Genomic DNA, 137,485 nt, shown 5'->3' on the forward strand with positions numbered 1-137,485 from the left:
AGTGAAACTTTTAGTATAAAAACAAAACATACTAGTTAGATAGATTAGATTTAAAGATTTCTTAGTACAAATAGTTGCGTACTTATATTAAATAAATAAAGGTTTTTGAAATTATTGATCATGTCTTTGTCAAATTTTGTTTATTTAAAAAATCTAGTTTTGGATTATAAGGTTTTACTCCTGCTTACTTCTTATTTAAAAAATATTATATTTTCACAAACTTTTTATACTTGTAAGGGGAATCTAAATGTCAAAATTTAGTGCTGAAGTTTTAATCTTGTGAGTGTTTGCCAAATGATGTGTCACCAAGAAACTTTTTTCAGTTAAATAGATTTTTTTCTAACTAGTTTAATGTTTATTTTAAAGGGGCAAGTTGTGATGGCAAATTGGTGTTTAAATTCCAAAAATATATTATTTTGTAGAGGAGAAGTAAGAATAATTTTGATAACTTACAAAAATCTACTTAGCATCAAAGAAAAAATCGGCGAACTTCTTCAGAGCTTAAGTCTGGACTTTCCTATGCTCAGGTTAAAAAAGGATTGATCATACCGCTACGATCATCAGACCAAAAGCTTCCAGACTGAGACCATTGTTACGTTCTTATTGAAACACGTCAGCCAGTCGTAACCGAAAAAACAATTTTTCTACGACAAAGTTGCAAATTTTGGTGATCAAACCTTTGTTAAGTATAAGTAGGTTATAAGTATCTTTTTAATTGTATTGAAAGTGTTATTACAGCTTAGTGTTTTATAAAATACATTACATTTTTTCACGAACGCCAAGTTTAATGTTATTTTAAGTTAATTGAATATTTCTTTTTATAGATTAAAAAAAAATATCTAAAACACATACTAACAACAATTTAGACTGAAGATTGCAAAATGAGCGCTCAAGTAATTTAATAGTTTTAAAGTTTATTAAACGACAACAAAAAAGCTTAAAGTACTTGATTCTAGGACCTGTTGCACAAAATAAGCGTATTTGTTTGTTAAATTAAGTATATAGTAAAAAGTTTTACTTTATTTTCCGCTTTTTTAGAATGTCTAATTTACTAAAATTTTATTTCTTTTAGCCAATAGTATATCTTATAAAATATTTGGAAAAAATTGTTAGATCGACAAAAAACTTTTAAGTTGTCTGGTAAAACTTGAATTTTGCTGCTTGGATCAACTTCTAAAATTATATCTTATAAATATATTATTAGCAAGAGTAATTTATTCTTGAGATACTCCACTAAAAATAGGTAAAAATGCTAAAACACTTATATGTCTGAAATTAGAAGATAAAAACTAAAACAATAAAGAACGTTATATGAAAATTTTGTAAATGATTGACAGAAAATTCTTTTAACCTAGTTCAGCGATCAGCCATTTTTTGGGGGCAAAATTTCCTAATATTAATTTTTATTGTTCTAAATACAAGTTACTGCAGTTATAAAAATACGTAGTAATCAAAAAAAGAATACTGTATTAAACCAAAAATGTAATAAACTTTAATAATCAGCCATTAGGTACTTATTTAAGATATTCAGAAAGGTTTACCAAATTTTGAAAATAATTTAAGTATGTTTTTAGCTTTTAAGTACACTGCGGGTCGCTTATTTATTTTAAGGGCTGCGTTTAGCCTGTGAGCCGAAGTTTTCCAATCCGTAGTCTAGACGATAAATATTCTTTTTATTAAACTTTCTTTATATCCGAACTGTTTTAGTTCATAAACTAATGTTTGCTTTTAGTAAAAAGAGCTCATTAATGTAAAATATTTAAAATCATTTTATCAAAAACAGTACTGAAGGAAGATACAGCTAAGTTTTCTTCATATAAATTAATGCTGAATTTTTACTCAAAAGTATATACTAACAGGGTTCTAGTTTAAATAATAACACGACTTATCTATAACCCACTACTTAGAAACAAAAAAACTTATAAACATAAAAATACAACATAAACTAACAATGGCACTGTTAATAAATATAAACATTTACAAGACATGTCTGTTCAACAAAACCAAAGTTATTCTTTACTGAGGGGTACTAGTTCCATTTGAAACATGACTTTTGATGAGATTCAAATTTTTAGCCAACGGACATCTATGTTTTGAGACAATCGAAAACTATTTGTTGGTCGCCCTGATACGACAAAAAATCGATGCCTTTTGTTGGCAATTGACGCCAATTTTTGAGAATTTAACTTTACAATAGTTGTTCTACCGTCAGTAGATGTAAAAATATCGACATAAAAATATGCCGGAGGGGAACGCTTTCCACCTAGTGTCAGAACAAAACTAATTTGTTGGTTTCGCATACCCGTACCAAATACGACATTATCTGCAAACAAACGTGTTAGAACTTGTTGGTTTTGCGGGTCCGCAGGAAAATGTTATCATCTGCAAACACAAAACAGGTATTGGACCTGCTTCATCAGGACAGGCTCAGGTCTCCGACGGTTAAATTACACACCTGAAGAACGGTGGCTGGTAGCCTGAAATTCGAGACGATCACCTTCAAAATCTGTGAACACTTGCATCATCTAATCTAAATAAACCCTAAAAAGCTGCAAACTGTTTATTTGTACTTATGAAAAACAACAAAAGTAGTTTGATTTATATTTTAATTTGAATAATTACTTTATTCAAGTGAAACTTGAGTGTAGCAAATAATAATTTATATACTTTGTAAAATACGTCAATACTTTAATTTATGTACATAATTGTTACCTTACTGGCGATTTTGTGAATGCTATTTCTTAGATTTAAGATGAAAAAAACTTTGCTTAATAAATAAGTAATTTATCTGCTTAAGTTTTTATCTAAGTCTGGTTTAAAGTAAACAATCGCTAAAATTAACTAAAAATGATTTTTATATCTGAATTAATCAAAAAACTGGTAAGTTTAATTTAAGAACTTTGACCAAATTCCAGTTTTAAAACTTCCAGTTATAAAATTTCCAAAAGTTAGTAAGGTTTTTTGATAAAGTAATTTCCTGGTTATAAGTCTAGTCTTAAATATAGTTTTTGGATATATTAAAAAATTATAAAATTTTTGAATAAAATTTAAATTCACTGTAAATTTAACCGTGTAATAATTTTATTGCACTGTTGATTCTTAATACAAAAAGTGTATTATGAAAATCTTTTATATTACTTCATTACAAATAGCACTTATTAAATGTTTAGATAATGAAGAAAACTCTTAAAATTTGAAAAACAAAATATTAAATTTAAAATTTAAAAGCAAACTAATTTAAAATTTTGAAGTTTACGATGTAAAAACTATTTTAAAAATCTTTGACTTAAACAAGATATTTATCTAGTTAAACAGAACAGAAAAATATATACAATAACAGATTGATATCCTACAAAACAGTTTTATAAATTATTTTGCTTTTGTTTAAAATTAGAAAATATTTTAAATTTTTATTTTTATTCTTGATTTTATATAATTTTTATCACGTTTTGTAACTTTTATTGAGTTTCCGTAATTTTTTTCTAAAAACAAGAAATTCCTTCATAAAACTTTCTTTAAATCGTTTTTAACTGTTCACTGTGTGTTTGTGTAACAATTAACAACAGGTAAAAAATGAGCCTAAAACTCCAAAGTTGCAATTTTCGGATCCCAAACATTTTGCAGTTGTTTTTAGAAAATCAGTTGGCGCAAAGGTGAAAGTTTCTTCAAAACATCTAAAATTTTGTACTGAGTGTATTTTTGATATTTCCGGAACATAAAACTTTTTCTAGCTGGAAAATCAAAGGTAGCTGTAAAAATAAGCACCCTAATGTATATACTTACTTTAGCTTCTATTCTTTCCTTACAAAAATTATTTTTTACAGAGCTCCGTTGAAGTGTTAATTCATGTGTTAACCCGTTAGCACGCAGAAACATGTGTTAGTGTAAAAAAAAAAAAAGAATACTGTATAGTTTGACAAAGTAGTATAGTGTTAAGTTTAAACAATTATTAATTACTTTTTGATGATTTATTAGAACTAGTAAAACCAAAGTGTCATCTATTAAAATGTAATTTTAAAGTCGTCATAAATGCATTACCTGGTTATACAAAAACTACTAGGCATAAGTTTCAAACAAAATTAAACAACCAAAGGTATATCTTAGTTAGACTGCTGTGTATACTTTACGAGGAAACGTAGAAAAATTAATAATATAAATTATAAAATTTATTATAAATTAAATAAAAAATAACCCGTAACTAAATTCATCTCTATAATTTATTTTTAAACATTTACGTGCTCAAAAGCTAAAAGTTTTTATTAGCCTGTAGTTTTAATTAAGTTTTATTACTTATGCTAATTCCAAAAAACTAGTAGTTATTTTACCGAACTTGCTTTTTTTTAAATTGGTTTAAGATATGTAAAAAAGATGAAGAACTAAAATTTTATAAGTGTTTAAACTTAAACTATAGTTTTTTTATGTGGTATATAGTGGTTTGAATATATAAACATGTGAAATAGTATTTAATTACAACTATTAAACTTTACTTTGTAACAATTTATTGAGTTTTTAAGTGAAGTGTTCATACTTAAGAGTCATGTTTTATCACCTTAAGCTAAACTTTTAGTTGGTTGTTTCTGAAGTTTTTTGCTTTGTAAAACGTTGTGTTAATTTATACTAATTGTTTAATTAAAACTCCGAATTAAGCTTAAAGTTTTGTAGAGTTCCATGTGCGATGTTTGACTAATTAGTTTCATTTTTAACATAATAATATCGAAATTTTTATTATGTTGTGTGAAAAATGTTATTAACTTATTTATTTGTTTCAATTGAATTTTTATTGAAATTTGAGAAGTAGAATATTTTATAGAAGTTTCATTTTGTTAAAAAAATTTTCAATATCAAATATAATTAAACAAAAAAATGTTATTAATACCCCTTTTGTTAGATTTTTATATGTTTTACACTTCAGCAAGGTTCGACAAACTGCCGCCCACGGGCCAAACTTGGACCACCAGTAAAATTATCTAGCTTGCGACGTACTTTTTAGCTGTAAAACAAGACGAGTTTTATTCATAAAATTTATTTCCGTTACCGGTCCAAGACACGAACAATTTTTTTTATGATTAAAAAAATTTCATATAAACTTTAAATCAAAACTGTGGCCTGTTCTTTATAAAAGCCTGCTTACCTCTGCAATTTAGATACAGAGTAGTGTTAAAAAGTAATTCATTTAAAAATAGAACTGTTTGAGTAACAACTAAAAATTTTATCTGTTTTTATCAACATTATATAAACAAACTAAACAAAATCTATGTAAATTGATGGATTGTTCAGTTTAAGAATTCTTTGAAAAAAAAAGTTCAATGACTAGTTGTCAAATATATAGATTGCTCTATTTTTAGAACGATGTTATAAAATTGTTGAAAAAATCTCATACCTAGACGCCTACAATTTTTAACATAGCGTTCTAACTTTAAAATAATTTAAGATTGGTGAATGTTTAAAAAACATTCTGATCGTGCTAAATTAAGCGTTTAATTTGTCTGTAATTATTGAGAAAACTTTAGTTTTGTTTGCTTATTTAAAAAATTATTTCTAAATGTCAAAGCAGTTGTCATTTAAATAGCATTTAAAACATTAAAATATGTCTGTAAGTTTGTCTTATATACTTAATAAATTGTCCATTAAACATTCCTAAATTTTCCACACATTACGTTTTTATCACGCTTTTAAAGTTGAAATTAACTTATAGATTACTCAAATAAGAAATTTATAACTTCCAAAGTTTTATGATATTAATTTAAAAACAATGATTTACTTTAAAAATGTCATTAGTTAATATTATAGTATTTTTTAAACATTGAAAACTATATTATTCTCCTTATCATTAAGTTGAGACCTTCAATTGTTATCTTCAATAAAAAAGTTGATTTAAAAAATGTTTAGTTTTAATCGTTCGAGCTCATTAAAGTTTTTGTTTATATAACACATTTTCAATTTATAAAAAACATAAAAAACTGTTCAGAATGTACGTTTATATTTAATTCATTACACAATTCACACATTTCATACACTTTAACATATTTCCGAATATAAGAAGTTAAAAGTTTTTTAGTATTAATTTTTAATAGTCTTTAAATCTTTGTCGGTAAAAAAAAAAAGGTTTTACTACCCAAATACTTATTAGCTTAATTTTTTAAACAAGAATAAAAACACTAAATATAAAAAGTATAAAGTAGAATATAAATTAATAATAGTTTTTAGTCTTGTTAAACCAAACAAAAAAATAAAAACAATAAAAAAAACTTCAAATACTTCTGCTACAATTTCTAAAAATTGTTATAAACAGCTTAGAACCGTTTTAAAACTATTATAAATTTGAATAATACTTCTTTGAACAAAGTAAAGTCCCAAGTGTTATTAAAATGTTAATTAAACATAACCACTCCGATCTAACGGTAAATAAAAGGGGTAAAAATGAAAAAGTATAAGCTCTGATGAACTGAAATGTTAAGCAAGCTTAATTATAAATGACATTGTATATTTTATAACTTTATTGCTTCCCGTTTCGAAATTGCTGCAGTACTTAAGTCTTAATCCACCTGAAAGGCTCTTTCGTACACCAAGTCCTTAGACCAAAGTTTTTGTGCGCATTTTTTTTATTGTTCAATAAACAATAACAATATTAGTAATGAGATGTATTATTTTTATTTCACAACTCCATAAGTTTTGATATAACTCTTACAAACTAAATTAGAAAAAAATAATAAATACAAAGCTTTTCTTTAGTGAAAAAGAATATACGAAAAGTTTAAAAAAGCTGCCTTATATGAACCAGAAAAATATTAGTAAAATTTTTAAGTTTTTTTTTTAAGCTCGACATCTAATTATTTTTATAAGATTTTGTAACATTAACAAAAAAAAAATTATCGCTTTTGATTGTAAACTTAAATGACTGATGTTTAATTTTTATACTTTTAAATATTAATTGTGTTCATAGACTAAAACAAAATGTTTGCTTTAGTAAGAAATTTTTTGGTCAAATGGGTTCAAGACAAAATTTCAAAATAAAGTATCTAATTATGCTTAACAAGTAATTAGTTATATCTTTGTATAAAAAAAAATCAGACTTGTTGTTTTTAGTAGTTTAAGTATTCAGTTAGTAAAAATAAATAAATTTGAAAAACCATAAGCTATTAACTTATTAAGATAACCCAATAAGACTGTTGACACATTTTTATGCAAAGGTGTTTTTAAAAAGCAACTACCGCTGTAATTATACTAGTAGTACAAAGTTGTTTAGTTTTTCATTTTAGACCAGTACCAAAATTATAAAAGTGGTTGTCGATATAGTGTGAAAATACACCTTTCTACTTAATTTTTGAAAACTTATAAATGAAAAAAGGGACATTTTATCAAACATGGAATAAAAAGAAATCTTTTTTTTTGTATATTACATGTGATTAAGAGTCTTTATTTCTGTAATTTGGCTTTTCATTTGTTTTCATTTTAAACCGTTTAAAAACAATTTAACACTTTAAACACTTTTTATGAAACTATCCTATGGATAAAGTATTAATAGTTTATACTTATGCTCTTAGTAAAACTAAGTAATAAATGTAACTATGCTTAAAATATATTTGGCTTTTTGTAACAATTAAGAATTTCTTAAGAAAGTATAAACAATTAAAATAAAAAACTTAGTTAAGATTTCTTGGTTGCAAAAAATTGAAAAAAGAAATTTATTTAAAACTAAATTTGAGTTGTTTTAAGTTGTTTAAAAGAATCTGTATACAAAATTAATTATATTTAATAACGTTTTAACTCTTAAAAAAATATTTACTAATTGTATAAGTAACTTTAAAACGAAAAGTATAAATACTTAAAAGTGAGTAAATAAATTATTTATTGCTATAAAAATACGAAGAATTACTATATATGAATACATTTCTTTCCTGTTTGTTCTTATAAAAACTAAACTAGTTTTTATACCGTATGATGCTAAAAGCTATTTTAGGCTGCCTGTATTTATATTTAGAAAGTGACCAAATATTGCTTTAGCTTGTAAAAACTGATAAAACATAATCCTTAACAGCTCTAACAAAGATTCGTCTGTTCAGGGAGCAATACTTCAAAAGGGAACAGCTTTCAAACATAATTAAAGTGCTTCTTCCGATTCAAGAAAGCGAAAAGATCAAAGATGAACGTTTCATCTACCCGCTTCGTGATTTTTACATCTTGGAAGCAATTATACTTTGGTTTAACATTTGCAAAAACTTGTTATAAGAAAGCCCATAAAAACTTGTTGGTTATTTCTTTAATATTTACAATAAATATTTTTTATGTAAAATACAAAACAAATCCTTAAAACTTGTTTGAACAAACTGTGCATTTGCATACACTTTTGCTACTTTGAAACTTTCTTAAACTTGTTTTTTTCACGAAAATTAAGGTAGTAACTTAATACGTTGCGCAACGTACTAATTGCTGCTTTTGTAATAATTGCCCTCATCACATCAAGTTATTTTCGAGCGCCGAGCTCCCCGTGTGTGATGTCATTGTCCAAAAACGTACGCGATATATTTTCTGCTACAAATTAGGGCTAATCCCCTATCAGCGACCGCAAGTTTGTAAAGATCACAATGATGTTTGAAATAAGTACACTTGAGTGCACACCACAATTCAAGGTGATATCATTGTTTTTTTACTGCTGCTGTTCGGCAAAACTGCTACTGTTTCGGCAACAATAAGTCGTAAGAAAAAATCGTTCAAGATTAATACGGCTTTAAGTGACAAAATGCTTGCACGTTTCAAATTTTAGTTGACAGATTAGTAAAGTTTTAGACGGTGCTGATTTAAAAGATATAGTTAATATTTAAAAATGATTTACCTAAAGATTTACGTACAAAACTTAGTTAAATTAAATGAAACTTAATGAAGAAAAATAAAGTTTTGATTAAAATAAAAATTCGGCAGTAAAAACATTTAAGTGATAGTTTATAACACTTATTGATTGAACTTGAGTATTTATTGTATTAATAAAAAATCGATAGTTAATGTAGGAACTTTTGTTTTTACTGTTATATAACAACTAAAAAAAAAGTCAATTTAAATTAGCAATACTTATAAACTTAAGTTTTATCAGTAATATTAAACAATTTTTTTTTAAACTTTTATGCTAATTAATAAACAAATTATAAAGTTTATGTTTAAAAAAAAGGTAAACTGCTTTTTATAACAAACTCTATCTTAATAAGTTTTTAATATATACTATTTGATAGCATGAACTTTATAAATTTTATAGTTAAAAAAAACTAATTTCTTTTACATTTATTAATAGTAAATGCTAGTTTAATGTATTATTTATAAGTAGTTAATTAAGTTTTTAAAGCTACTACAACGTTGTAATCTTTAAAATGTTATCGTTTAGTATTGACTTTATAAACAAATTTTTTTTAAGCTAGGTTAGATACAATTTTTTAAGTTAGACGTAGTTGAAGTAAAGTCGTACATTAGAACAAATTAAAAAGCTATGCTTAAATAAATAAATTAGAATTTTTTTTATTGGTAAATGGTATGTTACTAAATCAAAAACAAACGAGTGATAAAAAAGAGGAAAAAAGGAAAAGGTGGAAAGAATTTTACATATATAAGCAACTATCGAGTAGAAAAAGTTTAATAACATATGATTTTGTTATAGCATTAAAAACACTTTTAATCGAATGAATACTTCTTTTTAGATGAAACCTTAAAAAACATAATGTTTGCAAAAGTCAGTCACGAATTGATATACATTTTGTTGGTAATACATGCAATGTTCACATCTACACCTTCGTAAAGCAATCATTGTCAGCTTAGGCTCAAAACTACAATGCATTAAAATAGAAAACAAAGTAAAGAGGTCATCAAGTTGATCAAGTGTGTTCACGAGCACTCACAATACTATAAGTGCGCGCCCTGTACCACCAATGCATCAGTGGCAGGCGATTGCATGCAAGCTGCTAATTTCAAAACCGAATACGTGATGTATGACTTTGCTAACTTTATAATTTTTTTATGTAAAAATCATAACTCAGCTGAAGACCTGTCTTATAGTGCTTTTTTTTTTAATTGAAAAATGTTTTAGATAAATGCTTAAGATTACAAGGAGCACAGTATTCAAAGTTTTGAATTAAGTACACCAAAAGCTAGAAAACTTTTTTTTCCAGAAGTTATAGCATATTTTAAACAAAGTAAAAAGTCAACCATGTACATTATGCGCGAGATGAGAAGAAGCAAGTCCCCGTCCCAATCGGTCCTCGCCGCCTTCCTGGTCGCAACGCTCTGCTGCCTCCAGGTGCTGGGCGCCAGGGAAGAACCCGCCCAGTTCACCCCCACCGACTCGGACTACCACCTGATGGCGCACGAGTGCAAGCGGAGGCTGGTGGACACCAAGAACGGGTACACCATCGTGTTCAAACAGGACGAGGTGTTCGGGCAGAGGAACTCCGAGCATGAGCACAGTCGGTTTCGGTTTCGGTGCTTTTTATTTTTTAAAAAGTTTTGATTTTGTTCTTTTTTAGGAAAAAAATGTTAAGTTCGCGACTTACTGTTCAATAAAACTGTTTAATATAAGCTTTTTAGTACTAGTTTGAACACTTTACTTCACTCAGTTATTAAACTTGTTAAAATTTGATAATGAAATTGCAGTGTATTAGATATTCACATGGACTTTTGTTTAAAATAAATAATTTTTTATAGGTAGCAAGAATTTATTATATATAAATAAGTAGTTAAGTGCTCACAGGTAAATTAAAAATAACAAAAAAACAATCTAAAAGTTTTTTCTTTATTAAGTTTTTATTTATTTATTCAACAACTTTAAAGGTGTCATCGAGCTAACCGCAGTTGGGCCGAACAAAGTGATTATGAAGGGCTCAAAGTCAAAACGGTACCTGTGCTTGGACAGAAAAAATAACTGGATAACACAAGTAATTTTTCATTTAATTAAAATTGTCTATTGACTGCAGAATAACAAGTTAGTTCTGAAGAGAAAAAGTAATTAAAAAGTGTACCGACGCTCTGCTATTTGTTACAATGGTGTATATATTAAAACAGTTAAACTTGGACTTGTCGAGGTGCACGCTCAATGAGGAAACCGGCAACCGAGGCTACAACTTCTACTACCGGTACAAGTCGAAGCGCGCCAGCAGCAGGAGATCGAGGAAGCTGAAGAAGCGTCTGTACTTGGCGCTAAACAACCGGGGCCAGCTTTCGAAAAAAGCCAGAAAAGACGACAGTTGCGCGATGATGCTGAGGATAGTCAACGACCCGGACACTCCCTGCACAGAGGAAAGGTTGAACCGCGCCAAGTCTTTTTCTTCGGAAATACTGAAGAAAATTCAGCGCCTTCGCAACAAGAACTGAAGCGTTTTGAAGCATTTTGCTGGTTATATCTGAAGCACTGTAATGGTAGTATTAAATTTAAAGTTGCTTTTAGAACGTGTGGCTTGGAGAACATTAAGAGAACTATTATTAGAGTTTAGTGACATAAAAACCTCACTGCATATTGTTAATTAACTTAATATAAAAAGCTTTTATACATTTACCAAGCTAGTTAGTAAAAGAAAGTCGATAATGCAAGATGTCTTTTTTTCTATTATTTTATTCTTCAAAATAAAAGTATCAAAATAAAAAACGCTTTTTAAAATATACTTTTACCTATAAAAATTTTTTTTACTCATGATTTTAAATTATTTAAACAAAGAAATATTAAATACAAAACTACTATAAAAATCATATTAAAGTTATTTGTTTTTACAGTAGTATTTATACCGTAGATTTTATTTAAGTTATTTATTTTAGTTTTTTTTATTGCATTCACATAAATTTTGAAAGTGTATATAACAAGTTTACTTTAAAATTTTGAGTAGTGTTGTATTGTCGATCTTTAATTTAGTTCGAAAGTGTGTATGCGTATTGTTTTGTCTTTCATCGTTAATAATAAAACAGTTTGATTAATTGTTTTTTTTTTGTATAAAAACTAATTTTTCTAATATAAAAAAAGTAAATGAGTCAATTGTTTCTATTGATTTTGAAAAAAAAAAAAAAAAACTGTATTCTTAAGTGTTATAACTTGTTGTAACTTATTAAGTATACTCTAAAATCTAACTATTTGTTATTTTCGGTTGGTTTTTTATTAAAAATAATAAAAAGATTTTAAATAATTACTTGGTAGTATAATTCAAACTTATATAAAACCATTTAGAAGATAAAAACTGCTAAACAGCTTTTGATACACTTAAATTAAAAAAAACAATTAAGGTACGTTTAAGTGGTCCATTAAACTATGTTGGACTTGATTAGTTGTTTTACAAATATCTTAAAAACTTTCACATAGTTGGAATTAGTTAGTTTTTACCAACATATTTACCAACATTGTGTTTGGAACCTTAATCTTATATTTCAAATTAAATTTAACTTTATGAAGCGAATATGATTGGCCCTTCAATTGTTTAAGGTTTGTTTTTTACTAACATTTGTTTAAGTTTTATAATAAAAAAGTTAATAACTTTAAAGAAATTTTAAAAATCTTCATTTTGTAAAACATTATGGTATAAAAAACAAGATAACTAACTAACAAAAAAAGATGTCGTTTGAATTTTTAAACAGTAAACAACATTTATTATAACGTAATTTTGTAAGTTAAGATAAAAAAAGCATTCTAAGTTTTAATATTATTCCAATAAACTTATATATTTCGAAACAGTAAAACTTTGTTAAAAAGCAATGTAAATAATTTAATATATTGACATCTTATCTAAAAAGAGTTTTTTTCCATGACGCTTCTTGGAAGCATGGTTGGCGTTATGGCGATGAACAAATCGCCTATAACTACTTGAGCCTAATGATGCAAATTTTAAGAGATTTTTATTAAATATGCAGTACTCAGAGTTCTTTATTTCCTGCAATCCTTCTAGGAGCTCATAGTAACACTGTAGCTTTATGTCAACCAAGCTTTATCAAAATTTAACATCTAAATTATTGAATTATAGTTTTAATGAGGTCTGAAGAACTAGAGTTCTTATTTTATTTAAATTTTCATTTTGGAGTATTTCTAAATGCTTTGCGCCTCAAAGTTTAATGTTAAAATTGCAAGTTAACAATAGGTTTAATTTTCTGAACTTTTTATCAGTTCCTAGGTCTTACATAACACAAATTATCCTATATGTTTAAATTATATTGTTAAAAATTATTGTTAAAAACGGATAAAGTTTAAATTCTTTTTGATAATTGTTTTAGTAAAATTCTTAGTTTTGTGTATGCACTATTTTTTAAAATATTTTATAAATTTAGAAACATTTGAGAGAAACATACTATATTATTTATATAAAACCTAAATACAATTTAACCTTGTCCTTGACAAGACATTGAAAGGCATCCGTGGTTTATCTCGATAACCGAAAGGTTATTTGTACACCAGGTCCTAAGATCACATTTTTAGGTGCTTTTTTTCGTTCAATAAACAATACAATATTTTTATTTTATCCTACTACATAAATAAAAATCAAGTATATACATTCTTTCCGTTTCGATTGTGTTGAATGAATAATTGAATTTTTTTTTTTTGCTTTTTTAAATATTTTGTGTAGCTCAAGTTTTGTTTAGTTTATAATTAAATAAATAAAAGTAATAAACAGTTTTTATTAAATATTCAAGAGTACATAGTTGTAATAAGATATTAATTGTAATCTATACTATTTCGTTTAAACTATTTTTTTATGTCTTTTATATGTTCATGTTTTAGTCATGAAGTACGTGGATTTAGATTGCACTGTTTTTGTTTGATTATTTGCTTAATAAATTAGCTGTTTCTTATTAGTATTACTGGACGTGTGGCTTGATTTTGTATGCTCTTCTTAGTTAGGAAAATAATAAAAAACTACTTTTATATTTACCTAACATACGGATAGAAATCAGTATTTACTGTTTAAAAAAAATGCATTTTGAATACAAAGTTTTTTTTATCAAAAATTGGAAATGCGTTTTAAGCTGGAACATTACGGCAGTGTTACTCAGTCAATGATTTATTTTTCTAAGCTTAGTGTTCATATTTTTATTACAACTATTAACTTTATATATCTTATTATTTTTACTTTGACAATTATAAAGTTATAAAGATATAAGATAAACAATTACTTTTAGTAATTTTATATTTCATCCACTAGAAGTCAAACCATTACACTTAAACTCACATTTATTTCTTGTTAATGCATACTTTTTCTACTTAGTGTAAACTGTTGTCCTTAGTTTGATTTTAAGACTTAATGTTGTTAGTTGCAATTGTTTGATTTTTGTTTTTTTTATTGTAAAAATTAGCTAATACTGTTTTTCAAGTTTAACAATAACTGTTGTATTTTATAGTTTTAGGTAGTTTATTTTAATACCTTTAACTAACATTTTATCAAACTTGTTTACAAATTTTATTCTCACAGTTTTAGCTGTGTCCTAAACACCAAACAAACTGTTTTTTTTTGAATTATCATCTTAAAACAGCATTCTGTCACAAAAATAATTTGTGTTCATCGGCAGTGAGGAAAGTCGAAATGGTCCCGGAATGCGGCTGTGCAGAGGGTGGCAAATTTCGTTGATTGCCACCTACGCTACAAGTTTCCGCCTTATTTACCAATTTGCTTTCTTTTGCAGAGCAAATCGACCTTTGATCGCAAGTCATGTCACGCACCGCTATTTTTAGACGAGCCGAGTTATTTTAGTAACCCGCCCGCGTGTGTGTGTTTTGCTAAAAGTATGCGGTGCTTCACGCAGATTACATCATCGTTTGAAATTTCGATGACAAAACTTTTTTCTTTGCTGAAAAACTGCTGAGTCTTGTAAAAAATAAATTTACAAAACCAACTCTGCCACGAGGCGTGATTACGATGACTATTTTGACAAAAACACAATTCTAATCAAAACGCAATATGTAACTAGTGGTGTTAATGATTTGATACAATTTTAAAAGCAAAACAACTGAAAAATTCGGTATCAGAACTTCAAAAATGAACCTTTTTATTTTTTGTTATAGCATGTTGCAGCAGTTTATTTGTCAAAACAGTTGCAGACAGTTATATAACCTTATAAAAAATAATTACGTTAGTATAATACAAAACTGATGTAGTAATACCCTCTTTATCTATAATAATTTTTTGTATACAAAAACAGATATTATCAATAGAAAGTTTTTTTTTTGTTAATGTTTATTAGTACCTAAACCTTATAAATTTTTTAAACAAACATAAAATCAAGTAATATCATAATTAGTAAATTTTTCAAATAAATATGTCAAATTTGTATTATTTAACTAAATAACAATACTAGCATTCTCATTGTTTAATTTTGCATTTAAGTTATTACTTTCAATCAGGATATAACTCAAAAATTAATACTTCAATATATGATATAATTTATTTATTCTCTGTATTTTAATTAGGTTAAAAATATTAAATGTTTTTACTCAAAGTGCTTGCTAAACTTTCTTAGGATGACTTTTTTTTTTCAATTTTAAATAGAAAGTTTAATTTTTTAATTTAGATTAAAACTTGAAGTTAAACTTTTTTAAGTGTTTCTTTAAACTACATAAAAAATAAGGTAATTATAAAAACTTATGTAAACTGCAATAAGAAATTTTAAAACTTTTAGTATTTTGCATAAAAAGGAGGTGTCTTTGACCGTAGAAAATGTATTTTTCTAATTGTGAAATCGTGAAAACTTTGTTAAAAGATAATAGTTGAAGCTTGTAAAAATAGTTTGCAATAGGTAATAAAAAATTTAGTAAAACAAAATCCTCCAATGTTTTTAATTTTGTTAGGCAAAAATCATTAAAACTTTTTTATATGCTTCTATGATAGTTTTTGCATTGTTATTAAAATATTTGTACAGAGCTCTTAGGCTGATTAGATGTTAAATAAACTATTAAACATGGATTATCTATACAGCTATATAAAAATAATAATTAAAAAGAAAATTACTAAACTCAAATATCGAGATTAAGCTTACGTCTTTAGAAAGTTAAAAACTTTTGTTTACTTAAAAATTAGTTGCTTTTTTTTTTAATGTTTTAAATTTATTTATAAGTAGTTGACATAGCTTTTTTAGGTAATTGTGTTTTAGTAAAACTAGAACTTATGTAAAAAAAACTAACATTTTAATTCGCACAAATACAAAGTGGCAGTAGCACTTGACTATCATTCTTGGAGTTGCTGGTGAAGCTTTTGCCAGCTCTTCCTCAGTTTGTCTTAAGAGTATATCCCAAGTCGCATTGTGGATTTAGGCCTAAACGTTCTACAATTGATAAGGTTTTCTTCGATCTTAACAAACTTTCTACTAAGTAAGTGAAGAAATTGGATGTTTTCCAAGCATCTTAAAAATCGTAAAGTCTTTTTCTCACAAACACAAGGGCAACCATTCCATTCAATATGAAAGTAGTCTTTCTGGTTTGTTTAAAATCAAAAGTGTTACAAATAAAAGTTCTTGCTCCAATTATTTATTTTTTTGAAGTTTCTTACCAATATTGTTAAAGCGCGCTTTTGGATCGTTAAAAGTTAATTTCAACACAAGAATTTATACTTGACTTTTTAACTTTGTACGTCTGAGAGCAAAGCGAAAAGTGGATAAATTCACAAAATATGATTTCGTTTGGTTATCGAGTCGTTAACCACTTGGATACAGTTTAATCTCAAAATCCAGGACTGGTAATGGACCTATTAGTTTAATTATAAAGTTTTACATAAATAAGTAACTTTGGTATTTTGTAAAAAATAATTAAGTTTAGCCTGTTACGCATATATAAATATTGTTTATTGAACGACAAAAAAATACGCTCAAAATGTTTGCTCCTAGGACCTGGTGTATAAAAAACCTTTCGCTTATCGAGTCATATACCAGAACACTTTAACTTCATGCCCAGGATAAATTAAAATACACTTCAAAGTTTCAAAAGTAAGAACTGATTATAATTTTTTCAATCTTAAACCAAACTTTTTTATCAGTAAAAGCTCGGATCAAACTAATGTAAAATAAATCATGCGAAAATTAGCAAAAATTATTCTTTTGCGGAGCGCGTAATTTTGGAAAGCTATAGTTTAAAAATAAGTTTTTTACTAATAGCAAAAAACAAAGCCTAAAAAAGTGCACTTTACTTATTTATTCCAAGCTAAAAAATATATCTTGCTTTGATATTTTTGCTTAATTTGCTGAGATATTAACTCTATTTTAGCTCCGAAAACTGAAATGACAAAGGTTAATTTTTTCCATTATTCGTATTTGAGTATGTATGTCATAATAGGTAAGTATTTATATATAGTATTAGTACTAAAAAAACAATTAACAAAACACATTTACTGTATTTTAACAAATTGTGTGTTGCTATGTTTTCAAGTTACCTATCAGTTTAGTATATTAAAATCAGTTTGTAATAACCTGTACATTAAAGTGTACAATGTACATTGTATATTACTTCACATTATAAAAAACCTTATACATTATAAGGTCATTGTCTAGTTAAGGGGTGAGTGTTTTACTAAATAAATTTATTATTTTAAGAAGTACTTTTTGACATTATATTTAATTATTTATATTAGGAGGGCTACGCCCTGCTAATATTTACAATTAAAACCAAAGTTAGTTTTTATATTTTATTTTGTTGTCTTATTTACTTAACTTTTTTATTAGTTTTTTATTGTAACTGTTACCTCAACCCTTACCCTCGGTCGGTAATCTATTATTATTTTAGTTAATTTTTGTTTCTTAGTTGTTAATTGTATTTTATTTTTTTATTTTTACTACCACTGTTACCCCTAACCCTTACCTTTGGTTGGTAGATATTTTTTCTTTTTTGTTAGTCATTAATTTTTATTTATTAACTTTTCTTGTTTTTTATATCAAACATTTTTATTAGTTATTTTTTTATTAATTAGTAATCTGCTTACATAAAAAATTCAATATTATGTCGAAAAGTACCTCTGAAAATAATAAGTTTAATAAGTATAATCCGCGCCTCTAATCTAGACGATAACCAATTATTATTTCTTATTTATAATGATGTGCTTTGTAGTTGTGCAGCAACTCTTGTTAAACATTTTTTTGAGGTTTAACATTAGAATTTTTGTTTGCTTCTAAAACAAAGTATCGAACTTGTATAGTAGACCAGCTTTGTTTGTAACAATTTTATTTTTGAATAACAAACGTCAAAATGAAATGTTTTCTTACTCTTAAACTAACTAATCAGTAACTTAGTAGCTAAAACAGCATGGAAGTTTCAAATTATATACGACAATATACATCGGTAGTTCTAAGCTCAGTGGCGACGCGTTGTATTTTTATCAGGGATGATAAAAATTTACAAGTATTAAAAAACCCTTAATTCAATGCCTTTTAAGACTAATATAAAAAGATAAAAATACCAAACTTACAACAAATCGTTTGTAAACAAAAGATTACTTTAAATAAAATGCTGTTTGCAGTTTTATAATACATTTTTTTTTTGTTGGAGCATCTGCTCCAGTGCTCCGCCACACGCTACGCTCCTACTGTACTGTGTACATTAATGAACAGTGCATAGAAGATACATGACTGTGCAAAGAAAATATTGTAAGGTTAAAAAATGTTTCATAAATAGCGTTTACTTCGTATTTATCTTTTAAAAAAAGAGTTCTATATTGTATAATTTTATTTATCAAATATTGTGTAACTTATTTAACTATATTTTTCCATTTTTATATTGGAAACACTCTGTTGTTGGGCAAGCTATAAACAACAACAAATGAGATGTTGACAAGTTAAGGAGCTAAACTTAATTTGCTAAGTTTTTCTGTTGCAGTTGATCATTGTTATAACTTTTATCTAAATAACACAAAGAATATATGTTTTCGAGAGTTTATTTATAAATTTCCGATAAAGTATGTTTTCAAGTTAACTTAACTAAATTAAAGGATTAATTTAAACTTTAAAGAATAAATTAGATGCTCTAGTGCTAAAATCATTAATGACAAAGGTTTTTAACCAAACTTTTGAATATGTTAAAATAGTTTACTTCAGTTTGAGCTAGAAAACTTAACAGTATGTACTTTTTTTAATTTTTTAAAAAGAAATAAAATTTTATTAGAAAAAATTTACAAATTAGTTTATACTAAGTAAATTAGTTAGTCAACATCGAAATGATTAAATTAGTTTGTTGTTTTATTTTAAAAAAACTAAAAACAAGTTTACAACAGGAACAGACAAATATTCTTTAATTAATTATGAATCTTAAATTAAGTTTATTAATAAGCTACACAACTGCAATTAATTCAAAGTTTAAATGTTGTCATATATAAAATACTCTAGGTAAGTTTAAAAAGTAAAAATTAACGAACAAAAGTTCTAACAAACGTACGTAGAACAAACTGTTTAAATTACATTAAGTTATAAGTAGTTATTAAAAGTTAACTCCAAAAATTAGTTTTCACAATATTTTTAATAAAAAATTTCTTTTCAACTTATGACAACAAAAAATGAAATGTTTTTTCTTTATGATAAAATGTTTACAAACAAACCGAACAAGTTGTATTAAAAGTAGTGTTTTCGTTTTCTAGGTTATAAACTTTTACAGCAATTATTACCTTTTTAAATGTATTTTTAGCTTTCAAACACTAATTTAAAATTTATGGTAGATTTAAATACATAACTGTGTTTTTGAAACACTAAAATCATAGATAATTTTTAACTTAGTTTCCCTTTATAGAGTAGTTATATGTCCAAATCAAAGAAATGAAAATGTGTTATTGTTGTTAATTATTATCATTTATTTCTACCTCAAAACTAGGTCTTTATACATTGTAAACATTTTTGTTACTCAAAACTTTCTTTCCAGACTTTGTGCTTTACCACATGCAGATACTTAAAAAATGAAGAGGTTTGAAAAATAACTAAAAAATGCAACAAATTTTTTTTTAGCACTTTGAGATGTTTTATTAGAGAACAAATTTAGTGTAATTGATTCAACAAGTTCACAGTATCGAATGTAAGAGTATCTTTTGTTATTGAAAATAATCAAACAAGACACACATGATGACCTAGTTTACAAGCAAGCTCAAGTTAGTTGTTATTTTATCATAAATTTCTGCAGCAACAGCTATTTCCTGTTTAGAACTTTTTATTTTATGCTAATTTTCACTGAACCGTTTGCTATTTTGAAAAACTGAAATATGAAAGCTCATTTATGAATAAAAAAGCAGTTATGGAGTAAATAAAGTTTTCGTTTTGTTTAGTTAAAAAGCTTTGGTCTAGCTTGACAGTGATTTAAGTTTTCAAAGTCCCTCCTTTATACAATTAAATTAACTTCAAAATTAGTGTTACTAAAACTTACTTGGGTTTTCATAACTTTTTATTTTTTATTGTTTACTTTCTTTTATGTAATATTCTATTAATTCTTTTAAAATTGAGATTTTATTACAAGTTTTAAAAAAGTTGTTCAAAATACTACGTTTGTCTTTGTTAATTTTCTAATAAAAAAACACTGTTTGTTATCAGATTAATTTTTAATTTGCTCCTTTTTACACAAAGCTTATTATCAATTGTAATGGTAAATAATAGTTTTTTAATGGGTTTATTAAAAAATAGAAAAACTAAGTCCTAGATTGCATTGAATTTGAATCAGCAAATAAGTATAAGATAATATTTTAAAAGTTCTTTTATATAAAGACTTATAAATCATTAAACTCTAAAAGAGTCTTAATGCCAGGAAAAATGAAATATCCTTAAAGCATTAAATAAAGCTATTTATGTATATATGTATATGTATATAAGTATAATATGATAAAATATTTAATAAATATTACAAACGAAATTTATTTCAAATAAGTAAATGATGTTCACGTTCAAGTCATTCATTATACTAGGGTTGTCATTTGATAAACTCATGTTTTTTGGGGCCGTTTTAGCAAGTTAGGGGGCCATAAGCTGCGAAGGGGAGGGATTTGAATAGTAAAGGGGCCATATGGGGAGTTACTTTTTGGCAGTCACTATATATTACATACGTTTTTTGCAACACCAAGTTTATTATTTGATTTTAGGCCCTGGGTCAAGATTTAAATTGACATTAGTGAATCAAGAAAAATTTTTAAACTGTTAAAAATTTCAGCTTTATACAACGATAGGTTAGTGTCGTAAAAATGATACAAGCCTTAATACTTAGTAAATACTGTTACAAAAAATAAATAAACGATGGTTTAAAAATCTACCAGTTTATTGCAACATTTTGTTCAAATTAATTTCGGACAATAGTCCTTCATCAGTGAACTTTAAAACTAGTAGAACTAAACACATTCATGCAACAAAGTAAAATAAAATATTAAATACTGGTGAGCTTCGGAAGCTGGTGAATTAAAAAAAGTTTAAACAAATTTTTTACAAAAAATAATGGTTTATTGCAGTTTTATTACAATAATTAGTTTTTCGAACGCATGCTACAGAAACTTTTTAGAGTTAGTATAAAGTTTAGAAAAAACAGCAATACACTAGTAAAATTGTTTTAAAATATGGATCAACGTGGTAAAAAAAAAGTTAATAGAACAACAAAAATAAATATTGACAGCTTTAATAAAAATCAGCTCAAATGTCTCAGCCAACAAGCTAACATTATCTTCTGCAGGGTATCTCAGGTACAATTTTTTTAACTAACTAGTAGGGAATTTGACGGAACAACGCCGTCTCGTTGTGTTGCATTTTGTGACCCAATTTTGGGCCCGACCACAAGAACACCTCGTTGTAGATTTCAGGAACCTTCAACATTTTTCTCAGAAACTGCGTATCCTCTTCTATCGACTCCATCTTGACTATAACGTCATAGTTATGCAAGCACGGCTGGCAATACGAGTCGAAGCTTTGCCAGTGCCCGTCGTTGTAACCGTCGAAGTGCGGGTCTCCCACCAAGAAGTTGACGAAAGCTTCGAAGTTGGCTGCGCCCGTCAACGGCAGCTTTCGATGGACTGGGTCGCTTCTCATCGGGCAGTAGGTGGCCTCGATTTTTCGGAAAAGCGGTCGAAAGTAATAGCTCTTCTGTTTCGGAGACATTTAGGAAAAGCTAGATGATCTCCGGCAAAATCTTCTTATCAACAACGTCGACGGGGCGTACAATTCGATTTGAGTTGTTAACGTGCCATACTCATAAGCCTACGTATACTGTAGCAGCAACGCTGTCCTCCAGCAATTACTCCCAGTTTGGGTCATTGAACATTGAACTCCACGCATAAGCCCACGCATTCGGCAGCATAAATTTATTTCTTTTATCTTTCATTTGTATATTTCAACATTGAAACTTCATCTCGCCGAGCTCTACAGCCTGTGTCAACGAGGAAGCATAAGTGCCACCGTCCTGAACCAGTATATTGTACGAGCAACCATCTCTTACAGCACAACTAGAAGCCGTGAACTACAAGAAGCATTCTACATTTTATTGTGTGTGTAAATTTATTGTTAAATAAAGTATATAGATTCTTGTTAGGCTATATTTCATTTATATCAAATTTATATAGTTGTTAATAAAATGTCTTTAAAAGGAAGATTGAAAAGATTATTGAATCTTAAACTGTAAATAACTATGAAAAGGTTTTTTAACTCGGTCGCAGACCGACTGTTCAACCAAAATTCTAGAATGCCCCGAAACAATTGCGAATTTGAATTCTGTCGAGACTGCCGAACCTGCTACAGTAGTTTCACATAAAATTAGAGACACAAGTAGCCCGGAAAGCATCAGTCTTAAAAACATTTTAAAAGTAAAAATGTGTTAGAAAAAGCTTTTTACTTTTCTTTAAATTATCAATGCTTTAACAGTTTAATTGATTCACATCAAAATTAGTACTTTTGTAAAATTAGTAATACGTTTCTAATGTAAGCAATTAAAAATGTTTGAACGAGTGATACTTTATTGTAATAGCTGAATTCTAAATGTTTTATACCGAAACAATTCGAATAAAAGTATTGTTTTGGTGCTACTTATATGTCCAAGCTTTTTTATTTTAATAATAAATAAAATAATATTTATGACATCAAAGTAAAGTTTATTTCCTACATCTGAGCAATATTTCACTACCTCCACCTTTAGAAGATGAAAAAGAGTTTAAACTTTACTGTTAAATAGATTTGTTAAAACTCACCGTTATATAGTTTTAGAGTTTTATACTTATCTGTTCTTCTTTTATTAAACTATTATTATTTTTATATTTTCTAGTTTTATTATTGGCAGTGCATGATATATTAAACCATATTAAGAAGAGTTTTAACTGCATGCTTAAAAAGTTTAAATGTTTGCCCGTCATGAATAGTTATTCTAAATTATGTAATTACATCTAAATCTTATGCAGTTAACTTTTTATCATTTTGAGTTGTAGTGATGTACTCCGGGCTACTGGGGTCTCTAGTTTCATGGGATACCACCTCGGCAGTTCCGACAGGAGCCAGATTAGCAGTAGCTTCGGGGCCATCTTTATCTTTAGTTGCTACCTCGATCTGCGACCGAGTGCAAGAGTGTGTAAGAGCTAATACCCTACTCATTTTACTTATAGTTTAAGTTTAAATATAGACTAACAAGTATATTTATGCTTTATTATACAATACAATCAAAGAACGAATATAAAAGATATTATATGAGAAGGCTTCTTGCATTTCACAATTCTAGTTGAGCTGTAACAAATGGTTGCTCGTACAGTTTACTGGTTCAGAAAGTAGGGACTTACACTTCCTCATTGACACTGGATGTAGAGCGCGCGAGATAAAAAGATACAATATTTAAATAAAGAAAACGAAAGATAAGAGTAATAAGTTTATGCCACCGAATGCGTGGGCTTATGGGTCGAGTTCAATGTTCAAAATGATCCAAACTGGAATTTGTTGCTGCTTGTCTGCTGCAGTATGCGTAGGCTTATGAGTATGGCACGTTAATAACTTAAATCAAGTTGTACGCCCCGTCGACGTTGCTAAAGTAGGTAAACAAAATGTATATAGAACAAGATAAAAAAACTACGAAGTTATGAAGTTAAGTACAAAGTAAGTGTTTCAGACAAACAAACAAATACTTGAATAAGAATGTTTCACCGGAGTTCATCTAGTTTTTCCAAGATGGCGACTTACACTCAAAGCGCCAAGAGAAGATTTTCCGAGAGTTCAGCTAGCTTTCCCAAGATGGCGGCTTACGCTTCGGACTGGAAACTGGCGTAGTGATGCTTCTTGTTAACGTCGAAATCAAAATGATATGTGTGATGATCTGTTGGATGATGTACATGGTTGCATGATGTAACATGCTGATTAAAGCATGAAACCCGGCGTGATCGGTAGTTAATTCTACATTGCAAAAATGCGTCAACTAGCGGTTGTTATTATTTTTCAAAACAATGTTTTTAAAAACCAAAGTGTTTTTATCATTTAAAGAATAATTAGTAAAAGAAAAGGATTTAAATATGAAATTACTTATAAACTCGACTTTTGGACTATCGAAACGAAAATAATAAAACTTCCACGTCGATGTTCAACAGTAGTATAAAATAAAACGACTTAAGTAAAATTCAGGGCTAATAGAAAAAAGGCAAATACCTATAACATGTATTAAATTACATGCTTTCAATTACTTGCTTGAGTGATATCAGTCTTGAAAAATCAATGAAGAACATTTGAAGCCCAAAACCAAACAGTGTAAGTGTTAGACATAGATGTATGTAATAAATTTCAACAAAATAGAAATTTGCATTTAAAAAACGCAGTAAAACGTGATTCTTAGTTAGAAGACAAAAATACCTAACAGAACAAAATAAAGCGTTATTACTTCTTAACTATGGTTTAAAAAAAAAGAAACAGAGCTTTTAAATATTTTGTGATGTTTTCAACATTGAATTCTATCATAACTACTTGTATTGATTGCATTTTACGCATGGTACTTATAGAACGTCAGTGAATAGCTTTATGTGGTAAATGTACTTTTTATCATTTTGCTTTTTTGAACTATGAAAAAACAAAATCACTTAATTTGACTAAATAGTATAACAAACTAAAACTTAAACTATTAGTTTAAACTTTAATAAGGATTGTTTTAACCTTTTGAAAATAGTTTGTTCAGTTATAGTACAGTGTTTACTTACTTATCCGGACAGTTTCGTTCAAAATAAAATTCAAAAAAATTTGAATATAAAACACTAACATTTTTGTATGATACAAATATTAAAACTTTTATGCTGTAAGAAAATTTCAAGTGATTTTATAAACTTCGTAAGTTTTCTGCTGAAAAACGTGAACAAACTATTAAACATACGTCTACTGTTTCTTATTTTAGCAAAACTTACAATAAAAACTAGTTTGTTAGAATTTATATGTTTCAATTAAATTGACTTTAAACATAGTCAAACTTTTTCGTTTTTCTTTATGCTTGTTTATTTTTCTTTGTTTAAAAAGTTTTTTTTCACTTAGAGAGATAGCTTTACATTACTTCTACTCTTAAAGATAGATTAAATTTTTATTTAAACAAAAATTAATATTTTTTTTTTAAATTAATAGTAAGTGCAGGTGGAATTACAAATGAGGAATTTTACTTGCTTGACCCTCAAAAAAAGTATATCGTTGCAGAGGGTTAGTAAGTCTGATGTTTTTCTACCTTAGAAAAAATAAATTAATTAACCTAAAATTTAACTTTAATTATTTATCATTTTTTTGTATATTACTCACGAATACTATGCATTTGCTTTTACCACAACACTTTTATTATGCATTGCATTATATGCAGCAGTTATATTATTATATGAAAAAATAGATTTTTTGTGCTTATCTGGAAATTTGGTTATCCGGACCGGACATGTTTACAGAAAAATCTTTCCCAACGTGTCCGGGTAAGTGAATAAGTACTGTATATCAATTTATATTTTAATTTTTAAAACTTTTATATATTTTAAGCACTGTCGAGCTCTTTGAACAAAATTTAGTTTGCAAAATAAACTTTTGAAAAAATAATAAGTATATTATATTTCGTGAGTTAGTTTATGTATTCATAAGTTCAACATATATTGCATACGTTTTCAAAGTTCTATAATCTTAATTTTTATAGTCAATTAAAACTTATATAAAACAACTAAGTTTCGTAAAAAGCAAGAACTATGATAAATGTTTTTATAAGAAATAGTATGGAATAAATAAGAACAAAGTTAGTTAAACTTTTAAGTCAAAACTTTTTTTTAAATGTTTTTATTGTATTTACACCAAAAATGTCATATTTAAAAAATAAGACCAATCGTTTAAAATGGTTTACGTCTAAATTTAGTAAGAATTGTAAGCTGCATTAATTTTTTACGAAACGTGTTTATAGCGAATAAAAGTTCAAAAATGCGAATATCTGATTTTAAATATTTGTAAAACTTCAGCTTCCCTTTGTATAATGATTTTTAGTTTTATTTTGTTTTTCAATTTACCTTTAGACTTAATACTTACAAATTTTATATAGTTTAATAACAGTCAGGTTTAAAATTGTATATAATATATATTATTAACTATTGGGTTTAAAACAACTAAAACACAATAATCGATCTACAGGGGAAGTTGTAAATTAATAATTTAATAATTTACAGAAAAACATTGTATACATTATAACCCAATACAATAATCTATTGTTTTCATTCTCACTTTTAATAAATACAAATATATATATACCTACTTTAGCTTCTATTCTTTCGTTATAATATTTATTTTTTTCACTTAACTCACAGAAACATGTACTAGTGTAATAAAGAAATACTACTGTTTAAATTTGGTATTATAATAATTTATATAAAAACTGAAAGGTTTTTTCGTGCACAAGGTCCTAGGACCAAATATTTTGGTCGCTTTTTTGTCATTCAATTAACAATAATAGTAATAATGTATCTTACTTCATTTTTATATAGCTAATAAGTTGATGAAGATTTATCTCTTTTGAAGCATATATTAAGTCATATCATGTCTAATTTTGAATACCTATAGTCCTGACTCCTGAAGGTGTAAAATTAATAAAAAGCTGCTAATAAAAAAAAAAATCTTTTCTTCGAACAGAACTAACACCATTACAAGTCCAAAGTCAAAATATAATTATATTCATATTTAACTATAGTTATTAGTTATAGATAATATTTATATATTGGTCTGAAAGTTTTTAAGCTTTAATTTTTACTTTCATACTTTTCTTTTAGAGTTTAGGTTTTTTCTGCTAATTTTCGTATTGACTAATACTTTGAATAAAAAACTTTAACATCTGAAGTCATGTTATGAAGTCTTATGTTTACTACAAACCATCATGCATATCAAAACAATAGAAATAAGATATGTTTTAACATATTTATGAGTTATGCATTAAAAAACTAAGGAAATAAACAAAATATATACAAAAGTATTTATAAATAGAGATGATATGATTTAATATATACTTCAAAACAGATGAATTTTCATCAACATACTAGTCAATTCACAAATTTGGAAATAGTTATTAAAGTTATATTATTATAGTTATTATAGTTTATTGAACAAAGACAAAAAAAAAATTGCTCAAAAAATTTTTTGTTCAATGACCTGAATATGCAAAAAGACCACTCAGTCATCAAGTTGCATACCCAACTTAGTCAAAATTATAATGAGCTAAAAATTAAAAAGAGAAAAATTTAAACTCTAAAACAAAAAACTCTATGAAAAATGAGACTATTAAACTTTACAACAATAAATAGTTTTATAAAAAAAAAATATCCAAAAAAACTTGAGAATTTTTATACACACATATATCTAACATTATATACACATGAAATATATATCTAACTCTACGCAAAGAGGTAAAGTTTCTATCTGAAATGTTTTTAATTTTTAGATTTATCATCATTTTAGAAAATAATTTAACCTTTTATATGATTTAAAAAAGAAAAAAAAAACTATTTGAATTCTATTTGAAGAAGACTCTACTACCAACTTATTTTTACTTATTATAAAATAAAAGTAACAGTAAATTAAAGCTATAACATTAAAAAAAAAATGAAGCTGCAATATTCAAAAATGATAAAAAGTAAAATAAAGCAGATCCATAAAAAAAAGTTCTTAAACTAAAAAAAGGTATAAAATAAATATACTCTTTTAATTAAAACTATCATTTTTTACAAACTTGAATAAATGTCTAAATAAAGGAGTTGAACTATACCAAAATATTAATGTTAACAACCACAAAAAACAATGAAAATAGTAAATATGTTTTTTCTTTGAAAAAAAAGTAATAAATAAGATAAAAAACACTAATAATCATAAAATAAGTCAACCCATTACTAGTTTTAAATTTTATTAGTGATTTCAGCTCATATTTAAGTTTTAAACTTTCTTTGTTTTCTGGAAAAAATATATTTAGAGACTAATAACTTTATTTACACATATAGTATGTAGACTATGAAATGTAATTGCTTACTAATACACTAACAAACTACAAACAGAAAAAAAATATTACAACTTTCTACAAACTAGACCAATGCTATTGAAACCCAGTTAATACACTCAAAAAAACAAACCTACTCAGATGAAAAATGGATACTAATCTACTGTTTATAAAAAAAAAGGTTCCTGTTCATCTTATGTAAACTCTATTGAATTAGTTGATCATTTAATAAGTTATCCTTAAGTTCAACCTGGAACCTTTCAAAATGGCTTTGGTCTTTTAACTTAATAGGTAGGTCTGTCCAAAGTTTACTACCTTGATAAGCTAGTAATTCATGACCACTACTGCTTTTAAATCTTGGTAAGAAAAAATGGTTTATAAACATTGTTTTTGTCAAATACTTTTCTATCTGGAAAGGTATGTAAAAGTTTTGGAATTGTTTTAAATTTGTTGAGAGAATTGCTTAAAATTTAAACTAAAGACTGTCTAAAGTGCGATGTTATAGAACTGGTGAACACTTGCTTGGGGATATGAGCTTCATGATGCTTCATAAATGTTTATCTTATTTAATCTCTATTGTTTCAGTTCCATGTATCGATGAAGCTTACTTAAATTTTGTCCTGGGCAAGACGTTAAAAGGTATGCAAGTGGTGTGTGACTCAATAACGGAAAGGTTTTTTTGTGTACCATCCTAGGACCAAACATTTTGAGCAATTTTTTTATTGAATAAACAATAAATAAAATAAATTTAAAGGATAACCTGAAAAATATAATATTTAGTTGTTTTTAAGTATACCTCATATACTTTTGAATTTGAAATACACTAATTCAAGGGTTTTCTAGGAGCTTAATTTTTCATTTAAACAAACTGAAAGCTTGGAATAAAAAATAAGTTTACAAGTATATTATAAGTTGAAATAAGTTTATTTGTTTTCAAAAATTGTTTTATGATATATAATTGTAATTACAACATATACATAAAAACACTTTTGGTTATAAATTTAGATTCAAACAATTTTTTTTAATTATGCAAGAACATTTGTTATAGCTAAGGTCCTAGCTTAGTCTTAGGAATGAATGGTGTATTTGTTAAATTTTTGCTAAAATTAACCATAAAAATACCCAAAACAAGTCACTTTTACACTGAGGGTCAATTTTGCACAAGAGTAAAAAAAAATTAACTAATGGTAAGGGTTAGAGCTAACAATGAAAGTAAAATACAAATAAATAAATATTTAAGAAATAACAAAAAGAAAAAATAAATATAGGTAAAAAAATACTAACCAAAGGTGAGGGTTAGGCGTAACATTAACAGTAAAAAAAATATATAAGTTTCAACATTTGCTAAAATGATGCACTGTAAAAGTGACAGAGTGCAAAAGTGTCTTTATTTAATTCTGACACCTACCCTAAAGTACCTGTCATTGTTTATTACAAACAGTTATGGTTTGCTTTACAAGTTTTTTTTAATAAATGATTTTTTAAGGTTTTTTATTGAATTATTAAAACTAAGAGGAAAAAACTAGATTTCTTAATTTTGCATAGTATTGGACTACTACTTAATTATTTATGGTGTTTAGGATGTTTTTTATTGAATAGTATAGTACCCTAACATGACATTAGGATTTTCACTTGTTGAAAATTACTTATTCAAAAGTTAGTCTTATTTTTTACTAAAAATCCAAGATACTATTCGTTTTTTAACATTGTTAAAAGTTCTAAGTAACTTTTGAGATGTAAATGATCAAGTTGAGAGTTCAATAGGTTCTTTATGGGAGGTGCAAACTAAAAAGGTGAAGTTAGACTATTCCATTAAAAACCTATCTCCTCCTTTAGTTTTTGAGAATTTTTTTTAAACAATCTTAAAGTAGTGTTTAATAAGTTATGAACAACTTATAGAAAAATTTTTTTTAAATTTTTTTCAAAAAAAACTTTTGTTAAAAGTAAACAAACAAATTTATTTGTTTTAGATTTTGTACACAATAAAAACTTTTTATTTAAAATCCGCGTTCTACAAGTTGTTTATTTCCTTAAAATTTAAAGTAAATTGCATTAAAAATGAAACAGAAGGTATATTTTTAGTCAATGTTTCCAAATTCCCAGAATGACAGTCTTAAATTTTTTGATTACATTTGGTTGTATTGGATTATTTGTACAAAACTGGTTATATCTAAAAATTTAATTGATTATATTTGTTCTATAAAATTATCTTACAGTTATCTTATACCAGAGTTTTCCAAACTTTTTTTCATAAGGCCCACTTTGTAAAAATTATAAAATCAATGGCCTCTTCCAATAAAATTTATCAAAAATCTACCTTTAAATACACCTAAGACATTTTTTTGCCTTTCATCATAAAGTCCAAAATATATACTGTAAGTTTCAAATTGCATAATTAAAAAGTTATGCCCCCTCCCCCTTTGCAGCTTACGTCCCACTAACTTTCTTTAATGGCCCACTTTGGAAGCCCTGGTATATAGTATAAGATTTCTAAAAAGAGCCAGTATTAATTTAAAAAATGTTGGACCCCCCTAAGCCTTATGCTTATAAGTTTAAATTAAAACATTTCTAGTTTTCTAAAAGTTGTAAACAGCTGTTTTATATTCATATTTGGTTTCCTACAATAGTAGAACTAGAAAATTCAAAGTTTAGTTTTCTACTGTTAAAAAATTAATAAAAAAAAGTTAATTTAGTAGCATATGTAACTATATATATGTAACTGCTTAAATGTTTTTTTAGCAATACTAAATAAAACAAAACTGCTGAGTTAGTTTACCTAAACTTTTTTTTTTAAATAAGTTTGTTTCAATTATAAACAGATTTATTTTAAATAATATAATGTCAAGAAGTGAAAACGATTCTGTTGATGTTATTGATGGCAGCTGCCCAATGTGTTCAAAGAGTCGACTCTTATTTGTTTGCCGATCTTGCCTGTTGGAGGGTGGAATTATATGTACTTTGTTGGTACCTGAGAACAAAAAGTTGTGCAAAAAAGAGTTTAATGATTTGTTAACTATTAACTTGTGAGTTTTGCTGTACTTAAGTTAATAAAATGTTCCTAATATAGTTTTTAAAGAAGCTACTACTCTTTAAAAAAAATTCTTATAATTAAAGTTGATGTACTAAATACAGTAATGTTTTCTGTTTTTTGCATGTTTCTAAATTAGCTTTAGATTTATATCTATAAAACTTTGAAATGATTTTTAAATAAAATAACTTTTGTTGTAATAATTGTTTTTTCAGGAGAATAGGACCACAGCTTAAAGCATTAGATAAGGAGAAAGAGAACTTAAAAAGATTGTAAGTTTTTGCTTAATAACAATCATTATTCTAACTTAATTTAGTACTTATACACTTATTTTTAAAAACTTAAGAATTTGTTTTAAACTACGTACAAAATTTTGTAAATTTTACTTTATTTTTTAAAATTATTTTTCCACTACCACAAACAACTTAAAAATTCCAGAAAAAACTTTTCTTTTTGCTGACTATGAATACATCTTTTTCTTGATTTTAAAATAAATTAGAACAAACTATGAATTTTAAATAGAAAACAAGATCTATATTTTGCTAACAATTTAAATTTTTTTATGAAGTTGTGCTTTAAAAGTTTTACTATGTGAGATAAATACAATAAGAGCATAGGGGGTAGTAAGGTAATTTTTTTTAAATTTGATCTTTAATAAAAGCCAGAATAAAACTAATAAGTTAGTTTTTATGGACATGGAGATTTTAGTTGTTTTTTGAGATATTGTCATTCTTGTAAAAGGTTTTAAATTTAAAAGTATAGACTGTGATTTGTTTGAAATTCAATTTATCATAGTTCTGAAAATGACTAAAAATCTATCTACTTAAAACAATTTTTTTTTGAACTATAAATCTTAAATTTTCATAAAGAGTTCCTCAAACAAATATAAGAAATTACTTGTTGAAGTTATTTATGGATTACAATAAAAAAATTTTGATTAAGAAGTTAAAAAATGGTGGTTTTTTAATAAGAAATAAGTTTTTATCAAAATGAGAAAAATATTTATGGGTAAAAAGTTTAAGTATTACTAATGGATTAACTGAAGAAATTTGAAGTTGGTTAAAAATTGAAGAAAAAGCTAGGTTTTTAGTGTAATATTTTTACCCCTTTGATTTGTGCCTTCCATAGGAACCTAGGATTTTATCTTAAAATTCGTCAAATTGGTGGTATAGCTACGGGGTCCCATTAAGGACCTACTCTGGCTAGTATCTTTTTGGAATGAAGAATATTACCTGAATTTAATTTAAGGTCCCAGTATTTAATATACGTAGACGATTGTTTTTAATTAGTGACAGTGAAAAAGTGAGTTTTATATTATTCTAGAAATTAAATTCCCTACTTAGTGCTATCATGTTCACCAAAGAAACTAAAGAATCAAATATCATTCTTGGATGTTTCGATCAAAATAAAAAATGATAAATTTATCACATTGGTGTTCAGAAAACCTTTGTTCACAAGTCAATATCTAAATTTCCAGTTATATTGTAGCAAGAAAAGAAAATTTGGTTTAATTAAAACCTAATTCACAGAGCTAATAAAATATGTTCTCTAGAAGTTTTTTCAGATTGAACCTAATGTTATAAAACAAATGCTATTAAAGAACTGATATCCTAATCCTTTGATTGATAAGGTTTTTAAAATTGAAATTAATGGTTAAATTACATAAAACGTTATGGTTATGAGAAAAGTCCAGTACTTTTGATTTTGCCTTATGCAGGTGAAAAATTGTCTCGAATTGAAAGAAACATAAAGAAGTTAATGGAAAAAAAAATCATAACCTAGAGTTATTTTTACATCACGTCCTGTTTTGAGTCCTAAAAGTAAAGATCTCATATCTGACAAACATAAAAAATGCATGATTTTGTTGAAATATATTTGTGTTGAATAAAATACCTTGTTTGTTTTTAATCAAGTACAATAGCAGACTAATTTAAAAAATATATCTTGAAAGTTATTTTTACTTTATGGGGTAGGTTAAAAGTATCTGATATCTTATTTAAAACTCTAAAAATTAAGTTCTACTTATAAATAACAAGGTACTCTTCATAAACCCTCAACAAAGTTTTAATATTTAGTGACAATTATTTAGAACTAGATTTTCTTTTTTGTAACCTCTTACTTGATCTTAAATAAATGTTGAGTAACGATTAATTAAAACTTGAGTGTTTTTTCTATAAATTATTTAAAATATTCTTATTGTTACTTAAAGCAAGTACTTTTATAGACAACTCACTTATTAATTTTACTTTACATTACATGATGTGTAATCAGATAATAATTATGTTCTGTGATTATTTACTTAAAACTATTTAACTACCATACACAAAATATTCATTTGCTTCATATCCTGAGTGTTTTGTAACAACATATGGCACCAAAATGTGTAGTTTAAACACATTTGTTCACATATTTGTTTGTTTGAGGTGTGTTTTTTGAAGTTTTATAAAAACTATTGTGCTTAATTTTTCTAGTTTTACTCATTCATACTCATTACAAGTTAAATTTACTTGAATAAGCATAATTAATAATGTTTATAAAAAAAAGAAACAAAAAGATCAACTACCTATAATTAAACCAGTTTAAAATAGTTTTAATCATTCATAACGCTATTCATATAGTAATCAATATTTTTCTGCTTTCTTAAAAAGTATGTCTTGGTAAACAGATATGTTTTTACAGATAGTATCTAACAGGGACATAAAACATAAACAATTTTTAAACAAAGTAGATAAAACAAAAGCTTATTTTAATCATAGTTTTTATGATCATCTCAGAATTAAAAAAAAACTAATTAGAATCGTATTTGTGTGTTAATCACTCAGATTATTTAAATTTATATTTGCATACTTTAAACTGATACTTTTAAAAATATTAGCATTTAAAAAATATTTTATTTTTTTTAGACACAGCAAAGAAAGCAGGATAAGGCGACTCAATGTCTTGAACTTGGTAAGGAAAATTAGTTTTTTATGATTTATTTTTTATTGAGCTGTAAAACAACCTTTTAGATTTTGATCTTTGATTTAAAAAAAGTTATGTAGTTGTTGATTTTAAACACAAAAAGGAGTTGATAATAAATATTTTATATGAATAGTCACAAAAAAAATATATCAAATAGTTTAATTTAATTTTAAGTTTAGTTTAGACAATATTAAATACTTCAATGTGTAAATTTTAACAGAAAATAATAATTTTATTTACACTTACTTTTTGCAAAGAAGAAAATGTTAAAGAGTCACTCTTTGTTAAAGTGACACCGTGCTAAAGTGTCACTCCATGCTAAAATGTCACTCTGTGCTAAACTGACGCCGTACTTTTTTGACCCGTTCCCAAAATACATGGTTATAATAACGTGCCCTAGTATAAAAATAAAGAGATATACCATATATTGAAGTTTGTTTTTGATGCAAGATCCATTTGAAAAGAGTTTTAGAGGTCTAACTTAGTTCCAACCCGCGATAAATTCCCACCCGCGCACAATTCCCACCCAATCGAATCCGAGAACCGCTTACTGACCAAGGGTAAGAGTTAAGGGTAACAGTGATAGTAAAAAAAAAAATAAATAAAAAAACAAAGACAAAAGGTAAAAATAGATAAATAAGTAAAAAAATGAGTAGGAATTGTGCGCGGATGGGAATTGTAAGTATACTGGTTTTAGATATTAAAAACGGTGTTGTATTTTCTATAAAAATATATGTTTTGATCCTGTAGACTTTTCTTTTTTCATATATTAAAGACAAACATAGATGTTTAAATTTATATATTACTATTTTGTTTTTTATATTTTTAGTTTACTTTAAAGACATTTGGTTTATATATTTCATCCTATTTTTAGACTTATATTTTAAAACTTCACTAAGTTTTAATTTTTTAGAATAATTAGTTAGATTTTTGCTAAAGTTGTAATCTTATTCAAAAAGTTTTCAAGATTATAAAATTATTTAAAAACTTCAAAGTTGAAAAAACTTTGTTGAAGTCAATAATTTTATTGTTTATAATGAAAAAGTAACTTAATTTTTTTTAATCAGTTAAAATATTTAGGTAATTATGAGGTAAAAATAAAGTTTATAGTATATGTGAATAAGTTTTAATGTTTATGTTTTTGCACTGCTGTCGGTATTACTGGGTTAAGAGTAATGGTTTTTGTTTAAATGCTAAATTAAATAGCAGGAATTTTGTCTAAAAAAGATATACAGTTATCTAGCTTTCATTTGTGTAGAAAAGAACTGTACACTTCATGTTTTTTTAAATAATGAAATTAGTTGCAGTCGTTTTGATATGATATTTAATATTAGTTTTATTCTTTGGAGTTTATTAAAGTTTACAGTGATATTTTTAGTTTAAAAAAATATTATAGTTATTAATAACTTTTTATCGTAATATTTGCTTGTTGAATTACTGCTTCAGCCGCGTTTATCACGTCACGATCGTAAACAAGCCGGTTTATAAATGCAACAAATCAATTTAGAACGTGAGCCCCGTTGGCGCAGTAGGCAGCGCGTCAGTCTCATAATCTGAAGATCGTGAGTTCGATCCTCACACGGGGCATTTTTAATCTTTGGACATAAATTACTTAATACGAATAGTCAATAAACTTTTCTGTTAAAGCTGAGTACTGTATGTGTGTTTTGGTTTTTTTAAAATTTAATTACTAAGTAAATCAGTAATAATATTTAAAATTTATTTAAACAAGCAAGTCTGATTAAAACAATATTTAGAAATAATATTGGTAAAGTTTTTAAGTGTCACCTTTAATTAATAATAAAAAAGAAGTCTAACGTTAATTAAAAAAGAAAAAACTCTTAAAACTTAAACTTACAAAACAAAAAGATAACACAAGTAAAACTTTGTAAGTTGCTTAGACCTCTATAACCGTTTTATATAAAAAAACAACCTGGATGGTAACTTAAAATTTAGTTTGAAATTCAATGCTTTACTTATTGGTTTAGCAAGGCTCATATATGCTTTAACTTGGTTTATATTTCGGCCTTGACACCACTTGAGTTTCATTATGACGTAAGAATAAAAATATGATTGACATATCTGGTTACCTAGTGTTTTAAGTACATTTATTAGAAAATGAGTTTGTAGTTATTTTCAAATATATTTTATAACATAACAGATTTAACTCTGATTTTTAAAAGTAAACTCTAACTGTATTCATATTTTTATTCTTAGCAATAATGTATGCGCTAGATCAACGCTTTAAGATGAACACTGTAGAAGTATTTACCTAGTTTTAGTTATGTTTTGTGTTACAGACTTTATCATTCTTGTTATTAGTTTGTGAATAAACTCAACCAAGAAAGATATATTTATTTATGATAAAGTCAAGCTGAATTGAATCAACAATGCCTGTGATTAAATGCCCTCTTGAGAGTTGCACATATGAAACACCAGACGTCGATGCTTCTGTAGTTGCCTCTTTGCTTATCATTCACAACAATGTACACATTAATGCAAATTCTTCAAAACCAAAGATTCCAAAGATGGACCGTCCTCGAATAGGGACAGACTGCAGTGAAGAGGGTTGGAACATATTTGTACAAAAGTGGACTATTTTTAAAGATAGCATGGAGATGACAGATGTAGAAAAACGCCGTCAACTGTACCAGTGCTGTGAGGAAGATTTAGGCAATGCTATTCTGAAGGGACATAAAGATGTAGTAAATTTAAGTGAGCAAGAGCTTTTAAGGATGATCAAGCAGCTTGCAGTTATTCCTGTTTCAGTTGTTGTACGACGATCAGACTTTCTTAGTGCAAGACAGGATTTGACTGAAAACACTAGATCATTTGCTGCCCGTTTAAAGGGAAAAGCCAGTACATGCTCGTACACATGTAAATGCCCAAAGGATGGCTGTAATCAAATAATAGATTTTACAGACATAATCCTAAAAGATGTCATGGTAACAGGTTTAGCCGATAAGGATATCCGTAAAGAGGTGCTAGGATGGGAAAATCTAGATGAGAAAAATGTCAATGAGACAATCAGTTTTATTGAAGGAAAAGAGATGGCACGTGATGCAATGTCAAAACCCGCTGTTACAGCATCAGTTTTCTCATACAAATCCTCAAAGAAAACCACACAAAATCAAGTGGTAAAATAACTTGTGACACATGTAATAAATTAACTGATAAATTTGTTTGGAGAAATAAAAATATGAGGTATATTGAGTCTTCTGCCAGTAAAAAATGCTGGTTAAAGTCCTGTAAAAAAATTTATCAAAGTCACCAAAGCTATGCTGATGAGTCAAATGCACTTCTAGTTGGTGGATTGTACACACCAAATATATGCAAATCCTTAAAGAAAACCACACAAAAACCAAGTGGTAAAACAACTTGTAGCATATGTAATAAATCAACTGATAAATTTGTTTGGAGCAGTAAAAATATGAGGTACATTGAGTGTTTTGCCTGTAAAAAATGCTGAATAAAGTCCCGTAAAAAAGTTAATCAAAGTCATCAAAATTATGCTGATGAGTCAAATGCACTTCTAGTTGGTGGATTGTATACACAAAACTTTGATGGCCTTTGCAGCCGAGGTCGTAGAAAAAATATGTTCAAACAGAAAAACGCGAAGAAGAAAAAGGAGGTACAGAGACAGAAAAACGTACTTTTACACACTGGATCGCGACGAAATTTAAAGAAGTCATTACCTTACGTCAGAAAAAGTGTTATGACCTACAATAACCCGCAGATCTCAAAGATGTGGCGTGACGTTTGGAATAAAAAGGAAGAATCTCTCAGTATTTGTTTTGTAAAGTCTCTGGAAAATATAACTGAGAACAAAAAATCGTTGCCACCACTGAATTGTGGTGATCATGTCGTGATACTAAATCGAACAGGTAACTTTCTTAGCAAGTGGGGGAGTAGTGGAGTGGTGGTGAAAATGAAGGACTGCTATCAATGTGTTGTCAAATTTGATGGATCAGGTCGCTTAACTGCTCAAAATCGTAAGTTTCTGAGAAGATTTACCCCTCCTGTTTGCAAATCTCTAAGTAGTATCCCTTGTCTGAGAAGGGCAAACATACAACTGTAAAAGTTTGTCTTTTCTGTAAGGTTGAGAAAAAGATGTCAAGAAAAGTTTTAATGTTTTATGTTTTTATAGAAGGAAGATTCTTTTTGTGAAGCATTGTGTAATTTCCTTCTGTACTAATGGTTTTCTTCGAAATTGGTGTTGAACTGGAATGGCTTGGATTTGCTTTGATCTATATTTTCTTGACTTATATTTTATACAGAAAAGCAAACAGACAGCCAAAGTTTACTGCGAACAACAATGTGTCCGGGATGAGTGTGTGAAATTATCGGATTATTTGCAGCGTTTCCATGTAAGACTTTACGATGCTTTTCAAAAGCTTCGTGCCACCGATGTTGCTGATATTCATTTATTGTCAAGTTGGAATGTTCACTGTAAATTAATGTTTTATGGTCTAATGAATGAGTTTCAGACCAATGGTGACGTCCTAAAGTTTGTAGTTAACTTTGCAGCAGACTAGTCTAACAGCCATCTGTTTAAAGTGATCTTGGATGAGGACGCAGAGATTGAATTTCAAATTCGAACTGCTGGTTGGTATCGAGTATTTGGAAAATAAGTGTAGCAGTATTTCGTCAGTGTTCAATGCTATCAGTAATGCACCTTCTACTTTGTTTAAAGTCGAAAGTATGATAAAGATGTTTATCAGCAAATGAAGTGAAGTTTCAAGATGGTTAGATGAATGACATGTGGTTTCGTTCTTCAAAGCTGAAAAGTTCGAATCGGTGAAGCAATTAAGTTTTTAAATGCTTGTATTCAGCAACTGAGTGAAGAAAAGTAAAGATTAAGTCTCAATTTTTTTTCTTACAGTTTGTTTAAGTTGTAGTTTGTTTTAACAAATCATTTATTAGTGAACTAAGTTAATCGTAATTTTTTAAATGTTTTTGTCTTTTTAAATTTAATTTCGTTAAATTTTAGACCTGAAAAATGCGTTTAAGTTGTAACAAATTGTTAAAAAAAAAATTTGTTTCGCTAGGTAAATTTGCCGTTTCATCTCCTTAGTAGATAAAATCTGGGGGGAGATGTAGAAGTATTTACCTAGTTTTAGTTATGTTTTGTGTTACAGACTTTATCATTCTTGTTATTAGTTTGTGAATAAACTCAACCAAGAAAGATATATTTATTTAAACACGTATTAGATTTGTTATGTTTGAGGTCGCTAGAATGAGTTTAAGGGTTGTCACAAAAGTTATGTGCTTTTCTGTTTTTCAAAGTTCCGAAAATTTGTTAATATTAAATAATAAACCAACATGTTTTTATAAGCACTGTATCTTTTTCAATTTTATGTTTTAAGAGTTAAAACTTAATCTACGCTAGTTCGACGTTTTAAGAAAACCATTTAACACAGGGTGGCCACTTAACCTGGAGTCCTGCAAAAACCTGGAATATGACAATCTAGGCTAAAAAAATTCTTTAACTTGATAAATTTTGAAAACTACCCGGAAATTTGAATAAAAATAACTTAAAAACCTGAAATTTTAAACAATTTTTAAATGTCAAGAAGTAAAATTTTGATTTGACATGAAAATCTATCATAAAGATAAAAACATTTTGTCATCATCAAAGTTTTTTTATCAAAAAAACACATATTAAGTAGCTTTACAGTATCTTTTCAATGTTGTTATACAACTTGACTCAGTTATTTATCTTAAACTTAACTTGAAACTAAAAACAGACCTAAAAACGTTTACTTGAAACAAACTGGAAAAAATTTCTAAAAAACCAGTGGCCAGCCTGGTAATAGCTTTTTTATTTTTAAGGTTGATTGAGCGAGGTCAAGTTAGTCAAATTTTTTGGTTTTTTAAAACTACGAAAATTTGTTCTATTTGAGTAAGGATTCAATGTGATTACTGATGAGCTCATTGAAATAAACTTTGTTTACTTAATAAAATTTGAAATAATAAATTGTATTGACTGTCCTTTTGAAGAAGAGATCTCTGTTTAAAGTTTTTAAATCTTTATAACATATAACACTTGAATTATTATAAATTATGTAAATTAATTAGTTATATAGGTTTTAAGTCATTGTTTTACTACTTCAGTACTCTTTTATCCTGTAAGTTTAGTTTCAAAAAGGCAGTAAAAATGTTCTGCTATTTTTATGATTAAATTTTTATTTACTAATTATTCAATACTAATTTGTAATAATTATAGTAAGAAGATTGATTTAAATTGCTTGTATTTTCGAAGTCAGAAAATTTCTTAATTTTTTTTATCTCATCAGAAACTTCAAAAGGAAGATTTAGCTTTCAAGTTGAAAAATTTTCAAAAACTCTATGAGAAAAGGAAACAAGGTTTGAGAGAGGAGAAGCGCAACTTTCAAGACCAAAAGTACATGGTTGACCTGCTCAAAAAAAGCACATTAGTTTCTAAAATGGACAAAATAAGAAAAAAGCTGTCTGATTTGCAGGTGAGCTCAACCGTATTATAACTACCATTGAGTGTTATTTAAAAAACAAATAAATCTTTGCTATATATTTATAGCAGGGCTTCCCAAACTGTTTTTCATAAGGCCGCTTTGAATAAAAAAAAAAGCTATGGCCCCTCCGACAAGATTTCTCAAAAAACTACCCTTAAATACACCTATGCCTTTTTTTTGCTCTTCACCACCAACTCCAGAATACCTAGTGTATCTAGTGTTTTATATTATGACCTCATGGCTCCCATGTGTCCCCTTAGCTGCTTATGGTCCCTAAATTTCTGTAATAGTTCCCAAAAGAATCATATGGCTCACTTTGGAAACCCTGATCTAAAGTTTAATTTTAAATAGTTATTAAAATTATAAACTCTCTAGTTTTTATTTGAAAGTTTGACAAACATTTTTTTGTTCAACTGAAATAACTGAAAATATGTTTTAAACTATGCGAATGTTTAGATAATTCTTACAAAATTAAAAGTTAGTTTTATATCTTTATAAGTTTTTAACGCTATTGAGGCTTTTTTCTGGAAGTAGAAAATTTAATATAATTTTAAATACTTGAAACAGTTCAATAACGCACATTTTATATTTTTTGTCCATTTTATTGAAAAAAGTTACCTTAAGCTTGTAAACGATCGTCATAACATTCATGTATGAAATAGTTGTTTCTAAGAGTTTAATTTTTATTTCAAAAATGTATATCGTTTGTTTTTTTTTTGTTACAGTTCAAATTTTACTTTTAGACTAAATAAATTGTTAAACTTAAAATGCTTATAACTTAAAATCGTTAAAAATAAATTGTTTTGTTAAAAATAAATTGTTTTGTTAAATAAAGTGTTAATTTCATGGTTGCAATCCCTGAGAAATAAGAATGAAAATGTATTTTTTAACTAAACACTGTTATTGACATATATACATTTGACCATTTTACATTTACGGTAAGTAATTAAATAATCTACGATTTGTCACAAATGATTCTTATAATTAAAAATCAAAGTTGTCAGCTTTCTAAAGTTAGCAAAATTATGTATTATATAATTTGATAATTATGTTGTATAAAACTTTGTTGAACTCATTTTTTTAATTTTAACCTTTGCTTTTTTTTAACCTATTGAGATTGTAAAAGACATTTTGTTGCTTTTTAACACACAATTTATTAGCTTAATTCGAAACATATATTATTATCTATTGAGCATAGTTTTTCTTTTTTGATAAGTACACTTTTAATTTAGATTTTTATACTTTAGTTTTTTAAACATTTAAAGCCGTGATCTTTTTTTTCAAAGGTAAAGCTGCAACAAAAAAAACGTAAAGTCTTTGAGCGAAATCAATACATCAAAAAGTTACAGTCATATCACATGAAAAACTTATCTAAGTATATATTGCCGATAGGACCTATTAATGATTTGATGGGCAATAAAGACGACTTGTCTAGTTTCGACAATACTGAAAGGTTTGGTTTATTTTTACAGAAATTGAGATAAATAATTAAGATAGTTCTATTTTATTCAATAAAAAGTAAGTCATGGCAAAAGTAACTCTTTATTATACTAATTTTACAGAAAATAAACTTTTTTTTTTTGCAAGAACTCTATACGGTTTATTATGGTCATTTATATTAAACTAACCTTTAGTTTAGATTTTAAGGACTCTTGTATGATCTGAAAGTATGTTTACAATACCAAACATTTATTTAAAAAAAAATTTAAAATTTTTCAGTTGGTATAGACAGAGTCTAAAAATGCTCTAACTCTTGATGATGGAAAAATATTTTCAACTGTTATATATGATAAATTGATACTAGATTAATTATTCAAGATTTTTATATGCAAAACTAAGTTTTACCCTTTGAGGGATCTTCAGTTACAATATAAATTTGAAAAATAAAAGTAAAACAATACATGGAAGATACTATGAAGCAAAACAAAACAAATAAACTAGAAATTGTAAATTATGTTAGTTAGAAAACTAATCAAGAATTTGAATAGAATACTAAATAAACACTATGGGTTTAGTCTGTTAAAAAACTGAATGTGAAACTGCTATATTAAAAAAAAATTAGTGGCTCAAAAGTTAAGGAATAAAGCAAAATGTTTTAATCACAGCACAGACGGTAACACTTCTGCTTTGAGGTTGGAATTGTTGGAAGCTAAAAATTTTGTTTACGACGAGGGCCGATGGCTAATGGCTGATGTTAGTTTCAAACATTTAAATAAAATATTTAGAAAACAGTACTTTTTTTAAAAACAGTAAAATTGTGTTTATATGGTGAAATTTGTGTTTTTATATTGTCGGATGCCTTGATTTCAGTTTCTAATTTATTACATCTTGTAATAAAAAACTTCCAATAGATTTTTAATCAAATCTATTTAAGCTAATAACATGGTTATAAAGCTTGTTGTTTCTTTTTTTTTTTAAATTCAAAGATTGCATAATAACAAATCTGTAAAAGGAAGTCAGTTTCAAGTGTTCTACTTTTTGTTACAGGACAGCCGAATGTACATTTGCAATGAGGAGATCGTTGTGAAAACCGACGACTTCACGTTTTCGCACGTCAGCATGCTGTACGAGAACACTTACAAAATTAAAAACAGAAGCAGAACCGTATCGGGTGTGTTTTCAACTGTTACTTTTGACAACTTTAGCTTGTACATTTTGAACGTGAGTGTTTTTGTCAAGCGTGAGGTGTGTTTTATTGCTGGTCGTTGTAAAGTAAAAAAGATTACAAAAGTTATTTTGGGTAGTTTAACATAATTGAAACAATGCTTTACAGGCTAGAACCTAATATATGTATATTTTAAATAATTTTGTTAATCAAAGTGTATAACAATTATACAATATAAAAGTTTAGCTTATGTTTGTGTAAAAAAAGTAAAATCAGTTTTATCTGTAGATAACTAGTTTAGTTTTGCTATATTCTTTTAAAGTTGATACTGTATTCAACAATATGTTTGTAAGTTAAAATAATTTCTACAAGTTTCTCTAAAAACTTAAAAAAATATAAAACGAATACAAAACTATACATTATTTATGAAATTAAGGCTGTATGGGGTCCAACATTATTTTTTACAAAAACTAACATTAGACCTTACGTGAAAGCTAAAGATACTTTTTACAGAACAAAAGAATACTAATTAACCTTAGATATATCGTCAGTTGTGTAAAAAGTTTCCAATTCAAATGTATGGAGGAAAAAAATAATACTGCCGATGTTCTAGGAGTTTTAAAAAATCTACTAAATTTTATCATATCCTCATTTTTTAGTCGATAAGCTTAAAATATTCTGGAAATGTTCCTTACATTAAAACAAAAAACTCTGTTTATAACAATTAAAAAAAGAGTTAAAATTTAAGAATTTTACGACTTAATTTTTTTTTTTCGATAAAAAAATGTTTTTAGTCAAAATGAAATCTTTTACTAGAAACATGTATCATTAGTTAAGATTAAACTAAGCAAATTACAGGACCATTTCTTGAAAACTGTAGGAGCAGATATATTTTTTATGATATAGTCTTTTTTTTGTCTTTTTACTTTGGTCCTTACATAAAGAACCTACCGAGCTTTCCGACTTTGTACTCTTTTATCTCATAAACAAATTTGAATTTTACAAAACGGTAAAAAACAACTGCTAGCTAAGTTGAAGATCTTTAAAATAATATTAAATATTTAAAAAGTGCCTTACCCTTTGTTTAAAAGCTCGCTAACTTCACTAATAAATTGAACGCTGGTTGTTTTATAAAGCTCTGAAACATTTTAATAAAACTTAATTTCACATACAAATGATTGTTTGTTGATTACAGGAAGTTCCGACACGCACGGGGACGGCATACAAGTTGAAGTGGGGGAAAAATGCGAGAAGCACATTTACAAGGACGTTTTCTTCATATCGCTTTCGTACTGCGCCCACATGATGAACGTCATGCAGTCGATAATGAGCCCCATACAGCTGCCCCATAAGCTGCATCTCAAGTGAGTGTTTTGCATTTTCTCATGTTTTTAAAAAATTAATAGAGTTTAGTTTAAAAAGTGAGTATCTGAAGTTTATTTTATTATTAAAATGATTTACTTTCAGTTTGCCTTACATGATGAACCCCGTACAACTGCCTAATAAGCTCAGTATTGCCACAAGGTCAGGAAAAGTCAGGAAACAATGGGGATTTTGAAAAAAAGTCAGGAAAAGTCAGGAAATTTGACAATATAAAAAAATCTGATTTTTCAGTTTAAATTTACAAAATTCTTTATTTTCCAAAGCCTCTAAATAAATGGTAAAAAATTAATTAAAAATTCATTAAAGTCAGACTAAATTGCAAAATTTTCCTAAAAATTTACAAAATTATTTAGTTTCCAATGCGTTCATCTGGTATAAATTAATAAAATATTATTTATAAAACTGCAAAATTTATCTGTTAACATATTGAACAACTTACCCTACTTGAACAAGCAGTTTTTGTAAGCTTTTTAGTATTGATGATCTGTAGCAAGGACACTTCCATAGTAAAACTGTGATATATACTCAAAAGTTTATCTAGCATAATTTTAGAAATCAAAGTGTTTTTTGTTTAAGTAAATAATTGAGGCAACAAAATTGGAGGTAAAAATAAATGAGTGCAAATATCCTGGTAAATAACTTTCAACACCACCTAAATTCTAAAGGTAAGTAAGTATACCTACTAAGTTTAATTTTACACAATTTTTTTTAATTAGATAAAACAACCAGCTGTGCTTTTTAATTTTTCAAAAAACACCATTTTACAGACAAGATTTGCATATTTTTTGTGATTATGACTTCATAGTACATCAAAAGCAGTTGAATTGTCTTTAAGTGTATGTCCTTAAGTATAAGCTTTCATTTAAGGTATAAATTTATAAGTCTATGACATGTATAAGTGACTTAATTACTATTTATGTCAAAAAAACTAAAATATGTAATTTTTGGGTTCAAATCAGTTTTTTCGGGTGCAAGATTGTTTTTTTTTTGCAATACATATTTATTGTTATCAAATTCTTCTTAATGGAGCTAAATCACATTCGAATCATATGTTTAAATGTAAATTTTACAATATGACCAAAAATTTGCTGTACTTCCTACCCCTAGTACTATTTTCAATATTTCCATTTGCACATCTAGCAATTTTAACTATGAAACAGTTTGCTTGTTAACTTATAATGATTATTAGAGTATCCATCGTTTATTCATGGTTAAAAAATACTTTAGTTCAAATCCTTTTTGCTAATTTATAGATTTTCAAAATTTTTGGATTTAAGATAGTCAATCTTCAAGAGTTTAATTATAACTTTTGTATACAAACCAAAAAAAATAATTCATCAATTTATTATAGCTGTAAAATTGTTTAATCTGCATAAATATATGATAAAATAATATAATTATAAAATATTTTCTTAAGTTTAGATAAAAACACTATAAATTGTATTTTTAAACGTAAGAGTAATTTTTTGTACAAATATATCACTATCAAAACTGTTTTATATTTAATTTTTTTTTGTAGTAAATAATTTAAACACTATTTGATTTATGAAATACAAAACTAGGTTTTTGTAGGTTTATCGTCAACTTTTAATGGTTGTGCTATTTAAAACAAACCAGTGTAACTGTCTAAACCAGGGGTCGGCAAACTGCGGCCCGCGGGCCACTTTAAAACTTTTATTCAACTAGTTTAATATACTAATATTTTCGAAAACACAAAAATAAAATTTTAGTGTTATATTTAAAGGATATTCTATCGCCTAAATTTTTTTGTTCAAAAAAAATGTCTTTAAATATTTTATTTAAAGCACATAAAAAAACGGTCCTTTTTGACCTGCCGACCCCTCTAAACCTCTTTTTTTGAAACTGAATAGTCAGCATCTAATAGGTTTTCGAGATTAAAAACAAGTTAAGCTATTTGACACTACTAATACCATGGTTTCTCAAACTAATTTTTATATTTCCCCACTTAGCAGAAGTTTAACAAATAATTACCCCTTTACTGGTGATTTGCCAATTTACTTTTATACCCCCTTACTCGAGATTGCCTCCCGAAAGTCGAGCATCGCCTACTTTGGGGAAGCCTGGTTAATATCAAAGCAACCTTTAACAACATTTGTCACTTGGCGTATCCAACATTCTATTTATTTTCACAGGACTCTACTTATTTTTATAGGACATGCTACTTATTTTAATAGAACATTCTACTTTTTTTCACAGAATATTCTACTCTTTTTCACAGGACGTTCTACTTATTTTCACTGGATATTCTACTTATTTTAACAGGACATTCTACTTATTTTAACAATTTACGAGGACATTCTACTTATTTTCAAAGGGTAACCTACTTATTTTCACAGGAAATTCTACTTATTTTAACAGGACATTCTACTTATTTTCACAGGGTATTTTATTTATTTTCACAGGACATTCTATTTATTTTCACAGGACATTCTATTTATTTTCACAGGACATTCTACTTATTTTCAAAGGACATTCTACTTATTTTCACAGGACATTCTACTTATTTTCACAGGACATTCTACTTATTTTCACAGGACATTCTACTTATTTTCACAGGACATTCTACTTATTTTCACAGAACATTCTACTTATTTTCACAGGACATTCTACTTATTTTAACAGGACATTCTACTTAGTTTAACAGGACATTCTACTTATTTTAACAGGACATTCTACTTATTTTAACAGGACATTCTACTTATTTTAACAGGACATTCTACTTATTTTAACAATTTACGAGGACATTCTACTTATTTTCAAAGGGTAACCTACTTATTTTCACAGGAAATTCTACTTATTTTAACAGGACATTCTACTTATTTTCACAGGGTATTCTATTTATTTTCACAGGACATTCTACTTATTTTCACAGGACATTCTACTTATTTTCACAGGACATTCTACTTATTTTAACAGGACATTCTACTTATTTTAACAGGACATTCTACTTATTTTCAAAGGACATTCTACTTATTTTAACAGGACATTCTACTTATTTTCACAGGAAATTCTACTTATTTTCACAGGACATTCAACTTATTTTAACAGGACATTCTACTTATTTTCACAGGACATTCTACTTATTTTCAAAGGACATTCTACTTATTTTAACAGGACATTCTACTTATTTTCACAGGACATTCTACTTATTTTCACAGGACATTCTACTTATTTTAACAGGACATTCTACTTATTTTAACAGGACATTCTACTTATTTTAACAGGACATTCTACTTATTTTCACAGGACATTCTACTTATTTTCACAGGACATTCTACTTATTTTCACAGGACATTCTACTTATTTTCAAAGGACATTCTACTTATTTTAACAGGACATTCTACTTATTTTCACAGGACATTCTACTTATTTTAACAGGACATTCTACTTATTTTAACAGGACATTCTACTTAGTTTAACAGGACATTCTACTTATTTTAACAGGACATTCTACTTATTTTAACAGGACATTCTACTTATTTTAACAGGACATTCTACTTATTTTCACAGGACATTCTACTTATTTTAACAGGACATTCTACTTAGTTTAACAGGACATTCTACTTATTTTAACAGGACATTCTACTTATTTTAACAGGACATTCTACTTATTTTAACAGGACATTCTACTTATTTTCACAGGATATTCTACGAGCACGGCATGTCGGAGAGCGCGTTCACCGCCTACTACAAGCTGCTGATCGGCAACATCTGCGCGCTGTGCATGCAGCAGAAGGTCAACGTGACCTCGCCCCACAGGTTCCTCACCAACATGCGTATGCTGGTGGACAAGATATGCGAGGAGGGATGCTCGTTAGTTATTTCACTCATCAAAGTATTTTAACATAATACGGATGCTCGTTAGTTATTTCAATCATCAAAGTATTTTAACATAATACGGATGCTCGTTAGTTATTTCACTCATCAAAGTATTTTAACATAATACGGATGCTCGTTAGTTATTTCACTCATCAAAGTATTTTAACATAATACGGATGCTCGTTAGTTATTTGTTTTCACTCATTAAAGTATTTTAACATAATACGGATGCTCGTTAGTTATTTGTTTTCACTCATCAAAGTATTTTAACATAATACGGATGCTCGTTAGTACGATCATTTGTTTTCACTTGTGGCTACTAGTTTCTGCATTAAAACTTACTGGTATGATTTTTGTACGTATCTGATCTTTTGATGTTTAAAGAGTAAACTACTTAAAAGTTTCTTTACCGTACTTTAAATGGTTTAAATCAAAGTTACGTGTAGCTTGCAAAATATTTATAAATTTGTACTTGTAATACCCTCTCTAGCAACTTTACATTTGTGTATGTTTAAACTGTAGAACAGAGTTTCTGTTATCTTTTTACTGTAAAATTTATTAGTGTTTATAAACAGGGTTAAACTCAATTTTTTTTTTATATGAAGTTAAATTTATGTTAATTTTTCAGTCATGTAATTTATTTAAATTTTTTTAGATCAGGTCCGCACAAATACCCGCAAGAGAAGATCGATCAGTGGGAATCGGATTTGAAGTTTCACGAAATAAATGCGGATGACTTGATTTACAACTTCGAAGAAGACGATGACGAATCCAGTGGCATTTCGCTCAGAGGGTGGGCGGTCTTCGAATCAGACAAAGACTTCAGACTGTTAGTTCGAACGTTTTTAGTAGATAAAACTTATTTGGAGTAATAATTTAGAATGCTTTGTTTTTTCATATAATTCCTGCTGCTATCTTATTTTTTTATACTAAAGTTTTATACTTATAAACTGCAATCATTGATAACGCATCTTCTAGTTTTCAAAATATCCCAACACAAAGTATCAATTGAACTGTTTTGTAAAACGTTTTATTAATAAATTAGAACATAATTTGTTTATTGCTTCAAAAGTTAAATAACTATTGATGAGTTGCTTAATCTCACTAAAAAAGTACTTTTTGCAGTTTACTTTTGCAAGATTTACAATTTAAATCAATTTGATTTTTTACCCTTTTTAACATCTCAATAATAATAAGAACTTTGAGAGTTAAACTTGTCTTGAGGTTAAGTATGCAGTGCTACTTTTACTAATGTGTTTTTTTTATAAGTAAAGTATTATAAAGTTTAATTAACTAAATACATATTTTCAACAAAAATGAAAACTTAAACTATAGTCCAATTAAGTTTGAAATTATAAGCTTGGTTGAAATTTGAGTGATGAAAAAACTTATGACTAAGTTAAAAGGTATCCAGTTAAAATTAAGAAAGTTACAAGTTAGTGGGTTAAAATTTTAATTACGTTTGATTAAGACTAAACTAAATGTTTGAAACTGTTTTTTATTTGTATACATATATTTCATATTTGATATTATTAGGGGTTAGACCAATAGCTTTAGAAGTAAATTTATTGTGAATAGAAAGTACATAAAATCAAAAAAGTTGAAATTTTAAGCAATTTTTAGAGCTTAATAATATTTTTATTAAAGGCGCAAACAAAAAACCCAAAAAATTGTACTTGTGTAAAATGTTTTTTGCTGTTCCAAATTGATTTTTATTTAGAATTTAATTTCAACTATGTATTATTGTTTAGTTTAGTTTTTTTTGAATAGGTTTTTAAAATTGATTCGCATAAATTATTTTTTTTTTGTTCAAAAAATATTTAATACAGTTTGCCATCTCTCAGAACTCAATGTATTAAACTAACTTAAAACTTGGTAAATTCGCCCTTTTACGGCAAAATACATTTATTATAAAACTTCACTTTTAATATTTTTAATATTAATCGTACAATGGAGCAGTAGCCTTCACGATGTACTCCTGTGTACAGTAGTGTGTATAGAAATTAGTTTACTGTGCATAAAACAAAATCAATGTGAAGTAATGTTTTTTACTGGCTATTGTTTTGTCTTTTTCTAATTAAACAAGATAATTTTAAAATAAGTGATGAGTACTTAAAGAAGTATTAAGGTGAAAAAGTTCGTTCCTTATACTTTTTGTAGCCTTGTGTTCACAACTTCTGAAAATGACCACTACACATAAATAATAGAATTTATGCGTTCAACTTCCGTTTAACTGAATATTATTCAGATTGAGTCCACCAACGTCGCTATACAGCAGAAACATGGATCAATCGACCAGCATCGTGTCTTCAGCTCTTTCTACATTGTCCTACCTCGGCAAGATGATGATGTTTTCCAACAATAACGAGCAATAACTAATGAATAGTTTTCAAACTTTAGTAACTTAAAAATATCAGTTTAAACTGTGCTCTTTGTTCAGGCGCTTTAAAGTCCTAGTTATGGTGTAAGCCAATTCAAAAACCAATAATCAATAATATTCACTTAAAAAAGTTTATAGTTTTATTAAGTATAATTAAAAACTTCAAACTCTGCTTGATTCTAAAGACTGTTTCATATTTGAATTGTAGTTTATTTTTTAGCAAGTGTTAAATCACAACATAAAAGCCTTTTATTTTTCAATATACTTCTTCCAATAATTAAGGGGTGAGAAAATAATTTTGTTAAGGAAGAATATAGATTTATACCACTATCAAATAAAGGTACAGTTTTTTAGATCAGCTATTTACTAACCTTTTTTATTTATTAAACCAATTTTATTGCAGTTAAAAACTAATAACAGCTTACCGACAAAAATATATCATTTATTCTTTAGAAGTAAACAAATTTTTCTACATTAAAAAAAATTTTTTTTCTATTACTTTTATAAGGAGTATAAAGTTAAATCAATAGTTCAAAACTAAAAAAGTTTTTTACTGCCTTAGCCAAATAAGAATTTACTTTTTCTTTATCTTTAAAATGATCATATTTATAACAAATAACTTTTTACTTATTTTTAATTTAAGGGCTTTATTATTTTTCACTTTTTAATATTTTGCACTTAAACCAAGATTTTTTGTATAAATTTGGGCTGCATCTTTCAAATCAAAATTATGTTTTAACTAAGTTAAAATTTATATAACAAAAGTAAGCTTTAATTAAATTAATTTTTTTCTCAAAAAATTTTTAGCATGTTTTTTTGTTAGCTGTCTTCTTTTTTCTTTGTACATTTTAACTTCAGGTACTTTTTTTGTCCATATTTTACTATGGACCATCATTTATATAATTTTGTCCTTTATATAAAATGCAATAAAATATAGTTCTTATAATATCTTATTAAGAACAACAGTTTTTGTAACAACAGTTTTGAATAAAATGAAGCATTTCATTTTTTCTAAAAACTCACTACATTTACTCTCACAAAAAATAACTTTTAAGATATTTATGTTTTTCTAGTTTTTTCTATTCATATTCGTAAATGTACTTACTTAAATTTCAACATTAAATTATTATCTTATCAAAAATTTAAGCTTTTTGAACATATCCAAGCACCATGTTTTAATCAGAGTACAAGTGAAGCTTATAGAACTAACTAGTTGGTAAACAGATTTGACAAACTGTTTTCACCTAAAATGCATCGCCTACATGTCATGTGGCAATCAATTTTAAAAGGAATTTATCAATCTAAAATAGTTACTTTATTCTTAATTCCAACTTACTAAGTTAGATCACGGTCAATATATTTTTTTGTGTTTTTTCTTCTTATAGAAGTAAAAATACTAAAATCACTAATTGTAGTTTACAATGACTATATAATTGCATTTAATCTTTTAAAACGTTATATTGTTTTTTTTCAAACAAAAGTATTTAAAAAGTTCTGTTTAAACAAGGGTTTCCTAAATTCATTTACTAAATCGCCCCCTATTCATAAATAAAAAAAAAAAATTCCCCCCTCCCCTCCCATGATATTATACAGTAATTTTTCTCTTGAGTACGCACTTTTGAGTTTTAAAAATTGTGTTTGAAATATAATTTAGACTGGTACTTTTTAGGAATGCACTTTTTGGCTGTGTTCAAAGTAATTTAAAGGGTTTGAGAAAATAATTTGCAGTTATTTTATTGTAAGCTTGGTAAAGTGTTTTAAAATACTTAATTATTAAAAAGCCTTTTGTATTCTGTAATAAATTCTGTTTAAATATGAATTGTTTTGAAACTAATGAACCGTTTAGGTTAGTGGTGGACAGATTTTTTAGTAGTAGGTCAGATTTACTAAAAAATTATTTATCGTGTCGACTTGTTAAAAAAATGTACTGGGGTGCTGCTTAATTTAAAATCTAACATATAGTAAATTTTAAAAACTCGAGCAAAATTGTAATAAAATTATTAGTATTAGTGTAATAAAGTGCTATTGGGAACTGAAAACCAAATTGAAAGCGCATTTCAAAATATCAAGTATCAAAAAAACTAAATTTTATTTGTTTTGCACAAGTAGTTTTCAAGTTACTTAGTCGGCCGAAATTTGACTGGACCGTACGTTACCCATCTGAAATCTTAACTGAAACCTGACATTATAATAATCTCTGATGTAACGAGCTTCGCACATTTAGTAGTTAATGCTAAGTAACTAGTGGCTCAATATACTTTAATTATTGTGATTATCAAATACTTATAATAGCAACTAATTTGCATATACACTACCTAGAAATGGATCAAAATTGCACGAGGTTATTAAACTGCACAAGGTTATTAAATTGCGCGAGGTTATTAAATTGCGCGAGGAGACTAAATTGCACGAGAACAAAATTGCACGAGGATAAATTTGCACGAGGGTACAAAACTGCACGAGGGAACAAAATTGCATGAAGACAATTTTGCACCATGGGTCAGTTTTGCACGAGTTACATTTTTGCAGTAGAGTAAAAAAAAAACAGAAAAACAAAAATAAAAAAAAGGTACCGACCGAGGGTTTGGGGTAACAGTGATAAAAAAAATAATGATTAAAAAAAAAAGTTACCGACTGAGGGTTAAGAGTAGAAGTGATAGCAGAAAAAAAAACTAAAAAAAAAGATATAAACAAATAAAAATTTAATTTATGCAAAAAAGTCTCCGTGCAAAAGTGTCTTCATGCAATTTTGTGCACTCGTGCAATTTTGTACGTTCGTGAAAATTGGACAGCTACCCACACTACCTATACTTAAAATATTTAACTACCATGTGAGTACGTGATAATTAAAATACACTTTTTTTAATTTTGTAGTGCAAACTCAAAAACAAAATATTGATTTTAAAAAATAACTTACAAAATATAACTTAATTAATAACAATTACTTTTTTATTCTATAGAAAAATTTACTTAAATATGTTTTTTCTTTTAGTCTAACTAAGTGACTTTTCAAAAAACAATTGGAAATATCAAGAGGTGATAGTTTAAAATAGATAACATAGATTTTTTTAAACAATTTATGATCCCAAATAGCATATATGCCAGGTTATGAAATGGTGAGAGGGGTTCTATTCATCTATGACTTATGTAGTTGTTAAATGAAAAAAAGATAGGAATAAAAATATACATTTTATTTGAAAATAGTAGTCCTAAGCACTAAATTTTTTTCTGTATTTTACGTAAACAAAATGGACTTTTTTTTAAAGTTCTTATTTCCTTAGGGTCAAATATTCAATAACAAGCTACAATTAGTTTAAAAATTACCTACAATTTAGAAAGTAAAAATTTTATAACTGCCTAAAATTTTGAAATCGCCCCCCACCCCTTTACTAGTTATTGCCCTCGACTTACTAAAATTGCCCCCAGGGGGACGGTACCGCCCACTTTGGGAAATCCTTGTTTAAACCATTATAACTGTGAAACAATTAGAAAAACAAAACGTCTTTGATATTTCAAACTGAAATTAAAGATATAAAAAGAAAGAACTACGAAGAAAATTAAACTATCAATTTAAACGGGTGGGTGTCAGAATGGCACAGCGATACTTTAGCACGGTGGGTAACGTTTACACGGCGTCATTTTAGTACGGTGCGTCACTTTTACACGGCGTCATTTTAGCACGGTGCGTCACTTTAGCACAGTGGGTCACTTTTTCACGGTGTATTACTTTAGCACAGTGTCACTTTGTCACGGTGGGTCAATTTTGAACGGAGCGTTATTTTTGCATGAAATAAAGCTTTTCAATAGGAGGTTCTATGAAACTTTTTATTCAACTGCTAAAAACTATATGTTAAATATCTAAAATTGTAGGAATTTTAATCTTGAAGTAAGATTTTTTTAATTTGTCCATTAGTTTTTTAAGAAAAACTTAACTTTATACTTTTTAGTAGTAATAGTTTTAACTTTTTAACACTATTTAGTATCAAACTAAAAATATTAAAGTGTGTTGCTTAGTAGTTATATACATTCTAAATAAGTAATAGGATAGAACAAATAATATAACAACTAATAAATACGATAATATTTTTGTTTTAATTAAATGAAAGCTAAGATAGTTCAAAACTTTGTAAAGAAAACTCAGAAATCAAAGTAGTAAAACTGTTTAAAAACAAATCAAAATATGTTTTTAAAAACTGTTTTAGTGTATTCTTATTTACTGATTTTGTAATTAATGTTTAATATTTTTTAATTATTTATATCATATGGTAATATAATACTTTAAAAATTCTAAAATGTTAATTTATTTAGGCTAGAAAGTTTAGTAAAACTAAGAAAAGCTTTTAAGTATTAACCCTATTTAATTTTATTGATCCCTATAATTTAATTAAGTTGACCAAAAAACTTGAAAACTTTATACTGTATTTTTTGAAACAACTTTATTTTTTCAAGTATTGAGTTTAATTTCATACAACATAAATTTGTTTTAGATTAGATGTAGTCTGTGTTTTTCAACGTGACAATAAATTTTTAAACTTTTATTTTTAAGTAAGTTCTTAAAAAAACGTGTTGATTTATAGAAATTTTGCACTATAATTGTTCTTACTTTTTATTAATAAAAAAACCGTTAAAAAAAAAAAAGTTATAAAATATGTAATTTAGAATGTTTTCTAACACAGCATTTGTATTTTTTAAGACGTTTCAATTCTAAAAACTCTGTAATTGTTGATAACAATTCTTGCAGCAAGTAATTAATTATTTAACGTTTATTTTTCATTGCATATTCTTAAATGACATCTATGATTTTAGTTTTACTATTTATGCAAAATTTTCGTTATAAGCCTTTTATCCAATATATAAACATGAAAAGCGGTGAAACGTAAAAAATAAGGAGTTTTAGAATTCTTTATGTGTGTATAAATGTTATCTATGAACTTGAATTTTAAAGTTTTTAAAACTAATGTGTTAAGCAACTGTAATTTTAAAACATAAAAATAAGTTTTTTGTTTTAATATTTAACATCAAAACGCAAAACAAAACAATTAAAGATTTGATTTCAGAAGTAAATTTAACTTTCTTTTTATGTTTGTAATATTTTTACTTTATGAAATTGAACTTGAGTTACTCATAAATTGTTTTAATACCTATGCCAGTATAACTCACTACATGTTTATAAAAATATTTTTAAATATGTAGTGTTAGCTTAATATTTATAATTATATTTGTTTTTTTAAATTTAGCTATATATACTTTTAGAAAGTTGTCAAAAAAATACATAGTATTACATCGAAATTAAAAAAAAAATTCCAAAATAAAGTTATAAATAAAATTTAAGTGTTTTACGATTCTAATGCCATTCATTACTTTTAATTTTAAATTTAGTTTTTAAAAACGTGTTTTACATACTACAGAGGTCTTAATAATTATAGTATAAAATGTATTATCGAAAAATTTTCAAATGGAGGTTTAAAAAGATTTAGCTTGTGCAAAACAACGCTCATTCCGAAAAAAAAAAGATAAAAAAGACTCTTCAAACAAAAACAAAGTAGAAAAAACTGCAAAAATGACGCTCGGTAAAAAACTGACGCCCCATGTAAAAGTGACCCGTAGTGCTAATGTGACGAACCGTGCTAGAATGACGCCCGGCTAAAGTGATGTCGTACAAAAGTGACGCACCGTGCAAAAGTGACTCACCATGCCAAAGTGACGCCATGCTATTCTGACCCGCTCCCATTTTAATAGGGTCAGCCTATTTTAAGTCGATGATTAGTTTTCTTAAAAAAGCTCGTGTTCTCGCAAGCCGCAGTTTATAGATAAAAGTCTTCCATGGGCCGCAGTTCTTAAAGCAATTTTAATAGCCAATATGAAAAACTTTAATGTATCAAAGTATGATAAAATAAGTAACAATAGAGCACTAGTAACAATTAACTAACAAGTTCAGAGCAAAATTGTAGATTTTTTACTACAACCAAAAAAGATTATATTTAATAAGTATGACTTTTGTTATAATACCTGGCTTGCCGCAATTTCCTAACTTTTAGTTAGGGAGTATCCAGCAGAATAACAAATAAATTGGCTATGAAAAGTGTTTGATCTTCAAGTACAATAGTATTTTTTTTTGACGAAAAGATAAAACCAGCTGATTCCAAATGTGATATTTAAATAAACGACTCTTAAAAACTTATATTATTCTGAAAAATGTTTTTCAGGGCCCAGATCCGGGCTAGTCATTTTCACTTCAAGGATCTTTCTCGCAGGTCGTATGTAGCCCATACCAAGTTTATTTCCTCGTCTTTTGTTTCATAGTAAAATATAAATTGTAGAACTTTTTATAGTTTAAAAAACATTGTAAGTAAAATAGCCAAGTTTTAGCCATTGGAACAGTGTTTCTTTTCTGGAACATTTTAATTATTTATGTTTTGCTGATTCTAAAATCTTGAAAACTATCTAAATCTAGCTTTGTACTAGTTTAGTTTATAAAATGTTTAGATGTTCAAATATATTTAAGCTTAATGTATTTCCTTTTTTTAATTTTCAAAATAAGCTTTTTTTTTGTGAAATTTATTAATTTTTGTACACTATTTAAATTGTTGCATTACTTAAACCTTTCTATTTGATCTACTAGCTACCTTAGTTAATTTATTTTTTTTATAATAAAATTTTAATACTTGATATAATGAAATGATATTAAACAAATACTTTAAGTTTAGAACATGAAAGAATTGAAAATGCAAAATTTTATATATCTCTATTAAAAGTTGTTATAGAAGTTGAACCAATCTTATAGTAATCTAACATAAGGATACCTCAGTACAAAAGCCTGCCCTTGTCTAATATTATTAAAGAAGAAACTGATAGTATTCCAGTATACATATAAATAATCTAACATATATATGTACAATTATTATAGCAAGATAAATCGCCTAAAGTTTAACACTTTTATAAATTTATAAAGTTTATAGTGTAACATATTAATAAACTACTAAAAAGTAAACAAGTAGCTAATTTATTTTATATATATATATATTAATATGAATTTAAACTACTCTAGAGTTTGCGTACAACAGTTAATTGGCATGGCACTCTAAAAAATAGAAATAAAAGACTTCTGTTGTTACTAAGTACTTAAAAGTAGACATTAAAACCATCAAAAAATACACAAATTAAGTCTGTTTATTTTAAGTAAACATACCTCCGTCTTTTGAGGCAAACTTATTTGTTTCTACAAACCTGAAAATATTTTATCTAAAAGAATAACGTTTCTGATAAAAAACTTTGAGTTTTATTACAAAACTTTAAATGTCAGTAAAGTAAATAATTTAAATTATATTTTTATTTCAAATTATTGGCTTCGACTGCGTAAGTTGTCAGGCTTTTTTTTTTGTATTTTATTAAATTTATTTTAGATTCATTATGTTCTAGAGTAAATAAGTATTTTGACAACAATCAAACCTTTATTCATAGAATATTTTTTTCGATAAAAAAACTAATTCTTTTTGCTTTATTATTTACCGCCATAATAACTTGATTAATAAAAACCTAGTAAAAACGTTATCAGTTTAGTACATGTTTTAAATAAGAAAACTTTTTAAAATTTATTTGTTAGAAAATTAACTAGCTACAATACTACAATTTACATGAGTTTATTTAATTCTGAAACTATACACTTATCAACCCAAAATACTAGAAAGTACCTTAAAAAGATAATCAATCTCCTATGTTTATAAAAAAACATTTTAAAGCATATTACAAAAAAAAACAAGAGTTAGAGCATCAATTAGCATAGCTTCAAAAGTACTGATGACTAAAACGTTTTATCTAGTTTTTGGGAGTATAGTTGTCGGCACATGAGAATCGTTTGCAGCTAAAAAACTTTTCTATGGTCGCTTCATCTACGTTCTCTCTATTCTTTTGATGATTTGCTACAAATGCTTGAAGTACTTCAATCAGACGTTTCTTGAGTTCTCCCGATAAAAGTTCTCCTTTAGCATATGCCTAAAATTAATATGAAGATAGATTTATAAATTTTATAAAAAAAAATTAACTAATGACATTACTTTGAAATTATCTACCATGTTTAAAAGTATACATCGTTACTAACAGCTTTAATTTTTTCATATTCTTCATCATCGTCTAAGAAGAAATTAAGATATTTAATGCACACATCAACTTCAATATTTCCTCCAAGTTTTCGGTGCAATTCAACTGTATCTTGGCCTCCACTGAATGCGTACTTATTAATCTGTATAAAATTTTTTAAAATCATGTAAATCACTTATATATCAAAGTAAATAACTAAGAATACTTTTAAATAAGATCCAGTTAGAATATTACGTTAAACTAAAATAAAATGAAAAATAATTTTTTTGAAGTAATACCTTGGTTTTTATTTGTTGGGGAGTATCAGTGAGAAATATTCCGCTGTTTTCATCTGAAGCACTCATTTTAGAGACGGCTCCTTGCAATGCCGGAAAAAATACGGAGTGAATCAACGCAGGCTTTTTGAATCCTAACGTTGGTGCATAATGCCTTGTCAAGCGGAAGTATGGATCCTAAAATAATTGAAAATAACTAATTAAGTAAAGTTTAGTTTAGAAACTTTGATGTTATGTTAGTTTGTTCTTCGATGATAGTGCTATAGATAAGCTACTATCATATGCATACACATATACTTTGCTAGATGCATTGAGCTTTTAAGTAAAATGATTTAATGAAACTAATAAAATTAATAAGTTCTAATTTTTAAAAGGTCTTAATTATAAATAATATTACATTTTTGCCCTTTTTAAAATAGTTGATAAGACCTAGATAAGTATTTGTAGAAGCAATAACAAATAAAAATTATTTTTGATACTAAATATGTAAAATTAAAATAGACTCAGTTTTCATTAAGTAAAATTTTTTTAATTAATAGTTTTATAGCGTTAAACTTGTGTAAACATATTTTAAAACTCATCATAAACCGACTGTTTGAGCAATTGAATATAATTAAAAACTATCAGTTTTTAATATTACCAAATTAAACTTATATAAATAACAAAATGTTTGGACATTACCTGATCAATAGCGCATGGAATGAGGCATTCCACGTCTCTACATCCGTTAAAAATGTGTGGAAAACTGGAAGAAAATGAAGGGCAAGCTTGCACTGGTGGAAAACTTACTTGTCCTAGAATAAAATTTATTTATTTTTAATTAGTGATAAGTATTTTCAAAAATAAAAAAAATAAATATATGTAAAACTATACTTTTATATGTATTGTTCTATAATAAGAGTTTAAACTTTTTAATTCAACTACTTAAAAATACGTTGTTTATCTGTTTTAGATTGAATTAAAACTTTTAACTAACCAATATTATTATCTCCCTCGAAGCCGAAGCAGCCTTTTACTTGATTTAATGTGACAGCCTTTTTAAACTTGATAATATTCTTAAAGAATTCTTTTCTGTAAGCATGAATTATTTTTATTTAAACTTAAATGTTTATGCTTACTATTAATTTTTATTTTAATTTAAAATTGTTTTTATAAGCGTTTCAAACATGTTTTAATAAATAGATTTCACTATTTATAAACATTTCCTTTTCAAATGCAAAAATTAAATAGTTACTTACCCATGTCCCTCAGTTATATATTCAACATCAGTAAAAATAAAAGTTTTGTCCGGGTCAAATCCGCACGCGATAATATCTTTGGCGTTTGCGTAAGCTAAATCGGTGTAATCATCAAGGTTCTTGCCGTCTTTGAAGAAAAACTTTTTATCATCAGTCATCTGGATGACTAAAGGCACATCAAACACTTTCTGAAGCCATCTGGTATAAAGATAACTAGTAAAAACTTGTTCCGAAACTTGCAGTTTTAGTGTGTTAAGTGTAAAGTTTAGTAGTAACATAAAAGGCTGAGTATAATTAAAAGAAAACAACTTAATAAAAAGCTTAAACTATAAAAAGTACGTTTTGAAAATATTATTTCTAAACATTAAAAAACACATTTAATAATTGTGTATTAATTAGTGTGCAACTAACTGAGTGAACATGAAATGAACCATATGACCAAGATGCATGGCAGTAGATGAAGGTCCACGTCCAGTGTACAAATAAAAAGGCTTCCCAGCTATGTAGTTCGTTAACACTTGATCCAGTTCTCTTAATGAAAAATTATGATAAATCAATAAGCTTTTTAAAAAATGTTAAAACTTGCAAACAGAGACACTTATTAGATATTTGTTTTAGTAATATTAGCAATGCAACACAAATTTTCCGTAGATAACTCAATACTTTTATGGTAAGTTATGATCAACTACAATTACAGAAAATAGATACATTATTTTTAGAATAATAAAAAAAATATGTTTTTAAAATTTCTATCCTATAATTTTTATACTGATGTTTTTAAATTATTTTATGTTTGTTAACTAATAATAAAAACTTATGAGAAAAAAATATTTTTCTTCTAAGAAAGGTATGCATTTTCATAATCTTTTTGTCAAGAACTTCTTGAAATTTTTGTAACACATCTTCACTAATTCTTTCTGATCCAAACTTAACTGAAAATTATACTTTTTATTTTTATTCATGCTTATAACTATTAAGGTTTATTAAAAGTTAAGTCCGGTAGATCATTTTTCTAAAGTTTTTAACTTAAGACGTTCCTCTAATATAAGACCTAATTAATGATGATAAAACAGCAAAATATCTGGTTAACGAGTAGTAGTTAGACAAAAAGTTTAATGATATCTAGTAAAGTGATTAAATTGTTTTAACTGTTTAGTTTAAAAAGATTTTTCATTAAAAATAACTTTATGAAGACTACCAAAATTCTTAAAAAAAAAATTAAAAGAAAAATCAAGATCAAACTTATATAAATGGTTCAGCTTACCAATGAGTTTTTCATAATCAATTCCTTTATTGCTTGATGCCTTTACAGACCACGGATCTACAACATCTTCAGTTTCTGAGTTATTCATTGAAGTGTTTTCCATTTTACGATTAATTTCTTCTGCCATTTTAGCTTTTATGTAATAATTTTCTGAAAATTTTTAGTGAATAGGATTTAGTATAGAACAAATTTAAATTGTAACTAAGTTTTTAAGATCCATTCTTTAAAATACCTAATTTATTTTTTTCTGTAAAATTTTTTAACATGAAAAATAATATTAATAATTTCTTTTTAATTTAAATTATAATTGACGTAATTGACAAGCAAAAAATATGTATGTACCCTAAAAGTTAAAGAAATATTAAAATTTTAAAATAGTTTTAAATATAAGATGTTGCAAAAGTCTTTTTTAAAGAGGTTTGAAAATATTAAATTTTTAACTTAACATATTATAGACTTATAAAAATGATACTTAAATTTCTCATAACCACTTGTTTAGAACCTAAACTGTACTTAAAGTTTTTTTAAAACTTTATTTATCCTGAATTTTATCCTAAGCTGTTACTCGTTGCTCTATTACCTACAAATGATATTAAGAATGCTTGCGTGTAAAATAAAAAGTTGTAATTTTCTAATTAAATCCAAGAATCGCTTCATTAAAACTATTTAACAGGATTATGTAATTTGATAACTTTTTATATTACTTATTTTTTCATTGTTAAAGTAAAAGACTAACTTACTTCAGCGTGAGGTTTTTAAATCAATATGTGTCAGAAACTAAGTTAAATAATTTCATACAAGCTATAATACTAAATAACATATTTATAAACCACAAGGACTTTTGAGTTAATAAAACAGAGTCATTGAAATCAGCTAAGACTCTAAAATTTTCTCGGTGTACCCTTAATTTTGCACAGAAGTTTAAACATATACAAGTTTGCCTGTAATATATTAAAGGATATGCAAGATATGAAGTATTATAGTCATTTACTTTAAAAATGAAAAACATAGTGAGATATAAAAAAGGAATCATATTGCTTTATCCATTTAAGAGGTTTAAATGAACCGTTTCTATAAACTAATTAGAAATTTACCTCAAAAATATTTTGGAGACGCAACTTTATTTTATAAAGAAAAAAAGATACAACAACATGATAATTTTTTTAGTTGCCAAAAAAGTAAAATATACAAATCCTATTAACATTTGTTAAAGGTCATTTATGATACAATTAAATAGATAATCTATTACATCTAATTGAAGACTGAAAAACATACAAAGAAAAAAAAAACATTTAAATAATGATATAGTCTTTGTAAACTATACCTCTCTACTAAAAATTCCATAAATGTTTCCCATAAAACATATGTCATAAACTTTCAACATAATATTTAAATAAAGATGTTTAGAAAAAAATCCTAGTTAGGCCTGAGCTATGCAAATAAGTTTTCACTGAACTGAGGAAAACCTTACTTAAATGAAATGAAACAAACTTCCTACAAATATATTTACTTTTTATATTCTCGTAGGAGAAAAGCCAAAATGTTATTTGAACTGAAATGTGTTCTCAAGCAAACACAAAAAACTAAACACATAATGAATAATTATCATTTTATCCAAAAATCTGAAATTAAACGCCTTAATTATGTACTTATTTATTCATAGTTTAAAAAAATAGTTTATCATAAATTTTATACTGTGGGCAAAACTCTAAATGAAAGTTGAGGAGGCTTTTATAAGTGCTAAAAAAGCACAGTATTATCCACTCAAGCGTTAAATCATTAATTAGTTTTACATTTCATTTAACTATTGACAAAAAATTGAGTACAATTCAAAAAGTTTGAAGTGGTTTACCGGATCCAAAATATCGAAAACAGCCGAATCAGAGTCTCATTTTGAAATTAGAATTCGGCAGAATCAGAATTCGAGTTTTAATTTGAAATTTAGGATTTGGCAGAATCCGAATCCGAGTCCAAGTTTTTGATTCTGTAGATCACTACTTAACATATTGCAGACTTATAACATTGATATTTAAATTAATCATAATCGCTAGTTTAGAATCTGAACTATACTTAAAGTCTTTTATATTTTATTTTTTCTGAATAAGTTATTTATCCTAAGCTCTTACTTCTTGTCCTGTAACCTACAGATGACGATATTGAATGCTAGCTTAAAATAAAAACTTAAACAGAATAAGTAAATAAATAAAAAACTAAGTATAGTGTCGGTTCTAAACTAGCGATTATGATGAATTAAAGTAAAAATGTTATAGGTTCACAATTGTTAAATTGAATAATCAAATGTTTTAAACATGTCTCTTAATTACAGATTAGATACATACATAAAACCTTTATACCTTCATTGATATCACTACATATAATTTTGTAAAAAACTGTTTCAAATTTTACAAGTTTAGAAACTAAAAATAAAAAACTTTTGCAACTTCTCAAAACGACCTATTGTAAACCTTTTAGTAATCGGTTTGTACACTGTTTGGATACAGTTTAACGTCTTGTCCAGGACTAAGTGGCACAAAATGAATAAATAATAACCAAAGGTGTAAGAAACTACAGACTTACAAAATGATACATAATTATAAATTTATTAATTTTTTTTTTTTTTTAAATTAAGTTTATTATAAAGTTATACACTACACGAAACTAAAAAAAATGAAAAAACCCAACGAATATTACAAAAAAAAAACAAGAATTGGAGCATCAAGTAGCATAGCTTCAAAAGTACTGATGACTAAAACGTTTTATCTAGTTTTTGGGAATATAGTTGTCGGCACATGAGAATCGTTTGCAGCTAAAAAACTTTTCTATGGTCGCTTCATCTACGTTCTCTCTATTCTTTTGATGATTTGCTACAAATGCTTGAAGTACTTCAATCAGACGTTTCTTGAGTTCTCCCGATAAAAGTTCTCCTTTAGCATATGCCTAAAATTAGTATGAAGATACAATTATCAAATTTAAATAAAAGTCACTTTAAAATTAAATAGCAAGTTTAAAAATATACAACGTTACTGACAGCTTTAATTTTTTCATATTCTTCATCATCGTCTAAGAAGAAATTAAGATATTTAATGCACACATCAACTGCAATATTTCCTCCAAGTTTTCGGTGCAATTCAACTGTATCTTGGCCTCCACTGAATGCGTACTTATTAATCTGTGTAAAGTTTTTAAAATTCATGTAAATCACTTATACATCAAAGTAAATAACTAAAAATACTTTTAAATAAGATCCAGTTAGAATATCACGTTAAACTAAAATAAAATGAAAAATAATTTTTTTGAAAAAATACCTTAGTTTTTATTTGTTGGGGCGTATCAGTGAGAAATATTCCGCTGTTTTCATCTGAAGCACTCATCTTAGAGACGGCTCCTTGCAATGCCGGAAAAAACACGGAGTGAATCAACGCAGGCTTTTTGAATCCTAACGTTGGTGCATAATGCCTTGCCAAGCGGAAGTATGGATCCTATAATAATTGAAAATAATTAATTAAGTAAAGTTTAGTTTAGAAACTTTGATGTTATGTTAGTTTGTTCTTCGATTATAGCGCTATGGATCATATGCATACACATATACTTTGCTAGATGCATTGAGCTTTTAAGGAAAAGGATCTGATTTCACTAATAAAATAAATAAGTTTAAACTTTTAAAAGGCTTTAATTTAAAATACTATTATATTTTTGCCCTTTTTAAAATAGTTGATAAGATCTAGAAAAGTATTTGTAGAAGCAATAACAAATTAATTTTTTTATGATACTAAATATGTAAAATTAAAATCATACACAGTTTTCATTAAGTACACTTTTTTTCATTAATAGTTTTATAGCGTTAAACTTGGGTAAACATATTTCAAAACTCATCGTAAAACGACTGTTTAAGCAATTGAATGTAAATTAAAACTATCAGTTTGTATTATTATTAAATTGAACTAGTATAAATAACAAAATATTTGGACATTACCTGATCGATAGCGCATGGAATGAGGCATTCCACGTCTCTACATCCGTTAAAAATGTGTGGAAAACTGGAAGAAAATGAAGGACAAGCTTGTACTGGTGGAAAACTTACTTGTCCTAGAATAAAATTTATTTATTTTTAATTAGTGATAAGTATATTTTCGAAAATTAAATAAACAAACATATGTAAAACTATACTTTTATATGTATTGTTCTATAATAAGAGTTTAAAATTTTTAATTCAACTACTTAAAAATACGTTGTTTATCTGTTTTAGATTGAATTTAAATTTTTAACTAACCAATATTATTATCTCCTTCGAAGCCGAAGCAGCCTTTAACTTGATTTAATGTGACAGCTTTTTTAAACTTGATAATATTCTTAAAGAATTCTTTTCTGTAAGCATGAATTATTTTTATTTAAACTTAAATGTTTATGCTTACTATTAACTTTTATTTTAATTTAAAATTGTTTTTATAAGCGTTTCAAACATGTTTTAATAAATAGATTTCACTTTTTATAAACGTTTCTGTTTTAAATGCAAAAATTAAATAGCTACTTACCCATGTCCCTCAGTTATATATTCAACATCAGTAAAAATAAATGTTTTGTCCGGGTCGAATCCGCAAGCAATAATATCTTTGGCGTTTTCGTAAGCTAAATCGGTGTAATCATCAAGGTTCTTGCCGTCTTTGAAGAAAAACTTTTCATCATCAGTCATCTGGATGACTAAAGCCACATCAAACACTTTCTGAAGCCATCTGGTATAAAAATAACTAGTAAAAACTTGTTCCGAAACTTGCAGTTTTAGTGTGTTAAGTGTAAAATTTAGTAGTAACATAAATATCTGAGTATAATTAAAAGCTTAAACTATAAAAAGTAATTTTTGAAAATATTCTTTCTAAACATTAAAAAACACATCTAATAATTGTGTATTAATAACTGTGCCACTAACTGAGTGAACATGAAAGGAACCATATGACCAAGATGCATGGCAGTAGATGAAGGTCCACGTCCAGTGTACAAATAAAAAGGCTTCCCAGCTATGTAGTTCGTCAACACTTGATCCAATTCTCTTAATGAAAAATTATGATAAATCAATAAGCTTTTTAAAAGATGTCAAAACTTGCAAACAGAGACACTTATTAGATATTTGTTAGTAATATTAGCAATGCAAGACAGATTTTCCGTAGATAACTCAATTACTTTTATGGTAATTTATGGTAGTCCAACTACAACTACAGAAAATAGATACATTATTTTTAGAATAATTAAAAAAAAAGATGTTTTTGAAACTTCTATTTGCATTAATTTTTATACTGATGTTTTTAAATTATTTTGTTTATGTTAACTAATAATAAAAACCTATGAGAAAAAAATATTTTTCTTCTAAGAAAGGTATGCATTTTCATATTCTTTTTGTCAAGAACTTCTTGAAATTTTTGTAACACATCTTCACTGATTCTTTCTGATCCAAACTTAACTGCAAATTATACTTGTTATTTTTATTCATGCTTATAACTATTAAGGTTTATTAAAAGTTAAGTACGGTAGATCATTTTTCTAAAGTTTTTAACTTAAGACGTTCCTATAATATAAGACCTAATTAATGATGATAAAAAAGCAAAAAATCTGGTTAACGAGTAGTAGTTAGACAAAAAGTTTAGTGATATCTAGTAAAGTGATTAAATTGTTTTAACTGTTTAGTTTAAAAAGATTTTTCATTAAAAATAACTTTATGAAGACTACCAAAATTCTTAAAAAAAAAAAATTGAAAAGAAAAATCAAGATCAAACTTTTATAAATGGTTCAGCTTACCAATGAGTTTTTCATAATCAATTCCTTTATTGCTTGATGCCTTTACAGACCACGGATCTACAACATCTTCATTTTCTGAGTTATTTATTGAAGTGTTTTCCATTTTACGAGTAACTTCTTCTGCCATTTTAGCTTTTATGTAATAGTTTTCTGAAAATTTTTAGTGAATAGGGTTTAGTAAAGAAAAAATTTAAATTGTAACTAAGTTTTTAAGATCCATTCCTTAAAATACTTAATCTATTTTTTTTCTGTAAAATTTCTCAACATGAAAAGTAATATTAATAAGTTTTTTATTAACTTAAATTATAATTGACGTAATTGACAAGCAAAAAATAGGTATGTACCCTAAAAGTTAAGGAAATATTAAAATTTTTAATATAAGATGTTGCAAAAGTCTTTTTTTTTTCAAAGAGGTTTGAAAATATTATATTTGTAACTTAAAATATTATAGACTTATAAAAATGATACTTAAATTCATCATAACCACTAGTTTAGAACATAAACTGTACTTAAAGTTTTTTTAAAACTTTATTTATCCTGAATTTTATCCTAAGCTGTTACTCGTTGCTCTGTTACCTTGAAATGACTTTTAGAATGCTTGCATGTAAAATAAAAAGTTGTAATTTTCTAATTAGTTCCAATAATCGCTTCATTAAAACTATTTAACAGGATTAGGTAATTTGATACCTTTTTATATTATTTATTTTTCATTGCAAAGTAAAAGACTAACTTACTTCAGCGTGAAGTTTTTTATGTGTCAGAAACTAAGTTAAATAATTTCATACAAGCTATAATACTAAATAATATATTTATAAACCACAAGGACTTTTGAGTTAATAAAATAGAGTCATTGAAATCAGCTAAGACTCTAAAATTTTTACGGTGTATCCTTAACTTTGCACAGAAGTTTAAACAAATACAAGTTTGCCTGTAATATATCAAATGATATGCAAGATATGAAGTAAGTTAGTCTTTTATTTTAAAAATGAAAAAATTAGTTAGATATAAAAAGGAATCATATTGCTTAATCTAGTTAAGTGGTTTAAATGAACCGTTTCTATAAACTAATTAGAAATTTACCTCAAAAATATTATGGAGACGCAACTTTAATTTAAAAAGTTAAAAAGACACAACAAAATGACAATTTTTTTTAGTTGCAAAAAAAGTAAAATATACAAAACCTATTAATATTTGTTAAAGGTCATTTTATGACACAATCAAATAAATAATCAATAACATCTAAATGGAGACTGAAAACCATATTAAGAAAAAAAAAACTTTAAATAAATTATATAGGCTTTGTAAACTATACCTCTCTACTATAAATTCCATAAAATTTTGCCATGAAATAGAGGTCATAAACTTTCAAGGTAATCATTAAATAAAGAAGCTTAGAAAAAAATCCTAGTTAGGCCTGAGCTATACAAATAAGTTTTCACTGAACTGAGGTGACCTGAGGAAAACCGTACTAAAATGAAATAAAACAAACTTCTTACAAGTATACTTATTTTTCATATTCACGTAGGAAAAAAGCCAAAATGTGATTTGAAATGAAATAGGTTCAAAAGCAAACACAAAAAACTAAACACATGATGAATAACTATAACTTTATCCAAAAAGCTAAAATAAAACGCCTTAATTATGTACTTATTTATTTTATAGTCAAACAAAAATTGTTTATCATAAATTTTATACTGTGTGCAAAACTCTAAATGAAAGTTGAAGAGGCGTTTATAAGTGTTAAAAAGCAGTTTTATCCACTCAAGAATGAAATCATTAATTATTTTTACATTTCATATAACTTTTGACAAAAATTTAGTACAATTCAAAAAGTTTGAAGTGGTTTACCGGATCCAAAACCTCGGAAAGGGCCGAATCAGAGTCTCATTTTGAAATTAGGATTCGGCAGAATCCGAATTCGAGTTTTATTTTGAAATTATGATTCGGCCGGATCCGAATTAAAGTTTTTGATTCTGTAGATCACTACTTAACATATTGCAGACTTATAACATTGATACTTAAATTAATCATAATCGCTAGTTTAGAACTTGAACTATACTTAAAGTTTGTTATATTTTATTTTTTTTGAATAAGTTATTTATCCTAAGCTCTTACTTCTTTTCTTGTAACCTACAGATGGCGATTTTGAATGCTACCTTAGAATAAAAACTTAAACAGAATAAGTAAATTAAGAAAAAAATTAAGTATAGTTTCGGTTCTAAACTAGCGATTATGATGAATTAAAGTAAAAATATTATAAGTTCACAATATGTTAAGTTGAACAATCAAATGTGTTAAACATGTCTCTTAATTATAGATTAGATACATTTATAAAAAATTTATACTTGATTGGTATCATTACTTATAATTTTGTAAAAAATTGTTTCACATATTACAAGTTTAGAAACTAAAAATAAAAGACTTTTACAACTTTTCAAAACGACCTAGTGTAAACCTTTTAGTTATCGGTTCGTACACTGTTTGGATACAGTTTAACGTCTTGTCCAGGACTAAGTGGCACAAAATGAACAAATAATAGCCATAGGTGTAGGAAACTATAGATTTACAAAATGATATATAATTATAAATTTAATAATAAAACTTTTTTTGGTAAAAATTAAGTTTATTATAAATTATACACTTCACGAAACTAAACAAACTGAAAAAGCCCAACGCATATTACAAAAAAAAAACAAGAATTGGAGCATCAATTAGCATAGCTTCAAAAGTACTGATGACTAAAAAGTTTTGTCTAGTTTTTGGGAATATAGTTGTCGGCACATGAGAATCGTTTGCAGCTAAAAAACTTTTCTATGGTCGCTTCATCTACGTTCTCTCTATTCTTTTGATGATTTGCTACAAATGCTTGAAGTACTTCAATCAGACGTTTCTTGAGTTCTTCCGATAAAAGTTCTCCTTTAGCATATGCCTAAAATTAATATGAAGATAAAATTATCAAATTTAAATAAAAGTTACTTTAAAATTTAATACCAAGTTTGAAAATATATAACGTTACTGACAGCTTTAATTTTTTCATATTCTTCATCATCGTCTAAGAAGAAATTAAGATATTTAATGCACACATCAACTTCAATATTTCCTCCAAGTTTTCGGTGCAATTCAACTGTATCTTGGCCTCCACTGAATGCGTACTTACTAATCTGTATAAAATTTTTAAAAATCATGTAAATCACTTATATATCAAAGTAAATAACTAAGAATATTTTTAAATAAGATCCAATTAGATTATTAAGTTAAACTAAAATAAAATGAAAGATAATTTTTTTGAAGTAATACCTTGGTTTTTATTTGTTGGGGCGTATCAGTGAGAAATATTCCGCTGTTTTCATCTGAAGCACTCATCTTAGAGACGGCTCCTTGCAATGCCGGAAAAAATACGGAGTGAATCAACGCAGGCTTTTTGAATCCTAACGTTGGTGCATAATGCCTTGTCAAGCGGAAGTATGGATCCTATAACAATTGTAAATATTTAATTAAGTACAGTTTAATTTAGAAACTTTAATTTCATGTTAGTTTTTTCTTTGACAATAGCTTTATGGATAAAGTATTTTCATGTACATACACATATACTTTGCAAGAAGCCTTGAGCTTTTAAGGAAAATAATCTGATTTAACTAATAAAATAAGTTCTAATTTTTAAAAGGCGCTAACTAAAAATACTACTACATTTTTGCCCTTTTAAAAATAGTTGATAAGATCTAGAAATGTATTTGTAGAAGCAATAACAAATTAAAACTATTTTAGATACTAAATATGTAAAATCAAAATCATACTCAGTTTTCATTAAGTACAATTTTTTTCATTAATAGTTTTATAGCGTTAAATTTGTGTAAACATATTTCAAAACTCATCGTAAACCGACTGTTTAAGCAATTGAATGTAAATTAAAACTATCAGTTTGTATTATTATTAAATTAAACTAGTATAAATAACAAAGTATTTGGACATTACCTGATCGATAGCGCATGGAATGAGGCATTCCACGTCTCTACATCCGTTAAAAATGTGTGGAAAACTGGAAGAAAATGAAGGGCAAGCTTGTACTGGTGGAAAGCTTACTTGTCCTAGAATAAAATTTATATACTTTTATTTAGTGATAAGTATTTATTCCTAAATTAAATAAATATATGTAAAACTATACTTTTATATGTATTGTTTTATAATAAGAATTTAAACTTTATAATTCAACTACTTGAAAATACGTTGTTTATCTGTTTTAAATTGAATTAAAACTTTTAACTAACCAATATTATTATCTCCTTCGAAGCCGAAACAGCCTTTTACTTGATTTAGTGTGACAGCTTTTTTAAACTTGATAATGTTCTTGAAGAATTCTTTTCTGTAAACATGAAATATTTTTTATAAACTTAAACGCTTATGCTTACTATTAGTTTATATTTTAATTTAACATTATTATTATAAGCGTTTCAACCATGTTTTAATAAATAGATTTCACTTTTTATAAAAATTTCTGAGTTCAAATTAAAAAAATTGAATATCCACTTACCCATGTCCCTCAGTTATATATTCAACATCAGTGAAAATAAAAGTTTTGTCCGGGTCAAATCCGCAAGCGATAATATCTTTGGCGTTTGCGTAAGCTAAATCGGTGTAATCATCAAGGTTCTTGCCGTCTTTGAAGAAAAACTTTTCATCGTCAGTCATCTGTATGACTAACGGCACATCAAACACTTTCTGAAGCCATCTGGTATAAAGATAACTAGTAAAAACTTGTTCCGAAACTTGCAGTTTTAGTGTGTTAGGTGTAAAGTTTAGTAGTAACATAAAAGGCTGAGTATAATTAAAAGAAAACAACTTAATAAAAAGCTTAAACTATAAAAAGTACGTTTTAAAATTACTATTTCTAAACATTACAAACACATTAAAATATTGTGTATTAATAACTGTGCCACTAACTGAGTGAACATGAAAGGAACCATATGACCAAGATGCATGGCAGTAGATGAAGGTCCACGTCCAGTGTACAAATAAAACGGCTTCCCAGCTATGTAGTTCGTCAACACTTGATCCAATTCTCTGGATGGAAAATTATGATAAATCAATAAGCTTTTTAAATGATGTCAAAACTTGCAAACAGAGACACTTATTAGATATTTGTTTTAGTAATATTAGCAATGCAACACAGATTTTCCGTAGATAACTCAATACTTTTATGGTAAGTTATGATCAACTACAATTACGGAAAACAGATACATTATTTTTAGAATAATTAAAAAAAAGACGTTTTTAAAATTTCTATTTGCATTAATTTTTATACTGATGTTTTTGAATTATTTTGTATTTGTTAACTAATAATAAAAACCTATGAGAAAAAATATTTTTCTTCTAAGAAAGGTATGCATTTTCATATTCCTTTTGTCAAGAACTTCTTGAAATTTTTGTAACACATCTTCACTAATTCTTTCTGATCCAAACTTAACTGAAAATTATACTTTTTATATTTATCCATGCTTATAACTATTAAGGTTTATTAAAAGTTAAGTCCGGTAGATCATTTTTCTAAAGTTTTTAACTTAAGACGTTCCTATAATATAAGACCTAATTAATGATGATAAAACAGCAAAATATCTGGTTAACAAGGAGTAGTTAGACATAAAGTTTAGTGATATCTAGTAAAGTGATTAAATTGTTTTAACTGTTTAGTTTAGAAAGATTTTTCATTAAAAATAACTTTATGAAGACTACCAAAATTCTTAAAAAAAAAATTGAAAAGAAAAATCAAGATCAAACTTATATAAATGGTTTAGCTTACCAATGAGTTTTTCATAATCAATTCCTTTATTGCTTGATGCCTTTACAGACCATGGATCTACAACATCTTCAGTTTCTGAGTTATTTATTGAAGTGTTTTCCATTTTACGAGTAATTTCTTCTGCCATTTTAGCTTTTATGTAATAGTTTTCTGAAAATTTTTAGAGAATAGGATTTAGTATAGAAAAAATCTAAATTGTAACTAAGTTTTTAAGATCCATTCCTTACAATAATTACTAGTTAAGTTAAATAATTACGAGTAATAGTTAATTTTTTAGAAAAGAGAAATTAATATTTTTTTTTAACCTAAATTATTGACATAATTGACAAGTAAAAAAATATGTATATACCCTAAAAGTTAAGGAAATATTAAAATTTTAAAATAGTTTTAAATATAAGAAGTTGCAAAAGTCTTTTTTTTTTCAAAGAGGTTTGAAAATATTATATTTTTAACTTAACATATTATAGACTTATAAAAATGGTACTTAAATTCCTCATAACCACTATTTAGAACCTAAACTGTACTTAAAGTTTTTTTAAAACTTTATTTATCCTGAATCTTATCCTAAGCTGTTACTCGTTGCTCTATTACCTTGGAATTATTTTTAGAATGCTTGCGTGTAAAACAAAAGTTGTAATTTTCTAATTACTTCCAAGAATTGCTTCATTAAAACCATTTAACAGGATTAGGTAATTTGATACCTTTTTATATTACTTATTTTTCATTGTTAAAGTAAAAGACTAACTTACTTCAGCGTGAAGTTTTTAAACCAATATGTGTCAGAAACTAAGTTAAATAATTTCTTACAAGCTATAATACTAAATAATATATTTATAAACCACAAGGACTTTTGAGTTAATAAAATAGAGTCATTGAAATCAGCTAAGACTCTAAAGTTTTTACGGTGTATCCTTAATATTGCACAGAAGTTTAAACAAATACAAGTTTTCCTGTAATATATCAAAGGATATGCAAGATATGAAGTAAGTTAGTCTTTTATTTTAAAAATGAAAAAATTAGTGAGATATAAAAAGGAATCATATTGCTTAATCTAGTTAAAAGGTTTAAATGTGCTGTTTCTATAAACTAATTAGAAATTTACCTCAAAAATATTATGGAGACGCAACTTTATTTTAAAAAGTTAAAAAGACACAACAAAATGACAATTTTTTTTGATTGCAAAAAAAGTAAAATAAACAAATCCTATTAATATTTGTTAAAGGTCATTTTATGACACAATCAAATAAATAATCAATAACATCTAAGACTGAAAACCATATTAAGAAAAAAAAAACTTTAAATAAATTATATAGGCTTTGTAAACTATACCTCTCTACTATAAATTCCATAAAATTTTGCCATGAAATAGAGGTCATAAACTTTCAAGGTAATCATTAAATAAAGAAGCTTAGAAAAAAATCCTAGTTAGGCCTGAGCTATGCAAATAAGTTTTCACTGAACTGAGGTGACCTGAGGAAAACCGTACTAAAATGAAATAAAACAAACTTCTTACAAGTATACTTATTTTTCATATTCACGTAGGAAAAAAGCCAAAATGTTATTTGAAATGAAATAGGTTCAAAAGCAAACACAAAAAACTAAACACATGATGAATAACTATAACTTTATCCAAAAAGCTAAAATAAAACGCCTTAATTATGTACTTATTTATTTTATAGTCAAACAAAAATTGTTTATCATAAATTTTATACTGTGTGCAAAACTCTAAATGAAAGTTGAAGAGGCGTTTATAAGTGTTAAAAAGCAGTTTTATCCACTCAAGAGTGAAATCATTAATTATTTTTACATTTCATATAACTTTTGACAAAAATTTAGTACAATTCAAAAAGTTTGAAGTGGTTTACCGGATCCAAAACCTCGGAAAGGGCCGAATCAGAGTCTCATTTTGAAATTAGGATTCGGCAGAATCCGAATTCGAGTTTTATTTTGAAATTATGATTCGGCCGGATCCGAATCAAAGTTTTTGATTCTGTAGATCACTACTTAACATATTGCAGACTTATAACATTGATACTTAAATTAATCATAATCGCTAGTTTAGAACTTGAACTATACTTAAAGTTTGTTATATTTTATTTTTTTTGAATAAGTTATTTATCCTAAGCTCTTACTTCTTTTCTTGTAACCTACAGATGGCGATTTTGAATGCTAGCTTAGAATAAAAACTTAAACAGAATAAGTAAATTAAGAAAAAAATTAAGTATAGTTTCGGTTCTAAACTAGCGATTATGATGAATTAAAGTAAAAATATTATAAGTTCACAATATGTTAAGTTGAACAATCAAATGTGTTAAACATGTCTCTTAATTATAGATTAGATACATTTATAAAAAATTTATACTTGATTGGTATCATTACTTATAATTTTGTAAAAAATTGTTTCACATATTACAAGTTTAGAAACTAAAAATAAAAGACTTTTACAACTTTTCAAAACGACCTAGTGTAAACCTTTTAGTTATCGGTTCGTACACTGTTTGGATACAGTTTAACGTCTTGTCCAGGACTAAGTGGCACAAAATGAACAAATAATAGCCATAGGTGTAGGAAACTATAGATTTACAAAATGATATATAATTATAAATTTAATAATAAAACTTTTTTTGGTAAAAATTAAGTTTATTATAAATTATACACTTCACGAAACTAAACAAACTGAAAAAGCCCAACGCATATTACAAAAAAAAAACAAGAATTGGAGCATCAATTAGCATAGCTTCAAAAGTACTGATGACTAAAAAGTTTTGTCTAGTTTTTGGGAATATAGTTGTCGGCACATGAGAATCGTTTGCAGCTAAAAAACTTTTCTATGGTCGCTTCATCTACGTTCTCTCTATTCTTTTGATGATTTGCTACAAATGCTTGAAGTACTTCAATCAGACGTTTCTTGAGTTCTTCCGATAAAAGTTCTCCTTTAGCATATGCCTAAAATTAATATGAAGATAAAATTATCAAATTTAAATAAAAGTTACTTTAAAATTTAATACCAAGTTTGAAAATATATAACGTTACTAACAGCTTTAATTTTTTCATATTCTTCATCATCGTCTAAGAAGAAATTAAGATATTTAATGCACACATCAACTTCAATATTTCCTCCAAGTTTTCGGTGCAATTCAACTGTATCTTGGCCTCCACTGAATGCGTACTTACTAATCTGTATAAAATTTTTAAAAATCATGTAAATCACTTATATATCAAAGTAAATAACTAAGAATATTTTTAAATAAGATCCAATTAGATTATTAAGTTAAACTAAAATAAAATGAAAGATAATTTTTTTGAAGTAATACCTTGGTTTTTATTTGTTGGGGCGTATCAGTGAGAAATATTCCGCTGTTTTCATCTGAAGCACTCATCTTAGAGACGGCTCCTTGCAATGCCGGAAAAAATACGGAGTGAATCAACGCAGGCTTTTTGAATCCTAACGTTGGTGCATAATGCCTTGTCAAGCGGAAGTATGGATCCTATAACAATTGTAAATATTTAATTAAGTACAGTTTAATTTAGAAACTTTAATTTCATGTTAGTTTTTTCTTTGACAATAGCTTTATGGATAAAGTATTTTCATGTACATACACATATACTTTGCAAGAAGCCTTGAGCTTTTAAGGAAAATAATCTGATTTAACTAATAAAATAAGTTCTAATTTTTAAAAGGCGCTAACTAAAAATACTACTACATTTTTGCCCTTTTAAAAATAGTTGATAAGATCTAGAAATGTATTTGTAGAAGCAATAACAAATTAAAACTATTTTTGATACTAAATATGTAAAATCAAAATCATACTCAGTTTTCATTAAGTACAATTTTTTTCATTAATAGTTTTATAGCGTTAAATTTGTGTAAACATATTTCAAAACTCATCGTAAACCGACTGTTTAAGCAATTGAATGTAAATTAAAACTATCAGTTTGTATTATTATTAAATTAAACTAGTATAAATAACAAAGTATTTGGACATTACCTGATCGATAGCGCATGGAATGAGGCATTCCACGTCTCTACATCCGTTAAAAATGTGTGGAAAACTGGAAGAAAATGAAGGGCAAGCTTGTACTGGTGGAAAGCTTACTTGTCCTAGAATAAAATTTATATACTTTTATTTAGTGATAAGTATTTATTCCTAAATTAAATAAATATATGTAAAACTATACTTTTATATGTATTGTTTTATAATAAGAATTTAAACTTTATAATTCAACTACTTGAAAATACGTTGTTTATCTGTTTTAAATTGAATTAAAACTTTTAACTAACCAATATTATTATCTCCTTCGAAGCCGAAACAGCCTTTTACTTGATTTAGTGTGACAGCTTTTTTAAACTTGATAATGTTCTTGAAGAATTCTTTTCTGTAAACATGAAATATTTTTTATAAACTTAAACGCTTATGCTTACTATTAGTTTATATTTTAATTTAACATTATTATTATAAGCGTTTCAACCATGTTTTAATAAATAGATTTCACTTTTTATAAAAATTTCTGAGTTCAAATTAAAAAAATTGAATATCCACTTACCCATGTCCCTCAGTTATATATTCAACATCAGTGAAAATAAAAGTTTTGTCCGGGTCAAATCCGCAAGCGATAATATCTTTGGCGTTTGCGTAAGCTAAATCGGTGTAATCATCAAGGTTCTTGCCGTCTTTGAAGAAAAACTTTTCATCGTCAGTCATCTGTATGACTAACGGCACATCAAACACTTTCTGAAGCCATCTGGTATAAAGATAACTAGTAAAAACTTGTTCCGAAACTTGCAGTTTTAGTGTGTTAGGTGTAAAGTTTAGTAGTAACATAAAAGGCTGAGTATAATTAAAAGAAAACAACTTAATAAAAAGCTTAAACTATAAAAAGTACGTTTTAAAATTACTATTTCTAAACATTACAAACACATTAAAATATTGTGTATTAATAACTGTGCCACTAACTGAGTGAACATGAAAGGAACCATATGACCAAGATGCATGGCAGTAGATGAAGGTCCACGTCCAGTGTACAAATAAAACGGCTTCCCAGCTATGTAGTTCGTCAACACTTGATCCAATTCTCTGGATGGAAAATTATGATAAATCAATAAGCTTTTTAAATGATGTCAAAACTTGCAAACAGAGACACTTATTAGATATTTGTTTTAGTAATATTAGCAATGCAACACAGATTTTCCGTAGATAACTCAATACTTTTATGGTAAGTTATGATCAACTACAATTACGGAAAACAGATACATTATTTTTAGAATAATTAAAAAAAAGACGTTTTTAAAATTTCTATTTGCATTAATTTTTATACTGATGTTTTTGAATTATTTTGTATTTGTTAACTAATAATAAAAACCTATGAGAAAAAATATTTTTCTTCTAAGAAAGGTATGCATTTTCATATTCCTTTTGTCAAGAACTTCTTGAAATTTTTGTAACACATCTTCACTAATTCTTTCTGATCCAAACTTAACTGAAAATTATACTTTTTATATTTATCCATGCTTATAACTATTAAGGTTTATTAAAAGTTAAGTCCGGTAGATCATTTTTCTAAAGTTTTTAACTTAAGACGTTCCTATAATATAAGACCTAATTAATGATGATAAAACAGCAAAATATCTGGTTAACAAGGAGTAGTTAGACATAAAGTTTAGTGATATCTAGTAAAGTGATTAAATTGTTTTAACTGTTTAGTTTAGAAAGATTTTTCATTAAAAATAACTTTATGAAGACTACCAAAATTCTTAAAAAAAAAATTGAAAAGAAAAATCAAGATCAAACTTATATAAATGGTTTAGCTAACCAATGAGTTTTTCATAATCAATTCCTTTATTGCTTGATGCCTTTACAGACCATGGATCTACAACATCTTCAGTTTCTGAGTTATTTATTGAAGTGTTTTCCATTTTACGAGTAATTTCTTCTGCCATTTTAGCTTTTATGTAATAGTTTTCTGAAAATTTTTAGAGAATAGGATTTAGTATAGAAAAAATCTAAATTGTAACTAAGTTTTTAAGATCCATTCCTTACAATAATTACTAGTTAAGTTAAATAATTACGAGTAATAGTTAATTTTTTAGAAAAGAGAAATTAATATTTTTTTTAACCTAAATTATTGACATAATTGACAAGTAAAAAAATATGTATATACCCTAAAAGTTAAGGAAATATTAAAATTTTAAAATAGTTTTAAATATAAGAAGTTGCAAAAGTCTTTTTTTTTTCAAAGAGGTTTGAAAATATTATATTTTTAACTTAACATATTATAGACTTATAAAAATGGTACTTAAATTCCTCATAACCACTATTTAGAACCTAAACTGTACTTAAAGTTTTTTTAAAACTTTATTTATCCTGAATCTTATCCTAAGCTGTTACTCGTTGCTCTATTACCTTGGAATTATTTTTAGAATGCTTGCGTGTAAAACAAAAGTTGTAATTTTCTAATTAGTTCCAAGAATTGCTTCATTAAAACCATTTAACAGGATTAGGTAATTTGATACCTTTTTATATTACTTATTTTTCATTGTTAAAGTAAAAGACTAACTTACTTCAGCGTGAAGTTTTTAAACCAATATGTGTCAGAAACTAAGTTAAATAATTTCTTACAAGCTATAATACTAAATAATATATTTATAAACCACAAGGACTTTTGAGTTAATAAAATAGAGTCATTGAAATCAGCTAAGACTCTAAAGTTTTTACGGTGTATCCTTAATATTGCACAGAAGTTTAAACAAATACAAGTTTTCCTGTAATATATCAAAGGATATGCAAGATATGAAGTAAGTTAGTCTTTTATTTTAAAAATGAAAAAATTAGTGAGATATAAAAAGGAATCATATTGCTTAATCTAGTTAAAAGGTTTAAATGAGCTGTTTCTATAAACTAATTAGAAATTTACCTCAAAAATATTATGGAGACGCAACTTTATTTTAAAAAGTTAAAAAGACACAACAAAATGACAATTTTTTTTGATTGCAAAAAAAGTAAAATAAACAAATCCTATTAATATTTGTTAAAGGTCATTTTATGACACAATCAAATAAATAATCAATAACATCTAAGACTGAAAACCATATTAAGAAAAAAAAAACTTTAAATAAATTATATAGGCTTTGTAAACTATACCTCTCTACTATAAATTCCATAAAATTTTGCCATGAAATAGAGGTCATAAACTTTCAAGGTAATCATTAAATAAAGAAGCTTAGAAAAAAATCCTAGTTAGGCCTGAGCTATGCAAATAAGTTTTCACTGAACTGAGGTGACCTGAGGAAAACCGTACTAAAATGAAATAAAACAAACTTCTTACAAGTATACTTATTTTTCATATTCACGTAGGAAAAAAGCCAAAATGTTATTTGAAATGAAATAGGTTCAAAAGCAAACACAAAAAACTAAACACATGATGAATAACTATAACTTTATCCAAAAAGCTAAAATAAAACGCCTTAATTATGTACTTATTTATTTTATAGTCAAACAAAAATTGTTTATCATAAATTTTATACTGTGTGCAAAACTCTAAATGAAAGTTGAAGAGGCGTTTATAAGTGTTAAAAAGCAGTTTTATCCACTCAAGAGTGAAATCATTAATTATTTTTACATTTCATATAACTTTTGACAAAAATTTAGTACAATTCAAAAAGTTTGAAGTGGTTTACCGGATCCAAAACCTCGGAAAGGGCCGAATCAGAGTCTCATTTTGAAATTAGGATTCGGCAGAATCCGAATTCGAGTTTTATTTTGAAATTATGATTCGGCCGGATCCGAATCAAAGTTTTTGATTCTGTAGATCACTACTTAACATATTGCAGACTTATAACATTGATACTTAAATTAATCATAATCGCTAGTTTAGAACTTGAACTATACTTAAAGTTTGTTATATTTTATTTTTTTTGAATAAGTTATTTATCCTAAGCTCTTACTTCTTTTCTTGTAACCTACAGATGGCGATTTTGAATGCTAGCTTAGAATAAAAACTTAAACAGAATAAGTAAATTAAGAAAAAAATTAAGTATAGTTTCGGTTCTAAACTAGCGATTATGATGAATTAAAGTAAAAATATTATAAGTTCACAATATGTTAAGTTGAACAATCAAATGTGTTAAACATGTCTCTTAATTATAGATTAGATACATTTATAAAAACTTTATACTTGATTGGTATCATTACTTATAATTTTGTAAAAAATTGTTTCACATATTACAAGTTAAGAAACTAAAAATAAAAGACTTTTACAACTTTTCAAAACGACCTAGTGTAAACCTTTTAGTTATCGGTTCGTACACTGTTTGGATACAGTTTAACGTCTTGTCCAGGACTAAGTGGCACAAAATGAACAAATAATAGCCATAGGTGTAGGAAACTATAGATTTACAAAATGATACATAATTATAAATTTAATAATAAAACTTTTTTTGGTAAAAATTAAGTTTATTATAAATTATACACTTCACGAAACTAAACAAACTGAAAAAGCCCAACGCATATTACAAAAAAAAACAAGAATTGGAGCATCAATTAGCATAGCTTCAAAAGTACTGATGACTAAAAAGTTTTGTCTAGTTTTTGGGAATATAGTTGTCGGCACATGAGAATCGTTTGCAGCTAAAAAACTTTTCTATGGTCGCTTCATCTACGTTCTCTCTATTCTTTTGATGATTTGCTACAAATGCTTGAAGTACTTCAATCAGACGTTTCTTGAGTTCTCCCGATAAAAGTTCTCCTTTAGCATATGCCTAAAATTAATATGAAGATAAAATTATCAAATTTAAATAAAAGTTACTTTAAAATTTAATACCAAGTTTGAAAATATATAACGTTACTAACAGCTTTAATTTTTTCATATTCTTCATCATCGTCTAAGAAGAAATTAAGATATTTAATGCACACATCAACTTCAATATTTCCTCCAAGTTTTCGGTGCAATTCAACTGTATCTTGGCCTCCACTGAATGCGTACTTATTAATCTGTATAAAATTTTTAAAAATCATGTAAATCACTTATATATCAAAGTAAATAACTAAGAATACTTTTAAATAAGATCAAATTAGATTATTAAGTTAAACTAAAATAAAATAAAAAATAATTTTTTTGAAAAAATACCTTAGTTTTTATTTGTTGGGGCGTATCAGTGAGAAATATTCCGCTGTTTTCATCTGAAGCACTCATCTTAGAGACGGCTCCTTGCAATGCCGGAAAAAACACGGAGTGAATCAACGCAGGCTTTTTGAATCCTAACGTTGGTGCATAATGTCTTGTCAAGCGGAAGTATGGATCCTATAATAATTGAAAATAACTAATTAAGTAAAGTTTAATTTAGAAACTTTAATGTTATGTTAGTTTGTTCTTCGATTATAGCGCTATGGATCATATGCATACACATATACTTTGCAAGAAGCATTGAGCTTTTAAGGAAAATAATGTGATTTAACTAATAAAATAAGTTCTAATTTTTAAAAGGCTCTAACTAAAAATACTACTACATTTTTGCCCTTTTTAAAATAGTTGATAAGATCTAGAAAAGTATTTGTAGAAGCAATAACAAATTATTTTTTTTTTTGATACTAAATATGTAAAATAAAATCGTACTCAGTTTTCATTAAATACAATATTTTTCATTAATAGTTTTATAGCGTTAAATTTGGGTAAACATATTTCAAAACTCATCATAAACCGAATGTTTAAGCAATTGAATGTAAATTAAAACTATCAGTTTGTATTATTATTAAATTGAACTAGTATAAATAACAAAATGCTTTGACATTACCTGATCGATAGCGCATGGAATGAGACATTCCACGTCTCTACATCCGTTAAAAATGTGTGGAAAACTGGAAGAAAATGAAGGGCAAGCTTGCACTGGTGGAAAACTTACTTGTCCTAGAATAAAATTTATTTATTTTTATTTAGTGATAAATTTTTATTCCAAAATTAAATAAATATATGTAAAACTATACTTTTATATGTATTGTTCTATAATAAGAATTTGAACTTTTTAATTCAACTACTTGAAAATACGTTGTTTATCTGTTTTAGATTGAATTAAAACTTTTAATTAACCAATATTATTATCTCCTTCGAAGCCGAAACAGCCTTTTACTTGATTTAATGTAACAGCCTTTTTAAACTTGATAATATTCTTGAAGAATTCTTTTCTGTGAGCATAAATTATTTTATATAAACTTAAATGTTTATGCTTACTGTTAGTTTTTATTTTAAATTAACATTACTTTTATAAGCGTTTCAAACGTGTTTTAATAATTAGATTTCACTTTTTATAAAATTTTTTGTTTCAAATTAAAAAAATTGAATATCCATTACCCATGTCCCTCAGTTATATATTCAACATCAGTGAAAATAAAAGTTTTGTCCGGGTCAAATCCGCAAGCGATAATATCTTTGGCGTTTGCGTAAGCTAAATCGGTGTAATCATCAAGGTTCTTGCCGTCCTTGAAGAAAAATTTTTCATCATCAGTCATCTGTATGACTAACGGCACATCAAACACTTTCTGAAGCCATCTGGTATAAAAATAGCTAGTAAAAACTTGTTCCGAAAATTGCAGTTTTAGTGTGTTAAGTGTAAAGTTTAGTAGTAACAAAAATATCTGAGTATAATTAAAAGAAAACAACTTAATAAAAAGCTTAAACTATAAAAAGTAATTTTTGAAAATATTATTTCTAAACATTAAAAACACATTAAATTATTGTGTATTAATTACTGTGCCACTAACTGAGTGAACATGAAAGGAACCATATGACCAAGATGCATAGCAGTAGATGAAGGTCCACGTCCAGTGTACAAATAAAACGGCTTCCCAGCTATGTAGTTCATTAACACTTGATCCAATTCTCTGGATGGAAAATTATGATAAATCAATAAGCTTTTTATAAAGTCAAAACTTGCACATAGATACTTATTAGATATTTCATTTAATAATATTAGCAACGCAACACAGATTTTCCGTAGATAACTCTATACTTTTATAGAAGTTTATGATAGTTCAACTACAAATATAGAAAATAGATACATTATTTTTAGAATAATTAAAAAAAAAGACGTTTTTAAAATTTCTATTTGCATTAATTTTTATACTGATGTTTTTAAACTAATTTGTATTTGTTAACTAATAATAAAAACCTATGAGAAAAAAATATTTTTCTTCTAAGAAAGGTATGCATTTTCATATTCTTTTCGTCTAGAACTTCTTGAAATTTTTCTAACACATCTTCACTAATTCTTTCTGATCCAAACTTAACTGCAAATTATACTTTTTATTTTTATCCATGCTTATACTTATTAAGGTTTATTAAAAGTTAAGTCCCGTAGATCATTTTTCTAAAGTTTTTAACTTAAGACGTTCCTATAATATAAGACCTAATTAATGATGATAAAACAGCAAAATATCTGGTTAACGAGTAGTAATTAGACAGAAAGTTTAATGATATCTAGTAAAGTGATTAAATTGTTTTAACTGTTTACAAAGATTTTTTATTAAAAATAACTTTATGAAGACTACCAAAATTCTTAAAAATAAAATTGAAAAGAAAAATCAAGATCAAACTTATATAAATGGTTCAGCTTACCAATGAGTTTTTCATAATCAATTCCTTTATTGCTTGATGCCTTTACAGACCACGGATCTACAACATCTTCAGTTTCTGAGTTATTTATTGAAGTGTTTTCCATTTTACGAGTAATTTCTTCTGCCATTTTTGCTTTTATGTAATAGTTTTCTGAAAATTTTTAATGAACAGGAATTAGTATAGAAAAAATCTAAATTGTAACTAAGTTTTTAAGAACCATTCCCTAAAATACTTATTTTAATCTTTCTGTAAAATTTTTTAACATGAAAAATAATATTAATAACTTTTTTTTTAACTTAAATTATAGTTCACATAAATTACAAGCAAAAAATATGTATGTACCCTAAAAGTTAAGGAAATATTAAAATTTTAAATCAGTTTTAACTATAAGAAGTTGCAAAAGTCTTTTTTTTTTCAAAGAGGTTTGAAAATATTATATTTGTAACTTAAAATATTATAGACTTATAAAAATGATACTTAAATTCCTCATAACCACTAATATAGAACCTAAACTGTACTTAAAGTTAAAAAAAAATTTTTTATCCTGAATTTTATCCTAAGCTGTTACTCGTTGCTCTCTTACCTTGAAATGACTTTTAGAATGCTTGCATGTAAAATAAAAAGTTGTAATTTTCTAATTAGTTCCAAAAATCGCTTCATTAAAACCATTTAACAGGATTAGGTAATTTGATACTTTTTTATATCTCACTTAGTTTTCATTATTAAAGTAAAAGACTAACTTACTTCAGCAAGAGGTTTTTAAATCAATATGTGTCAGAAACTAAGTTAAATAATTTCTTACAAGCTATAATACTAAATAATATATTTATAAACCACAAGGACTTTTGAGTTAATAAAATAAAAGTCATTGAAATCAGCTAAGACTCTAAAGTTTTTACGGTGTACCCTTAATTTTGCACAGAAGTTTAAACAAATACAAGTTTGCCTGTAATATATTAAAGGATATGCAAGATATGAAGTATTATAGTCATTTACTTTAAAAATGAAAAAAATAGTGAGATATAAAAAGGAATCATATTACTTAATCCACTTAAGTGGTTTAAATGAACAGTTTCTATAAATTAATTAGAAATTTACCTCAAAAATATTTTGGAGACACAACTTTATTTTAGAAAGTCAGCATGACATTTTTTTTAGTTGCAAAAAAGTAAACTATACAAACCTTATTAGTATTTGTTAAAGGTAATTTATTGATTAAATTAAATAAATAATAAATAACATCTAAATGGAGACTGAAAACCATATAAAGAAAAAAAAATACAATAAATAATTACCTGGTCTTTGTAAACTATACCTCTCTACTTAAAATTCCATAAATTTTTCCCATGAAATATATGTCATAAATTTTCAACATAATCTTAATAGAGATGCTTAAAAAAAAATCCTTGTTAGGCCTGAGCTGTGCAAATAAGTTTTCACTGAATTTAGCTGACCTGAAGAAAACCTTACTAAAATAAAATGAAACAATTTACCTAGAAGCATATTTACTTTTTTAATTCTCGTAGGATAAAAGCCAAAATGTTATTTGAACTGAACAACGGGTTTTAAATTCAACATAACCACTAATTTAGAACCTAAACTATACTTGAAGTTTCTTAAAAATTTATTTATTCTGAATTTTATCTCAAGCTGTTACTCCTAGCCCTCTTACCAACAGATTATTTTATTGAATGATTTTATGTAAAATAAAAAGTTAGATTTTTCTAATTATTTCCAAGAATTGCTTCATTAAAATCATTTAACAGGATTAAGTAATTTGATTCCTTTCCATTTCTCACTTATTTTATTTTCAAAATAAAATAATAACGTACTTCAGCGTGAGTTTTTAAATTCAGTAGTTTTAGACATTATCTAAAATAATTTCTTATAAGCAGAAATATTAAATAAATTATAAATAAATAATAAAGACTTTTGAATTAATAAAGTAAGAGTCATTTAAGTTAGCTAAGATTTAAAATTTATTCAATATAGCCATAATTTTGCACAAAAGCTTAAAAAAATACAAGTATACCTGTAATATATTAAAGAATAAACAAATTATTTTTTTATAGTTGCAGAAGTCTGTTATTTTTAATTTCAATAATTTTAAATTTTGCAGAAGAAGTACAGAAAACTATAAGTAATGATATCAATGGAGGTATTATGGTTTTATATTTGTGCCTAATTTATTATTTCAGAGAAAGGTTTAAAACAATATTAAATACTTAAAATAACATTTTGTAGACTTGTAATATTGGTATTTAAATTATATAAAAAGGAATCATACTGCTCAATCAAGTTAAGTGGTTTAAATGAACCGTTTCTATAAACTAATTAGAAATTTACCTCAAAAATATTTTGGATACGCAACTTTATTTTACAAGAAAAAAAAAAACACAATAACATGATAATTTTTTAAATCAGGAAAAAAGTAAAATATATAAATACTAGAAATATTTGATAAAGGTCATTTATGACACCATTAAATAAATAACATCTAAATGGAGACTGAAAACCATATTAAAAAAAAAGAAAGATACTTTAAATAATTAAATAGTCTTTGTAAGCTATACCTCTCTACTAAAAATTCTATAAATGTTTACCATAAAACATATGTCATAAACTTTCAACATAATCTTTAAATAAAGATGTTTAGAAAAAAAATCCTAGTTAGGCCTGAGCTGAGCTATGCTAATAAGTTTTAACTGAGCTGAGATGACCTGAGGAAAACCTTACTTAAATGAAATGAAACAAACTTAATACTAGTATATTTATTTTTTATATTCTCGTAGGAGAAAAGCCAAAATGTTATTTGAATTGAAATAAGTTCACAGACAAACAAAAAAAAAACTAAACTGAGGATGAATTAGAAAAATATCTTTTTTTTTTAATTTACTTCTCCTACCAATTATACACTTCATATTGACTTCCTTTGGCATATTTTTTTATACACTTGATATTTTATTTTCCAGAAAAACATTTCTAAGATTTAACCGTTTTATTCACAATTTTTCATCTAAAACTAAGCAAGTTACTGGTTAGTTGACGCAGCTGCTTTCAATTATTTTACAGACGACAGAGAAAATTTTAGTTGTCAGCACAAAATAAAGTTAAACCTTTGCTCATTTATGTTTTTAAAATTAAATTAAGAAATCAATAAGTAAGTTGTCCTAATCGCTAAATTTATTTACACAAACAATTCTTTTAAGTTTTATATCCATAATTAGTAGGTATTGTGTACTAAGTTTGTTTATAGTAGTTAAAACTTTGAATATTGAACAAACAAAAGTTTTGAATAAAAATTGATGCTTTCAAATTATATGAAAAAATTATAAGTAATAATGGATAGTTTATCGTTACTTAGTATTCTTATTGATTTTTCATGAAAATTTCTCAGCAGTTTTTCTCTGAAGACACATCATTTGTATACAAAATTTGTTTAAAAATACTTTTAGCACTAAAAAACTAATCAATTATTGTTTGTTAAAAGTATAAACTATTTGAATAAACATTTAGTGTATAAAATTTTGAAATTTAGAATAGTTTAATTTATAGTTATGTTTAAACTTATGACAAGTTTTATGCTCTCACTACTAAGGTTTTTTCAATATTAACCTTACTTAATAATTTTCTAAAGTAAAAATACTGAATTTAACAAGCACTAAGATAAAACAATTAAAGAGTTGTATGTGAAAATAGCAAATCTTTACATTTCAATATAAAACAAACAGTTTTTATTTAGTATTCAGATTTCTTGCAAATCTGCTAAACAATGTGTTTGGCACAAGTTTTTGTAACAATTGAAACAAAACTTTCTAAAATTTGTCTTAACTACTTGAGTAAATTTTTATTAGTTATCTAATAAAAAGTAATAAAACTATTTAAAATTTTTGTTGTATTTAGAATATATAGCGATACTTATTTTCAACTAATTTCTTGTTTTGAATATAATAAATCATTATTATTATTAGTAAGTACAAAACAAGCTGTTTATTATATTTTTAATTTTAAGTTTAACAGCTTAGAGACCAGGTGACTTTCATGCTTGATTTTTTTTATACTTTAAGAAAAAGATAAGATCATAATTAATAGCCCAATAGTTTCAAAATGTAAAGTACTATTATAAATGAAAAAAAAAACACTTATTTACATAAAATATGTTTTTCTACTACTAAAATTATTCGAATTTAGTAGTTTATTACAGATGCGGTTCTTAGACTAATCTCTAAAGAAAATAGGAAAAAGAGGAAAAAATATTTTTAATAAAAACGATGTTAAGTTAAGAAATTTATTAGTAGAACTGCCTGTTCTTTTTACTAAAGTTTTGAATGTTAAGTCCAAACAATTTTTACAACTGCATATAAGCATCAAGCAAGCTATATCACTTTTTTGTCTTATGAATATCTTTGGAACAGCTGGAAAAAATTTAAATATGTTTTGCATAATAAATTAAATACAAATCTGTAAACTATGAGAGCCTGTTTCTAAAAGGAAACCCTTAAATAAATTTTACAAAAATTTCAGTTGAAAACGCTAGTTTAAATAAATAAATTAAAACAATTTACTTTTTTTGAACTACGTATTGTAGTTTTATTTAAAGTTTAATAGTTTTCAAAATAAACTGCACTCTTATATCTTTTAAAATAAGTCAATAGGAAGCAAATTTTTATTTGTTTTAAACAAAAAGCAATTAAAAATTTGGTTTTATTAAATCAGATACCCGTACATCTATAACCATGATATTTTCTTTTGATTTTTTTCATTGTTGTAGTTTACTAAAACTCATCATGTAACTTTAAATACACTTATTTACTTTTAAAAACATATGTTAAGCAAATGTTACATGTTATTAGTTTTTTTGATAATGCAGTTAAAAACTAATTTACTGAAAATCAGATTCCCGTACGTATTGTAGTATTATACTGTTATTATATATAATTTAAAGGTAAATATAAACGGTTTTATTTATAAAAAGTGATGAAAATTACTTCATTTATAAATAGTTTTATCAACTAAGAAAAGAATATCAATATTGTTTGCAGAGATATAAAGCATAGCTAAATTTGAAATAAACTATACGTAATTTTTTTTTACGTTTAGAGGCTAAAAAAAAACAGACCTCAAGAGAAAAATCTTTGATTTAGAAAATTTATCTGGTTTGTGGTTTTCAATCTCTAGATTTTTTTCAACTAAAATCGGTATTCTAAAAATAAGTTTTACATAAAAAATATAAACATTTTGAATAGTGAATTTCCTGGACATACGTTAAAAGGTATCAGTGGTATGCGATTAGATAACTGAAAGGTTTTTTCGTGCACCAGGTTCTAGGACCAAATATTTTGAACGCTTTTATTTTTGTCGTTTATTAAATAACATAAGCTGAATATCTTTAGTTTGTAGCTTTAGTAGGATAAACTTTGATTTTTTTTAATTTGTAGAGCAGTGATTGTCAAGCTAATAAAAATTTGTGTACACTAAACTACAATAAACAAAAGCGGTGCACACTAAGATCTAGTTTTAATAAATGCCGCAAGTGGAGGGGCTACGTAAACACTTTTATCAGTTAATTTCTCCACATTTCCGAACTGAATTTATATTTACATTAACAAACGAAGCTGAAATTTATTATTTGAACTTTTTAATATTTCTATTGATCTTTATATTTGGTGTACCCTATTTCCACAATGATATTTTATTTATCTAGCATTGTCTTACATAACTATTATTAAACACATCTCTGCAATCACTACACCAGGGTTTCCCAAAGTGGGCGATATCGCCCCCCTGGGGGCGATAATTAGTAAGGGGGCGAAAGGGTGGGCGATAACTAGTAAAGGGGCGAAAAGGGGGCGATTTTAAAATTTTGGGCTGTCATAAAATTTTTACTTTTTTTCTTGCTATGTTACTAGTTTTAGCTTGCTATTAAATATTTGACCCTGAGATAAAACTTAAACAAAAAAGTTTATTTTTTTTATGTAAAATATAGAGAAAAAAATCAAGTACTTATGACTCCTATTTTCAAGTAAATTACATATTTTCATTTATATGTTTTGTTATTTGACAATTACATAGATCATAGACGATCGGAATCCCTCTCACCACTTTATAACCTGACATATATGTTATTTGGGATCATAAATGGTTTGTAAAATTCTATGTTATCTATTACCAACTATCACCTCATGATATTTTCAATTGCTTTTTGAAAAGTCACTAAGTTAGACTGAGAAATAAAACTATACAGGGTTACCAATTTACCTAGAAACCTGGAAAAAACTGGAATTTGACAATTTAGGCAAAAAAAACCGTAAAAAATCTGGAATTATTAACAATTTCAACATATTAAATAGTAAAATTCTGATTTGACACAAAAAAGCTACCCTTTAGATAAAAATATGGATTCCTTCAAGGCAGATCTTTTTGAAGTAAACGACTTACAGGAAACCTTCTCAGACTTACAAACTAACCTTGAACTTAAAGTAAATTTTTCCAAAGAACGATATGAAAGCTTTTGGAATAAACAAAAAATAAGGCAAAAGTATCCAATCATTTGAGAGGAATTTAGATTGTTGTTTATAGTTTTTCCTTCTAGCTATGTTGTTGAAAAAACTTTCAGTTCATTATCAACATCTTAAGCAAAAGATCTAATCTAGATATTTGTAAAGGAGGCTTTATTTTACTGATTAAGAACTAAATTAAAAAAAACTTGCATGCAGTAATGAAGCTCATCCTTTACATTATATTAGACTTAAGTAGCAGACATTATTTTATGAAAGTTTATTTATTTTTTTTTGATCTTTTAAAATACTTCTTATTTAACCTGGTTTGTAATGTATTTTAAAAGTCTTTTTATAATAAAAAAATTATTAAGTTAAGTATTCTACAACAGGTTTGAATAATGCCTAATAAATGTTAATTACGGTAGACTTCCTCTTGAGTTCGCACTTTTTACCCAAAAAAAGAATGCAAATTTATATTTTCTTAAATTTAATTTAAATAAAGTCTTTTACTAACTAAGTATTGATAAAACAAAAAATACACAATATTTGATATTTTATATAGATTTATTTTTTTTATGAATGTTCTTTTTAGGTTTTAGTTGATTTCATATTTATTCATAACGCTATTGCATATAACATATTTAATTTTATCACTTTGTAAATAAAAATGTTAATAATTTTTGAGTTTGCACTTTTTTATTTTGTTCAAAGTTCGATTTCAAGCGGAAGTCTACTGTATTTATTAGACGGCATATGTTTTAAATCTGTTAATAGTTTTATTTTGACCTGGTTAATTTTGTAGTTTATATTTGTCGTTTTATATTACACTAAAATGTTTTATAGCGTAGTGATAAAAGTATTTGTTTGAAAGAAATTTATTTGACATATTTTTGTTATCACTTGTTTAATCTGTAAAAATAAAAAAATCTTGATAATCATTAAATTTTTATTTCAAATTTTTTTTTTGGTTTTAAAAGAGTATAGATTTGAAGTCTCTATTTGAAATGACTTTAAATTTTTCATTTAAAAGGTTCTTAAACTCAATTTTATTTTTTAACTTGATTTATTATTGTTAAAAAATCAATATATCAAGGAATTTTAAACTCTTAATAAAACTGTTTTTTGTTTTATCTCAATTTTTAATATATTAATAATTAGAATATGTTTTTTTTTTAATAGCTCAACACTAGTTTTTGGTTTTTCACTACTTCTGGTAAATTATTACTGGCTAATAACTAACGGCTTAATTAAGTTACTTAGTATTAACTTTTAAATGTGCGAAATTCTTTATATGAGAGATTATGAAAATTTCAGGTTTCAGTTAAGATTTCAGATCGGTAACGTACGGTAAGATCAAGTCAAATTTCGTACCGCTAAGTAACTTGAAAACTACTTGTGCAAAAAAAAAAAATTTTTTGATACTTAATATTTTGAAATACACTTTCAACCTGGTTTTCAGATCAATAAGTATTTCCTAGATCACATAAATACTAAATCATTTTATTACAATTTTGATCGAATTTTTTGATTTTCTTATATGTTATTTTATAAAATTATTCAGCCCGCAATAACATTTTTTTAACGAGTTGAAACTAGAAAAGATTTTTAAGTAAATATGAATTGCTGGTTACAAAAGTTGCCCACCACTACCCTAAAAGTTTGATTAGTTTTAAAACAATTCATATTTAAATAGGATTGATTACAGATTACACAAGGCTTTTTAATAATCAAGTATTTTAATACACTTTACTGGGCGTATAAGAAAACAACTGTAACTTATTTTCTCAAGCCCTGTAAACTACTTTGAATACAGCCACAAAAATGCTTGCATAAGAAATACTAGACTAAAATACATTTCAAACACAACGTTTTTGGCTCAAAAATTTGTACTCAAGAGAAAAACTACTTTGTAAAATCGTGGGGTTGGGGGGCGATTATTTTTCAAATTTCTGAAAAGGGGGCGATTTAGTAAATGAGTTTGGGAAACCTTGCACTACACAATGTTCAGTACAGTACTTTTAGAATAGTATATCAAATATTAAACACACTTTATGTCTTTTGCTTTGTGATTATTGTCTGTATTAACTAAAAATGTTGAACAAATAAGAAAACGACAAAAAAAACGAGTTAAAAACAGCTCAGTTCAAAATAATGTATATATTGTTGCTCTCCGTAAAGTTGATCCTGACATTATTCATACACTGAAATATTGCACTTCACGATGTTCATGGTTGTAACTGATTGTAACTTTTTTTGTTAAACAAACTAAATACTGAAAGTTAGACTATGATCAATTAAACATATTCTAAGGTTAGATATGAAATTTCTTACATAAAACTTCATTTTAAGTTTTTAGATGAACATATTAATTTAGTTTGAGTTTGTTACTTTTTCAAGTAAAAATATTATATGACCAAAAACCAATTTATAATTCAATAAATTAGTTTAGATTCCTTTTTTAAAATATGTTGGCCAAAAATTAATAAAAAAAGTAATAAAGTTTAAAAGAAAAAAAATCATCAAATAACTTAACACATGGTCAATTAAAAAAAAAGATTAAGATTCAGAAAAAAATATTAAACTAGTCTAAATATTTCAAAAATAAATTTAATCAAATATGTGTCAGCATGAGTTTTTCAAAAAAAAACTTTGCCTTAGTTTTTGAACTATTAACTAGCCTTAAAGTTATCCTGAGTAGTCTGAGTGTGTGAAAATCCTGGTTTTTAAATAACTAAATGCAATTATTGACTTCTGATAGTAGTAAATAGATATAAAAAAATACTAGCTAGTAGTAAAAAAATTGTGCTGATTTTTAAGTATTTTAAACTTTATTTTTTATAAAAAATTTTAAATAAACAAACTTCAATTGTAAAAGTAGTTTTAGATTTGTATTATGAACTAAAAAAATATTTTACTGAATTGTTTAAAACTTATTGCTCGGTTATTTTTTAAAAATCTGACTTAGTTTAAAAAGGAAGTTCAATAAAAATTCAAGTTCTAGTTAGTAAGACATTTAAAATGTAAAAAAAAGAAAAAATAACATTCTAATAGTTTGCAACTAAAATAAATTTAAATATGCAAACACAAGGGTTACGACTTTTTTAGTCAAAACTGTCCTGATTGATCAGAAAATGTCCTGAATAACTTTAAACTGTCTGTAGTCATCCAAGGGTTTTTATAAATTCTTTTTTTCAATTTAAATTTTTTCAAAGGCAAGAAAAACCAAGCTTTTCAACAAAAATGATCATAAAATAATTCATTAATACTAAATCAACTACATCTCATTCAAAATGTGAGAAAAAAAATTGTTTGAAAAAAATGAATTTGTTTTTTTTTAAATTCAGGCTGACTCAGAATAGTTTTTAACTCAGTATTTCTTTTAACTCAGTATAGTTTTTAAATTTTAGGCTGAGTAAAAGAAAAATATTCTGAGTCAGCCTAAGTTAAAAAAAAAAAATCAAGATTTCCTGAGTCATCTTGTGTCATACTGAAAATTTAATTTTTTTTCAAGTATCCTGGATGCGTGGCAATCGTGTTTTTTAACTGAAATATCATAGTTATAAAAAACAGATATAAAGTAAACAATTTAAAAAAATAATCTTAAGGTAAAAAGGGTTGTAAACTAAAAATAAAAACTAGTTTAAAGTACAGAAAAAAAGTCTAAATTAACTTGAGTATTTGAAAAATTTTTACTAGTCTGAGTTTTAATAAGAACATCAAAAAACCTTTGAACTACCTATGTATTTTCGATTACAGAATAAAAATATACTGAAATATTTAAAAAAGATATTAGTTAACAGCCTTTTTTTTCAAATGTTCAATACAGTTAAAAAACTGAAGAATTGTAAAATATTTGGAATTTAAAAAAAACACTACTAATTTTTTTAAATCAGTTCTAACTTAAAGAGAAAAATTAATTTAAAGTTTCACATATACTAAATTTTAGTTGTTAATATAAAGATATATGTTATAACACAACAAAACAATTTTTTATAGTCAATATTAATAATGTTTGTTAAACATAAAGTAAAAATTACTTTTTTTAACTAACATATTATAAAACCTCTAACAAAATTGTTAAAATTGCAGCCTTTATTTATTGAATAAACAAAAGAATAGAGATCTTTAGTTAGTAGTTCAATAACAATTTAGTTTTTTACAAAGAGTATAATTGTTAGGTTTGCTTTTCTGGTAAATAAAACTAAATCAGCCTGAGTAACCAAGAACAAGCATAAGTAGAGTTGTTACTTTTCAAGTCAAAAAACTTTCTTGAATGACTAGAATCTATCCTGAGCCTTAAATTTCTGAAATAGTTTAAAAAAATTAGCTTATCTAACAAAATTGTCTATAAAAAAGCAGAAAACCGAAACTACAACAAAAAAATGTAATTAAAGATCTAAAAACATTGGAATGAGATTTTCAAAAAATCTTTAAACTGTTCTGAGATAGATTATTATAAGATCTAAACTGTCCTGAGTTATTCTAAATGTGTGAAACTCTGCATGAGTTACATCAAACTAGTTTTGGTCATTTTGAGTTTTTGAACAAAAAAAAGAGAAAATCAAAGCTGAAAACGTATGTAGCTGTTTACTTAAAATAACAATATGATAAAAAAATAATTAAGGTCTAAATAAAAAATTTATAATTTTCAAATATAATTTTTGACATAAATGTACTCAGAGATTTAACAGAAATACCAAAACTAGACTACAATTTGCAAAGAAAAAAAACATGCTTAGTAAGATTGTATTCCTAAAAAAAGTTTAACTAGAATGATTGTGTGGCAACCCTGAATCATACTAGAACTGGATTCCTATAAGAACTGGATTCCATAATGCTTTCAAAATTAGAAATATATAAATTTAACTAAATTAAAATTTCTTAAAAGACACACCTAATTAACCAGAGATATACAATAGAACCCCAGAAAAACCTAAGCCAGCTTGAGATTTTCAAATATTCTTTACAAAATTCAAACTAGCTTCAGTGTGTAGCAACTCTGTATTTTCTTTAAACTTAATAATTTCTGTTTAAATTATGAATAAAAATATAACTATTACTAAATTTGAGTTATTTTCAACTTAAAATTGTTACTTAAAATTTATTCATTACTACTGACATGAACATATTTAAAGAGAATTGTTAATATACTTTATCTATAACATAAATTCATAAATTTTTCTGTAAATATAAATAAATTTAAACTTTAATTATTACTGAACTACTTTAAACATCATTATAGGAATAATTGTTTAGTTTAAAAATTGTGTAATATTAATAAGTAGTTTTTAATTAATAAAAGGGAACTTTCTCTTTTAAGCATAATGTTGTAATTTACTAATATTACTAAAAATAAGAAAATATTAAACTTTTAAATTTGGTCCTTTAATCATGATTGTAGCTCGATGACATTACTCAACTTTTAATAATAAACTACGTAATGTTATTAAAATTTCTTAAACAAATAGTATTAGAAAGTGTAATTACAATTAAGTTCTACATGAATTATACATAAGTAACATGACCGGATTCTAGATGAGCGTTAATTTTAATTACTAAAGTTTTTAGTATATAAATACAATGAGACCAGGCTCCAGACAAGTACAGTTGTACCTGTAAATGATTATTTGACCTCAGTAAGAACCGAACATTTTAATTGTTTGTTTTTACCAGAAGATTTTAATAAAACGTTACTGCTCTTTATATGATGTACAAAACTGTATAAACACCTTCGAAATTTATTTAAGTAAACGGTTGACATTTGACAACGCACTTATTAACTAATAAAAATTCAAAAACAATATTCAATTAAAACAGCAACTTATTTACCTTGAAAAGAGAAATATTAAGTCTTATTAAATTTTATATTGAAAACAATTTCTAATAAATAATTTGGATACCAATTTTGTCATCAGATCAAGACTAAGACCCGAGTTTCGTTTTTTTATGAAGCTAATAACTTTTTCTCACAGTACATGTGATGGCTTGGCTCTGAAGTTAATCGCTGTTTTTCTTTTAATTGTTTCAAGTTTGTAATAATCGTGTGTTTATAGTTGCATCCGAGTAGTATAAACTTATGTTTAGTTTAATTTAACTGTGTCTATCAAATTAAATTATTAGTGTAATATATGTTTTTATGTTAAATATCAAATTCACTCTAGATTAACCACAAAAAGTTGTAGCAAGCTTGTATAGAAAATATTTTCAAAGCTGTAGTAAACTATAGTAAATCAGCTTTAGTTTGTATTAGTTTCATATTTTTTTATATACCTTATCTTGATAACAGTATTTGTTTCGAAATCTTAAAAGCTGAAATAATAGGTTATCTATCATCGTTATTAGCGAAAAGTTTTATAAACGCTTACGGTTAAGTTTTTTGCAGTGTTTTAAATTCTTAAATATCACACATAAGATATAAAAATAAACATTTTTCAATAAAAGTCTATCATTAAAACTTAAGAATACAATTATGTATAACTATAAGTAACTAAAAAATCGAACCAGCTATTTTACAAAAGAAGTAGAGAGTTGTATTAGAAGTTCTACTACTTAAGTATGGTCAAATTTAGCGAGTATCTTTTTATTTATTAGCTATGATAAAACTTACCTAAAAGGCATTTACATAATATTTTATTCAAAAAAAAAAAGTTAATGATAAAGCAATCTAAAGTTAAAAAAAAATCTTTTTAAGGTTGAATAACCTGTAAGTGTACCAATGTTAGAAGACAATTTATTATGTAGAAAAAAACGTTTAATAATTATTTTTTTGATTATTCAATGGCAAAAGTCTTAGCAACAAAAACTTTTAAACTTTCTTTGTTGTTTAGGTACTCTTTTATTAAAAAAAAAAATGTAGAATAAAACACGTGATGTATAATTTATTTAAAAATTTAATGAAATTATTTAATACCTAAATAAAGTAATACAACTTTTCGTCATTTTGAAAGTGTTGCTTAAATAGTGTACTTTCAAATAGTATTATTAGCATTATGTTAGACATTTCAAATATACCTACCTGTGATTATACTTGCTTGATTTCTATCAGCAGTTGGCCACATTATTACTAAATCATTACAGTTTAACTTAAAAACAAGCGTTTATACAGAATCACAACTTTTTATTTTCGAATTCTGGCTTATTTGAATGTTGTAGTTTGAATAAAACTTTTTTCGATGACAAAACAGAATCTGATTAACTGTTTTAGATATAAAGAACTAATTTTTATTTTGTGTTTTTGTTTATGTTTTGTCTTGCAACAACAAATAGTTATACAAACATTTATGTGAAACTTATGCTAAAAAAACTTAATATTTACGATGTTTTCTATAAACATCGAAAATTATTTTTGAAATTGTTAAAGTACGCAAACATGTGATTAAAGAAGTGTTCTGATTTTTGTTTTATTTAGGTTAGAAAAAAAAAACTTGCAATATATAACAAAAAGTTTAGAACGCTTTTGTTTTCAGATCAACTTATAAATTTAAATTCATGATATAAACACTTACTTTTTGCTGTACTATATTAATACATACTTGATTATTGCTTATATCTAGTTTTGTATTATCAACAATCATAAAATGTTTTCATAATTGTTGTTTTAATTTTTTTATAGTTCTGAAGAAAGTCGAGTTGTTAAAATGTTAGTATATATAGTTATTTTATATTTATTTCTTATGTATACAGTTTAATGACTTGTTTACTGCTGCAGAAAGGTCTTTAAATGCTTTCTGTTTTTCTGTATTTAAAAAGCTTTATTGCATTTGGTAACAATTTTGCTCAACAAAGCAAAATATAACATTGTTTATTAAATTTAAGTTTTATTTGTATGTTTAAAGTTTGCATTAAGATAGGCATGTTAATTACACAAGAAGGTTCATGCTTAAGAAGCCTTTTAAGAAAATAATTTTGCTGTTTACATACCTTCTAAAACAAGTTTAGTTGTTATTTTAGATGCAAATATTAAATAAAACATTTTATGAAAATAATGTAACGGTTTTAAAAACATTAAGTATAAAGGTTTGTGCAAAACTTGACTTAAACTCGTTTAAAATATAGAAATTAGTGTATAAAAATAAAAAAATAACTAAATGTTAAGATGAACGAATTTTAATAAGTTTTTTACATAAATTTATTGAAAAAAAAGTGTATTATAACATTAAACAATAAGATTTTTTATTGAATTTGCCAGTAACTATTTTTTTAAACTACTAAAAATATGTTGTAAAATAAATTCTTACTATCAAAAAATATTTCTATTAAATTTTATACTGAAAAGTAATGAAAAAATTACAGCATTAAATTAAAATGCTTTACTCTTAAACAGTTACAGATTAGAAATCTAATGTAAACGAACGAAGGTTTTTTAAATTTGATAAAACTATACCAAACACAAGTAAAAACAGCGCAGAGTTTTATTTAATATAATTTTTACAATGCGTTTTACCTTTTTTAAAAAGAAAAGGTTTTCCTTATAAAACACTTGTTTATAAGTACGATCAAACTAACCGGTTTTACTATTTTAAGCAGATGCTATGTAAAGATAAATAAATAGAATGTTAATGGTTAATGTCTAAAGTAAAAATTATTTTAAGGAACAGGTTTCGGTGACAAAATTATACAGTGATATAATTATTTATTTTATTTACTTTTTATTATAATCCTTTTATAACATGAATTAATTGGTATGAAAAACTAAAAAATGAAAATATCAAAAGCCCCAATTAGCAGTGAAAAAAATCAAAGTGAAAAAGCACTCACGGTGGCTTGCAAAAATGGCGTGCGGAAAAAGTTCAGGTTTTCGATGTTTCTCGGTGCAAACCGTTCGCTGAAAGACAGTACAAAGTTATGATAATTAGAAGATTACTTGGTATTAGAAAGGCAGTTTGTTTGCCCGGCAACAGTTTGATTGCTCACATTACTTACTGGTTTGCACTTATTATCCCACGCCAACAACATAAAATAATACACCTTAAATGGAAGAAGTAATTCAAAAATTAGTGAGCATTACCGAAGGGCACATTTTTTTTGTTTAACAAGGCTTTTAATGAAGTGGTTTAGTTTGTATGAAAAAATGCAAGAGTTCTACCGATACTACTGTTTCAAGATACTTTAAAACATTTGATAACTTTAAAACTAAACTGATTGTAGAATTAATCTAAATGCGACAAAAAGAAAGATCATTAGTTTGTTTAAAATAGATTTTATAATTAAGAACAATATATTAAAAAGTCGGTATTTTTCAAGAGTTACAGCAAATAACATTTTTATTAATATAAGTTTGTACACTAAAACTAGTTAGCTTACTTTGTCAGTTTTAAAGAAAATTAAAACATAACTTTTTAACCTTATTTAGCTAAACATAATTATACTAACATAATGTTTATTGAACGACAAAAAATACGCTCGGAAAATTTGGTCCAAAGACCTGGTGTACTAAAAAACCTTTAAGATATCGATTCGTAATTTAGAACAATTTAGTGTCATGTCCAGGACAGATTATAAGATAATTATACAAAATACTGCTTAAAAAGTTTGAATGTTATATGATAAACAACTGTTTTGTTTGTTAGTTTTAAAAATTATAATTTAGATTTAGTCATTTAGTAAACTTTTTATAAAATAGATAATTAAGCTAAAGCTAAAACATTCATTAAATTGTACATTTGCACTAAGTTTAGCCACAATCATAAGAAATACGCGGAGAAGTCAAAAAACAGAAAAATATTTTGAAAAAATAAAGTACTACTTCAAGCTAAAAATTTTATCTAAATTGATTTATAAAAGGTTTGAACTTGCTAAGCAACAAATGAAATGTAAGTTTGGATTAGCATGAAAGTTCAATAAATCGGCTGTCTGAATTGTTGTTATCATTGTTTTTACACAACAGTTTCAAGTATTAGTTCAGGATATTTCTTATGCAACGAAAAAAGTATGTGCTGATGTAAGAAAAATATCAAAAAAAAAAATTTAAGTAGACCAATCTATCGCACATTTGTATTAGTAATTCATTCATTCATTTTAAATAGCATTATATTAGTAGTGATAAGCATTTAAAGCAGTTTTTCAGCACTATAGAATAATTTCTCTTAAAAAAAATTAAGTAAGCAATAATCAAATATAAACTTTTATTTTACTCTTTAAGATACACTAGTAATACTTTACTTATCATATTTTGGTTTACTCTTACTATTTCTCTGTTTGTTAATTAAAAGTAAGAGTATTTCATTTAATCTTTTCTCAAAAGATAAGTTATTTATAGCTTTTATCAACATTACATCATTTAAACGTGATGCAAAGCTAAGTTGATTCAGTTAAACAAAATTAAAATAAGGTAAACTTTATTAAAAAAAAAAAGTTTAGCACCTTTTTATTAGTGCTATGGTTTTCAAAAACTATCCCTATAAGGAGTTAGCAAAATATGTAAGTAAATAAAACAATGTTTGGTAATTACAAATTTTTACAAGAGATCTTTATTAGGTTATTAACTTTATTTTTGTCTTTTATTAAACATTTACAAGTATTTTGTATCACTAACGACTAAATTAATATTTAGTTTCTAGAAATTAGACTTATTTATATAATTAAATGGAAAAAATATTAAGTATTTTAAAATTTACAAAGCTTTAACAACAAAAACGTCAAATAAATCAGTGCTATTATTTAGAACAAAAACAAATATATAGAAATTAACAACGATTAATGAAAAAAAGATGTTTGACAGTTGTACTAAATAAGTTTAAGAGCATTTAGTTTAGGAATGTATAGAAACTAGAATTTAAACAGCATACCTAGTCTTAACGTATATTGATACAAATTATCCTAAAATGTTTATGGTGAGTTTTTAAAATTTAAACCTATTAAATAAATGGTTTTTGGCAAACATGATTCTAAAATTTTAATTAAAGTAAATTAAAAATAGAATCACAATGTCTAAAAAACCGCATAGTAAAAAAAAGAAGTCAAAACTTAGTTCACAGTATCTAATTTAACAGTTTAAAAATTAAACTACAACCAAGTTGAATTTAAAGTAATATAAGTTTCTAAACAGAAGTTATGGTTTATTATTAAAGTTTAAAAATATAACTTTTAGTGTTACATTTTTGCATACATAAAATTAAATACTAAATTAATAAGCTGATGTATATATTTTTAAACTGAAGCAACTTGATAGATGTTTATATTTGAATATGCAAGGACTATAGATCGACGCTACAGAATGATAGCTACTTTTTTAAACATTCACAAAAACTATATTTATATTTTTTTCAGGAAAACTTATTTTTGACTTGGTAGTTTTAAATTTTTTAAGTACCTGGTAAGTATCAAAAACTTAATTAATTTTTTTCGATTTATGAAATGAAATTAAAAAAATATTTTAGTTATTAGAGTTATCACTTAAAAGTTTAAAAACTTTATATATTTGAACATTTTTAATGGTTTTTGATATGCAAGCAATATGTAATAAAACTGCTTCAAAAAGTGTTGATCTAAGCAATGAATAAAATCTCGTAAGTCTATAAAAATAAAAATTACTTAATTAGCTTTTTCTTACAAGTATTTTTCGGCAATTGAGTAAACCTTTTTGATCGATAATTCATTTCATCGTCATCATTTCACGAGCAATTACTAAATGAACTTAAACTTTAGAGAAATTTTAATGAAAAACAGCCGAATTATATACCCAACCTCACCGCATACTTGTGCCCGACATAAACCAAATCATTGTGCTCGGCCGAGATAAATAAATTTTAAATTGGCTTCTTCACATAAAACATCGCCTTTTAATTTGAGTCGCGAAAGATGATTAGGCCTCCTTGCAGCTGCACTTAAGGCCAGAATGAGGTATAATTTGAAATAATAAGCCGCAGTTCAAAGCGCTTTTCCAGATCTAATCTAAAGTATTACATTCGACGGTTTAGCCCTTTAAACAAGTAATATTCTATCAACTTTTGGCCGATAAAAACTGACAAGATAATTTTGGATATTTCAAACCCGCTCGAAAATGTTGTTACGAGCTTTAGATGTTATCAACTTGATAATTTATTTGAAAACAGAAACTGTGAGTGTTAATTATACGACTGTACTTGTTCGAATGTTGTTGTTGTATAAAGCTTTGTTTAGTTTTTTTAAATGTTATATTTTTAAATTAGTAAGGTAAACAAAAATTAGAATATACTATTTTTAAGCTAAATAATCTACAGTAGAAAGTTAGATTTGTTTTATTTTTGTACATAAACTGTTTCCCAAAAAAAAAAAAGACTTAAAGTAAGAAAATAAGTCTCAAAATGATATTTGAAAACTTTTTAATTAAACATATAAAACTTTGTTTAAAAAATATAACAGTTTGTAAAACAAAAAAAAAAAAAAAAAGCAACTTATTGTGATAAATAGATTAGTTGGTATTTTTGCTAAATGTCAAAAAAATTATATTGCTATAAAGTTTAAAAACAATCACTATGTTTTGTACGTTTTTTAGCAGACAAACTTAAAAATTAAGTTTGAATTTGTGAAACGACTTATTTAATAAAGTAATTGATATATAACCTTTTATCAGTATTTTATACAACTCTAACTACTTTTGACAACGGAAAACGTCAAACACAAATATAAATAAAACTTGACTATTAAACACAAATTTTCATTCAGTCATAATTAATTTAAAATGTCCTTAAAAAGTTTAAACTCTACAAGTGTGTATACTTAAACTGGGCTGAATATTCTACACATGTGTCGCTGATTGGCTGATCTATTTTCATAGAGATAAAACTATCCAACCGTAAATTTTGATGCTTATATCATATTTTAAAGCCACAAGTTGTTACAAGTTAGCAAAAGACTTAATTTAAAATTCAAAAATCTGTTCTTAAATATTAAACCTTACTATTTTCAGAAATTTGTAAACAATTTAACTGTAATACATCTGTAGGATGAGAAAAAATTATTCAATAATAATTTAACTTAATAATAATTATTTAATTAGGATTATTTATTTTTACTGCTAATATAAGGTTATGAGTGGTGGGGTTCATTATTTTGGTTTAAAAATTCACAGTTATTACCTAGGATGAAGTTGCACCAATGTCAAGGTGAAATTATATTGAATTTAATGTCTTTCTAACCATTATTTTAGGCTAAAAATAAATGTTTTATGCTAACTATGTTTAGCCTGAAATATACTTTGTTTTAAACAAGAATTAAATACATAGTGCACATAAATAAAATTTATTTATGACAAACTAAAGTATTCGATTGATTATGTTTTACAATATCATAATCAATATAAAAAATTGAAATAATTTAATTGCTTTATATTGTTTAATAAAAGCAATTATATATTTAAGTTTTATTAATTTATGATATATAACTCAATTTATGTACTTATAAATATAAATTTTTAGCCAAAAATTATAGTTAAGAATACAACAAATACAATATAACTTCAGTTAGATATTGGTGCAACATCATACTAGATAATTATCAAATTCACATTGGCTTTAAAAAAGATATAGCCGGTCAAATTCTGAGGCAACAATAGGTTCCATATTGGAGGCACAACTAAAACAGCAAATAACTAGAATTCACTAAAGATATACCTCCAAGCATTTTTGAAATTACTATCACAAATTTTTAGGAAATGTTCCTTGCAATATTTAAAAATACTGGTGCAAGTAATATTAAAATTATTAAAAAATATATATAAAAAATAAAACATTTTTTGTTTTTTTGTTATAAAATTTTTATTTTATTTTATTTTTACAAAAGACTTTTCTAAACATTGCAAGGAACATTTTCTAAAAATTTGAGGTAGTTATCTCAAAAAACCTAGGAGAATATATATTCTTAGTGATTTCTAGTTATTTGCTGTTTTAGTTGTGCCTCCCATAAAGAACCTATTGTTGCCTCCGACTTTGACCGGTTATATCTCAAAGATTGTTTTGAATTTTTTAAATCTGTAAATAGCATCTTGTAGCTCAGTAAAAACTTTATAAAATAAGATCACATTCTGAAAAAAGTGTTTTAACCCCCTTATGCCCTTAAATTTATCCTTATCTTACACGGATGCGTACTTCTTAAAGATACTCTTTGAATGTAATAGATAAATAATAACTGGCTTTTTATTTATTTTTTATAATTATATGTGGTTACTTACACAATTATATAAATAAATAAAAATATGGAAGTGGTGGGCTTTGAACCCTTACACAGGTGTTTACACTGCTTTAACTTTTCGTCCATGTTGTCTGTGGTAAAGCAGCACATTTTCCGTTTATTAATGTAAAAATTTTAACAACTTTTCAAAAGTTTTTGCATTGAATAATTCATTTATTCATAAATACTAATTCAATAAAAATATGATAACATAATTAATTATGTACCAATTTTGTTAACATAACAAAACAACTAAATTAACATTTAAATTAATTTAATCGTTATTTTTAATCAAGTATAATACTTGCTATTTAAAAAACTACAAAAAAACAAAACAAAATTATACGTTATACACACAACAAGTTAATACATAAAACAAACAAGATAATTGACTTAGTTAAACTAAATAAAAGTAATAGTTACTTTAATTTAAACTGTTATGCCTAAGTATAAGCTTAATATTTTAACCTACAATTAATAAAGTTTTTTGAATCCTACGCCTACCCCTTACACTCATTTTATTTCTAAACTATATGGGTCTCATAAAATTTACTCCTTTATTAAACTAACTCTTAATTATTTTTAGAGTTTTGTTTTTTAATAATTTTAAAATTTTTTCAACTATACTTTTATGTTTATTTTCGCAAAAAAAAATTATTTTAAGTTTATATTAAAAACTTGCTTGAACATTTTTTTTACTATTTTTTGTTTATATGTGATAAAAATCTCGAATCAAGATGTTTTGTAAGCGTTTTGTGTTATTTTTTATTTAAAATTTTGTTTTATCTGAGTGTTTTCAATGAAAACAGCTTAAATACAAATGAAAAATATTTTTAAAAAAACAAAGAATTAATAAAATTCATTACTAAACGGGTTATCAACCAATGAGAATTTAAAATAAAGTTTTTGATTGTACGAACCTTGATTTAATTCCTTTGGTAAACCTGTTTTGACCATACATTTGATATTCTGTCATTTATGTATTAAAGGGTTATAACTTATAATTTATTTTGTATTCTTATATTACATATTCTACTTATAACTTATAAGTAGAATTCAAAATGTTTTTAAATTGTATTCTTGTCTCTTAAAACGTGAAATTTTATTTATACTTAATTTATCTATAAACTTCTCATCAAACCATATTTTAATAATATTTTGATATTTACATACAAAAAATTGATCTATATATTTCGTTTAAAAGACGTTTTATTGTTTATTTTATTTACAATATGTACTAAACACCATTGTTTTTATTAAAACTGATTAAGTTATAACGTTTTTAGGTTTTTTTATTTTTTTCTGAGTTTTAACATAAAAATTTAATCACTATTGATTATTTTATATTTTTTTACCCAAAAGTAGGTTTCTTTTAATTGTTTATTCTAAAATTTACGTAAATTTGGTTTTTTATAGGTAATTTAAAAAAAATTATTAATACTTAGTGGTTTATAAAAAAACTAACTAAATTATTAAAAACAAAATGTTTTATGTTATATTACTTAAATTAGTTATTTTTCAAGTTAACTTAATTCATCTAAGTTTAAAATATTAGAGTTGTTTTAGATTTTTTATTAACAATATGTTTGCTTTTTTAATGTTATCGCGTCATTTTGTCCCTGGTTTTGTAAAAATTGAAAAAATTCAAAACTTTTTTATACTCTCTAGCGCTACAAATTTTAAACAAACCAGCGACGCATTGGTGGAATATTCAGCAGCTTAAACTAAAATATTTTAGTAATAAAAAATATGCTTATTAAATCTTATTACCTGTTTCGAAATTCCTTAAAGTAGGATGTAATAAAGTGATTAAGTGGATAATACAAGTTTATATCTTGATTTAATTCTCAGTGATAATCTAACCTTACATAATTCTGTAAAAGTATGTCTGAAATTCCATACACATAAAAGTCCTGTTTTGAATCTCCGTAACATTTTACTAGAAGCTACGCGGTAGTTTTAAATAAACTAGATAAAACTATTTACACCTATTTTTTAGAAAACCGTTCGAACTAGTTCAAAAAAAAAAAAATGTAGCAGTTATACGTTACAATAATTTAGTTTCTGTATATACAATACACATCATAGAAACTTCATTACAAAACATCTAATAATTATAAATACCGTTAACAATGTCACAGTTACTTAAAAAAACTTTTTATTATAATATTAACGAAATTTTTAATTGAACAAAAAGTGATATTCAAAAAAAGATTAATACTGCATATGCTGATTTCTATACGTATTTTAAATTAAATTTTTTAAGTTATTTTATATTACAATAAAAAAGTGTTAACCTTTTGAAGCTTAATTCTTGTAAAAGTAATAAGAAATAATAGATATATAAGTTTGAATCTTTCGGAACAAGTACTATGAGATAGCGTTAAAGATAAACTGTGAGTAACACTAATAAAAAAGCCTTTTTTATATGTTGGCAGGCAAGCATTTTACTATGTTTTCAAGTTAAAAAATATTCTCAAAAAACTGCTTAAGCTTATTTTTATAATAAACATCAGTAAAGTTGTCAAAAGTACAACTCTACAACAAAGCTGATAAAGGCAATTGTTATTTGAAAAATTAAAGACGGTCAAAAAGTATCTTTGAAATAAAAGCGTTCTACATAAAGGTAACTCATCAATTATTAAAGGCCTTCTAAAATTACTTTCTATCTACTGTCATTATTAACATAAAATGCGCAATGAAACAATAGAAAGTATAAGAAAGTAGCAATGGACATTTAACAGGTTAGCGCTGAGCTGCTGAGCTGTCCGCAGTAATTGCGACGATAAAATCGCAATTTCATCCACTTTACTTTAATTCGGCCTTAATTCGCTCCCATTGTTTTTGTTGGTTGTCACACAAAGCCACTGCGAGTCAAATTTAAAGGCAAATTGGTTACTTGTTATTATTTTCATTTCGCACCGTGACTATTTAGCGCTTTTTGAAGGTTGGCCGCGATAAAATCTGGTGTCGTCTTTTATCAAAAAGAATAAAGAGCTAACGAATGGCGAAATGCGATAAGAAGCGATGCGTTCTGAAATTGGTGACGAGCCAAATTATTTCATTTCATATCTCAGTGTTTGTATATGATTAGTTTTTTTTATTATTTCGAATTTCACGAACTCCAGCTCAACTTTGCCGAGGCCGAATAAACAGTTCAGCGAAGAATGATATCTCGTCGTTAAAGCGCCTGAGAGCTCTTTTTGTTCGTGCCAATTTGCCAACGAAATTAAGCTACCGCTGACGATGTGGCAAAAGTTTGTGCGAATGTCGAAAGCAGCGTCTATTAAAGTTTTCAGTTTGCCCTGATAAAAGAATTACGTTACATTTATTACAGAAATAAAACGCAATTGTCGTCTGTAATTGGAGTTTAGCGGCGCCACTTATTGCAGGGTTGTATTAATTGCGAGTTCGAACCGCAAAATTGTATTAAACTTTTTGTTTTCATAACTCGAGTTTTGAACTTAGTTTACCAGTAATATTTTTGCTTTGTTTTCGCTTTATACGTTATATAGCATAAACTATTTCATAAAACGATATAAATTTCATAGTTACACATTGTATTTGTTTACAGATAAAAACTACTTAAATTAATTTTGTTTTTTTGAATATTTACGAATTGCTTTAGATAAAGTAACATTTTAATAATAGCAAGATTTAATAATTAAGTCATGGCTTTATTTTGTAAATTAAAATTCATAGACCAAATATTAAAGACCTACCTTAAGCCTAAGAATAGTTTGTTTAAAGGAAACAATCGTTTTTTAAGACAACTTATTCTAACGAGTAAGCTTTTTATTTTGTAACACTGTAATAAGTCATTTACACTAAACATCCTTTTTTAATAACTATGGAAACCTATAAACGTAACTATTTAAGCCTAAATTGTTAACGACAAAAATTTATATTAATTAAAGAAAATACTTGGAATTTATAAAACAGATTAAGAGTATATAGATTTTGAGTTTTATACTAAATCTCTTATTTAATATTTTAAATATAAGTACCTATGTAAGTAAAAGCTATATAAATAAAGATTAAAATCATTTAGCTAATTCAAACCTTTTCAAAATTATTCAAAGATAAACTTTAAAAACAAAAACAAAATTTATTTGCATTGTTATTAATTTATAAATGTATAAATTATTTTGTCAACTTTCATAAAATTAAACAAAAACAGTTACTTACAACTACTGTCTGTTTTTTTAAGTACATAATTAGTGTATTTTCCTCAATTAAACTTATTCATACGTAAAAATATATTAAAGTTTTGTTTACTTTTAACTATAAAGATTGAAAACCACAACTAAGGTAAAATAAAGGTAACTTTGTAATTAGTTTAGGTTCTCAAAAATATTTACTTGTAAACCTACTTAGTACGATAAACCTTATCCATTCCTGCTTCTACTTACCTTTGTATACAATACTTTTTAAGAGATCATCATGTTGTATCTATTTTTGTATGATAAAAGTTGATTTGTTTTTTTAAGTTTCTAAAATAATTAACCAGGTGAACTACTTTTAAAATTCAAATAACGTATGTTTAAAATATATAGTTTTATTGGTTTTTATAAAATATCATCGGAAAATAGTTTAGATTTAGTAAAAGCTTGTATTTTTATTCTCAGCGGTGATGTTAAAGCCTTTCTAATTCTAAAAAAGCTTTAAGATCTAGTTATAGTTGAAAAACTATTATTTTCTGTATAAACATTTCTTACAAATAAGATAATGAGTACACTTTTTAATTTAAATAATTTAATAGCATAGAAATATTGCCATTTTAACTTTTTATGCTATTTATAATACTAGAAAAAATTATAAATTTTTAATCTAAAAAGTAAAAATACGTTTAAAAGTAATTTAATCTAAAAATATTCACAAAACAACTTCTGTTTAAGTATTCAAAGTATTCATAGCAAGATTTTAGTACTTGTAAAATTTTACAAGATTGTTACAAAATTTTATTTTGTAATGAAAACTTAGATTAATACTTGAGTTTTCTCTGAATTTAAGACCGTTTTTAGTAAATTGACTAAAAATATTAAACTTTAAAAGTAAAATAACAACTCAAAGTTGTTAAAAAAACGTTACAGTTTCTATTATAATACGATTGTTTATAATGTAATGTTTTATAACGTTTAACAGTAAGTGTTATAATGAACTCTAGACTATTTTTTTATTTAAAAAATTGAAAATTTGATCATTAATTAAATTTTTTTTGAGCATTTTATACAAAAGTCAAATAAAGATTAAATAAAAATTAGAATCTTACACAATTTAATTGTTTCTGTAACAATTATTTTAGTTCACCACTTTGTCGTAGTTTTAAATTAGTACTTTGAAAAAAAAAATATTTTAAGTAAGCTCTGTGCTTGATAAAACTCATCACAAGAGAGCAATAGAGAGCAAATAATGATGTAAAGCAAAAAATTGCTGGCTAATTCAGTGCATAAACAACTGTGTTAAATATTTTTTAAATAGCTATAAATAATAAATAAATTCTTTATACTGAAATAAACAAAATGATACTAAAAATGCACTTTAGTGTTTATTAATTAAAACTTAGAAACTTGTACACGTTGATATTATCCAAGTAAAATATTTAAAATTTTACATAGATTTCTAAATTTTTATAAATAAAAATAACAAACAAATTGTTTTATTTACATTATTTACATTCAATAAAACAAAGTTATAACTTAATGTTATACACGTAACTACGTGACTACCTTACTTTTATTGTAGTTATATAAAATGAGAACAGTTAGAAACTAATTAGCTATAAAAATGATATATCATCATAAAAGGTCTATAAAGCTTGAAAAGTTTGATTCATACAAAAATTTTGTATACATTATTATTATTAAACATAAAAGTATTAAAATGTAACTTTGATGAGTTGTTTTTTATTATTCAAAAAAGCTGTATTTTAGTAACTGTTTTCTGTACATTAAAGCATCAAGTTAAAAACATATGTAAAATTAGTGTATGTTTTATACTAAATATATGTTTCTTTGTTTATATTAGTATTGGGCACTTTAAACCAAGTTTTTACGAAACAACACAGTATTTAAAAAGCAACATTGTTTAAGGTTGGAATTAACCCAAGTGTTTAAAATATACTATCAAATATTCTGAAACCAATAAACTGATCGGTTGATGAAATTATTTCACTACCTAAGTTTATTTAAATCCTTATTTCAATGCTTCACAGTCAAGAGTTTAAACACCTTTCGAAGTTTAAGTGAACCTTTTAAGTGTTTATAATATCTAAGCTTTATGTATGAGAAGGGAAATAAACTAGAGAGTGAGCTTTTGCGTGGGTATACATTTTATACAAAAATAGTTTTTAAATAAATGAAATTTAACTTAATCATGGTCATAATTTAGAACTTTTTCCAATATTAAAACCTAAAAAGATATTCTGTTTTTTCTAATATTTTTTTATAGTAATTTTTTTTCACGATCTTGTTAACGACTCAAATAAAATGGTATAATCTTTATTTTAACACAAATTATTTCTTTTTTGTCTAACGATTTCATTTTTAACTAAATTACAGTCGGACAGTTATATCAGCTTGAAGTTTAATAAATAAATAAAAAACAAAGAACTGGTTTTTAAATATTTTTATTTTTTTAAAAATCGAAACTAAGTCTAAAACAATCTGCTTTAATAATTATACTTAGCTGAGTAAAAAACACTTGAAATCTTATATTGAATAAAAAATATATAATCTTTCAAGTATTTCAATTCACACAAAAATTAAAACAAAGAACAGTTTTTCAACCGGTTTAATTACCGGCCACCCAGCGAGACATTACTAATATTCACCCGATCCGGCGGTTTTAACTTCTCATCGTCTGTCTGCACCTTCAACTCGCATGTTTGGTGGAGCGAAACAGGGAATCAGAAACTCGCATAATTGCAGGTGTCATGACGAAAGAAAAGTGTATGGTAGGAAGCACACACAACCGTTTTCGTGCCATTAAATAAATTAAACGCTCGCTGTAAAGATGAAATTTGTTAAGGTTTTATTTCGCCGTTTAATGAACTTTTATGTTTAATTAAGCATAACCCGGTCGTTAAGACTTAATAAAAGCAGTTTGTATTTTGTTTGCCCCCCGAGCGGAGGCCTTTCGCTCATCGCTTATCTTTTCGAGCAGCACTAGTTTCTATTCAAATTAATTCTCTATAAATCCTCGAAATCATTTAAAAGCTTCGTTTAATGAGTTATGGCCATATAGACGGGATTTGAAGCTTATAATGCCGCGACTTTTGTTATAAAACTTTTGATTGATTATAATGAAAATACATTGTTAAAAAATTAAGAAACACGTCTATGTTAACAAATGGTTTTTGTTGTGAACAGAATTAGTTTTATGTTTTTTAAAAACTAGTTTGATGTTGTTTGAATCTTATATATGTTTAAAAATAAAATCTCAATTTGATTTAAATGATTAAATTTATTTTAAACAGTTAAATTGTGTTTTAACTCGACATTTGTTTTTAAGATATTATGTTGTTATTTATGAATTATTTACTCATAATATATATATTAAGTAAGCCCAATACACGGTAAAACAAAGTTTTGAACGTAAAGAAAATCCTTGTTTTAGCCAAAGTAAACTAAAGAAAAACTTTAACAAACATTAGAGTTAAAAAAAGACAAAAAATGTGATAAAACTATAGACGTGAATAAACATTTCAATAACTTTAATGATTATAGTCGGATAACAAACCTATCATTTTAATAGTTACAATTTATTGATTTTTATAGTTATGCTGTATGTGTTTACATACAAACCAACAGAACAAAAAGGCTATTTAAAACCATTTAAAGAGAAAACCGTTACTGTTTGCAATTTACTTTTGTAACTTTGTTTTTCGTTGTTTTATGTTTTTTTACTTTGACACCGATTTTAGCACTTAGTAACAAATTAATTAAACAATGACTAACAACGGTGTACGCACGATATTAAATCTTTGTGGTGTTACTCGAAATGAATGATCGTAAAGCTGTTTGCGCGATGAAAAGTTAATTTATGACTTTTAAAAACGCATTGTTGCCGAGGAAATAAACACTGAACAATGAGAAACAACAAATAGCAGGAGCTTAATACAGGTGCTAAAGCAAACAATTTAAGCTGTGGAACAATGGGGTGTACGTTATAACTTATTAGATGTATTTGTTCAGTTTACAACCACATTTTTTGAAACTTCAATTTAAAAACACTTCATTTCGAATGTAATTAGATTGAAACAATATTGTTTTAATATTTGATACAAGTGTTAATCGTTTTAACAACATTAACAAACTGCTTGCAACTTATATTTTTTACAGTTTTCTTAGGGTAGAACTTCTGTGTAAAGATCAATGCAAATAGTAATTACAAGTAGTAAGACACTCCTAAAAGTATCAATATAAATATGTTTGTTCATGAAGCATTTACTTCAAAGTTTTCATAAAGTAGTTTATTTGCTTGTATAATTGAATTATTAATATATACTATTCTATTAAAATACAAGGTACTTACAATACATTTCATTTTTTATTTTCTTATAACTTTAAGTAATAACTATAATATAAAATACTTATGTATATAACTAAATTAAATATTTTAGTAATCTGAAAATTTATAAAAAGCGATTTACTAAAAACTACTACTTTAAACATTTTTTGGTACATTAAATGAATTGTAGGTATATTTAGGAAGCTGATTACTAACCGCAATAAAAAAAACTGCTTTTAAAGTAAGTTAAGCATAACGAGAACATAAAACTCTAGAAAACATAATTTGATAATTTATTGTAAAAGCTAAAAATAAATATAAATCTGCTAGTACGAATAAAAATATCTAAAGTTTGTCGTATATAGCTTCACTTAAGCATAACAAATTTTACGTAAATTATATAATCATTTATACTATAACTTACACTTAAACTTAATTTTTTTTTTGGCATCAAGAGTAAAACTTGATGAAAATTTGTAAACCTCTTATTCTAACAAAATAAAACTGGTCAAAAATAAAACAACAAAAATGGTTCGTTTTAACTTGCTGAATTCTAAGAAAAAAAGAAGATACTTCACAGTAACCAACTGAATTGCAAGTACTTCATAAGATTGATTAAGTCGTTTTCAGGTTTGTAAACTCCATTTTAGCATCACGTTTTATCCGTCAAATTTGACATAAGGTAAACTAAAAAAATCCGATTACATATAGTTTAAGCAGTGTATGTACTTTACTGTTTCTAGAAATATGTATTCTTGCATTTTTGCAAATGTAAACAGGCTGGACTTAAATCAATACATGTTTACAATAAATCGAATAATTTTTTTGGATTTTCTAATAATAATTTTAATTACATCAAAACACTAATTAGACAAATTTGATTTGTTCCTCGTTTCATAATAGTCATTTGAATTTTTTGTTAAAATAAAAAAGAATTATCATTCTCTAATATGTTGTTATTTTTACCATTCTTTATTGCTAAAACAGCTTTAGATAAAACAATAATGTTAATTTTTAGCTTATTTTTAATTTTATACAAACTAAAACCTAAAAATATACTTATAAAGTTTTTTATGCACTGATCTTAAAACAAATTTAAATATAGTATTTCTTTTCAAACGAACTTTTACCTATTTAATTTTAATTTTTGGTGTAACTTTATTTCTTGGAATAATAGTGTAACTCTAACTGCGGAAGTTTCAGTTGCCTTCACTGCTTTCACATCAGGACTAGCTGCAATCACGTTCACGAAACTAATCTCCTTATTTTGTAAAACTACTAGATGTAGGTTAAATTAGAAACATTAGAGCTTAATTAAATTTTAGATTAGCTAAGCTTTTGATAGATTTTTGTTGATGTTTAGTTAATTTTAAAGTTTGCAAGAAACAACTAGCTTATTTATTGTTATTTCGAAGTGTGTTAGTTATTACAGTAAAATATTTAAATAAAATGTTCAGTTAGTTTTTTTTTGGAATCTAAAGCACAAACACAAACTTAAGCTTATAAAAATAAATTAAATTATTTACTATGAAACAATTTAAAATAGGTAAAGGTTAAGTTCGTTAAAACTTAAAAAAAAAGTTTTTATAAACCACAAACATGTTTGTTATAAAAAGTTAACACTGAAAACAATTTGTTTTTGAAACAAAGTGCAGGAATAAGAAACTAGTGGAAAGGTTTATTGCTCAGATTTAATAAGTCTTGTTACGGTAGTACTGTGCCTCAGAGAAAATTGAAGCTCCGTCTCTATAAATAAATCGTTTAAAGTGGTGCTTGTGAAGTTTTTGAGTTTTTTAAAACTTTAAGAGCTATTGTTTTAAATTTTTACAAACTTAATTTGCCGAGTTAACAGAAAACTAAAATCCTTTAATAAAGTTTAAGAATTAAAAATTTTGTAAAACCGTGAAAAGTATTAAATAAAAGACGTTTGAATAACTGAAAATTTTAAACTTTACACGTAAAGTTTGTTAACTATACTTTACAGATTTTTAGGGCAGCAGACTTTCAAAAATCATAAAGCTCTTTTTAGATAAAACTTGAAATACCATAAAATTGGCGATTTTTTTTAAACTTTGAAACATTAAGTTATTAAATGACGAAAGGTTATAAAATAGTTACTTTTTTTTATGATGTAGGTAACTAAAACAAATTTGTTATAAAATTTTTTCGATAGTTTATAAGAAAGTTAAAACTCAACAAACTTGATACTTAAACTACTTTAATTTTAAATTGTTCAAAATAATTGCTTTTGTGATCAACCCAATTTAAAAAACATTAAAAAAAAATTAATTTTTTTTTTTTGATACTATAAATGTATTTATTTTATAAAATTTAAACAATTATGCTTAATTTGTGGTTCTTTGAGGAACTTGTTTATTTAAACTAAAGTAACTTGAGAAAATTTAAAAGAAGAACAATTATCTTGTTTTAGTTTAACTACTAATGAAAATTATTGCTGTCACTTTATTCTGCTTCTGTAGTAGCCCTAAAAAACACATATTTTATATTTTAACATACTAAACAAGATCTCAAAACGCCAAGTCTTTTGACCTTTGAAAGCTGTGTTTTAAGTTGAAAGCACACACGCAAAACAAAAATAACGGCGATTATCAAATTGAAGCGAGGCGCGATAATTTTCACGAAATTGTAGGAGTGGTGTATTGCTAATTACATGTCTTTAGTTTTGAATGTTAAAAGTACTATTCACGCCATTAATTTTGCCCGCTCCTCAGTGGAGACACAACAATGGAACTGAAGATTATAAGGCTGTGCTTCGCTGCTCGGCTAATTTTCTTGTTAGTCTTAAGCTAGCCAGCTAGTTTCTATTGGAAGAGTATTTAATTTTAAACTTAGATGCTTAATGTAACCTTTTAAATAGAGAAACGGTTTTAAACACGTTTTATACAAAACCACTTGGTATTAAGTTTAAAACCATTAATTTTTAAAGTTATAACGCTTTAAATAAGCTTTTTTGTTACATAAGCAAAAAAAATGTATAAATGCTATTTGAATATAAAATTGGACCTAATATGCTATAATACCTATGGTTAGAAGATAGCATCATCTATTTGATGAAAACTTTTATTACAAGTTACAAAAGTATGAAAAAGAAAAGAAATATTGGAACAGTTTACCAATAATTTAAACTTTAAAGTGTGTATTTTCAGAACGAAATGTTATACAAAAGAAACTTTTAATTTTTTCAAGTTTAAAATTGTGAAAAGACAGAAAACTTTAGTTGGTGTGAAAATAGCTACTCAAACAAACAACGAAACAAAAAGATTGATCAGTTTAATGAGCAAAGTACAATTTAATTTTTGAAGACATTCTGGGGTATTGTGCCTGCTTAAGCCAAATATTTACACTGGCTACCAAACAAAGGAATTGCAATCTGGCCTTGATGGCGTTTCTTATAAGTAATCACTTTTTATTAAGTATGCGAAATGAGTTTCAAAACCAGTGTGATTTGTTCTCACAAAAATAAGCATGTAGGCGTCACACATTATTTCTATACAAAACAAAGCTGCTTAAGTACAAAACCTCAGCTATATATTTAACATTATGAATGACTTAAACAAAAATGTAAATAAAATTCTTATAATCCCTCATCTTATAATACGTTAAATTTTAGAAATGCACAAGTAGTACGTATAACTGTTTTAAAATTTTCATCTGTAGTATCTAAAGTATATCTCTAAAACTATGCCTATAATGTAATTTTTAATTACACAACTAAAAAAGCTGTTTAAAAATTATTCTTATTCTTTAAAGTTATTGTAACAGATTGTAATGAAAAAAGTTGTTAACAATAATATAGCCTTTTTTGCACTAATAAACTATAAACTCTGAGTTTAAACTTACTCGTTTATTAAATTAATACTTTAGTTAATTTTTATTAAAATTGTAACAAGTAAGATTTGAATTATTCGTTTTTTATCTAATGTATTATATAAACAACCAACATACTAATAACTGATAATAATGAAGACAACAAACAATTTTCAAATAATGCAAAAATTGTTTTCTAAAGGATTTTAAGTTTTAAAAATTTAAAAAATTTAAAGGTTTTAAAGAGTCGATTGTGATTAAGTGGTAATAAAATGGCAACGTTATTCCTAAGTTTTCCACATTTCTTAAATATAAAGTTTTTTTTTATTGAAATCTGTACTAATCAAACTTATGGCCTTAACAACTTATAAATAAAATAAAAGCAAGTAAAATAAAAGTTACTTTCAATAAAAGTAGATTAAAAATATATTATTTCTGTTATGTATGTATTGCTTTCGTTGAAAAAAACAAAAATTAATTTCTTAAAAATTTTTTTTTTATAAATTGTGTTTTATTTTGAAAGAGTAAGAAACATTTTAACATAATAAGATAGAGATATAACAAAAAAAGTGTTTTAGAGTTAACAAAATAACTTTTAAAAATTCAGCTTTAGAATTTAGGTATAATTCTCGACAAAAATTGAATATGCATACTAAAAGAGGACCTTAAAACATTTACTGTTGTTATTTTGTTTTCACTAAATTTTATTACTAATCATGTATGAAACAACTAGCAACGGAGCTTAAAAGTACTAGAGTACCTATTTAGCAGCATGTATACAGATTAGAACAGTTAGTTAGTAAAATTATTTGAAGCTTATTCAAGTCTCTGGGGATTCTCAATTAACTTTAATTTACCTATACTGCTAATTACGCTGTTGGAAGTCTTTATTTTCTAATAAAATTAATGAAGTTTAATTTGTGCTAAAGTTTTTGTATCATACCTTGTCAAAGTATTAGCTGATTATGTGTTATTTTTGTGCTATTTTAGTGGATACACATTTTTATTGACAACATTTTATTTAAGACTAACTTTGTGTAAAAAAATATATTATCTACAAGTTTTAAGCTTTTTTTAAGAGACTTAGAGATAGCACTTATATAAAGTGTAGAACATGTAAAAATAAGAAATTAACAAATTAATACTATATAATTTAGAAAAAGTTCTCAATTTTGTAGTACTAGCAAACTGTTTAAAAAGATCCACAATGAGAAACCATCAAAATTTAAAATATTATTTTTAATAATTGTTATCGAAATCAAACATAACCCCTGCTGTTTTCTACAAAATAAAAATACTTATTTTGAAATGTTTTCAGAGCTTAACGAAACTCCTATTCATAAATTAATGCTCATAAGTCACTTAAATTGAGTATTTCAACTAGTTTCCATAAGTTTCTGCTGTGCTTTTTCACCGATACATTTCTTTAAAATGTGATTTTAAGAAAACTTCATGCTTTTAGTTGTCTTTGATGTTTCTTTGTGCGTACAGTTTTTACATTTGATACAAGAATAAGAGCAACTTCTAATCTGTTCTTTATTCAACCTTTTTATCTTAGATGTCTTAAGTACGTTCGAAATAATGCCTGGCGTCTTTAAAGAGACGGGAATTTTTGTTGTCGTTTGCTTAAAATTACTTTCTGGCTTGAAAATTTGTTGTTGTTTTTTCAAACCCCTTTTGTTCTTTGCGGCGCGGGCCAGTTTTAACATGTTCGCAACAAAATCGCACTCAATCACGATTATTTGAAAGTCATCACCTCACAGCGTGTTCGTTCATCTTTTTATGTTTTAATGAGAGGCGGTGAGGGGGGCTGAATGTAGCGCCTCGGAGGCTGCGAAACAAAACGCAAGCACAACAAAGTCCGCGTCAAAGACAATGCGCCCGCGAAAGCATCGCAACAAAGGCCCGTTGACTTGAATGGGGGTTTTAAAACAACATGTTGGGAAAAAATTGTTAACAATTAATAATAGAAAGCCGTGTATGGACGAAATGAAAACAGTGAGTTTTGTAAACGCTCAGGCTTGATGTTGAAGACAGCATTTTCGAGCAATTAGGAAGTGTGTAAATACGCTGTTGTATTTATTTTAAATTAATGGTTTTGTATGTTTAAAATCAATTTGATTGAGTTAAAACTGCTTATTCTCAAGAGATGGTAAAAAAAAAATTTTAAACAAGCTAAAACTGCAGAATGAAATTTTAAAAGGTACAATGTATTTAAATAATTTCAAGTTTTCATATATTTTCAGTCATTAAACGCTCAGACTTGTTCCTAAGAGATGGTATACTTAAAATAATTAAAAAAAAGTTTTACAAGCTAAAAATGCAAAACAAAATGTGATATGAATTATTCAAGAGTTTACTATTTCGATATATTTGTACCAGTTTTTATTATTGCTATATTTAGAGCTCAATGAGAAACTTCTTCTAAAAAAAACTAAAAACGCTTTTCAGTGGATGTTCATGTTTAGTTAATTAAACGGAAGTAAAATCATTTACGTATTTACATATATTGTCGTTTAATAAAATTTTATGACTAGAACCAACTAATTTAGTATTTAGCAGTTAACTATTAATAGCAGGCGCATAATTGCATTAGCAAAACATTTTTTTATATTTTTTGTTTATTACAGCAAAGATGAGATTTTGGTTTTCAGAGAAGGAGACACGAGCAAAGAAGTTCTCGCTTGACGTGCACGGCTTAACTCGCGCGCAGATAGGAGAAAGTAGAAGAGGCTGAGGCGAGCCATTGATGCTAAAAATTGAGAAAAACTAGCGAGGAGTAATCGTTTGTTTAAAAATAGCGGTTCGCCGTTATAATTAGTTTTTTTAGGGAGACAAGGATTCATTATGAGCAATTAGTTAGAGCTGCCCACCACAATTTCAAATCGATATTGGTGGTGGCAGCGCTTTTTAATTTGTCTTGTTTCGTTATTAATAAATAATTTTGCGCGTGTAACTGAAGAGCGAAATTCAATGAATATTTTATCGGTGGAGAGTGGAGTTCGCGGGGTCGCGCTAATTAGTTTTAGTTTGCCTTACATTCACTAAAAACACCTTCAACTGCAGTTTAATTTCAGTAAAGTTTAATTTGTATATTTAACTAGCCGCAACTATAAACATGTTTTTTTTAATCAAAGCCTTTTCTTAACTCTTTTAAGGCTTGTTTAAGTATGCATAAATTTTTGTTACTTAAAAGTTTATGCAGTAATAAAGCATCTTTGTCTTAAAAACAGTAAAATGTTTTTTGTTTCTGAAAGTTTTTGGATATTTGTTTTTGTTTGCTTAAAATATACTTTATTATGACGTTTCGCATTTGTATAATTTAAGAAAAGTTTTATTCAAACAATTTTATTTAAAACGGCTAAAGATTTTAATTAAACTTTAACTTAGCTTTATAGTTTTTTAACAGCTCGAAGGTTGTTCTTTAACAAAAGCACTAAATTATTAAAAAAAAAAAAAACAATACTTATAATGTTTAATTTTACTGTTAAACAAATGGTTTTCAAATCACAGCTTACTAAAAAAAATAGAAAATAAAATAAAGATTGCTGAAATTTTAAAAAGTTGATTGATTAGCTTATAATTAGTCAACGTCATTTTAAATCTCGGTACTGCAATGTTAAGTAGTCGTGAGCAGGCAAAAGGAAACGATTGAATGTTAACCAATTAAACTCATAATCAACCGCTTAGTATCTGTACAACTAATCATTTAAGTTTTTGGTGTGGTACGTGTTTGAATGCAGGCGTTAAGATTTTTATGACTGTTGCTGGCAACAATTTATTTTGCAGTTTTTTTTTTAAATCCTAGCTAAAAATCAACTTGAAGTTAGGTGCAAACTGACATAATTTTTAATAAAAATTAATTTAAACATTAAAAATTTAAATTCAAAATTGATAATTAGAGGTAAATTTTTGGTTTGACCAAAATAATTAATTCATAAAAATTACGCATCTGTTGAATTTTAGCTTAAAATCAGCATAAAAAGTTTTAATACATCAACTGTTGTATTTCTTTGAAATTAGCTAAAACCAATGCTTTTAATGCTGTTAGCAAAATTTTATGCTGAGAAAATTATTCAAGTTTTTAATAACTAAACTAAAAGTGTTTTGGGATTTTACTATTTTTCTTGAAAAAGTTAGTCATTATAACTGTATTTTTACATTTTAAAATGGTTAAAATGAAAACAAAAAAATACTTTAAGATTTTTACTGAATATTTTAGTTTACAAGTTTATGACTTTAAAGTTTTTAGAAAATTTATTGTCTTTAAGGACTGACATTTATAAAAAGCACTACAAACAAAAAAATAGCAAGTTTAGGCAATGTAAAGTTTGTTTGTTTTTTAACTGAGAAACAAGAACTGTATTATTTTTTAACAAAAATTAAAAAAAAAAATAATCACAACTGTCTCAAAAACTGTTTTTTTTTTACTAATTAAAAAACCAAAGGTTGTTTATAATAAACTAAAAACGTTGCTGAAAATAATCAAATTAAAAATTTAAACTATAAATTACTTTATATTTTACTCTATTAGCAAACTTCAATAAATTCCTTCAAGTTAGAAACTTTAAACAGCCTCAAACCTAGGCCTAATTAATTCTAAAAAAAAGTAAACGTTCAACTGTGTATTGAATTTTCGGTTTAAATATATTTGTTTGGATCAATTAAAACCATCATCAAATGAACAAAGGGAGGCAATTTCGCGCTCACGGTGTCGCTTGTGTGTTTATTTGAAAGGTTACGGTGATAACTCGACTGCGCTCGAAGTGTGCGCCGCTAATTGTTTAAAAGCATAAAACCATAGGCTCAACGGTACCGAGACGGTGCGAAGTCTTTGATAGGCCTTTGACGCAAGCCACCCCAATCGTTTTAATTTCTTAAGGTAAACTCTCAAAGTGTGTTACAATCAGCGCGTGCTGCTTCATAATTTGTTTACCAAACAATGGTGGAAACAACAGTGCGAGTTTGTGTTCTGCACCTTACACTGATTGTTACAATTTCGTGTCGCGCTCAACAAAATGATATGCACAACAAACAATTAAAAACTTTCAAAGTGTTGAAAAATTTCTACAACAAAAGCGAACGGCTGCGCTGTGGAATTCGTTTCTGAATGAGAAACTTTTATTTTTTCTTTGTTTGAAGTTTATTGCTGACTGATTAGGTGTTTGATCGTTTGAATGCTTTTTTATTTCATACACCTGATTAAACAAAAAACAATATATGTTGATAATTCAAAATTGTGATAAAGTTTTTTTATTAGTTTTGTTTTCGAAAGCTACTTTTTTCATGAACTGTTTTATAGCAAAAATATTTTAATAAAAATGTTTTGTGAAACTCCTAAACTAATCTAATAAACTATTTAAATAGAAAAAAAAATTAAGAATTTAAAAACACAAACTAAAGGACAGTGTTAGTAAACTTTAAAGCTTAAAATTCTGAATGTTTTTATCTAGTTTTATTAAAAGTTAGTTTCTCCAATAAGACTAAAAAGTTAAGAGATAGTACTATTTTGTCTAATCGTTACTTATTTACATTTTTAAGGATGTATAAGTTTAAGATAGCAAGTATCTTAAATTCTTCAATTGAAGGCTTATTTGTTTGTGGTTGAGTAAATACTTGTAACATTATTTTATCTCTAAGTTCAACTTCGCTGTACTGCCTAAAACTTCATAAAATCATTAACTTCTTCTTAGACATTCAAGATTAACTCAAAACATCTCTTCTTAAACTGTTTGTTCTTTTCTATCGCAAGTTTTTATCTCTACTAAGTTTTAAACTCAACCTTCGCTATTATCTTAAGTTTTATGAAGAAATGTATAAAATTACTTAAAGGTATGTATCAAATAGAAGCTTAAAAGTAATTTTGTATACGGGAAAAATTAGTTAATAACAGAGAATAAATATTTATACTTGGTTTAGGCGTACCTAAATTAATATGAAATTAGTTAAAAATGAACAAGTTAATTTTTGACCAAAAGGAAGATGACAGTTACAATCTTAATTGGAACAACAATGTGGACTTTTTGCCATCGAAACGTTTGAAAATTTAACTTGTATAAACATTTGTACTTGTTTCGGTTTAAAACATTTTGTTAACAGTAAAGATAAATTTTGTTTACGACTTTCAAATGAAAAGTTTACTTTTAAATCAACAGCTAAAAATATTCCTTGTTCATTTACTGCAATCTAAGTTTTTTGGTTTTAGATGTAGAGCTCGACCACCACATGAGAAATTCTGAAGTTGAAAAAAACATACAAGCGCTCAGCAACAACAAGTTTTTGAAGGAATTTTTAAAGTAAGAACTTAATATTATTTTATTATGTAAAAACTTCTAACGAGACTTATTTTTGGCCAAAATCTGATTTTTTTAAACACAAGCTGTTGAGTTTAACACGATGAAATTTAAAGAAAATCTTCAGAAACCAAATAACTTTATCACCAAAGTTATACAAAAATTGTATTTATAGTAATTGAGTATGCTTTTATAACCTACAGGTTAAAACAAAACTAATTTTCCACTGTTGTATATTTATTTACTATTTATCGTGAATTTTTCTAAATTAAAATAACTGAACTTGTTTTTCACTTTTCATAGTTGTTTGAAATTGTTTATAACTTTAAAAAATTAAGTATTCTTTTTGTTTTATATTACAAAGCAAAAAAAAAAAACTAAATAATATGTGTTAACATATGAAATGTTAGTTTTTAACAAAATATGAAAATCATGCATTTTGTTTAGAAATTCAGAAAAGGTCATTAAAGTTTTCTTGAAAACGTTGGTATAAGACAAACGGCTATCAAGCAAGATATTTTCTCTTGTGTTCGTTTTTTATGGTTTTAATTATGTTTTCCTAACATTTAAAATCCGAGACAAAATATAAAATCCCTCGGGATGACATTATTATGGCTTTTAAAAAGTCTAGTATGATTAGGATTTTTGAAACTTATTTTTGATTATTAATTATGCTCAGCTGAACTTTTCAAACGGCATTAGTATTGTAATAAATTTAGTCATGTTATTTTTGTTTTGATTAGTTTTTATTCCACTTTTGCTATTTCACTTTTGTTTATTTAGCTAACATTTGAATAAGTTATCAAAATTTTCATTTATGTTAAAGAGTTGTATATTTAAAAATTGTTGAATTAAAAATAATTATGCTTATACTTTAGAGAGTTACAGTTCCAAAAATTTTAGCTGTAAACCATTAAGTTTGTATATTTTTATGTTGTTTCTCTGTTAACGATTTTTTTTGTCGTACAAAACGTAAACTAAAGTGTGTCGGTAAAGTTTAGTGGCATTGTTTTAAAATATTAATGAATAATGTTATTCTACATTTGGTTTTTACAATTTTACAACAAAAAAAAAAGGTACTTTATTAAGCCAACAACTCAAATAAAATAATATATCTTAAAATTTTATCGAGTCTGCATTTAATCAATAAACAGTTTTATAGCCAATTTTTTCTTAAACACAATAGTCTTTCACTTTTGACAGCTTTTCAACAACGAATCAAAAAATATTTTGTAAAAATCAAACACAGTCAAGACAAAAAGAGAAAAGTCGAAGTGAATATAAAATGCATAAGGATTCAGAGCAAACTAAAACTTTTCTAAAAGTAAGTTAGTTTAGATATTATTAAATTAATTCAGCTTATTAATCGAGAAATATTTAGAATTTATACTACTGATTTGCACATTAACGTTTTTATTCTAAATTATTCTGCCTACTCAAAAGCCGAAGTTTAAATAAAATATATCAGAAATGATTAATAAAAGTCGAAATTATATATTTTAAATATATTAATCAATACTGTTATACTCATGAATGTCCTTTTCATCCATTAGCTAAAATAAAATCAAACTTTTTGATTTTATAATGATTAAAAATTATTATTTTTACTAACTAAAATTTCTGAAAAAAATTATCAAAAGAAAACTGTGATTTCTTTAGATTAGTCAATTTTAATTGATTTTGTTTCAACAGCAAACTAAAATAGATTTTCTAAAAAACGACTTATAATTATATATAAGATAAAAAACTAGTTTTATTAATTTTATACAGTTTTTATTTATGTAGTTTTGAAGCTATGGATTAAAAATTGTAACTATTGCTTACCATGGTACTTCGAAGTATCCATTAGTATACGTTATACAATCTAAAATATGAAAAAATGCTTTAAATCAAATCTCCTTGTCAGAAAATAGTGGAAATAAAATTATACGCAGCATTTCTTTTTTTTTTGGCAAAGGTCATTTCGAAAAAGTATTTATTGCGTATATTTAATAATATTCTCTTGAATTATAAAAACATAAAACGGCAGTGTCTTTTCGTTTGTTTAAAGTGTCAAAAAAAAGCCGTATATTGAAATAACCGCACTGACAATTCCGCTGCATCAAGACACTTGGTGTGCACAATTCTTCGGTGTATAATTAAGGAAGAAAAAATCTGGCGAAAAGCGTGAGACACATGCAGATTATTTTATGGCCTTTAATTTTCGCCAAGTGTCAAAAGAAACGTGGCAAGGCATAACGGTTTTGTCCCGTGCAATTGATTATTTCTATCACCTAAAAATGAAAAAATAAAAAAACTTGTGTCAGTATCCTAATCATATTTTAATTTTTAAACATTAATGTTGTTAAACTAAAGATTTTTTTTTTGATTGATAATTAAATTTAAGCATGATATTCATAAAATTGAATTCAACTTATTATTCTTTTTCTTAGTGAATAGTTTATAAGTAGACAAACTCTTAATTAAAAGTTTCATTTTTTATTTATTTAAGCGAATTTAACCATACTTGTTGATGTTTTGTATATTTTTTCTAGACTTGTAAAATTATTTTATTTTATTCACTATTGTAATATTATAAGGTAATTGAAAAAAAAAAAGTTTTAAAGTTGTTTAAAGTATTTCAAGTTTATTTCAGTCAAGTAGTATAATCAACTTCTTTTATTTGTAAACGTTTTATATACTTGTTTGCTATAAATTATTTCAAAGTAAAGTTGTTTACTTAGTATATATATATATTAAAAATACTTAATTAGTCTGTTTTGTTTATTTTTTCTATTCTTAGAAAAACTACAAGTCTCAAGTCTATTTTTAAGCATTTTTTTGTATAAATAAACAAGAAAATCAACAAAAAACTTAAAACTTTTTAAATTAATTGACGCGGGTAAAAGCTAAGTTAGTAAAGCGACTAACAGCTCCTTAATTAATTATCTGTTACAAAAGAATATTCACCTGAATAAATTTTTTTTTAACTGTTAGTCATTAGCAAAAATATTTTAAAACATAAGTTATTAGTGAATTGTCTAAACGTACGCAGTCGATTTTGTACAACAAAAGTTCAACTAAACCTTTACAATTTCACTTTAAATAAGTTATAATGCAGCTTAAATTGCGTATTAAACTAATTCCAACAAATATAAACGTCTTAATTTATAACTTATGATATAAAATTAAACCTATATTGCACAACGTATTCCTGTTGCACAACTTAAACTGCTACAAAAGTCAATAAGCAAACGTCATGCACTTGCTGTTCAGAGTTCACGTGTGCAATTTCAAGGGAGACAAACAGAAGTAGTTTGTTCGTTTTCAAAGCGAAAGCGCAGTCAAAATAATGTCGCTGCAGTAAAAAAACTGAAAGCACAGTGTGTTTTGTGTGGGAGAATGTTTTGATGTTGAGCTCATTTAATTAAGGGATCCTCTCTCACTGCCATAACTACATGAACAAATTCACTATTATTCTCTGCCCCATTGGCCAACTGTCGCTCGCTCGTATTATTAGATTATAATTGCTGCCTTAATCACGATCCTTGGATTTTCTCAACATTTTTATCATTAACATTTTTTGTTCGTCGCACAGCGGTTTTTCTTTTTTTCTTTTGGAAGTTAATCAACTCAGCAGTAAAGGCTGTTACTTTAAAATTGAATGAAATATTACAACCCATTTGGGTTTGATTACTCTGTCTATTTTCCCATTAGAACTTCTACAGCTTGAGTTAACCAAAGCTTCTATGAAAGTTTCTGTAAGTGATTAGTAAACTATCTTTACTACAAAGTTTGTGTATACTAAAATGTCCGTTGTAAAGTATTGAAATGCTATTATTGTTAAATACTGCATAGCTCTATTTAAACTGCATAAGGTGTTTTATGGTATAATACTTAGTTGTTTTTTATTTTTGTTTTTATCGAGTGTTTTGAAATAAAATGCTTATTTTATCTGAACAATTGTTTGAACTTTTATATACATAAAATTTTAAATGTGTTAAAGTTCTAATTTGTTAACATGTAACAAGAAAAAACACCACACATAAGCACATATTTTATAATAAACAACAATGTAGTTAACCACAAAAAAGTAAACTCTTTGATGTACAAAACTGTATAATCTTTTTACCTTCACTTGACAAAACAAGAGAGTTTTAAGAAAATTTTCTTTTTTAAAGTGTTTTTATAAGCAAAAAATTGGAAACCATTAAACAAAAGAACTTTATTTTTTGTTTGTACATTCATAAATGCTATACTTGAACTTTTTTAACCAAATAAAACAAAAAAAATACTTTTTACCACCAACTTGATTTAAAGTTGAAAAAAGTTGTATTTAAAACTTACTTAAAATTTAAACTGTTAAAAAATGTAAAACATAAGTATAAAAAAAACTAATTCCTTTAACGTATTGTTTTGTAGCATTGCGTTTAAACTATTTCCAAATATGTATTTTATAAACTTATTTTAATGATTTTTCACTGCAGTAGCAAAATTGTGGTTATATCAAATTTTTATTATATAGATATTAACAAGGTATTTTTTTGTAAATTAGCAGCATAAAAATTTGAAGAAGTTCATTAAAGTTTAAAATAAATGTATGTTTAACAAACAATTTTTACTTGATAAATCTTATGTAAAAATGTTTAGTACTTCTGAAATCGTTACAATTAATATAATTTAGCCTTTTATTTTGTCAACTATATTTTATGTCACCTCATGAATTAACCAACTAGTTTATATAAAGTTAGCAATTTAGCAACGATAAAAACAAAATAATTTAAAGATGACAGATTAAAATAAAAACAAATTTCGGTACTAAAAAAATGAAGCATACTAATGATTAATAATAATATTTGATAACTTTTATTTGTTCTTAAGCTTTATAACTTAAAAGAGATTTCAGAAATTTCTTGTTGTTGTTCTTATCTAAAAGCCATAAGTCTTGGTTATATAACAAGTTTGTGTGTTAGTTCTGTTTTATTCTTTGGAAGAACATTTTTAACAAAAAAAATACAGTAAAGTTTTTGAGAACAGCATAACATTAACTTAATTACTTTGCTAAAAATATGAACGTGAATGAACAGAAGGCGCGCAACGACGTTTTGCTAAATCCAAACTTAAATATCGTATTTGCTTTCCTTTTGTTTTGGAACCGAATCGTTAAACTTAAATATAACTTATTAAATCGATCATTATCCCACCTATTCTCTGCGCTCCTTTCGCGATACGGGGTTTTCATTCTTCGAACTCTCGGCCACCATTATTTTCATCATTCAAAAATATACAAGCTAAGTGAAACGCAAAGTCGCCACGCCGAGCGAGTGTTTGCCGAGGCTATTTGGCTGATGTGACTGTAAAATCTCATTTGTATTTGTTTTTTGATAAACATTCAATTATAATTGTGTATGGCCGTGCTTATTGTAATCATCGCAGTTTCGATCGTGATCGTTTTGTTCGCGTATGATTTATTTTTCCATTGTTCGGTCATAATGATATATTGATGCTGCCCCCAACAACAAAGTGTTTGGGGTCCCAGAAAATTCGCTGTCTACCTTCTGCACTGCTTCGTTTGACAATTCGCTTTGCATTGACCCCGAGCAAAAACGGTCAGATAAAATGAGCAAATTAAAACGAGGAATGAAATAAACCACGACTAATTGGTCTCTGCCGCTTGTTTTGATTTAATTCCACTTTTACAACATCTTTTGTGTGGCTTTTGCTCAGCATGGCTAATTGAATGTTTTCTTTGCAAACGATACTTAATGAATTTCCATTTTTAATTTGCTCTTTTTGTACTATTTTATTGCAACCTGAAAACGTTATTACAAAAAAAATACTTGTTTTTAATCTTTTTTTTGTTAATAGCTTGTTGTAAGGTCAAAACTTTGTTTTCAGTAAACATTACAGCTCCAACTTCATTAAAATTTTACAGCTGTTCAGTAAACAGATGTAAACTTACATAAAAAAAAAGTTAAATATTAAAAGGCTATCATAAAACTATTGTTTTTTTGGCGAGAGCCGTGATTTGTTGTAAACAGACCAGGTCAAAGTTTTACAGCTCTATTTGTTTCACAACAATAAAAATAATTGTATTTTTAAACATTAATCCAAAAAAAAAAAATCCCGATGCCGTGCGAACGCCTGTGTGAAAATATCCCGCAAAAACACGAAAATTACTCGCCGATGGAATCAAACAAAAGGCGAAAATTAAAAACGAAAGTGACCGAAGCAGTAAAATCCTCAATTAAACACACACAATGAGCCGATAGGTGACAATGCCGGTGGTATTAAATTTGAAAGGGCGTAAAACCGTTGATGAAAAGAGAGGAGACAATTTATACGAACTGCTTTTATATTTTTAAGGGAGTTTATACTTTGAAAAACAAAAGTGCGGTGCTTATGCGCCATAGAAGCCGTAAAAGAAGCCTTCTCGTGAGCCTGATTGTTATTGCCCTCTTTTTGTTTTGTTTCTCCTCTTTAATATACTTTGCTGCGTTTATTGCTTGAAGTATTTTTTTCATCGCCTTTATTGAAGTCTTTAAACAGAGTTTTGTGTAAAGTTTTGCTGCCAAGAACTTTTGAAAATAAAAATTGGTGTATCCTGAGGACGAGCTCTAAAACTAGCAATTAAGTTGTAAAAAATTTCAAAAGTATTATTTTTTGTAACACTTAAACGTATAGTTTTAGTTAGATGGATTAGTGTTATTTTTTTACTCTAGTGTTGCATTATTGTTGTTATTCTAATAGCTGGATGGTTATGTCAAAGTAATAAAAATTGTAGGTTGAACCGTTTTAAGTAAAGCTTTACATACTATGAAATATAAATGTTATTTTTAGATTGTAGTAAAAAAATATTGTAGTACCTACTATTGGAAGGAATTCTTACAAAAATTTAATCAAATAATATATATCTAGCTACTGTTTTTATTATTAACTGGAAATACAGATAAAATAAGAAAAATTGAAAAACCTTTTTTTATAAATATTCTAAAATTAAGATTTTTTCTCTTAAAAGATCTAACTTAACAAAAATAATACTTTTGTTTTCAGTAAAAATGTAAAATAAGAATCACAGTTTATAAAAATAAAACAAGAAATATGTTTCTTGACTATACTTATTTTACTCTTCAACTTACTTAAACTGTGTTTCTACTGTTATTCATTTTATAAATAACTTTCACGTGTCAACTAATAATTATGTTTCAATGTTTTGTTTTAGACTTTTTTTTCGACTTTACAAAAGTTTTTAAAAAATAAAAGTTACATTCATAAACGGTTTCTTAGACTTGTTTTGTTTTTCTTTATAAAAATAATTATAGTATTGTTTTTTTTAAGTTTATAGAACGTAAAAAATATTAGTTATAATATGTATCTAAAAAAAAAAAAACTCAAATTTACAGCTTTTAAAAATAGTATGAGCTGTACTTAACAAGAAAAGCTGAAATTAAAAAAAAAGTCACTTTTTAATTGGAAGAGCAATTTGTGTGAGAGCATAAATGTAATTAACTGATGAGCTCGAGTAAGTGTTTCTTATCATCTTAAATGCTTCAATTAGCCATTAATTGCTACTGTTACAGTTGAGAACAACAATTAGTATCGAAAATTAAAATTGTTGTTTTAGTTTTTTAAAGCTTGTTTCAAACTGAGTAATTAAGTGTTTGTTTTTTGTTATTTTAATACAACAGAGCTCTGTCAGTTTTGCTTTACAAAATATTTACTTTATTTTTTTACAGGTGTTTTTTGAATTATATTTTTCACATAAAAGCGAGAAAATAAAGGGATAAAATAAAAAACATTGTTTGCTTAATTGTTTTTAAATAGCAAAGTTTAAATTGATACGCTACTTAACTAATTCTAAAAATCCCTATATTTAAAAAGTAATAGATTAGATAGTCTAGTTAAACTAAAAGAAAAATCTTACAACATTGTGGAATTCTCATTTTAATGTTTAATGGATGTTTTTTTATAACAACTGTTTTAAATTTTTAGCAACTAACACTTAAAACATAGCGTTTATGGCTTTTTTGGTTTTTGTTCTTATATAAACTTTGATCAAGAGTTGAAAATGAGGCAATATATTAGCAGTATAAAAAGTAATTATATTGTCTGAAATACGAATTCAGCTCTCCGTCTAATTAGTCTGTTCAATTAGCAATGACAACTCATTTAAATGACAATTAATTTGCGCTACGGTGCTAGCTTTAATTAGAGACTATAATAGATAAACTCAGCCTTAAAGAAGCCTACTTAAGAGATATAGTCGTCTGTGGCGAAACTTCCGAAATGCATGTATGAAAAAGACTGATATTAATTTTGCTTAACTGACGTTCGCAATGATTTCAGAATGTTCTTATTACACATTTGTAACTCTAACTTTGAATTACGACGAAAGCATTAAGCTTGATAATTTGATTAGCTGACACTACCAAGCCATTATAATTCCATGAGTGTAATTAGTTTAATCTTAGCTTTTGGTTAATAGCTTTAATTTCATTACTTTAATAAACCTCTTGGGTATATACATCTTAGTCGAAGATTAATAAGAAGAATAATAATTTTAATAGATACGAATAGAAAATTTTAACTAATAGCTAGAAAAATTGTTAAAATTAATGGTTGAGACGCATTTTAGAAAATAAGTAATATTTATATCTAGAGAAATGTTTTTCTCCAGAACTTTGAGTTATCTTGTTAATCGGTTCAAGCAACTAAGCTAGCTATTAATAAATTTTTTTTTACAAATACTTTACATGTAAAGTTATTTTAGTAGTAAATTAAAAAAAAAATTTAAGTTGAATTCATAGTGATTTTTTATTGTTAAAACCGCTTAGTATATACGTTTGAATTATAGTTGTAAAATTATAAACTAACTTAATATTCAATTAGTTATTCATATAAAATAAGCTAACAAAATAATAATATCATTCAAAAACATTTTGACGTTTTTAAATTGGTGTCTAATGTTAATTTAAAACAGTATATTTTTATGCTGATAAATATGCTTTAAATTATAGATAAGCTACCTCAATTAATTAAAAAATTTTAATATGGTCCATTTAAAAGCTGTAAAAGTTTATTTAGCACTTTATTTTTAAATTAAGTAAAACACTTTCATATTTTTATATGGGTTTTTATAAACTTGCATAACCATTGTATCTAATTAATTAGGTAAATAGCTAATAACGTGTAACTTGCAAAAACTACATAGAAGTCTATCAAAACAAGTCTCTATCTAAAAACTTAAAATATACGTTTTCGTTTAAATGTTTAAAACTAGGAGAAAAAATTAAAAATTAATAGTTTTTTTTTGTAAAAAAACTTTAAGCTAAATGCAAACAAAAACAACTTGTTAAATACAAAATAAAATTTGTTCAAGATCGTTGTCTATCAGTTATAAGTAAACTAACAAATACAGTAAAATTTTCAAAATTGACAACTTTCAAAGTTAAGCAAAATCGTTAGTACACTCCTTTACAATTTCTTAATAACCAACAGACAGGAAATCAAATATTTTTTCTATTGTTCACACATTGTAGTCATAAATAAACAAAAAGAAAACACAAGAAGATAAAAAACTATTTCAAAAAACTTTTGGTTGAGTTGTTTTTGTTGGCACACGTACATATGAGCGATTTTGAATCTTTGATATAATTTTCACGGGCCATCAGCAATTTAAAACGGCTCACACTTAAATTACCTCATTCTTTGTTCATCTTTGTTGATAATGCTTGCGTGGTAGCTTCCAAACTTATTATTTGGCCGATAGCAAACCATTAATGTGCAAATTAAACTCTACTTATTTCTTTGCACTGTTCGTTTTGATTTTAAGCTTGTAACTGCTATGCGTTAAATTTGTTACAGGTTTGAGTTTAATATGCTGCTAGCAAAATTTGTGAAACATACTTATGGATTGTATATAATTTGTTGTAAGTTGATTTTAGTTTTTGCCTAACGAGTAGTACAAAAATTGTGTTGATATAGACCCTTACTGTAAAAAAAGACATAAAACTATCTATTAAGGGTTAATTTTGCAAACTTAAAAATTGAAATAGTGTCGAAATTGCAAACCCAACAAGTATATTTTTAAACTTACTGTTTTCTTTAGCAGAACTACAACAGTTTTGTGAAAACAAAAGCGCACAAAATAGTTGTTAATTTGTTCACTTGCACCCTGCTGGTGGCATGACCCTCGTTGAAGCGCCGCTTCTCATCCCAGCCACCCATGCTGTGCTCCTTTCCCACCAACGCAACACAAATTGATTGTAATTGTTATCATCGAAGCTTTTGATGTTTCTTTCACAATTGAAGTTATCACGAATGTTGACAACAGTTGATTTTGAGATTTTGATTGCGCTGTAACAATAGTTCTTAATGAACCAGACTTTTTTTTAATATGTATCAGCAAAATCAAAAAGCAGGTGACTTAAGTTTTGTGCGTTTTCAATTTTCTTCACTTAGCCTATCTTGCAAAAAGGAAGCTTGCGGTGGAGCGTAGATAAATAACAATTAAAAGTTTGTTAAACCAGTGAGCGATGCTTTACTTTTTATTTCAAGGAGTTGGGTGAGAAAGCGAAAGGAAATAAAGTTTAAAACTTATTAGAAATAATTATATGCTGAAACTGAACGTTGTAGACTGAGTTTGAGTTTGCTAGTTTCTAATCTTTATCTCTAAATATTAAAATGAGTAAAAAATGTTTATGCTTACGAGAAGTTTGAAATTTATAAAAATGTTTGTTGATTTGGAACAAAATGTTTAACTTTTATTTAATCTACAAGCCATACAGAGAAAGTCGACTTTAGTCTAGTCTAAGTACTTTTTGTTCTTCTTTCTTTTCAAATTTATTATTCAACAACCGATCGCGCAAACTATTAGTTTAATCAAAGTTTTCTTTTGAAGAGCGCGTCGGGTTAGCATAAATTTTTCATTGCTCGTTTAATTGGGCAATTTCATTTTTTAATTTGATTTCTTGTGCAAGCCTTCGGTACGCTGTGGTTGCTATTATTGATTGGCAACTGTGAGTTAAAAGCTTTCGAGAACATTACTTCACTGAAACTTAGCCGTGATTCAAACAGTCGGTGAGAAAGTCAAACTTAGTCTTGTTTACTAAAAGCTCATTTAGGTAAACGCTTTTTTTTTCATAATTTAGCTACTAGAAAAAGTATACTTTTATTTATGCTTTACAAGCTGTACTTATGAAAAGTATTGTGCAACGCATAAAGTATTTTTTTGTTAGTTGAAAAAAAAAACTTGTATGCTCGAGAGTTAAAATATTTAATAATCTTCCAAGACCATCAATTGTTCAATGTATTAAAAAATAAAACTAAGTTAAAAGCTTAGTTTTCCCTTTATTTATAGACTTAGTTGAAAAAAAAAACGACAAAATCTTTAAACAAAATTAAACTGTCACATTTTGAGATAAAAAGTTAGATGAATTTCAATGTTTACCTCTTATCATTCAGTAAATAAACATTATAATTGCCATAATTACTTATAAGACAAAAGAATTACGAAGTGTGCTTAATGATGGTAATCATTTGTCTCTTCGTTTTGCAAATATTTACCTTACGCCAAATCAATTTTAATTTTCTTTAAAAATACCAAAAAAGCAATTAGAAATACAATCAATAAGCTAGATATCAAGCTCATAAATTTTTTAGGTAGAACTATATAGCATATTGTTCAAGCGCTGTATTATTTAAAAGCAATTAGTGTTTTTTTCTTAAAATATTTAGCTGCTAGTTTTTGTTATTAAAATACACAATAGTTAAAATTTATTTACTATAACATGCAGTTCATTTACGAAACTAGATTTTTTTAAAGTAAATTAAAGTAATTGTTTAACAGAACATTAATTAGTCTTAAAATAATGAAACAGCTTCATTTAAATTTAAACCTTTTTGTTGAAAAAATAATACTAGTCATACAAGTTATTCTCAAAATATTCTAAAGCAATAGCAGAAGTCATTTAATAGTACACAAATAAGGTTAAAGTACAAGCAATGAAAAGTTTATAAAATAAGCAGTTATTGCTAATTAATTTAATCTTCGGCTTTATACTGTTACTTCTCAATAAAAGAAATACTGTTTTTAGAGAAAAAACAAAATTTACCACAATTTATTTCTTTTTTTGTATTAATGAATGTTTAATAACCTTTTGTGTAGTTATTTATTTTTTAAAATCAGTTTTATATATTTTTCAACCACTGAGCCTATCTTCATTTTTTATTAAAATTAAATAATAAATCTAACCTTTAAACTTTATAAACAGTAACTTTTTAATTAAAAAATAGTTATTTTGGCTAAGATTTATTGTAATTAAAGTATTTTTGTAGGAAATTGTTTCCTGTATACTAAAATTATATATTTTAGCTAATAAAACTCCAAATTAAAAATTTTCTAAAAAAAACGATCTTAAAAAAAGAGTATTTTCGTACCAATAAAATATAAATCTAAATTAAATAGCATAGTAATCTTTTGAGTAAAAAACCTTGAAAACAATAGTCTTTAAAGTTAAATAAATGCTATGTTATTATATATTTTGACGAACAACTAACAGCCAATATTTCTATTAAAACTTTAATTAGGAGTAAAACAGATGTTAAAGGTTATTAAAACGAAGTCATGCTGTGATTTTTTCTTTTTCATTTTACTGTCGCTTCATTAGCTGTTGAAACATACAAGCTAATTTGGAAGAAATTTCACATAAAATTGCTCTACGTTTAAAAGCTAAAATAAAGCTTTAATTTGACCAAGAAGTTTAGTTTACTGAATTAATTATTCGGATGGAAAACTTAAGGTAAAGCATTTCAAAAAAGAAAAATTTAAATTTTGTATATGAAAACTAATTATCATATCGTGTTGTAGTTTGTATTTTTAAAAATGTTTTTTAAATTTATCTAAATAAAACTGAATTAATATTTTATTGATCTTAACTTTAAAAACGGCAAAAAAAAATTAAAATTAATCACCGTAATACAGTACACGTAAAACATATGTTTGCAAATCTCCAGCAAGTTTTGTGTACTTGTAAAAAAATTGTTAAATAAGCTACGTTTCTACATTTTAATCAACTTAGTTTTTTAATCTAAAACTATGATCTAATT

General features: G+C 26.1%; 7 protein-coding genes and 1 non-coding gene across 9 annotated transcripts; 3 read left to right on the forward strand and 5 right to left on the reverse strand.

Moving 5' to 3' along the window:
* The first annotated feature begins 10,198 nt into the window (after positions 1-10,198).
* On the forward strand, positions 10,199-11,349 carry LOC145841526 (uncharacterized). The gene is made up of 3 exons (XM_082948885.1): positions 10,199-10,445; positions 10,810-10,913; positions 11,041-11,349. The coding sequence occupies exons 1-3, from the start codon at positions 10,199-10,201 to the stop codon at positions 11,347-11,349; spliced, it is 660 nt and encodes a 219-aa protein (XP_082805011.1).
* Positions 11,350-31,197: 19,848 nt separating this feature from the next.
* On the forward strand, positions 31,198-51,768 carry LOC145840640 (uncharacterized). Of its 2 annotated transcripts, none has more exons than XR_014370115.1 (11): positions 31,198-31,395; positions 31,616-31,672; positions 34,304-34,349; positions 40,658-40,843; positions 42,139-42,305; positions 42,958-43,045; positions 43,340-43,463; positions 44,653-44,821; positions 48,504-48,674; positions 49,341-49,509; positions 50,929-51,058. XR_014370115.1 is itself a non-coding variant. In XM_082947959.1 (11 exons), the coding sequence occupies exons 1-11, from the start codon at positions 31,211-31,213 to the stop codon at positions 51,053-51,055; spliced, it is 1,494 nt and encodes a 497-aa protein (XP_082804085.1). In that variant the 5' UTR covers positions 31,198-31,210; the 3' UTR covers positions 51,056-51,768. The 2 variants fall into 2 exon arrangements, 1 of the variants encoding a protein (XP_082804085.1); XM_082947959.1 differs by having other exon boundaries at positions 49,336-49,509; positions 50,929-51,768.
* On the forward strand, positions 35,876-35,948 carry Trnam-cau (transfer RNA methionine (anticodon CAU)). Its single transcript has one exon. It is a non-coding gene; the product is annotated as a tRNA-Met (tRNA).
* A 7,107-nt stretch (positions 51,769-58,875) lies between the features above and the next one.
* LOC145841527 (uncharacterized) lies at positions 58,876-62,061 on the reverse strand. The gene is made up of 9 exons (XM_082948886.1): positions 61,935-62,061; positions 61,485-61,602; positions 61,082-61,201; positions 60,671-60,868; positions 60,409-60,503; positions 60,114-60,226; positions 59,436-59,609; positions 59,159-59,299; positions 58,876-59,052 (listed from the first exon to the last, which is right to left on the reverse strand). The coding sequence occupies exons 1-9, from the start codon at positions 62,059-62,061 to the stop codon at positions 58,876-58,878; spliced, it is 1,263 nt and encodes a 420-aa protein (XP_082805012.1).
* A 2,633-nt stretch (positions 62,062-64,694) lies between these two features.
* On the reverse strand, positions 64,695-67,848 carry LOC145841528 (uncharacterized). Its single transcript, XM_082948887.1, has 9 exons — positions 67,722-67,848; positions 67,269-67,386; positions 66,859-66,978; positions 66,467-66,664; positions 66,205-66,299; positions 65,908-66,020; positions 65,240-65,413; positions 64,963-65,103; positions 64,695-64,871 (listed from the first exon to the last, which is right to left on the reverse strand). Exons 1-9 carry the CDS (start codon positions 67,846-67,848, stop codon positions 64,695-64,697), a joined length of 1,263 nt encoding a protein of 420 aa, XP_082805013.1.
* A 2,625-nt stretch (positions 67,849-70,473) lies between these two features.
* LOC145841530 (uncharacterized) lies at positions 70,474-73,642 on the reverse strand. The gene is made up of 9 exons (XM_082948888.1): positions 73,516-73,642; positions 73,077-73,182; positions 72,660-72,791; positions 72,250-72,447; positions 71,987-72,081; positions 71,694-71,806; positions 71,019-71,192; positions 70,742-70,882; positions 70,474-70,650 (listed from the first exon to the last, which is right to left on the reverse strand). The coding sequence occupies exons 1-9, from the start codon at positions 73,640-73,642 to the stop codon at positions 70,474-70,476; spliced, it is 1,263 nt and encodes a 420-aa protein (XP_082805014.1).
* Positions 73,643-76,284: 2,642 nt separating this feature from the next.
* LOC145841531 (uncharacterized) lies at positions 76,285-79,453 on the reverse strand. Its single transcript, XM_082948889.1, has 9 exons — positions 79,327-79,453; positions 78,888-78,993; positions 78,471-78,602; positions 78,061-78,258; positions 77,798-77,892; positions 77,505-77,617; positions 76,830-77,003; positions 76,553-76,693; positions 76,285-76,461 (listed from the first exon to the last, which is right to left on the reverse strand). The coding sequence occupies exons 1-9, from the start codon at positions 79,451-79,453 to the stop codon at positions 76,285-76,287; spliced, it is 1,263 nt and encodes a 420-aa protein (XP_082805015.1).
* Positions 79,454-82,093: 2,640 nt separating this feature from the next.
* On the reverse strand, positions 82,094-85,246 carry LOC145841532 (uncharacterized). The gene is made up of 9 exons (XM_082948890.1): positions 85,120-85,246; positions 84,674-84,791; positions 84,267-84,386; positions 83,857-84,054; positions 83,596-83,690; positions 83,303-83,415; positions 82,639-82,812; positions 82,362-82,502; positions 82,094-82,270 (listed from the first exon to the last, which is right to left on the reverse strand). The coding sequence occupies exons 1-9, from the start codon at positions 85,244-85,246 to the stop codon at positions 82,094-82,096; spliced, it is 1,263 nt and encodes a 420-aa protein (XP_082805016.1).
* Positions 85,247-137,485: the final 52,239 nt, after the last annotated feature.

This window comes from Thalia democratica, chromosome 7 (genome assembly GCF_965202585.1).
Source record: "Thalia democratica chromosome 7, ktThaDemo2.hap1.1, whole genome shotgun sequence".
Lineage (NCBI taxonomy): Eukaryota > Metazoa > Chordata > Thaliacea > Salpida > Salpidae > Thalia > Thalia democratica.

Bases quoted from the DNA above. Each gene is read 5' to 3' on its own strand.
- LOC145841526 (XM_082948885.1), top strand. From the start codon at position 10,199: ATGCGCGAGATGAGAAGAAGCAAGTCCCCGTCCCAATCGGTCCTCGCC. The intron at 10,446-10,809 runs GTCGGTTTCGGT...ACAACTTTAAAG, and splicing joins GAACTCCGAGCATGAGCACA to GTGTCATCGAGCTAACCGCA. The intron at 10,914-11,040 runs GTAATTTTTCAT...ATATTAAAACAG, and splicing joins AAAATAACTGGATAACACAA to TTAAACTTGGACTTGTCGAG.
- LOC145840640 (XM_082947959.1), top strand. From the start codon at position 31,211: ATGTCAAGAAGTGAAAACGATTCTGTTGATGTTATTGATGGCAGCTGC. The intron at 31,396-31,615 runs GTGAGTTTTGCT...TTGTTTTTTCAG, and splicing joins GATTTGTTAACTATTAACTT to GAGAATAGGACCACAGCTTA. The intron at 49,510-50,928 runs GTTAGTTCGAAC...AATATTATTCAG, and splicing joins TCAGACAAAGACTTCAGACT to ATTGAGTCCACCAACGTCGC.
- LOC145841527 (XM_082948886.1), bottom strand. From the start codon at position 62,061: ATGGCAGAAGAAATTAATCGTAAAATGGAAAACACTTCAATGAATAAC. The intron at 61,603-61,934 runs GTAAGCTGAACC...TATAATTTTCAG, and splicing joins TGATTATGAAAAACTCATTG to TTAAGTTTGGATCAGAAAGA. The intron at 60,869-61,081 runs GTTAGTTGCACA...TCTTTATACCAG, and splicing joins GTTCATTTCATGTTCACTCA to ATGGCTTCAGAAAGTGTTTG.
- LOC145841528 (XM_082948887.1), bottom strand. From the start codon at position 67,848: ATGGCAGAAGAAGTTACTCGTAAAATGGAAAACACTTCAATAAATAAC. The intron at 66,021-66,204 runs GTTAGTTAAAAA...ATTTTATTCTAG, and splicing joins CGAAGGAGATAATAATATTG to GACAAGTAAGTTTTCCACCA. The intron at 65,414-65,907 runs GTAATGTCCAAA...CAATTATTATAG, and splicing joins TTCCATGCGCTATCGATCAG to GATCCATACTTCCGCTTGGC.
- LOC145841530 (XM_082948888.1), bottom strand. From the start codon at position 73,642: ATGGCAGAAGAAATTACTCGTAAAATGGAAAACACTTCAATAAATAAC. The intron at 72,082-72,249 runs GTAAGTGGATAT...TCATGTTTACAG, and splicing joins TATATAACTGAGGGACATGG to AAAAGAATTCTTCAAGAACA. The intron at 70,883-71,018 runs GTATTACTTCAA...AATTTTATACAG, and splicing joins CCCAACAAATAAAAACCAAG to ATTAGTAAGTACGCATTCAG.
- LOC145841531 (XM_082948889.1), bottom strand. From the start codon at position 79,453: ATGGCAGAAGAAATTACTCGTAAAATGGAAAACACTTCAATAAATAAC. The intron at 78,603-78,887 runs TTTTCTCATAGG...GATTTATCATAA, and splicing joins TTTCTTAGAAGAAAAATATT to TTTTCCATCCAGAGAATTGG. The intron at 76,694-76,829 runs GTATTACTTCAA...AATTTTATACAG, and splicing joins CCCAACAAATAAAAACCAAG to ATTAGTAAGTACGCATTCAG.
- LOC145841532 (XM_082948890.1), bottom strand. From the start codon at position 85,246: ATGGCAGAAGAAATTACTCGTAAAATGGAAAACACTTCAATAAATAAC. The intron at 84,387-84,673 runs GTTTTTATTATT...TTTTCCATCCAG, and splicing joins AAAATATTTTTTTCTCATAG to AGAATTGGATCAAGTGTTAA. The intron at 82,813-83,302 runs GTAATGTCAAAG...CAATTATTATAG, and splicing joins TTCCATGCGCTATCGATCAG to GATCCATACTTCCGCTTGAC.